Source organism: Pleurodeles waltl, chromosome 4_2, assembly GCF_031143425.1.
Source record: "Pleurodeles waltl isolate 20211129_DDA chromosome 4_2, aPleWal1.hap1.20221129, whole genome shotgun sequence".
NCBI lineage: Eukaryota > Metazoa > Chordata > Amphibia > Caudata > Salamandridae > Pleurodeles > Pleurodeles waltl.
In genome coordinates, this window is record NC_090443.1 from 35,461,105 (window position 1) to 35,604,659 (window position 143,555).

At 47.2% G+C, this 143,555-nt stretch overlaps 1 protein-coding gene across 3 annotated transcripts; it reads right to left on the minus strand.

Annotated features, from left to right (window-relative positions):
- Positions 1-57,139: 57,139 nt before the first annotated feature.
- Positions 57,140-103,811, minus strand: TMBIM6 (transmembrane BAX inhibitor motif containing 6). Of its 3 annotated transcripts, none has more exons than XM_069230513.1 (10): positions 103,675-103,811; positions 83,444-83,546; positions 82,640-82,748; positions 76,858-76,978; positions 76,713-76,761; positions 73,241-73,338; positions 72,065-72,144; positions 70,856-70,956; positions 70,690-70,765; positions 57,140-59,251 (listed from the first exon to the last, which is right to left on the minus strand). In XM_069230513.1, exons 2-10 carry the CDS (start codon positions 83,497-83,499, stop codon positions 59,228-59,230), a joined length of 714 nt encoding a protein of 237 aa, XP_069086614.1. In that variant the 5' UTR covers positions 83,500-83,546; positions 103,675-103,811; the 3' UTR covers positions 57,140-59,227. The 3 variants fall into 3 exon arrangements, with proteins under 3 accessions (XP_069086614.1, XP_069086615.1, XP_069086616.1); XM_069230514.1 differs by lacking the exon at positions 103,675-103,811 and adding an exon at positions 103,336-103,491; XM_069230515.1 differs by lacking the exon at positions 103,675-103,811 and adding an exon at positions 93,415-93,524.
- Positions 103,812-143,555: the final 39,744 nt, after the last annotated feature.

Sequence of the window (143,555 nt, forward strand, 5' to 3'; positions counted from 1 at the left end):
TGTGTGTGAGTGACTGAGTGTGTGTGAGTGACTGAGTGTGAGTGTGACTCTGAGTGTGAGTGTGAGTGTGACTGAGTGTGAATGTGACTGAGTGGGAGTGAGTGACTGAGTGGGAGTGAGTGACTGAGTGGGAGTGAGTGACTGAGTGGGAGTGAGTGTGACTGAGTGGGAGTGATTGTGACTGAGTGTGAGTGTGACTGACTGAGTGTGAATGTGACTGACAGTGTGAGTGTGACTGACTGAGTGTGAATGTGACTGAGTGTGTGTGAGTGACTGAGTGTGTGTGAGTGACTGAGTGTGTGTGAGTGACTGACTGAGTGTGAATGTGACTGAGTGTGTGTGAGTGACTGAGTGTGTGTGAGTGACTGAGTGTGTGTGAGTGACTGAGTGTGTGTGAGTGACTGAGTGGGAGTGAGTGACTGAGTGGGAGTGAGTGTGACTGAGTGGGAGTGAGTGTGACTGAGTGAGAGTGTGACTGAGTGAGAGTGTGACTGAGTGAGAGTGTGACTCTGAGTGAGAGTGTGACTGAGTGAGTGACTGTGTGAGTGTGACTGTGTGAGTGTGACTGAGTGTGAGTGTGACTGAGTGTGAGTGTGACTGAGTGTGAGTGAGTGTGAGTGTGAGTGTGAGTGAGTGTGAGTGTGAGTGAGTGTGAGTGTGAGTGAGTGTGACTGAGTGTGAGTGTGACTGAGTGTGAATGTGACTGAGTGTGAGTGTGAATGTGACTGAGTGTGAGTGTGAATGTGACTGAGTGTGTGACTGAGTGTGTGTGACTGAGTGAGAGTGTGACTGAGTGAGAGTGTGACTGAGTGAGAGTGTGAGTATGACAGTGTGAGTATGTCTGAGTGTGAGTATGTCTGAGTGTGAGTATGTCTGAGTGTGAGTATGTCTGAGTGTGAATGTGACTGAGTGAGAGTGTGACTGAGTGGGAGTGTGACTGAGTGGGAGTGTGAGTGTGACTGAGTGAGAGTGACTGAGTGTGACTGAGTGTGAGTAAATGAGTGTGACTGACTGAGTGTGAATGTGACTGAGTGTGAATGTGACAGTGTGAGTGTGACTGAGTGTGAGTGACTGAGTGTGAGTGTGACTGAGTGAGTGTGAATGTGACTGAGTGTGAATGTGACTGAGTGTGTGTGAGTGACTGAGTGTGAGTGTGACTGAGTGAGTGTGAATGTGACTGAGTGTGTGTGAGTGACTGTGTGTGAGTGTGACTGACAGAGTGTGACTGAGTGAGACTGTGTGAGTGACTGAGTGTGAGTGTGACTGAGTGTGAGTCTGAGTCTGAGTGTGACTGTGAGAGTGACTGAGTGTGAGTGTGATTGAGTTTGAGTGTGACTGAGTGTGACTGAGTGTGAGTGACTGAGTGTGACTGAGTGTGAGTGACTGAGTGTGACTGAGTGTGAGTGACTGAGTGTGAGTGTGACTGAGTGTGAGTGTGACTGAGTGTGAGTGTGACTGAGTGTGAGTGTGAGTGACAGTGTGACTGTGTGAGTGACTGAGTGAGTGTGACTGAGTGTGTGACTGAGTGAGAGTGAGTATGACTGAGTGAGAGTGTGAGTATGACTGAGTGCGAGTATGTCTGAGTGTGAGTATGTCTGAGTGTGAGTATGTCTGAGTGCGAGTATGTCTGAGTGCGAGTATGTCTGAGTGCGAGTATGTCTGAGTGCGAGTATGTCTGAGTGCGAGTATGTCTGAGTGTGAGTATGTCTGAGTGTGAGTATGTCTGAGTGTGAGTATGTCTGAGTGCGAGTGTGTCTGAGTGCGAGTGTGTCTGAGTGCGAGTGTGTCTGAGTGCGAGTGTGTCTGAGTGGGAGTGTGACTGAGTGTGACTGTGAGTGTGACTGAGTGAGAGTGTGAGTGTGACTGAGTGTGAGTGTGAGTGTGACTGAGTGTGAGTAAATGAGTGTGACTGAGTGTGAGTAAATGAGTGTGACTGAGTGTGAGTGTGAATGTGACTGAGTGTGAATGTGACAGTGTGAATGTGACTGAGTGTGAATGTGACTGACTGAGTGTGAGTGAGTGTGACTGAGTGTGAGTGTGACTGAGTGTGAGTGTGAGTGACTGAGTGTGACTGAGTGACTGAGTGTGACTGAGTGAGTGTGAATGTGACTGAGTGTGAATGTGACTGAGTGTGAATGTGACTGAGTGTGTGTGAGTGACTGAGTGTGTGTGAGTGACTGAGTGTGACTCTGAGTGTGAGTGTGACTCTGAGTGAGAGTGTGAGTGTGACTGAGTGAGAGTGTGAGTGTGACTGAGTGTGAGTGTGACTAAGTGTGAGTAAATGAGTGTGACTAAGTGTGAATGTGACTGAGTGTGAGTGAGTGACTGAGTGGGAGTGAGTGACTGAGTGGGAGTGAGTGACTAAGTGGGAGTGAGTGTGACTGAGTGGGAGTGTGACAGTGTGAGTGTCTGAGTGTGAGTGTGACTGAGTGTGTGTGAGTGACTGAGTGTGTGAGTGACTGAGTGTGTGTGAGTGACTGAGTGTGAGTGTGACTGAGTGTGAGTATGAATGTGACTGAGTATGAATGTGACTGAGTGTGAATGAGTGACTGAGTGGGAGTGAGTGACTGAGTGGGAGTGAGTGACTGAGTGGGAGTGAGTGACTGAGTGGGAGTGAGTGTGACTGAGTGGGAGTGAGTGTGACTGAGTGGGAGTGAGTGTGACTGAGTGGGAGTGTGACAGTGTGAGTGTGACTGAGTGGGAGTGTGACTGAGTGAGAGTGTGACTGAGTGAGAGTGTGACTGAGTGAGAGTGTGACTCTGAGTGAGAGTGTGACTCTGAGTGAGAGTGTGACTCTGAGTGAGAGAGTGACTGAGTGAGAGTGTGACTCTGAGTGAGAGAGTGACTCTGAGTGAGAGAGTGACTCTGAGTGAGTGACTGAGTGAGTGACTGAGTGAGTGTGACTGAGTGACTGAGTGTGAGTGTGAGTGTGACTGAGTGTGATTGTGACTGAGTGTGAGTGTGACTGACTGAGTGTGAATGTGACTGACAGTGTGAGTGTGACTGACAGTGTGAGTGTGACTGAGTGTGAGTGTGACTGAGTGTGAGTGTGACTGAGTGTGAGTGTGACTGAGTGTGAGTGTGACTGAGTGTGAGTGTGACTGAGTGTGAGTGTGACTGAGTGTGAGTGTGACTGACTGAGTGTGACTGAGTGTGTGTGTGACTGACTGAGTGTGAGTGAGTGTGTGTGACTGAGTGAGAGTGTGACTGAGTGAGAGTGTGACTGAGTGAGAGTGTGACTGAGTGAGACTGTGACTGAGTGAGAGTGTGACTGAGTGAGAGTGTGACTGAGTGAGAGTGTGACTGAGTGAGAGTGTGACTGAGTGAGTGTGACTGAGTGAGTGTGACTGAGTGAGAGTGTGAGTATGACAGTGTGAGTATGTCTGAGTGTGAGTATGTCTGAGTGTGAGTATGTCTGAGTGTGAGTATGTGTGAGTATGACTGAGTGTGAGTGTGACTGAGTGGGAGTGTGACTGAGTGGGAGTGTGACTGAGTGTGAGTGTGACTGAGTGGGAGTGTGAGTGTGACTGAGTGAGTGTGACTGAGTGTGACTGAGTGTGACTGAGTGTGAGTGACTGAGTGTGACTGAGTGTGAGTAAATGAGTGTGAATGTGACTGAGTGTGAGTGTGACTCAGTGTGAGTGTGAGTGTGACTGAGTGTGAGTAAATGAGTGTGACTGAGTGTGAGTAAATGAGTGTGACTGAGTGTGAGTAAATGAGTGTGACTGAGTGTGAGTGTGAATGTGACTGAGTGTGAATGTGACTGAGTGTGAATGTGACTGAGTGTGAATGTGACTGACTGAGTGTGAGTGAGTGTGACTGAGTGTGAATGTGACTGAGTGTGAATGTGACTGAGTGTGAATGTGACTGACTGAGTGTGACTGAGTGTGACTGAGTGTGAGTGTGACTCAGTGTGAGTGTGACTGAGTGTGAGTGTGACTGAGTGAGTGTGACTGAGACTGAGTGTGAGTGTGACTGAGTGTGAGTGTGACTGAGTGAGTGTGAATGTGACTGAGTGTGAATGTGACTGAGTGTGTGTGAGTGACTGAGTGTGTGTGAGTGACTGAGTGTGTGTGAGTGACTGAGTGTGTGTGAGTGACTGAGTGTGTGTGAGTGACTGAGTGTGTGTGAGTGACTGAGTGTGTGTGAGTGACTGTGACTCTGAGTGTGACTGAGAGTGTGACTGAGTATGAGTGTGACTGCGAGTGTGACTGAGTGTGAGTGAGAGTGTGACTGAGTGTGAGTGTGACTGAGTGTGAGTGTGAGTGTGACTGAGTGTGAGTGTGAATGTGACTGAGTGGGAGTGAGTGACTGAGTGGGAGTGAGTGTGACAGTGTGACTGAGTGTGAGTGTGACTGAGTGAGAGTGTGACTCTGAGTGAGAGTGTGACTCTGAGTGAGAGTGTGACTCTGAGTGAGAGTGTGACTCTGAGTGAGAGTGTGACTCTGAGTGAGAGTGTGACTGAGTGTGAGTGTGACTGAGTGTGAGTGTGACTGAGTGTGACTGAGTGTGTGTGTGACTGAGTGAGAGTGTGACTGAGTGTGTGTGACTGAGTGAGAGTGTGACTGATTGACAGTGTGAGTCTGTCTGAGTGTGAGTATGTCTGAGTGTGAGTCTGTCTGAGTGTGAATGTGACTGAGTGTGAGTATGTGTGAGTGTGACTGAGTATGAGTATGACTGAGTGTGAGTATGACTGAGTGTGAGTGTGACTGAGTGTGATTGTGACTGAGTGTGAGTGTGACTGACTGAGTGTGACTGACTGAGTGTGAATGTGACTGACTGAGTGTGAATGTGACTGACTGAGTGTGAATGTGACTGAGTGTGTGTGACTGAGTGTGTGTGACTGAGTGAGAGTGTGACTGAGTGAGAGTGTGACTGAGTGAGAGTGTGACTGAGTGAGAGTGTGACTGAGTGAGAGTGTGACTGAGTGAGAGTGTGACTGAGAGAGTGTGACTGAGTGAGAGTGTGAGTATGACAGTGTGAGTATGTCTGAGTGTGAGTATGTCTGAGTGTGACTGAGTGTGAGTATGACTGAGTGTGAGTATGACTGAGTGTGACTGAGTGTGAGTGTGACTGAGTGGGAGTGTGTCTGAGTGGGAGTATGTCTGAGTGGGAGTATGTCTGAGTGGGAGTATGTCTGAGTGGGAGTGTGAATGTGACTGAGTGAGAGTGTGACTGAGTGTGAGTGTGACTGAGTGTGAGTGACTGAGTGTGACTGAGTGTGAGTAAATGAGTGTGACTGACTGAGTGTGAATGTGACTGAGTGGGAGTGTGAATGTGACTGAGTGTGAGTGTGACTCAGTGTGAGTGTGAGTGTGACTGAGTGTGAGTAAATGAGTGTGACTGAGTGTGAGTAAATGAGTGTGACTGAGTGTGAATGTGACTGAGTGTGAATGTGACTGAGTGTGAATGTGACTGAGTGTGAATGTGACTGAGTGAGTGTGAGTGAGTGTGACTGAGTGTGAATGTGACTGAGTGTGAATGTGACTGAGTGTGAATGTGACTGAGTGTGAATGTGACTGACTGAGTGTGACTGAGTGTGACTGAGTGTGAGTGTGACTGAGTGTGAGTGACTGAGTGTGAGTGACTGAGTGTGAGTGTGACTGAGTGTGTGTGAGTGACTGAGTGTGACTGAGTGAGAGTGTGACTGAGTGAGAGTGTGACTGAGTGAGAGTGTGACTGAGTGTGAGTGTGACTGAGTGTGAGTGTGAGTGTGACTGAGTGTGAGTGAGAGTGTGACTGAGTGTGAGTGAGAGTGTGACTGAGAGTGTGACTGAGTGTGAGTGTGACTGAGTGTGAGTGTGAGTGTGACTGAGTGTGAGTGTGAGTGTGACTGAGTGTGAGTGTGAGTGTGAGTGTGAGTGTGAGTGTGACTGAGTGTGAGTGTGAATGTGACTGAGTGGGAGTGTGAATGTGACTGAGTGGGAGTGAGTGACTGAGTGGGAGTGAGTGTTACAGTGTGACTGAGTGTGAGTGTGACTGAGTGAGAGTGTGACTGAGTGAGAGTGTGACTGAGTGAGAGTGTGACTGAGTGAGAGTGTGACTCTGAGTGAGAGTGTGACTGAGTGAGTGAGTGACTGTGTGAGTGTGACTGAGTGTGAATGTGCCTGAGTGAGAGTGTGACTGAGTGGGAGTGTGAGTGTGACTGAGTGAGAGTGACTGAGTGTGACTGAGTGTCAGTGACTGAGTGTGACTGAGTGTCAGTGACTGAGTGTGACTGAGTGTCAGTGACTGAGTGTGACTGACTGAGTGTGAGTGTGACTGAGTGTGAATGTGACTGAGTGTGAATGTGACTGAGTGTGAGTGTGACTGAGTGTGAGTGTGACTGAGTGTGAGTGTGACTGAGTGTGAGTGTGACTGAGTGAGTGTGAATGTGACTGAGTGAGAGTGAATGTGACTGAGAGTGAATGTGACTGAGTGTGAATGTGACTGAGTGTGTGTGAGCGACTGAGTGTGACTGAGTGTGAGTGTGACTGAGTGTGAGTGTGACTGAGTGTGAGACTGAGTGTGACTGAGTGTGACTGACTGAGTGAGTGTGACTGACTGAGTGTGAGTGTGACTGACTGAGTGTGAGTGTGACTGAGTGTGAATGTGACTGAGTGTGAGTGTGACTGAGTGTGAGTGTGACTGAGTGTGAGTGTGACTGAGTGTGAGTGTGACTGAGTGTGAGTGACTGAGTGTGAGTGTGACTCTGAGTGAGTGAGTGAGTGAGTGACTGTGTGAGTGTGACTGAGTGTGAATGTGCCTGAGTGAGAGTGTGACTGAGTGGGAGTGTGAGTGTGACTGAGTGAGAGTGACTGAGTGGGAGTGTGAGTGTGACTGAGTGAGAGTGACTGAGTGTCAGTGACTGAGTGTGACTGAGTGTGAGTGACTGAGTGTGAGTGTGACTGAGTGTGAGAGTGATTGAGTGTGAGAGTGATTGAGTGTGAGTGTGACTGAGTGTGAGTGTGACTGAGTGAGTGTGAATGTGACTGAGTGAGTGTGAATGTGACTGAGTGTGTGTGAGCGACTGAGTGTGACTGAGTGTGAGTGTGACTGAGTGTGAGTGTGACTGAGTGTGAGTGTGACTGAGTGTGAGTGTGAGTGTGACTGAGTGTGTGTGAGTCTGAGTGTGACTGAGTGTGTGACTGAGTGTGAGTGTGACTGAGTGTGAGTGTGAATGTGACAGTGTGAATGTGACTGAGTGTGTGTGAGTGACTGAGTGTGTGTGAGTGACTGAGTGAGTGTGAGTGACTGAGTGTGTGTGAGTGACTGAGTGAGTGTGAGTGACTGAGTGAGTGTGAGTGACTGAGTGAGTGTGAGTGTGACTGAGTGTGAGTGTGACTGAGTGTGAGTGACTGAGTGTGAGTGTGACTGAGTGTGAGTGTGACTGAGTGTGAGTGTGACTGAGTGTGAGTGTGACTGAGTGTGAGTGTGACTGAGTGTGAGTGACTGAGTGTGAGTGTGACTGAGTGTGAGTGTGAATGTGACAGTGTGAATGTGACTGAGTGTGTGTGTGAGTGACTGAGTGTGTGTGAGTGACTGAGTGTGTGTGACTGAGTGAGAGTGTGACTCTGAGTGAGAGTGTGACTGAGTGAGTGAGTGACTGTGTGAGTGTGACTGAGTGTGAATGTGCCTGAGTGAGAGTGTGACTGAGTGGGAGTGTGAGTGTGACTGAGTGAGAGTGACTGAGTGTGACTGAGTGTCAGTGACTGAGTGTGACTGAGTGTCAGTGACTGAGTGTGACTGAGTGTCAGTGACTGAGTGTGACTGACTGAGTGTGAGTGTGACTGAGTGTGAATGTGACTGAGTGTGAATGTGACTGAGTGTGAGTGTGACTGAGTGTGAGTGTGACTGAGTGTGAGTGTGACTGAGTGTGAGTGTGACTGAGTGTGAGTGTGACTGAGTGTGAGTGTGACTGAGTGAGTGTGAATGTGACTGAGTGAGAGTGAATGTGACTGAGTGAGAGTGAATGTGACTGAGTGTGAATGTGACTGAGTGTGAATGTGACTGAGTGTGTGTGAGCGACTGAGTGTGACTGAGTGTGAGTGTGACTGAGTGTGAGTGTGAGTGTGACTGAGTGTGAGACTGAGTGTGACTGAGTGTGACTGACTGAGTGAGTGTGACTGACTGAGTGTGAATGTGACTGACTGAGTGTGAGTGTGACTGAGTGTGAGTGTGACTGAGTGTGAGTGTGACTGAGTGTGAGTGTGACTGAGTGTGAGTGTGACTGAGTGTGAGTGTGAGTGTGACTGAGTGTGTGTGAGTCTGAGTGTGACTGAGTGTGTGACTGAGTGTGAGTGTGACTGAGTGTGAGTGTGAATGTGACAGTGTGAATGTGACTGAGTGTGTGTGAGTGACTGAGTGTGTGTGAGTGACTGAGTGAGTGTGAGTGACTGAGTGTGAGACTGAGTGTGACTGAGTGTGACTGACTGAGTGAGTGTGACTGACTGAGTGTGAATGTGACTGACTGAGTGTGAGTGTGACTGAGTGTGAATGTGACTGAGTGTGAGTGTGACTGAGTGTGAGTGTGACTGAGTGTGAGTGTGACTGAGTGTGAGTGTGACTGAGTGTGAGTGTGACTGAGTGTGAGTGTGACTGAGTGTGAGTGACTGAGTATGAGTGTGACTCTGAGTGAGTGAGTGAGTGACTAAGTGAGTGAGTGAGTGACTGTGTGAGTGTGACTGAGTGTGAATGTGCCTGAGTGAGAGTGTGACTGAGTGGGAGTGTGAGTGTGACTGAGTGAGAGTGACTGAGTGTGACTGAGTGGGAGTGTGAGTGTGACTGAGTGAGAGTGACTGAGTGTGACTGAGTGTCAGTGACTGAGTGTGACTGAGTGTGAGTGACTGAGTGTGAGTGTGACTGAGTGTGAGAGTGACTGAGTGTGAGAGTGATTGAGTGTGAGAGTGATTGAGTGTGAGTGTGACTGAGTGTGAGTGTGACTGAGTGAGTGTGAATGTGACTGAGTGAGTGTGAATGTGACTGAGTGTGTGTGAGCGACTGAGTGTGACTGATTGTGAGTGTGACTGAGTGTGAGTGTGACTGAGTGTGAGTGTGACTGAGTGTGACTGAGTGTGAGTGTGAATGTGACAGTGTGAATGTGACTGAGTGTGTGTGAGTGACTGAGTGTGTGTGAGTGACTGAGTGAGTGTGAGTGACTGAGTGAGTGTGAGTGACTGAGTGAGTGTGAGTGACTGAGTGAGTGTGAGTGTGACTGAGTGTGAGTGTGACTGAGTGTGAGTGTGACTGAGTGTGAGTGTGACTGAGTGTGAGTGTGACTGAGTGTGAGTGTGACTGAGTGTGAGTGTGACTGAGTGTGAGTGTGACTGAGTGTGAGTGACTGAGTGTGAGTGACTGAGTGTGAGTGTGACTGAGTGTGAGTGTGAATGTGACAGTGTGAATGTGACTGAGTGTGTGTGTGAGTGACTGAGTGTGTGTGAGTGACTGAGTGTGTGTGTGACTGAGTGTGAATGTGACTGAGTGTGAATGTGACTGAGTGTGAGTGACTGAGTGTGAGTGACTGAGTGTGAGTGACTGAGTGTGAGTGACTGAGTGTGAGTGTGACTGAGTGTGAGTGTGACTGAGTGTGAGTGTGACTGAGTGTGAGTGTGACTGAGTGTGAGAGTGATTGAGTGTGAGAGTGATTGAGTGTGAGTGTGACTGAGTGTGAGTGTGACTGAGTGAGTGTGAATGTGACTGAGTGAGTGTGAATGTGACTGAGTGTGTGTGAGCGACTGAGTGTGACTGATTGTGAGTGTGACTGAGTGTGAGTGTGACTGAGTGTGAGTGTGACTGAGTGTGACTGAGTGTGAGTGTGAATGTGACAGTGTGAATGTGACTGAGTGTGTGTGAGTGACTGAGTGTGTGTGAGTGACTGAGTGAGTGTGAGTGACTGAGTGAGTGTGAGTGACTGAGTGAGTGTGAGTGTGACTGAGTGTGAGTGTGACTGAGTGTGAGTGTGACTGAGTGTGAGTGTGACTGAGTGTGAGTGTGACTGAGTGTGAGTGTGACTGAGTGTGAGTGTGACTGAGTGTGAGTGACTGAGTGTGAGTGACTGAGTGTGAGTGTGACTGAGTGTGAGTGTGAATGTGACAGTGTGAATGTGACTGAGTGTGTGTGTGAGTGACTGAGTGTGTGTGAGTGACTGAGTGTGAGTGTGACTGAGTGTGAATGTGACTGAGTGTGAATGTGACTGAGTGTGAGTGACTGAGTGTGAGTGACTGAGTGTGAGTGACTGAGTGTGAGTGACTGAGTGTGAGTGTGACTGAGTGTGAGTGTGACTGAGTGTGAGTGTGACTGAGTGTGAGTGACTGAGTGTGAGTGTGACTGAGTGAGTGTGAATGTGACTGAGTGAGAATGTGACTGAGTGTGAATGTGACTGAGTGTGTGTGAGCGACTGAGTGTGACTGAGTGTGAGTGTGACTGAGTGTGAGTGTGACTGAGTGTGTGACTGAGTGTGACTGAGTGAGTGTGAGTGTGACTGACTGAGTGTGAGTGTGACTGAGTGTGAATGTGACTGAGTGTGAGTGTGACTGAGTGTGAGTGACTGAGTGTGAGTGACTGAGTGTGACTGAGTGTGAGTGTGACTGAGTGGGAGTGTGACTGAGTGGGAGTGTGAGAGTGACTGAGTGTGACAGTGTCAGTGACTGAGTGTGACTGACTGAGTGTGAGTAAATGAGTGTGACTGACTGAGTGTGAATGTGACTGAGTGTGAATGTGACTGAGTGTGAGTGTGACTGAGTGTGAATGTGACTGAGTGTGAATGTGACTGAGTGTGAATGTGACTGAGTGTGAGTGACTGAGTGTGAGTGAGTGAGTGTGAATGTGACTGAGTGAGTGTGAATGTGACTGAGTGTGAATGTGACTGAGTGTGTGTGAGCGACTGAGTGTGACAGTGTGAGTGTGACTGAGTGTGAGTGTGACTGAGTGTGTGTGAGTCTGAGTGTGACTGAGTGTGTGACTGAGTGTGTGTGAGTGTGACTGACTGAGTGTGAGTGTGACTGAGTGTGAATGTGACTGAGTGTTAGTGTGACTGAGTGTGAATGTGACTGAGTGTGAATGTGACTGAGTGTTAGTGTGACTGAGTGTGAATGTGACTGAGTGTGAGTGTGACTGAGTGTGAGTGACTGAGTGTGAGTGACTGAGTGTGAGTGTGACTGAGTGTGACTGAGTGAGTGTGAATGTGACTGAGTGTGAATGTGACTGAGTGTGTGTGAGTGACTGAGTGTGACTGAGTGTGAGTGACTGAGTGTGACTGAGTGTGAGTGTGACTGAGTGTGAGTGTGACTGAGTGTGAGTGTGAGTGTGACTGAGTGAGTGTGAGTGACTGAGTGTGAGTGACTGAGTGTGAGTGTGACTGAGTGTGAGTGTGACTGAGTGAGTGTGACTGAGTGAGTGTGACAGTGTGAGTGTGACTGAGTGAGTGTGACTGAGTGAGTGTGACTGACTGAGTGTGACTGACTGAGTGTGACTGACTGAGTGTGACTGACTGAGTGTGACTGACTGAGTGTGAGTGTGACTGACTGAGTGTGAGTGTGACTGACTGAGTGTGAGTGTGAGAGTGACTGAGTGTGAGTGAGAGTGTGACTGAGTGTGAGTGTGACTGAGTGTGAGTGTGACTGAGTGTGAGTGTGACTGAGTGTGAGTGACTGAGTGAGTGTGACTGAGTGTGTGACTGAGTGTGTGTGTGTGACTGAGTGAGAGTGCGAGTGTGTCTGAGTGCGAGTGTGTCTGAGTGCGAGTGTGTCTGAGTGCGAGTGTCTGTGACTGAGTGTGACTGTGACTGAGTGTGACTGTGACTGAGTGTGAATGTGACTGAGTGAGAGTGTGACTGAGTGAGAGTGTGACTGAGTGAGAGTGTGACTGAGTGAGAGTGTGAGTGTGACTGAGTGTGAGTGTGACTGAGTGTGAGTGTGAGTAAATGAGTGTGACTGAGTGTGAGTGTGAGTGTGACTGAGTGTGAGTAAATGAGTGTGACTGAGTGTGAATGTGAATGTGACTGAGTGTGAATGTGACAGTGTGAGTGTGACTGAGTGTGACTGAGTGTGACTGAGTGTGACTGTGACAGTGTGAGTGTGAGTGTGAGTGACTGAGTGTGAATGTGACAGTGTGAATGTGACTGAGTGTGAGTAAATGAGTGTGAGTGACTGAGAATGTGACTGAGTGTGAGTGAGTGTGACTGAGTGTGAGTGTGACTCAGTGTGAGTGACTGAGTGTGAGTGTGACTGAGTGAGTGTGAATGTGACTGAGTGAGTGTGAGTGTGACTGAGTGAGAGTGTGAGTATGACTGAGAGAGTGTGAGTATGACTGAGTGCGAGTGTGTCTGAGTGCGAGTGTGTCTGAGTGGGAGTGTGTCTGAGTGCGAGTGTGTCTGAGTGCGAGTGTGTCTGAGTGGGAGTGTGTCTGAGTGGGAGTGTGTCTGAGTGGGAGTGTGTCTGAGTGGGAGTGTGTCTGAGTGGGAGTGTGTCTGAGCGGGAGTGTGACTGACTGAGTGGGAGTGTGACTGACTGAGTGAGAGTGTGACTGAGTGAGAGTGTGAGTGTGACTGAGTGTGAGTGTGACTGAGTGTGAATGTGACTGAGTGTGAATGTGACTGAGTGGGAGTGAGTGACTGAGTGGGAGTGAGTGACTGAGTGGGAGTGAGTGACTGAGTGGGAGTGAGTGACTGAGTGGGAGTGTGAGTGACTGAGTGTGAGTGTGACTGAGTGAGAGTGTGACTGAGTGAGAGTGTGAGTATGACTGAGTGAGAGTGTGAGTATGACTGAGAGAGTGTGAGTATGACTGAGTGCGAGTGTGTCTGAGTGCGAGTGTGTCTGAGTGCGAGTGTGTCTGAGTGGGAGTGTGTCTGAGTGGGAGTGTGTCTGAGTGGGAGTGTGTCTGAGTGGGAGTGTGTCTGAGTGGGAGTGTGTCTGAGTGGGAGTGTGACTGAGTGAGAGTGTGAGTGTGACTGAGTGTGAGTGTGACTGAGTGTGAATGTGACTGAGTGAATGTGACTGAGTGAATGTGACTGAGTGAATGTGACTGAGTGAATGTGTGACTGAGGGAATGTGTGACTGAGGGAATGTGTGACTGAGGGAATGTGTGACTGAGTGAGAGTGTGACTGAGTGTGAGTGTGAGTGTGACTGTGAGTGAGAGTGTGACTGAGTGAGAGTGTGAGTGTGACTGAGTGTGACTGAGTGTGAATGTGACTGAGTGTGAATGTGACTGAGTGTGAATGTGACTGAGTGTGAGTGAGTGTGACTGAGTGTGACTGAGTGTGACTGAGTGTGACTGAGTGTGACTGAGTGTGAGTGACTGAGTGTGAGTGTGACTGAGTGAGTGTGAATGTGACTGAGTGTGAATGTGACTGAGTGTGAATGTGACTGAGTGTGTGTGAGTGACTGAGTGTGTGTGAGTGACTGAGTGTGTGTGAGTGACTGAGTGTGTGTGAGTGACTGAGTGTGACTCTGAGTGAGAGTGTGACTCTGAGTGAGAGTGTGACTCTGAGTGAGAGTGTGAGTGTGAGTGTGACTGAGTGTGAGTGTGAATGACTGAGTGTGAGTGTGAATGTGACTGAGTGTGAATGTGACTGAGTGGGAGTGAGTGACTGAGTGGGAGTGAGTGACTGAGTGGCAGTGAGTGACTGAGTGGCAGTGAGTGACTGAGTGGGAGTGGGAGTGACTGAGTGGGAGTGGGAGTGACTGAGTGGGAGTATGAGTGACTGAGTGGGAGTGTGAGTGAGTGGGAGTGTGAGTGAGTGAGAGTGACTGAGTGAGAGTGAATGAGTGAGTGTGAATGAGTGAGTGTGAATGAGTGAGTGTGAATGAGTGAGTGTGACTGAGTGTGAGTGTGACTGAGTGAGTGTGAGTGAGTGAGTGTGAGTGAGTGAGACTGAGTATGAGTGACTAAGTGTGAGTGTGACTGAGTGTGAGTGTGAGTCTGAGTGTGACTGAGTCTGAGTGTGACTGAGTCTGAGTGTGACTGAGTGTGACTCAGTGTGACTCAGTGTGAGTGACAGTGTGACTGAGTGTGAGTGACAGTGTGACTGAGTGTGAGTGACAGTGTGACTGAGTGTGAGTGACAGTGTGAGTGTGACTGAGTGTGACTGAGTGTGAGTGACTGAGTGTGAGTGTGACTGTGTGAGTGACTGAGTGTGAGTGTGACTGTGTGAGTGACTGAGTGTGAGTGACTGAGTGTGAGTGTGAATGTGACTGAGTGTGAATGTGACTGAGTGTGAATGTGACTGAGTGGGAGTGAGTGACTGAGTGGGAGTGAGTGACTGAGTGGGAGTGAGTGACTGAGTGGGAGTGAGTGACTGAGTGGGAGTGGGAGTGACTGAGTGGGAGTGACTGAGTGGGAGTGGGAGTGACTGAGTGTGAGTGTGACTGAGTGGGAGTGACTGAGTGTGAGTGTGACTGAGTGTGAGTGACTGACAGTGTGAATGTGACTGAGTGTGAATGTGACTGAGTGTGAATGTGACTGAGTGTGAATGTGACTGACTGAGTGTGAATGTGACTGACTGAGTGTGAATGTGACTGACTGAGTGTGAATGGGTGACTGAGTGGGAGTGAGTGACTGAGTGGGAGTGAGTGTGACTGAGTGGGAGTGAGTGTGACTGAGTGGGAGTGTGACAGTGTGAGTGACTGAGTGTGAGTGACTGAGTGTGAGTGTGACTCTGAGTGTGAGTGAGTGAGTGTGAGTGTGAGTGAGTGAGTGTGAGTGTGAGTGAGTGAGTGTGAGTGTGAGTGAGTGAGTGTGACTGAGTGTGAATGTGACTGAGTGTGAATGTGACTGACTGAGTGTGAGTGAGTGTGACTGAGTGTGAGTGTGACTCAGTGTGAATGTGACTGAGTGTGAATGTGACTGAGTGTGAATGTGACTGACTGAGTGTGAATGTGACTGACTGAGTGTGAGTGAGTGTGACTGAGTGTGAGTGTGACTCAGTGTGAATGTGACTGAGTGTGAATGTGACTGAGTGTGAATGTGACTGAGTGTGAATGTGACTGAGTGTGAATGTGACTGAGTGTGTGACTGAGTGTGAATGTGACTGAGTGTGACTGAGTGTGAGTAAATGAGTGTGACTGACTGAGTGTGAATGTGACTGAGTGTGAATGTGACTGAGTGTGAATGTGACTGAGTGTGACTGAGTGTGAGTGTGACTGAGTGTGAGTGTGACTGAGTGACAGTGTGACTGAGTGAGTGACTGAGTGAGTGTGACTGAGTGAGTGTGACTGAGTGTGAGTGTGACTGAGTGTGAGTGTGACTCTGAGTGTGAGTGACTGAGTGTGAATGTGACTGAGTGTGTGTGAGTGACTGAGTGTGTGTGAGTGACTGAGTGTGTGTGAGTGTGAGTGTGAGTGTGACTGAGTGTGAGTGTGACTGAGTGTGAGTGTGACTGAGTGTGAGTGTGACTGAGTGTGAGTGTGAGTCTGAGTGTGAGTGTGAGTCTGAGTGTGACTGAGTGTGTGTGACTGAGTGTGACTGAGTGAGTGACTGTGTGAGTGACTGTGTGTGAGTGTGAATGTGACTGAGTGTGAATGTGACTGAGTGTGAATGTGACTGAGTGTGAATGTGACTGAGTGTGAATGTGACTGAGTGTGAATGTGACTGAGTGTGAATGTGACTGAGTGTGAATGTGACTGAGTGTGAGTATGACTGAGTGTGAGTATGACTGAGTGTGAGTATGACTGAGTGTGAGTATGACTGAGTGTGAGTATGACTGAGTGTGAGTATGAGTGAGTGTGTGTGAGTGTGAGTGTGTGTGAGTGTGTCTGAGTGAGTGTGTCTGAGTGTGAGTGTGTCTGAGTGGGAGTGTGTCTGAGTGGGAGTGTGTCTGAGTGGGAGTGTGACTGAGTGGGAGTGTGACTGAGTGGGAGTATGTCTGAGTGGGAGTATGTCTGAGTGGGAGTATGAATGTGACTGAGTGAGAGTGTGACTGAGTGGGAGTGTGAGTGTGACTGAGTGTGAGTGTGACTGAGTGAGAGTGACTGAGTGTGACTGAGTGTGAGTAAATGAGTGTGACTGACAGTGTGAATGTGACTGAGTGTGAATGTGACTGAGTGGGAGTGAGTGACTGAGTGGGAGTGAGTGACTGAGTGGCAGTGAGTGACTGAGTGGGAGTGAGTGACTGAGTGGCAGTGAGTGACTGAGTGGGAGTGAGTGACTGAGTGGGAGTGGGAGTGACTGAGTGGGAGTGGGAGTGACTGAGTGGGAGTGTGAGTGACTGAGTGGGAGTGTGAGTGACTGAGTGGGAGTGTGACTGAGTGAGAGTGACTGAGTGGGAGTGTGACTGAGTGAGAGTGACTGAGTGAGTGTGAATGAGTGAGTGTGACTGAGTGAGTGTGAATGAGTGAGTGTGAATGAGTGAGTGTGAATGAGTGAGTGTGAATGAGTGAGTGAATGTGACTGAGTGTGAATGTGACTGAGTGTGAATGTGACTGAGTGAGTGTGAGTGAGTGAGTGAGACTGAGTATGAGTGACTAAGTGTGAGTGTGACTGAGTGTGAGTGTGAGTCTGAGTGTGACTGAGTCTGAGTGTGACTGAGTGAGTGTGACTGAGTGTGACTCAGTGTGACTCAGTGTGAGTGACAGTGTGACTGAGTGTGAGTGACAGTGTGACTGAGTGTGAGTGACTGAGTGTGACTGAGTGTGAGTGTGACTGAGTGTGAGTCTGAGTGACTGAGTGTGACTGAGTGTGAGTGTGACTGTGTGAGTGACTGAGTGTGAGTGTGACTGTGTGAGTGACTGAGTGTGAGTGTGACTGTGTGAGTGACTGAGTGTGAGTGACTGAGTGTGAGTGTGAATGTGACTGAGTGTGAATGTGACTGAGTGTGAATGTGACTGAGTGTGAATGTGACTGAGTGGGAGTGAGTGACTGAGTGGGAGTGAGTGACTGAGTGGGAGTGGGAGTGACTGAGTGGGAGTGGGAGTGACTGAGTAGGAGTGGGAGTGACTGAGTAGGAGTGTGAGTGTGACTGAGTGAGAGTGACTGAGTGAGTGTGAATGAGTGAGTGTGAATGAGTGAGTGTGAATGAGTGAGTGTGAATGTGACTGAGTGTGAATGTGACTGAGTGTGAATGTGACTGAGTGTGAATGTGACTGAGTGAGACTGAGTGTGAGTGTGACTGAGTGTGAGTGTGACTGAGTCTGAGTGTGACTGAGTCTGAGTGTGACTGAGTCTGAGTGTGACTGAGTCTGAGTGTGACTGAGTCTGAGTGTGACTGAGTCTGAGTGTGACTGAGTGTGACTCAGTGTGACTGAGTCTGAGTGACAGTGTGACTGAGTGTGAGTGACAGTGTGACTGAGTGTGAGTGACAGTGTGAGTGTGACTGAGTGTGACTGAGTGTGAGTGACTGAGTGTGAGTGTGACTGTGTGAGTGACTGAGTGTGAGTGTGACTGTGTGAGTGACTGAGTGTGAGTGTGACTGTGTGAGTGACTGAGTGTGAGTGACTGAGTGTGAGTGACTGAGTGTGAGTGACTGAGTGTGAGTGACTGAGTGTGACTGAGTGTGAGTGTGACTGAGTGTGAGTCTGAGTGACTGAGTGTGACTGAGTGAGAGTGTGAGTGTGACTGTGAGAGTGACTGAGTGTGAGAGTGACTGAGTGTGAGTGTGATTGAGTGTGATTGAGTGTGAGTGTGAGTGTGACAGTGGGAGTGTGACTGAGTGGGAGTGTGACTGAGTGGGAGTGTGACTGAGTGGGAGTGTGACTGAGTGGGAGTGTGACTGAGTGGGAGTGTGACTGAGTGGGAGTGTGTGTGACTGAGTGAGAGTGTGAGTGGGAGTGTGACTGTGTGAGTGACTGAGTGTGTGACTGAGTGTGTGACACTGAGTGAGAGTGTGAGTGTGACTGAGTGTGAGTGTGACTGAGTGAGAGTGTGACTGAGTGAGAGTGTGACTGAGTGAGTGTGACTGAGTGAGAGTGTGAGTGTGACTGAGTGAGAGTGTGAGTGTGACTGAGTGTGAGTAAATGAGTGTGACTGAGTGAGAGTGTGACTGAGTGTGAGTGTGACTGAGTGTGAGTGTGACTGAGTGTGAGTGACTGAGTGTGAGTGTGACTGAGTGTGAGTGTGACTGAGTGTGAGTGTGACTGAGTGTGAATGTGACTGACTGAGTGTGAATGTGACTGACTGAGTGTGAATGTGACTGACTGAGTGTGAGTGGGTGACTGAGTGGGAGTGAGTGACTGAGTGGGAGTGAGTGTGACTGAGTGGGAGTGTGACAGTGTGAGTGACTGAGTGTGAGTGACTGAGTGTGAGTGTGACTGAGTGTGAGTGAGTGAGTGTGAGTGTGAGTGTGTGAGTGTGAGTGAGTGAGTGTGAGTGTGAGTGAGTGAGTGTGACTGAGTGTGAATGTGACTGAGTGTGAATGTGACTGAGTGAGTGTGACTGAGTGTGAGTGAGTGTGACTGAGTGTGAGTGTGACTCAGTGTGAATGTGACTGAGTGTGAATGTGACTGAGTGTGAATGTGACTGAGTGTGAATGTGACTGAGTGTGTGACTGAGTGTGAATGTGACTGAGTGTGACTGAGTGTGAGTAAATGAGTGTGACTGACTGAGTGTGAATGTGACTGAGTGTGAATGTGACTGAGTGTGAATGTGACTGAGTGTGAATGTGACTGAGTGTGACTGAGTGTGAGTGTGACTGAGTGTGAGTGTGACTGAGTGTGAGTGTGACTGAGTGAGTGTGACTGAGTGAGTGTGACTGAGTGTGAGTGTGACTGAGTGTGAGTGTGACTGAGTGTGTGTGACTGAGTGTGAGTGTGACTCTGAGTGTGAGTGACTGAGTGTGAATGTGACTGAGTGTGTGTGAGTGACTGAGTGTGTGTGAGTGTGAGTGTGACTGAGTGTGAGTGTGACTGAGTGTGAATGTGACTGAGTGTGTGTGAGTGACTGAGTGTGTGTGAGTGACTGAGTGTGTGTGAGTGTGAATGTGACTGAGTGTGAGTGTGACTGAGTGTGACTGAGTGTGAGTGTGAGTGAGTGTGAGTATGAGTGAGTGTGAGTATGAGTGAGTGTGAGTATGAGTGAGTGTGAGTATGAGTGAGTGTGAGTGTGTCTGAGTGTGAGTGTGTCTGAGTGGGAGTGTGTCTGAGTGGGAGTGTGTCTGAGTGGGAGTGTGTCTGAGTGGGAGTGTGTCTGAGTGGGAGTATGTCTGAGTGGGAGTATGTCTGAGTGGGAGTATGTCTGAGTGGGAGTATGTCTGAGTGGGAGTATGAATGTGACTGAGAGAGTGTGACTGAGTGGGAGTGTGAGTGTGACTGAGTGTGAGTGTGACTGAGTGAGAGTGACTGAGTGTGACTGAGTGTGAGTAAATGAGTGTGACTGACAGTGTGAATGTGACTGAGTGTGAATGTGACTGAGTGTGAATGTGACTGAGTGTGAATGTGACTGAGTGAGTGTGAGTGTGACTGAGTGAGTATGAATGTGACTGAGTGTGTGTGAGTGACTGAGTGTGACTGAGTGTGTGTGAGTGACTGAGTGTGACTGAGTGTGACTGAGTGTGACTGAGTGTGACTGAGTGTGAGTGTGACTGAGTGAGAGTGTGACTGAGTGAGAGTGTGACTGAGTGAGAGTGTGACTGAGTGTGAGTGTGACTGAGTGAGAGTGTGACTGAGTGAGAGTGTGACTGAGTGAGAGTGTGACTGAGTGAGAGTGTGACTGAGTGTGAGTGTGACTGAGTGAGAGTGTGAGTGTGAGTGACAGTGTGACTGTGTGAGTGACTGAGTGAGTGTGACTGAGTGTGTGACTGAGTGTGTGTGTGTGACTGAGTGAGAGTGTGAGTATGACTGAGTGAGAGTGTGAGTATGACTGAGTGAGAGTGCGAGTATGTCTGAGTGCGAGTGTGTCTGAGTGCGAGTGTGTCTGAGTGCGAGTGTGTCTGAGTGCGAGTGTGTCTGAGTGCGAGTGTGTCTGAGTGCGAGTGACTGAGTGTGACTGAGTGCGAGTGTGACTGAGTGTGAGTGTGACTGAGTGTGAGTGTGACTGAGTGTGAGTGTGACTGAGTGTGAGTGTGACTGAGTGTGAGTGTGACTGAGTGTGTGTGAGTGACTGAGTGTGAGTCTGAGTGTGAGTGAGTGTGTGTGTGACTGAGTGTGACTCAGTGTGACTGAGTGTGAGTGACAGAGTGTGAGTGAGAGTGTGAGTGTGACTGTGTGACTGACTGAGTGTGAGTGTGACTGTGAGAGTGACTGAGTGTGAATGTGACAGTGTGAGTGACTGAGTGTGAGTGACTGAGTGTGAGTGTGACTGAGTGTGAGTGTGACTGAGTGTGAGTGTGACTGAGTGTGAGTGTGACTGAGTGTGAGTGTGACTGAGTGTGTGTGAGTGACTCTGAGTGTGAGTCTGAGTGTGAGTCTGAGTGTGAGTGAGTGTGTGTGTGACTGAGTGTGAGTGTGACTGAGTGTGTGTGAGTGACTCTGAGTGTGAGTCTGAGTGTGAGTCTGAGTGTGAGTGAGTGTGTGTGTGTGTGACTGAGTGTGACTCAGTGTGACTGAGTGTGAGTGACAGAGTGTGAGTGAGAGTGTGAGTGTGAGTGTGACTGTGTGACTGACTGAGTGTGAGTGGGAGTGAGTGTGACTGAGTGGGAGTGTGACAGTGTGAGTGACTGAGTGTGAGTGACTGAGTGTGAGTGTGACTCTGAGTGTGAGTGAGTGAGTGTGAGTGTGAGTGAGTGTGAGTGTGAGTGAGTGAGTGTGAGTGAGTGAGTGTGAGTGAGTGAGTGTGACTGAGTGTGAATGTGACTGAGTGTGAATGTGACTGACTGAGTGTGAGTGAGTGTGACTGAGTGTGAGTGTGACTCAGTGTGAATGTGACTGAGTGTGAATGTGACTGAGTGTGAATGTGACTGAGTGTGAATGTGACTGACTGAGTGTGAGTGAGTGTGACTGAGTGTGAGTGTGACTCAGTGTGAATGTGACTGAGTGTGAATGTGACTGAGTGTGAATGTGACTGAGTGTGAATGTGACTGAGTGTGTGACTGAGTGTGAATGTGACTGAGTGTGACTGAGTGTGAGTAAATGAGTGTGACTGACTGAGTGTGAATGTGACTGAGTGTGAATGTGACTGAGTGTGAATGTGACTGAGTGTGAATGTGACTGAGTGTGACTGAGTGTGAGTGTGACTGAGTGTGAGTGTGACTGAGTGACAGTGTGACTGAGTGAGTGACTGAGTGAGTGTGACTGAGTGAGTGTGACTGAGTGAGTGTGACTGAGTGAGTGTGACTGAGTGTGAGTGTGACTGAGTGTGAGTGTGACTCTGAGTGTGAGTGACTGAGTGTGAATGTGACTGAGTGTGTGTGAGTGACTGAGTGTGTGTGAGTGACTGAGTGTGTGTGAGTGTGAGTGTGACTGAGTGTGAGTGTGACTGAGTGTGAGTGTGACTGAGTGTGAGTGTGACTGAGTGTGAGTGTGTGACTGAGTGTGACTGAGTGTGACTGAGTGAGTGACTGTGTGAGTGACTGTGTGAGTGACTGTGTGAGTGACTGTGTGAGTGACTGTGTGAGTGACTGTGTGTGAGTGTGAATGTGACTGAGTGTGAATGTGACTGAGTGTGAATGTGACTGAGTGTGAGTATGACTGAGTGTGAGTATGACTGAGTATGACTGAGTGTGAGTATGACTGAGTGTGAGTATGACTGAGTGTGAGTATGACTGAGTGTGAGTATGAGTGAGTGTGTGTGAGTGTGAGTGTGTGTGAGTGTGTCTGAGTGAGTGTGTCTGAGTGGGAGTGTGTCTGAGTGGGAGTGTGTCTGAGTGGGAGTATGTCTGAGTGGGAGTATGTCTGAGTGGGAGTATGAATGTGACTGAGTGAGAGTGTGACTGAGTGGGAGTGTGAGTGTGACTGAGTGTGAGTGTGACTGAGTGAGAGTGACTGAGTGTGACTGAGTGTGAGTAAATGAGTGTGACTGACAGTGTGAATGTGACTGAGTGTGAATGTGACTGAGTGGGAGTGAGTGACTGAGTGGGAGTGAGTGACTGAGTGGGAGTGAGTGACTGAGTGGCAGTGAGTGACTGAGTGGGAGTGAGTGACTGAGTGGGAGTGAGTGACTGAGTGGCAGTGAGTGACTGAGTGGGAGTGAGTGACTGAGTGGGAGTGGGAGTGACTGAGTGGGAGTGTGAGTGACTGAGTGGGAGTGGGAGTGACTGAGTGGGAGTGTGAGTGACTGAGTGGGAGTGTGACTGAGTGAGAGTGACTGAGTGAGTGTGACTGAGTGAGTGTGACTGAGTGAGTGTGACTGAGTGAGTGTGAATGAGTGAGTGTGAATGAGTGAGTGTGAATGAGTGAGTGTGAATGAGTGAGTGTGAATGAGTGAGTGTGAATGAGTGAGTGAATGTGACTGAGTGTGAATGTGACTGAGTGTGAATGTGACTGAGTGAGTGTGAGTGAGTGAGTGAGACTGAGTATGAGTGACTAAGTGTGAGTGTGACTGAGTGTGAGTGTGAGTCTGAGTGTGACTGAGTCTGAGTGTGACTGAGTGTGACTCAGTGTGACTCAGTGTGAGTGACAGTGTGACTGAGTGTGAGTGACAGTGTGACTGAGTGTGAGTGACAGTGTGAGTGTGACTGAGTGTGACTGAGTGTGAGTGTGACTGTGTGAGTGACTGAGTGTGAGTGTGACTGTGTGAGTGACTGAGTGTGAGTGTGACTGTGTGAGTGACTGAGTGTGAGTGACTGAGTGTGAGTGTGAATGTGACTGAGTGTGAATGTGACTGAGTGTGAATGTGACTGAGTGTGAATGTGACTGAGTGGGAGTGAGTGACTGAGTGGGAGTGAGTGACTGAGTGGGAGTGAGTGACTGAGTGGGAGTGGGAGTGACTGAGTAGGAGTGGGAGTGACTGAGTGGGAGTGACTGAGTGTGAGTGTGACTGAGTGAGAGTGACTGAGTGAGTGTGACTGAGTGAGTGTGACTGAGTGAGTGTGACTGAGTGTGAGTGTGAGTCTGAGTGTGACTGAGTGAGTGTGACTGAGTGTGAGTGTGAGTCTGAGTGTGACTGAGTCTGAGTGTGACTGAGTCTGAGTGTGACTGAGTCTGAGTGTGACTGAGTCTGAGTGTGACTGAGTCTGAGTGTGACTGAGTCTGAGTGTGACTGAGTCTGAGTGTGACTGAGTCTGACTCAGTGTGACTGAGTGTGAGTGACAGTGTGACTGAGTGTGAGTGACAGTGTGACTGAGTGTGAGTGACAGTGTGAGTGTGACTGAGTGTGACTGAGTGTGAGTGACTGAGTGTGAGTGTGACTGTGTGAGTGACTGAGTGTGAGTGTGACTGTGTGAGTGACTGAGTGTGAGTGTGACTGTGTGAGTGACTGAGTGTGAGTGTGACTGTGTGAGTGACTGAGTGTGAGTGACTGAGTGTGAGTGTGAGTGACTGAGTGTGACTGAGTGTGAGTGTGACTGAGTGTGAGTCTGAGTGACTGAGTGTGACTGAGTGAGAGTGTGAGTGTGACTGTGAGAGTGACTGAGTGTGAGAGTGACTGAGTGTGAGTGTGATTGAGTGTGATTGAGTGTGAGTGTGAGTGTGACAGTGGGAGTGTGACTGAGTGGGAGTGTGACTGAGTGGGAGTGTGACTGAGTGGGAGTGTGACTGAGTGGGAGTGTGACTGAGTGGGAGTGTGACTGAGTGGGAGTGTGACTGAGTGGGAGTGTGTGTGACTGAGTGAGAGTGTGAGTGACTGAGTGAGAGTGTGAGTGAGAGTGTGACTGTGTGAGTGACTGAGTGTGTGACTGAGTGTGTGACACTGAGTGAGAGTGTGAGTGTGACTGAGTGTGAGTGTGACTGAGTGTGAGTGTGACTGAGTGAGAGTGTGACTGAGTGAGAGTGTGACTGAGTGAGAGTGTGACTGAGTGAGAGTGTGACTGAGTGAGAGTGTGACTGAGTGAGAGTGTGAGTGTGACTGAGTGAGAGTGTGAGTGTGACTGAGTGAGAGTGTGAGTGTGACTGAGTGAGAGTGTGAGTGTGACTGAGTGAGAGTGTGAGTATGACTGAGTGTGAGTAAATGAGTGTGACTGAGTGAGAGTGTGACTGAGTGTGAGTGTGACTGAGTGTGAGTGTGACTGAGTGTGAGTGTGACTGAGTGTGAGTGTGACTGAGTGTGAGTGTGACTGAGTGTGAATGTGACTGACTGAGTGTGAATGTGACTGACTGAGTGTGAATGTGACTGACTGAGTGTGAGTGGGTGACTGAGTGGGAGTGAGTGACTGAGTGGGAGTGAGTGTGACTGAGTGGGAGTGTGACAGTGTGAGTGACTGAGTGTGAGTGACTGAGTGTGAGTGTGACTCTGAGTGTGAGTGAGTGAGTGTGAGTGTGAGTGTGTGAGTGTGAGTGAGTGAGTGTGAGTGTGAGTGAGTGAGTGTGACTGAGTGTGAATGTGACTGAGTGTGAATGTGACTGAGTGTGAATGTGACTGACTGAGTGTGAGTGAGTGTGACTGAGTGTGAGTGAGTGTGACTGAGTGTGAGTGTGACTCAGTGTGAATGTGACTGAGTGTGAATGTGACTGAGTGTGAATGTGACTGAGTGTGAATGTGACTGAGTGTGTGACTGAGTGTGTGACTGAGTGTGAATGTGACTGAGTGTGACTGAGTGTGAGTAAATGAGTGTGACTGACTGAGTGTGAATGTGACTGAGTGTGAATGTGACTGAGTGTGAATGTGACTGAGTGTGAATGTGACTGAGTGTGACTGAGTGTGAGTGTGACTGAGTGTGAGTGTGACTGAGTGACAGTGTGACTGAGTGAGTGTGACTGAGTGAGTGTGACTGAGTGAGTGTGACTGAGTGTGAGTGTGACTGAGTGTGTGTGACTGAGTGTGAGTGTGACTCTGAGTGTGAGTGACTGAGTGTGAATGTGACTGAGTGTGTGTGAGTGTGTGTGAGTGTGTGTGACTGAGTGTGACTGAGTGTGACTGACAGAGTGTGACTGTGTGAGTGACTGTGTGTGAGTGTGAATGTGACTGAGTGTGAATGTGACTGAGTGTGAGTGTGACTGAGTGTGAGTGTGACTGAGTGTGAGTGTGACTGAGTGTGAGTGTGACTGAGTGTGAGTGTGACTGAGTGTGAGTATGAGTGAGTGTGAGTATGAGTGAGTGTGAGTGTGTCTGAGTGGGAGTGTGTCTGAGTGGGAGTGTGTCTGAGTGGGAGTGTGTCTGAGTGGGAGTGTGTCTGAGTGGGAGTGTGTCTGAGTGGGAGTGTGACTGAGTGGGAGTGTGACTGAGTGGGAGTATGTCTGAGTGGGAGTATGTCTGAGTGGGAGTATGAATGTGACTGAGTGAGAGTGTGACTGAGTGGGAGTGTGAGTGTGACTGAGTGTGAGTGTGACTGAGTGAGAGTGACTGAGTGTGACTGAGTGTGAGTAAATGAGTGTGACTGACAGTGTGAATGTGACTGAGTGTGAATGTGACTGAGTGTGAATGTGACTGAGTGTGAATGTGACTGAGTGTGTGTGAGTGTGACTGAGTGAGTATGAATGTGACTGAGTGTGTGTGAGTGACTGAGTGTGACTGAGTGTGACTGAGTGTGACTGAGTGTGACTGAGTGTGAGTGTGACTGAGTGTGAGTGTGACTGAGTGTGTGTGACTGAGTGAGAGTGTGACTGAGTGAGAGTGTGACTGAGTGTGAGTGTGACTGAGTGAGAGTGTGACTGAGTGAGAGTGTGACTGAGTGAGAGTGTGACTGAGTGAGAGTGTGACTGAGTGAGAGTGTGACTGAGTGTGAGTGTGACTGAGTGAGAGTGTGAGTGTGAGTGACAGTGTGACTGTGTGAGTGACTGAGTGAGTGTGACTGAGTGTGTGACTGAGTGTGTGTGTGTGACTGAGTGAGAGTGTGAGTATGACTGAGTGAGAGTGTGAGTATGACTGAGTGAGAGTGCGAGTATGTCTGAGTGCGAGTGTGTCTGAGTGCGAGTGTGTCTGAGTGCGAGTGTGTCTGAGTGCGAGTGTGTCTGAGTGCGAGTGTGTCTGAGTGCGAGTGACTGAGTGCGAGTGACTGAGTGTGACTGAGTGTGAGTGTGACTGAGTGTGAGTGACTGAGTGTGAGTGTGACTGAGTGTGAGTGTGACTGAGTGTGTGTGAGTGACTCTGAGTGTGAGTCTGAGTGTGAGTCTGAGTGTGAGTGTGAGTGAGTGTGTGTGTGACTGAGTGTGACTCAGTGTGACTGAGTGTGAGTGACAGAGTGTGAGTGAGAGTGTGAGTGTGACTGTGTGACTGACTGAGTGTGAGTGTGACTGTGAGAGTGACTGAGTGTGAATGTGACTGAGTGTGAATGTGACTGAGTGTGAGTGTGACTGAGTGTGTGTGAGTGTGACTGAGTGTGTGTGAGTGTGATTCTGAGTGTGTGAGTGTGACTGAGTGTGTGAGTGTGACTGAGTGTGTGAGTGTGTGAGTCTGAGTGTGAGTCTGAGTGTGAGTCTGAGTGTGAGTCTGAGTGTGAGTCTGAGTGTGACTGAGTGTGAGTCTGAGTGTGAGTCTGAGTGTGACTGAGTGTGACTGAGTGTGACTGAGTGTGACTGAGTGTGACTGAGTGTGAGAGTGTGACTGTGTGACTGACTGAGTGTGAGTGTGACTGTGAGAGTGACTGAGTGTGAATGTGACTGAGTGTGAATGTGACTGAGTGTGTGTGAGTGTGACTGAGTGTGTGTGAGTGTGACTGAGTGTGTGTGAGTGTGACTGAGTGTGTGTGAGTGTGATTCTGAGTGTGTGAGTGTGATTCTGAGTGTGTGAGTGTGACTGAGTGTGTGAGTGTGTGAGTGTGTGAGTGTGTGAGTGTGTGAGTGTGTGAGTGTGTGAGTCTGAGTGTGAGTCTGAGTGTGAGTCTGAGTGTGAGTCTGAGTGTGAGTCTGAGTGTGAGTCTGAGTGTGACTGAGTGTGAGTGAGTGTGAGTGACAGAGTGTGAGTGACAGAGTGTGAGTGAGAGTGTGAGTGTGACTGTGTGACTGACTGAGTGTGAGTGTGACTGTGAGAGTGACTGAGTGTGAGTGTGACTGAGTGTGAATGTGACTGAGTGTGAATGTGACTGAGTGTGAGTGTGACTGAGTGTGTGTGAGTGTGACTGAGTGTGTGAGTGTGATTCTGAGTGTGTGAGTGTGACTGAGTGTGTGAGTGTGACTGAGTGTGTGAGTGTGACTCTGAGTGTGTGAGTGTGACTCTGAGTGTGTGAGTGTGACTCTGAGTGTGTGAGTGAGTGTGAGTGTGAGTGTGTGAGTGAGTGTGAGTGTGAGTGTGTGAGTGAGTGTGAGTGTGTGACTGAGTGTGAGTGTGAATCTGAGTGTGACTCAGTGTGACTGAGTGTGAGTGACAGAGTGTGACTGAGTGTGAGTGACAGAGTGTGACTGAGTGTGAGTGACAGAGTGTGACTGAGTGACTGAGTGTGAGTGTGACTGAGTGTGAGTGTGACTGAGTGTGAGTGTGAGTGACTGAGTGTGACTGAGTGAGTGTGAGTGTGACAGTGTGAGTGTGACTGAGTGTGACTGAGTGAGAGTGTGAGTGTGACTGTGAGAGTGACTGAGTGTGTGACTGAGTGTGTGACTGAGTGTGTGACACTGAGTGAGAGTGTGAGTATGACTGAGTGTGAGTATGACTGAGTGTGAGTATGACTGAGTGTGAGTATGACTGAGTGTGAGTATGACTGAGTGTGAGTATGACTGAGTGTGTCTGAGTGTGAGTATGTGTGAGTATGTGTGAGTGTGTCTGAGTGTGAGTATGTGTGAGTGTGACTGAGTGAGAGTGTGACTGAGTGTGAGTGTGACAGTGTGAGTGTGATTGAGTGTGAGTGTGACAGTGTGAGTGTGACTGAGTGAGAGTGTGAGTGAGAGTGTGACTGTGAGTGACTGAGTGCGAGTGTGACTGAGTGAGTATGACTGAGTGTGTCTGAGTGTGAGTATGTGTGAGTGTGACTGAGTGAGAGTGTGACTGAGTGAGAGTGACTGAGTGAGAGTGTGACTGAGTGAGAGTGTGACTGAGTGAGAGTGTGACTGAGTGAGAGTGTGACTGAGTGAGAGTGTGAGCGTGACTGAGTGTGAGTGACTGAGTGTGACTGAGTGTGAGTAAATGAGTGTGACTGAGTGTGATTAAATGAGTGTGACTGAGTGTGAGGAAATGAGTGTGACTGAGTGTGAATGTGACTGAGTGTGAATGTGACTGACTGAGTGTGAATGTGACTGACTGAGTGAGTGACTGAGTGTGAGTGAGTGTGAGTGAGTGTGACTGAGTGGGAGTGTGACAGTGTGAGTGTGAGTGACTGAGTGTGAGTGTGACTGAGTGTGAATGTGACTGAGTGTGAATGTGACTGAGTGTGAATGTGACTGAGTGTGAATGTGACTGAGTGTGAATGTGACTGACTGAGTGTGAGTGAGTGTGACTGAGTGTGTGTGAGTGTGACTCAGTGTGAGTGACTGAGTGTGAGTGTGACTGAGTGTGAGTGTGACTGAGTGTGAGTGTGACTGAGTGTGAGTGTGACAGTGTGAGTGTGACTGAGTGAGAGTGTGAGTGAGAGTGTGACTGTGAGTGACTGAGTGCGAGTGTGACTGAGTGAGTATGACTGAGTGTGTCTGAGTGTGAGTATGTGTGAGTGTGACTGAGTGAGAGTGTGACTGAGTGAGAGTGACTGAGTGAGAGTGTGACTGAGTGAGAGTGTGACTGAGTGAGAGTGTGACTGAGTGAGAGTGTGAGCGTGACTGAGTGTGAGTGACTGAGTGTGACTGAGTGTGAGTAAATGAGTGTGACTGAGTGTGAGTAAATGAGTGTGACTGAGTGTGAGGAAATGAGTGTGACTGAGTGTGAGGAAATGAGTGTGACTGAGTGTGAATGTGACTGAGTGTGAATGTGACTGACTGAGTGTGAATGTGACTGACTGAGTGTGAGTGAGTGACTGAGTGTGAGTGAGTGTGACTGAGTGGGAGTGTGACAGTGTGAGTGTGAGTGAGTGAGTGTGAGTGTGACTGAGTGTGAATGTGACTGAGTGTGAATGTGACTGAGTGTGAATGTGACTGAGTGTGAATGTGACTGAGTGTGAATGTGACTGAGTGTGAATGTGACTGACTGAGTGTGAGTGAGTGTGACTGAGTGTGTGTGAGTGTGACTCAGTGTGAGTGACTGAGTGTGAGTGTGACTGAGTGTGAGTGTGACTGAGTGTGAGTGTGACTGAGTGTGAGTGTGACTGTGTGAGTGTGACTGAGTGAGTGTGACTGAGTGTGAATGTGACTGAGTGTGAATGTGACTGAGTGTGAATGTGACTGAGTGAGTGTGACTGAGTGTGAATGTGACTGAGTGTGAATGTGACTGAGTGTGAATGTGACTGAGTGTGAATGTGACTGAGTGTGAATGTGACTGACTGAGTGTGAGTGAGTGTGACTGAGTGTGTGTGAGTGTGACTCAGTGTGAGTGACTGAGTGTGAGTGTGACTGAGTGTGAGTGTGACTGAGTGTGAGTGTGACTGAGTGTGAGTGTGACTGTGTGAGTGTGACTGAGTGAGTGTGACTGAGTGTGAATGTGACTGAGTGTGTGTGAGTGACTGAGTGTGTGTGAGTGACTGAGTGTGTGTGAGTGTGACTCTGAGTGTGAGTCTGAGTGTGAGTCTGAGTGTGAGTCTGAGTGTGAGTGAGTGTGTGTGACTGAGTGTGACTCAGTGTGACTGAGTGTGAGTGACAGAGTGTGAGTGAGAGTGTGAGTGTGACTGTGTGACTGACTGAGTGTGAGTGTGACTGTGAGAGTGACTGAGTGTGAATGTGACTGAGTGTGAATGTGACTGAGTGTGAATGTGACTGAGTGTGAATGTGACTGACTGAGTGTGAGTGAGTGTGACTGAGTGTGTGTGAGTGTGACTCAGTGTGAGTGACTGAGTGTGAGTGTGACTGAGTGTGAGTGTGACTGAGTGTGTGTGACTGAGTGTGAGTGTGACTGTGTGAGTGTGACTGAGTGAGTGTGACTGAGTGTGAATGTGACTGAGTGTGAATGTGACTGAGTGTGAGTGTGACTGAGTGTGAATGTGACTGAGTGTGAATGTGACTGAGTGTGAATGTGACTGAGTGTGAATGTGACTGAGTGTGAATGTGACTGACTGAGTGTGAGTGAGTGTGACTGAGTGTGTGTGAGTGTGACTGAGTGTGAGTGTGACTGAGTGTGAGTGTGACTGAGTGTGAGTGTGACTGTGTGAGTGTGACTGAGTGAGTGTGACTGAGTGTGAATGTGACTGAGTGTGTGTGAGTGACTGAGTGTGTGTGAGTGACTGAGTGTGTGTGAGTGTGACTCTGAGTGTGAGTCTGAGTGTGAGTCTGAGTGTGAGTGAGTGTGTGTGACTGAGTGTGACTCAGTGTGACTGAGTGTGAGTGACAGAGTGTGAGTGAGAGTGTGAGTGTGACTGTGTGACTGACTGAGTGTGAGTGTGACTGTGAGAGTGACTGAGTGTGAATGTGACTGAGTGTGAGTGTGACTGAGTGTGTGTGAGTGTGACTGAGTGTGTGTGAGTGTGATTCTGAGTGTGTGAGTGTGACTGAGTGTGTGAGTGTGACTGAGTGTGTGAGTGTGTGAGTGAGTGTGACTCTGAGTGTGAGTGTGAGTCTGAGTGTGAGTCTGAGTGTGACTCAGTGTGACTCAGTGTGACTGAGTGTGAGTGACAGAGTGTGAGTGAGAGTGTGAGTGTGACTGTGTGACTGAGTGTGAGTGTGACTGTGAGAGTGACTGAGTGTGAGTGTGACTGAGTGTGAATGTGACTGAGTGTGAATGTGACTGAGTGTGAATGTGACTGAGTGTGAGTGTGACTGAGTGTGAGTGTGACTGAGTGTGTGAGTGTGATTCTGAGTGTGTGAGTGTGACTCTGAGTGTGTGAGTGAGTGTGAGTGTGAGTGTGTGAGTGAGTGTGAGTGTGTGACTGAGTGTGAGTGTGAATCTGAGTGTGACTCAGTGTGACTGAGTGTGAGTGACAGAGTGTGACTGAGTGTGAGTGACAGAGTGTGACTGAGTGTGAGTGTGACTGTGTGAGTGAGAGTGTGACTGACTGAGTGTGACTGTGTGAGTGAGAGTGTGACTGACTGAGTGTGACTGAGTGATTGAGTTTGAGTGTGAGTGTGACTGAGTGTGAGTAAATGAGTGACTGAGTGTGAGTAAATGAGTGTGACTGAGTGTGAGGAAATGAGTGTGACTGAGTGTGAGGAAATGAGTGTGACTGAGTGTGAATGTGACTGAGTGTGAATGTGACTGACTGTGAATGTGACTGACTGAGTGGGAGTGTGACAGTGTGAGTGTGAGTGACTGAGTGGGAGTGTGACAGTGTGAGTGTGAGTGACTGAGTGTGAGTGTGAGTGACTGAGTGTGAGTGTGAGTGACTGAGTGTGAGTGTGACTGAGTGTGAATGTGACTGAGTGTGAATGTGACTGAGTGTGAATGTGACTGAGTGTGAATGTGACTGACTGAGTGTGAGTGAGTGTGACTGAGTGTGTGTGAGTGTGACTCAGTGTGAGTGACTGAGTGTGAGTGTGACTGAGTGTGAGTGTGACTGAGTGTGAGTGTGACTGAGTGTGAATGTGACTGAGTGTGAATGTGACTGAGTGTGAATGTGACTGAGTGTGAATGTGACTGAGTGTGTGTGAGTGACTGAGTGTGTGTGAGTGACTGAGTGTGTGTGAGTGACTGAGTGTGAGTGTGACTCTGAGTGTGAGTCTGAGTGTGAGTCTGAGTGTGAGTCTGAGTGTGAGTGAGTGTGTGTGTGACTGAGTGTGACTCAGTGTGACTGAGTGTGAGTGACAGAGTGTGAGTGAGAGTGTGAGTGTGACTGTGTGACTGACTGAGTGTGAGTGTGACTGTGAGAGTGACTGAGTGTGAATGTGACTGAGTGTGAGTGTGACTGAGTGTGTGTGAGTGTGACTGAGTGTGACTGAGTGTGATTCTGAGTGTGTGACTGAGTGAGTGAGTGTGTGAGTGTGACTGTGAGAGTGACTGTGAGAGTGACTTAGTGTGATTGAGTTTGAGAGTGACTTAGTGTGATTGAGTTTGAGTGTGACTGAGTGAGAGTGACTGAGTGACAGAGAGTGTGACTGAGAGAGTGTGAGTGACTGTGTGAGTGACTGTGAGTGACTGAGTGTGAGTGTGACTGTGTGAGTGACTGAGTGGGAGTGTGACTGACTGAGTGTGACTGAGTGTGAGTCTGAGTGTGTGTGAGTCTGAGTCTGAGTGTGACTGAGTGTGAGTGTGACTGAGTGTGAGTCTGAGTGTGTGTGAGTCTGAGTCTGAGTGTGACTGAGTCTGAGTGTGACTGAGTCTGAGTGTGACTGAGTGTGAGTGTGAGTGTGACAGTGTGAATGTGACTGAGTGTGAATGTGACAGTGTGAATGTGACAGTGTGAATGTGACTGAGTGTGTGTGAGTGACTGAGTGTGTGTGAGTGACTGAGTGTGTGTGAGTGACTGAGTGTGTGTGAGTGACTGAGTGTGAGTGACTGAGTGTGACTAAGTGTGAGTGTGACTGAGTGAGTGAGTGACTGAGTGAGAGTGTGAATGTGACTGACTGAGTGTGAGTGTGAATGTGACTGGTGTGAATGTGACTGATTGTGAATGTGACTGGGTGTGAATGTGACTGAGTGTGTGAGAGTGTGAGTGTGTGAGAGTGTGAGTGTGTGTGAGTGACTGAGTGTGTGTGAGTGACTGAGTGTGAGTGACTGAGTGTGACTAAGTGTGAGTGTGACTGAGTGAGTGAGTGACTGAGTGAGAGTGTGAATGTGACTGACTGAGTGTGAGTGTGAATGTGACTGGTGTGAATGTGACTGATTGTGAATGTGACTGGGTGTGAATGTGACTGAGTGTGTGAGAGTGTGAGTGTGTGTGAGTGTGAGTGTGTGAGAGTGACTGAGTGTGTGTGAGTGACTGAGTGTGTGTGAGTGACTGAGTGTGTGTGAGTGACTGAGTGTGAGTGACTGAGTGTGAGTGACTGAGTGTGAGTGACTGAGTGTGAGTGACTGAGTGTGAGTGACTGAGTGTGAGTGACTGAGTGTGACTAGGTGTGAGTGAGTGTGACTGAGTATGAGTGTGACTCAGTGTGAGTGTGAGAGTGAGTGCGAGTGACTCAGTGTGAGTGTGAGTGACTGAGTGTGAGTGACTGAGTGTGAGCGTGTGACTGAGTGTGAGCGTGTGACTGAGTGTGAGCGTGTGACTGAGTGTGAGCGTGTGACTGAGTGTGAGCGTGTGACTGAGTGTGAGTGTGACTGAGTGTGACTGAGTGTGACTGAGTGTGAATGTGACTGAGTGTGAATGTGACTGAGTGTGAATGTGACTGAGTGTGAATGTGACTGAGTGTGAGTGAGACTGAGTGTGAGTGAGACTGAGTGTGAGTGAGACTGAGTGTGAGTGAGACTGAGTGTGAGTGAGACTGAGTGTGAGTGAGACTGAGTGTGAGACTGAGTGTGAGACTGAGTGTGAGGCTGAGTGTGAGGCTGAGTGTGAGTGAGGCTGAGTGTGAGTGAGGCTGAGTGTGAGTGAGGCTGAGTGTGAGACAGAGTGTGACTGAGTGAGACTGAGTGTGAGTGAGAGTGTGAGACTGAGTGTGAGTGTGACTGAGTGTGAGTGTGAGTGTGACTGAGTGTGAGTGTGAGTGTGACTGAGTGTGACTGAGTGTGAGTGTGACTGAGTGTGAGTGTGACTGAGTGAGAGTGTGACTGAGTGAGAGTGTGACTGAGTGAGAGTGTGACTGAGTGAGAGTGTGACTGAGTGAGAGTGTGACTGAGTGTGAGTGTGACTGAGTGTGAGTGTGACTGAGTGTGTGTGACTGAGTGTGACAGTGAGAGTGACTGAGTGTGTGTGACTGAGTGTGTGTGACTGAGTGTGTGTGACTGAGTGTGTGTGACTGAGTGAGTGTGACTGAGCGTGTGACTGAGTGTGAGCGTGTGACTGAGTGTGAGCGAGTGACTGAGTGTGAGCGAGTGACTGAGTGTGAGCGTGTGACTGAGTGTGAGTGTGACTGAGTGTGAGTGACTGAGTGAGACTGAGTGTGAGTGAGACTAAGTGTGAGTGAGACTAAGTGTGTGTGAGACTGAGTGTGTGTGAGACTGAGTGTGAGACTGAGTGTGAGACTGAGTGTGAGACTGAGTGTGAGACTGAGTGTGAGTGAGGCTGAGTGTGAGTGAGGCTGAGTGTGAGTGAGGCTGAGTGTGAGTGAGGCTGAGTGTGAGACTGAGTGAGAGTGTGACTGAGTGTGAGAGTGAGTGTGACTGAGTGTGAGTGTGAGTGTGACTGAGTGTGAGTGTGAGTGTGACTGAGTGTGAGTGTGAGTGTGACTGAGTGAGTGTGACAGTGTGAGTGTGACTGAGTGTGAGTGTGACTGAGTGTGAGTGTGACTGAGTGAGAGTGTGACTGAGTGAGAGTGAGACTGAGTGAGAGTGAGACTGAGTGAGAGTGAGACTGAGTGAGAGTGTGACTGAGTGAGAGTGTGACTGAGTGAGAGAGTGACTGAGTGAGAGTGTGACTGAGTGTGAGTGTGACTGAGTGTGAGTGTGACTGAGTGTGTGTGACTGAGTGTGACAGTGAGAGTGACTGAGTGTGTGACTGAGTGTGTGTGACTGAGTGTGTGTGACTGAGTGAGTGTGACTGAGCGTGTGACTGAGTGTGAGTGTGACTGAGTGTGAGTGTGACTGAGTGTGAGTGTGAGTGTGAGTGTGACTGAGTGTGAGTGTGAGTGTGAGTGTGACTGAGTGTGAGTGTGAGTGTGACTGAGTGTGAGTGTGAGTGTGAGTGTGACTGAGTGTGAGTGTGACTGTGAGTGTGACTGAGTGTGACTGAGTGTGACTGTGAGTGTGACTGAGTGTGAGTGAGACTGAGTGTGAGTGTGACTGAGTGTGAGTGTGACTGAGTGAGAGTGTGACTGAGTGAGAGTGTGACTGAGTGAGAGTGTGACTGAGTGAGAGTGTGACTGAGTGAGAGTGTGACTGAGTGTGAGTGTGACTGAGTGTGAGTGTGACTGAGTGTGAGTGTGACTGAGTGTGACTGAGTGTGACAGTGAGAGTGACTGAGTGTGTGTGACTGAGTGTGTGTGACTGAGTGAGTGTGACTGAGTGAGTGTGACTGAGTGTGACTGAGTGTGAGTGTGACTGAGTGTGAGTGTGACTGAGTGTGAGTGTGACTGAGTGAGTGTGACTGAGTGAGTGTGACTGAGTGAGTGTGACAGTGAGAGTGTGACAGTGAGAGTGTGACAGTGAGAGTGTGACTTTGTGTGACTGAGTGTGTGTGACTGAGTGTGTGTGACTGAGTGTGTGTGACTGAGTGAGTGTGACTGAGTGAGTGTGACTGAGTGTGAGTGTGACTGAGTGTGAGTGTGACTGAGTGAGAGTGTGACTGAGTGAGAGTGTGACTGAGTGAGAGTGTGACTGAGTGAGAGTGTGACTGAGTGTGAGTGTGAGTGAGTGTGACTGAGTGAGTGTGACTGAGTGAGTGTGACTGAGTGAGTGTGACTGAGTGAGTGTGACTGAGTGAGTGTGACTGAGTGTGACTGAGTGTGAGTGTGACTGAGTGTGAGTGTGACTGAGTGTGAGTGTGACTGAGTGTGAGTGTGACTGAGTGAGTGTGACTGAGTGAGTGTGACTGAGTGAGTGTGACTGAGTGAGTGTGACTGAGTGAGTGTGACTGAGTGTGACAGTGAGAGTGTGACTTTGAGTGTGACTGAGTGTGTGTGACTGAGTGTGTGTGACTGAGTGTGTGTGACTGAGTGTGTGTGACTGAGTGAGTGTGACTGAGTGAGTGTGACTGAGTGAGTGTGACTGAGTGTGACTGACTGAGTGTGACTGACTGAGTGTGACTGACTGAGTGTGACTGAGTGAGTGTGACTGAGTGAGTGTGAGTGAGTGTGAGAGTGAGTGAGTGAGAGTGTGAATGTGACAGTGTGAGTGTGAATGTGACAGTGTGAGTGTGAATGTGACTGGGTGTGAATGTGACTGAGTGTGAATGTGACGGAGTGTGTGTGTGAGTGACTGAGTGTGTGTGAGTGACTGAGTGAGAGTGACTGAGTGTGATTAAGTGTGAGTGTGAGTGAGTGTGAGAGTGACTGAGTGTGAGAGTGACTGAGTGTGAGCGTGACTCAGAGTGTGAGCGTGAGACAGAGTGTGAGCGTGTGACAGAGTGTGAGCGTGTGACAGAGTGTGAGCGTGTGACAGTGTGAGTGTGTGACTGAGTGTGAGTGTGACTGAGTGTGTATGAGACTGAGTGTGAGTGTGACTGAGTGTGAATGTGACTGAGTGAGAGTGACTCAGTGTGACTCAGTGTGAGACTGAGTGTGACTGAGTGTGACTGAGTGTGAGTGAGACTGAGTGAGAGTGAGACTGAGTGAGAGTGAGACTGAGTGAGAGTGTGACTGAGTGAGAGTGTGACTGAGTGAGAGTGAGACTGAGTGAGAGTGAGACTGAGTGAGAGTGTGAGTGTGAGTGTGACTGAGTGTGAGTGCGAGTGTGACTGAGTGAGTGTGAGTGCGAGTGTGACTGAGTGAGTGTGACTGAGTGTGACTGAGACGGAGTGTGAGTGTGACTGTGTGAGTGACTGAGTATGAGTGTGACTCAGTGTGAGAGTAAGTGAGTGTGAGTGACTGAGTTTGAGTGAATGAGTGTGACTGAGTGAGAGTGTGAGTGTGACTGAGTGTGAGTGTGACAGAGAGTGAGTGTGACTGAGTGAGAGTGTGAGTGACTGAGTGAGAGTGTGACTGAGTGTGAGTGTGAATGTGACTGAGTGTGAATGTGACTGAGTGTGAATGTGACTGAGTGTGAATGTGACTGAGTGTGAATGTGACTGAGTGTGACTCAGTGTGAGTGTGAGTGACTGAGTGTGAGTGTGACTGAGTGAGTGTGAATGTGACTGAGTGTGAATGTGACTGAGTGTGAGTGACTGAGTGTGAGTGACTGAGTGTGAGTGTGACTGAGTGTGAGTGTGAATGTGACTGAGTGTGAATGTGACTGAGTGTGACAGTGTGAGTGTGACTGAGTGTGAGTGTGACTGGGTGTGACTGAGTGTGAGTGTGACTGAGTGACAGTGTGACTGTGTGAGTGACTGAGTGAGTGTGACTGAGTGTGTGACTGAGTGTGAGTGTGACTGAGTGTGAGTGTGACTGAGTGTGAATGTGACTGAGTGTGTGTGAGTGACTGAGTGTGTGTGAGTGTGAGTGTGACTGAGTGTGAGTGTGACTGAGTGAGTGACTGAGTGTGAGTGTGACTGAGTGTGAGTGTGAGACTGAGTGTGACTGAGTGTGTGTGACTGAGTGTGACTGAGTGTGACTGACAGAGTGTGACTGAGTGAGTGACTGTGAGTGACTGAGTGTGAGTATGTCTGAGTGTGAATGTGACTGAGTGTGAATGTGACTGAGTGTGAATGTGACTGAGTGTGAATGTGACTGAGTGTGAATGTGACTGAGTGTGAATGTGACTGAGTGTGAGTATGTGTGAGTGTGACTGAGTGTGAGTATGACTGAGTGTGAGTATGACTGAGTGTGAGTATGACTGAGTGTGAGTGTGTCTGAGTGTGAGTGTGACTGAGTGGGAGTGTGACTGAGTGGGAGTGTGACTGAGTGGGAGTGTGACTGAGTGGGAGTGTGACTGAGTGGGAGTGTGTCTGAGTGGGAGTATGTCTGAGTGGGAGTATGAATGTGACTGAGTGAGAGTGTGACTGAGTGAGAGTGACTGAGTGTGACTGAGTGTGAGTAAATGAGTGTGACTGACAGTGTGAATGTGACTGAGTGTGAATGTGACTGAGTGTGAATGTGACTGAGTGTGAATGTGACTGAGTGTGTGTGAGTGACTGAGTGTGTGTGAGTGTGACTGAGTGTGACTGAGTGTGAGTGTGACTGAGTGTGACTGTGTGAGTGACTGAGTGTGTGTGACTGAGTGACTGACAGAGTGTGACTGAGTGTGACTGTGTGAGTGACTGAGTGTGAGTGTGACTGACTGAGTGTGAGTGAGTGTGAGTGTGACTGAGTGTGAGTGAGTGTGACTGAGTGTGAGTCTGAGTCTGAGTGTGACTGAGTGTGACTGTGAGTGTGACTGAGTGTGAGTGTGATTGAGTTTGAGTGTGACTGAGTGTGAGTGTGAGTGACTGAGAGTGACTGAGTGTGAGTGTGACTGAGTGTGAGTGTGACTGAGTGTGAGTGTGAGTGACTGAGTGTGAGTGTGAGTGACTGAGTGTGAGTGTGACTGAGTGTGAGTGTGACTGAGTGTGAGTGTGACTGAGTGTGAGTGTGACTGAGTGAGAGTGTGAGTGACAGTGTGACTGTGTGAGTGTGACTGAGTGAGTGTGACTGAGTGTGTGACTGAGTGTGTGACTGAGTGTGTGACTGAGTGAGAGTGTGAGTATGACTGAGTGAGAGTGTGAGTATGACTGAGTGAGAGTGTGAGTATGTCTGAGTGCGAGTATGTCTGAGTGCGAGTGTGTCGGAGTGCGAGTGTGTCGGAGTGCGAGTGTGTCGGAGTGCGAGTGTGTCGGAGTGCGAGTGTGTCGGAGTGCGAGTGTGTCGGAGTGCGAGTGTGTCGGAGTGCGAGTGTGTCTGAGTGGGAGTGTGTCTGAGTGGGAGTGTGTCTGAGTGGGAGTGTGTCTGAGTGGGAGTGTGTCTGAGTGCGGGAGTGTCTGTGACTGAGTGTGAATGTGACTGAGTGTGAATGTGACTGAGTGTGAATGTGACTGAGTGTGAATGTGACTGAGTGAGAGTGTGACTGAGTGAGAGTGTGACTGAGTGAGAGTGTGACTGAGTGAGAGTGTGAGTGTGACTGAGTGTGAGTGTGACTGAGTGTGAGTAAATGAGTGTGACTGAGTGTGAGTGTGAATGTGACTCTTCTTTCTTGCAGAACTCCAAGCTCCTTCCAACAGGTGGCAGCTTCCTTGCACCCTCAGCTGGCCTTTCCTGGGCTCCTGCCCACTCTCGACACTGTCGCGACTATTGGACTTGGTCCCCTTGTCTTACAGGTACTCCGGTCCGGAAATCCACTGTTGTTGCATTGCTGGTGTTCGTTCTTCCTGCAGAATCCCCCTATCACGACTTCTGTGCTCTCTGGGGGTAATAGGTGCACTTTACACCTACCTCTCAGGATCTTGGGGTGGGCTATTTTTTCTAACCCTCACTGTTTTCTTACAGTCCCAGCGACCCTCTACAAGCTCACATAGGTTTGGGGTCCATTCGTGGTTCGCATTTCACTTTGAGTATATGGTTTGTGTTGCCCCTATACCTATGTGCTCCTATTGCAATCTACTGTAACTTTACATTGCTTGCATTACTTCCTTTTGCTATTATCTGCATAATTTTGGTTTGTGTACATATATCTTGTGTATATAACTTATCTTCATACTGAGTGTACTCACTGAGATACTTTTGGCATATTGTCATAAAAATAAAGTACCTTTATTTTTAGTACTTCTGTGTATCGTGTTTTCTTATGATATTGGGCATATGACACTAGTGGTATAGTAGGAGCTTTACGTGTCTCCTAGTTCAGCCTAAGCTGCTTTGCCATAGCTACCTTCTAGCAGCCTAAGCTGCTAGAAACACCTCTTCTACACTAATAAGGGATAACTGGACCTGGCACAAGGTGTAAGTACCTCTGGTACCCACTACAAGCCAGGCCAGCCTCCTACATTGGTTGTGCAGCGGTGGGATAAGTACTTGTAACTACTTACCACTTTGTCATTGTGTACTTTTTATAAGAGAATAATATACAAAACAAGTTCAGTGTATGTACACCTAACCAAAAAGTTTTGCTTTTCTCCTCTTAATCTTTTTACAAAGTTCTGAAAAGTTTCTCTAAAAACTTCTAAAGTTTCTAAAAAGTTAGAAAAAGTTTTTTCTCTGTTCTTTTAAAAGTTCTGAAACTTTCTTCCTTCTCACTATTTCTAAACCTTTTACTATCATGTCTGTAGAAGACTCTACTCTTAAAATGGTCACTACTACTTATGACAATTTAAATTACAAGAGCCTAAGGAGTCTCTGCTTAGATAGAGGTTTAGTGATAGGAAAGAACCCTACAAAAGAGTTTCTATATAACATGCTTATTGTGAATGATGAGTCCCAAGCAGGCACATCAAATGAGAGGTTAATAGAAGGTTCCCATTCTAACTCAGGGGGATCACCTTGAGGGTGGTGGGGAGGGTTCTGTTACAAATCTGCCCCTTAGCAGGCCACCTAGTAATGCTGGTAGTAATGGAGGCTCCCATCATAGTAGGGGTGTCTTTATTCCTGGAGGCCAGGTTATTAGAGTCCAGTCAGTTAGGGACAGATCTCCCTCTGTCGTTTCCAATTTATCTTCTTTGTCCAAGCATTAAGAAGACATGTTAGAAAGGGAACTCAAAAAGTTGAGAGTGGAAGAGACCAGACTGAAGCTTAAACAGCAACAGCTGGCTCTAGACAGAGAATCCCTAGACCTGGAGAAGGAGACACAGAGATTGGGGTTTGGACCCCATGGTGGCAGAAACAGCAGTATTCCTGATAGTAATCCTGTTAGAGAGCATGATTCCAGGAATCTGCACAAGATAGTTCACCCTTACAAGGAGGGGGATGACATCAACAAGTGGTTTGCTGCACGAGAGGGCCTGTATGGTACAGGGGGTCCCTCAAAGGCAGTGGGCTGCTATATTGTGGCTATCTTTCAATGGAAAGGGTAGGGATAGGCTCCTTACTGTTATAGACAGTGATGCTAACAATTTTGCAGTTTTGAAGGATGCACTCTTGGATGGATTTGGCTTAACCACTGAACAATACAGGATTAAGTTCAGAGACACCAGAAAAGAGTCCTCACAAGACTGGATAGACTTTGTTGACTGTTCAGTGAAGGCCTTGGAGGGATGGTTACATGGCAGTAAAGTATACGACTATGAAAGCCTGTATAATCTTATTCTGAGAGAGCATATTCTGAATAACTGTGTCTGAATTGTTACACCAATATCTAGTGGACTCAGATCTGACCTCTCCCCAAGAATTTGGAAAGAAGGCAGACAAATGGGTCAGAACAAGAGTGAACAGAAAAGTTCATACAGGGGGTGACAAGGATGTGAGTGTGACTGAGTGTGAATGTGACGGAGTGTGAATGTGACGGAGTGTGAATGTGACGGAGTGTGAATGTGACTGAGTGTGAATGTGACTGAGTGTGAGTGTGACTGAGTGTGAGTGTGAGTGTGACAGTGTGAGTGTGACTGACTGAGTGTGAATGTGACTGAGTGTGAATGTGACAGTGTGAATGTGACAGAGTGTGTGTGAGTGACTGAGTGTGTGTGAGTGACTGAGTGTGTGTGAGTGACAGTGAGTGACTGAGTGTGACTAAGTGTGAGTGTGAGTGAGTGAGTGACTGAGTGAGAGTGTGAATGTGACTGACTGAGTGTGAGTGTGAATGTGACTGGTGTGAATGTGACTGATTGTGAATGTGACTGGGTGTGAATGTGACTGAGTGTGTGTGAGTGAGTGAGAGTGTGTGAGTGTGTGAGTGTGTGAGTGTGTGAGAGAGTGTGAGAGAGTGTGACTGAGTGAGTGTGACTGAGTGAGAGTGACTGAGTGTGAGTGACTGAGTGTGAGTGACTGAGTGTGAGTGACTGAGTGTGAGTGACTGAGTGTGAGTGACTGAGTGTGAGTGACTGAGTGTGAGTGACTGAGTGTGAGTGAGTGTGACTGAGTATGAGTGTGACTCAGTGTGAGTGTGAGAGTGAGTGCGAGTGACTGAGTGTGAGTGTGACTGAGTGTGAGTGTGACTGAGTGTGACTGAGTGTGAATGTGACTGAGTGTGAGTGAGACTGAGTGTGAGTGAGACTGAGTGTGAGTGAGACTGAGTGAGAGTGAGACTGAGTGAGAGTGAGACTGAGTGAGAGTGAGACTGAGTGAGAGTGAGACTGAGTGAGAGTGAGACTGAGTGTGAGTGAGACTGAGTGTGAGTGAGGCTGAGTGTGAGTGAGGCTGAGTGTGAGTGAGGCTGAGTGTGAGTGAGGCTGAGTGTGAGTGAGGCTGAGTGTGAGTGAGACTGAGTGTGAGTGAGACTTAGTGTGAGTGAGACTAAGTGAGTGAGACTGAGTGTGAGTGAGACTGAGTGTGAGTGAGGCTGAGTGTGAGTGAGGCTGAGTGTGAGTGAGGCTGAGTGTGAGTGAGGCTGAGTGTGAGTGAGGCTGAGTGTGAGTGAGGCTGAGTGTGAGTGAGGCTGAGTGTGAGACAGAGTGTGACTGAGTGAGACTGAGTGAGACTGAGTGAGACTGAGTGAGACTGAGTGTGAGTGTGACTGAGTGTGAGTGTTACTGAGTGTGAGTGTGACTGAGTGTGAGTGTGACTGAGTGTGAGTGTGACTGAGTGTGAGTGTGACTGTGACTGAGTGTGACTGATTGTGAGTGTGACTGAGTGTGAGTGTGACTGAGTGGGAGTGTGACTGAGTGTGACAGTGAGAGTGACTTTGAGTGTGACTGAGTGTGTGTGACTTAGTGAGTGTGACTGAGTGTGTGTGACTGAGTGACTGTGACTGAGTGACTGTGACTGAGTGACTGTGACTGAGTGACTGTGACTGAGTGACTGTGACTGAGTGTGAGTGTGACTGAGTGTGACAGTGACTGAGTGTGACAGTGAGAGTGTGACAGTGAGTGTGACTTTGAGTGTGACTGAGTGTGTGTGACTTAGTGAGTGTGACTGAGTGAGTGTGACTGAGTGAGTGTGACTGAGTGAGTGTGACTGAGTGAGTGTGACTGAGTGAGTGTGAGTGTGACAGTGTGAGTGTGAATGTGACTGGGTGTGAATGTGACGGAGTGTGTGTGTGACTGTGTGTGTGAGTGACTGAGTGTGTGTGAGTGACTGAGTGAGAGTGACTGAGTGATTAAGTGTGAGTGTGAGTGAGTGTGACTCAGTGTGAGAGTGAGAGTGACTGAGTGTGAGCGTGACTGAGTGTGAGCGTGACTGAGTGTGAGCGTGACTGAGTGTGAGCGTGTGACAGAGTGTGAGCGTGTGACAGAGTGTGAGCGTGTGACAGAGTGTGAGCGTGTGACAGAGTGTGAGCGTGTGACAGTGTGAGTGTGTGACTCAGTGTGAGTGTGACTGAGTGTGTATGAGACTGAGTGTGAGTGTGACAGTGTGAATGTGACTGAGTGAGTGACTCAGTGTGAGACTGAGTGTGAGTGTGACTGAGTGTGAGTGTGACTGAGTGTGAGTGTGACTGAGTGTGAGTGTGACTGAGTGTGAGTGAGACTGAGTGAGAGTGTGACTGAGTGAGAGTGTGACTGAGTGAGAGTGTGACTGAGTGAGAGTGTGACTGAGTGAGAGTGTGAGTGTGACTGAGTGTGAGTGACTGAGTGAATCTGACTGAGTGAGAGTGTGACTCAGTGTGACTGAGTGTGAGACTGAGTGAGTGTGACTGAGTGTGAGTGTGACTGAGTGTGAGTGCGAGTGTGACTGAGTGAGTGTGACTGAGTGTGACTGAGACGGAGTGTGAGTGTGACTGTGAGTGACTGAGTATGAGTGTGACTCAGTGTGAGAGTAAGTGAGTGTGAGTGACTGAGTTTGAGTGAATGAGTGTGACTGAGTGAGAGTGTGAGTGTGACTGAGAGTGAGTGTGACTGAGTGAGAGTGAGTGTGACTGAGTGAGAGTGTGACTGAGTGCGAGTGTGACTGAGTGTGAGTGTGACTGAGTGTGAGTGTGACTGAGTGTGACAGTGTGTGACTGAGTGAGTGTGACTGAGTGTGAGTGTGACTGAGTGTGAGTGTGACTGAGTGTGAGTGTGACTGAGTGTGAGTGTGACTGAGTGAGTGTGACTGAGTGTGAGTGTGACTAAGTAAGTGTGACTAAGTGTGAGTGTGACTAAGTGTGAGTGTGACTGAGTGAGAGTGTGAGTGTTACTGAGTTAGAGTGTGAATGTGACTGAGTGTGAGTGTGACTGAGTGTGACTGAGTGTGTGTGACTGAGTGTGAGTGTCTGTGTGAGTGTGACTCAGTGTGAGTGTGACTGAGTGTGACTGAGTGTGACTGAGTGACAGAGTGTGTGACTGAGTGACAGAGTGTGTGACTGAGTGACAGAGTGTGTGACTGAGTGACAGAGTGTGTGTGTGAGTGTGACTGAGTGAGTGAGTATGACTAAGTAAGTGTGACTGAGTGAGAGTGTGAGTGTTACTGAGTTAGAGTGTGAATGTGACTGAGTGTGAGTGTGACTGAGTGTGGGTGTGGCTCAGAGTGTGTGAGTGAGTGTAAGTGTGACTGAGTGTGAGTGTGACTGACTGAGTGTGACTGACTGAGTGTGACTGACTGAGTGAGTGTGACTGAGTGAGTGTGACTGAGTGTGTGAGTGAGTGATTGAGTGTGTGAGTGATTGAGTGTGTGTGTGACTGAGTGTGTGACTGAGTGTGTGTGTGAGTGACTGTGTGTGACTGAGTGTGTGTGACTGAGTGTGAGTGTGACTGAGTGTGGGTGTGACTCAGTGTGAGTGTGACAGTGTGACTGAGTGTGTGACTGTGAGTGACAGAGTGTGTGACTGTGAGTGACAGAGTGTGTGACTGTGAGTGACAGAGTGTGTGACTGTGAGTGACAGAGTGTGTGACTGAGTGTGAGTGAGACTCTGAGTATGACTGAGTGCGTGTGTGAGAATTTCCTTACACAATACTTGGCATTCCTTGGGAGCCCAATATGTGCTATCCAAAGACTTTGAAATCAAAGACTAAGAAAAGGCTTCTTTAAAATCTCTTGAGCCTGCATTAGAACTTGGGTTTCTATGGCCAGATCAGACCAGTGCTTCGTGGAAGGGTTGTTGTGGCCAACAGAATTCCTTGGTCATGACAGTATTAAGTTGTAGGATTTGATGAGATGATTATGGTCACCAATATCGGAATCTTGATCCGTGATGGATCTGCAATGTGTGTTCCTCATGCAGCACAGGAGGATCACCAACAATTGCAGCCAGAACCAGGAATAACAGTGCTCGCTGAGTGGGTATTTTATTATTTATTATTATTATATTTATTTTTTAAGGGAGGAAGGGGTTGAGGTTGCAACCATAGGCTGATACTCTTGCCCCAGAATTTACACCACAGACTGCTGAAGAAGGCCAAAACTGCATTGCAACTTGGGACACGGAGGCCATAATGGTTTCTTTGGCCTGCAACTTCACACTGCTGAGGAAAAGGAGTGCTGGCACTGGGACATATACCTTCAATGGCAAAGGTTGTGCTGAGGAAAAGTATTCCTTGGTACAGTATGGCTGCACAGTTCGTGCAACCTTCCAATGACTTGTGCACGTAGCGAACAGGAGGAGCAATCGCTAGAAAGGCCAGTGCTTCCAGGTGCCTCTTGTGCTGCAGGGATCTGAATGTGTCCAAACACTAGGAGAGGACCGCCTAATGTGTTCTTCCTGTGTTGATGCTTTTCCGCCAGTAAGTGACACGGCGGCGGTGTGTGGTGGTGCAGCAACTGTGGCAGACAGCCCACAAAATGGCCATTAGACTTCCCCGTACTAGTCTCCAATCAATGGAGTATGCACAGGTGGAAACTTCGACTCCGGAGTACAGAAAGGCAAGAGCTGCTCTGACTCTTTCTCCCAGCTCCTGGCCTGCATAACCACTCTCGGATGGCGAAACCAGTGCTCTACTGGTTCTGAACCTATGCACCCTCTGAGCTGGGTTTGACTGAACGGAAGCAGCAGAGTTTCCGGAGGGATTCTCTGCTTCTCTCCACTTAGCTCTCTTCCCTTGGGCCATGACATCAGGGTCCAGCTGTCAAAAGTTATCAGGCACCGGAGATCAGATGGGCTTTGGACCGGGTACGTTCCCCTTCTCCAAGGGAAGTGGCAACACTTGAGTAGGGCTAGTGAGGCAGACCAGTACAGACGCTCTTTACATGCATGCCATCAAGTTCCAGAGGGACCTCGTAGTGATCGCAGGCACGCAATGCATTACTGCTCGCCCAAGTTAGTGGGATAGGTTACACAGATAGTTAATGACATAACAAGCAAGACTTAATGCCAGATAACTGCGGAGTTACCTTGTCTGCATGAAGGAACAAGAGGGGGAAAAACAACTAAAAGGAACGAAAGTAATGCGACTAAAATTCACCAATAAGAAGCAGGTTCAGCAGGTCCTGAGCCACATTGCGTGGGAGAAAACAAGGGGGCTGCTAAGAGTTTACATATGCACAGGGATGGTAGTGTGCCACATACCTTATGCATGGTCGCCAAGTCAGAAGAGAAAGCTCGATTTTAAAACAGCTCTAGAACTACTTTTCAGTCCCTGTGAGAAAGTAGCCTCTTTCTAGCCTTCCCACTTTTGGCCTGTTTGTGAGTATATGTCAGGGTGTTTTCACTGTCTCACTGGGATCCTGCTAGCCAGGGCCCAGTGCTCATAGTGAAAACCCTATGTTGTCAGTATGTTTGTTATGTGTCACTGGGACCCTGCTAGCCAGGACCCCAGTGCGCATAAGTATGTGCCCTGTATGTGTTCCCTGTGTGATGCCTAACTGTCTCACTGAGGCTCTGCTAACCAGAACCTCAGTGGTTATGCTCTCTCTGCTTTCCAAATTTGTCACTAACAGGCTAGTGCCCAAATTTACCAATTCACATTGGCATACTGGTACAACCATATAATTCCCTAGTATATGGTACTGAGGTACCCAGGGTATTGTGGTTCCAGGAGATCCCTATGGGCTGCTGCATTTCTTTTGCACCCATAGGGAGCTCTGACAATTCTTACACAGGCCTGCCACTGCAGCCTGAGTGAAATAACGTCCACGTTATTTCACAGCCATTTACCACTGCACTTAAGTAACTTATAAGTCACCTATATGTCTAACCTTCACCTGGTGAAGGTTGGGTGCAAAGTTACTTAGTGTGTGGGCACCCTGGCACTAGCCAAGGTGCCCCCACATCGTTCAGGGCAAATTCCCCAGACTTTGTGAGTGCGGGGACACCATTACACGCGTGCACTGTACATAGGTCACTACCTATGTACAGCATCACAATGGTAACTCCGAACATGGCCATGTAACATGTCTAAGATCATGGAATTGTCACTCCAATGCAATACTGGCATTGGGGGGACAATTCCATGATCCCCCGGGTCTCTAGCACAGAACCCGGGTACTGCCAAACTGCCTTTTCAGGGTCTGCACTGCAGCTGCAGCTGCAGCTGCAGCTGCTGCTGCTGCCGCCAACAACCCCTCAGACAGGTTTCTGCCCCCCTGGGGTCCAGGCAGCCCGTGGCCCAGGAAGGCAGAACAAAGGACTTCCTCTGAGAGAGGGTGTAACACCCTCTCCCTTTGGAAATAGGTGTGAGGGCTGGGGAGGAGTAGCCTCCCCCAACCTCTGGAAATGCTTTGATGGGCACAGATGGTGCCCATCTCTGCATAAGTCAGTCTACACCGGTTCAGGGATCCCCCAGCCCTGCTCTGGCGCGAAACTGGACAAAGGAAAGGGGAGTGACCACTCCCCTGACCTGCACCTCCCAGGGGAGGTGCCCAGAGCTCCTCCAGTGTGTCCCAGACCTCTGCCATCTTGGAAACAGAGGTGTTTGTGGCACACTGGACTGCTCTGAGTGGCCAGTGCCAGCAGGTGACATCAGAGGCTCCTTCTGATAGGCTCTTAGCTCTCTTGGCAGCCAATCCTCCTTCCTAAGTAGCCAAACCTCCTTTTCTGGCTATTTAGGGTCTCTGCTTTGGGGATCTCACCAGATAACGAATGCAAGAGCTCAGAGTTCCTCTGCATCTTCCTCTTCACCTTCTGCCAAAGGATCGACCGCTGACTGCTCAGGACACCTGCAAAACCGCAACAAAGTAGCAAGACGACTACTAGCAACCTTGTATCGCTTCATCCTGCCGGCTTTCTCGACTGTTTCCAGGTGGTGCATGCTCTGGGGGTAGCCTGCCTCCTCCCTGCACCAGGAGCTCTGCAGAAATCTCCCGTGGGTCGACTGAATCTTCCCCCTGCAACCACAGGCACCAAAAGACTGCATCACTGGTCCTCTCAGCACGACGAGCGTGGTCCCTGGAACTCAGCAACCCTGTCCAAGTGACTCCCACAGTCCAGTGACTCTTCAGTCCAAGTAAGTCCTTGCCTCCCCATGCTAGACTGCATTGCGGGGTACCGCGTGATTTGCAGCTGCTCCGGCTCCTGTGCACTCTTCCAGGATTTCCTTCGTGCACAGCCAAGCCTGGGTCCCAGACACTCCTTCCTGCAGTGCACAACCTTCTGAGTTGTCCTCCGGCGTCGTGGGACTCCCTTTTGTGACTTCAGGTGGACTCCGGTTCACTTTTTTTCCCCAAGTGCCTATTCAGGTACTTCTGCTGGTGCTGCCTGCTTCTGTGAGAGCTCCCCGAGTTGCTGCCCCCCCCCCGTCTCCTCCTCCAAGTGGCGACATCCTGGTCCCTCCTGGGCCACAGCATCACCCAAAAACCCCTACTGCGACCCTTGCAGCTAGCAAGGCTTGTTTGCGGTCTTTCTGCGTGGGAACACCTCTGCAAGCTTCATCGCAACGTGGGACATCCATTCTCCAAAGGGGACGTTCCAAGTCCTCTTCTTTCTTGCAGAACTCCAAGCTCCTTCCAACAGGTGGCAGCTTCCTTGCACCCTCAGCTGGCCTTTCCTGGGCTCCTGCCCACTCTCGACACTGTCGCGACTATTGGACTTGGTCCCCTTGTCTTACAGGTACTCCGGTCCGGAAATCCACTGTTGTTGCATTGCTGGTGTTCGTTCTTCCTGCAGAATCCCCCTATCACGACTTCTGTGCTCTCTGGGGGTAATAGGTGCACTTTACACCTACCTCTCAGGATCTTGGGGTGGGCTATTTTTTCTAACCCTCACTGTTTTCTTACAGTCCCAGCGACCCTCTACAAGCTCACATAGGTTTGGGGTCCATTCGTGGTTCGCATTTCACTTTGAGTATATGGTTTGTGTTGCCCCTATACCTATGTGCTCCTATTGCAATCTACTGTAACTTTACATTGCTTGCATTACTTCCTTTTGCTATTATCTGCATAATTTTGGTTTGTGTACATATATCTTGTGTATATAACTTATCTTCATACTGAGTGTACTCACTGAGATACTTTTGGCATATTGTCATAAAAATAAAGTACCTTTATTTTTAGTACTTCTGTGTATCGTGTTTTCTTATGATATTGGGCATATGACACTAGTGGTATAGTAGGAGCTTTACGTGTCTCCTAGTTCAGCCTAAGCTGCTTTGCCATAGCTACCTTCTAGCAGCCTAAGCTGCTAGAAACACCTCTTCTACACTAATAAGGGATAACTGGACCTGGCACAAGGTGTAAGTACCTCTGGTACCCACTACAAGCCAGGCCAGCCTCCTACATTGGTTGTGCAGCGGTGGGATAAGTACTTGTAACTACTTACCACTTTGTCATTGTGTACTTTTTATAAGAGAATAATATACAAAACAAGTTCAGTGTATGTACACCTAACCAAAAAGTTTTGCTTTTCTCCTCTTAATCTTTTTACAAAGTTCTGAAAAGTTTCTCTAAAAACTTCTAAAGTTTCTAAAAAGTTAGAAAAAGTTTTTTCTCTGTTCTTTTAAAAGTTCTGAAACTTTCTTCCTTCTCACTATTTCTAAACCTTTTACTATCATGTCTGTAGAAGACTCTACTCTTAAAATGGTCACTACTACTTATGACAATTTAAATTACAAGAGCCTAAGGAGTCTCTGCTTAGATAGAGGTTTAGTGATAGGAAAGAACCCTACAAAAGAGTTTCTATATAACATGCTTATTGTGAATGATGAGTCCCAAGCAGGCACATCAAATGAGAGGTTAATAGAAGGTTCCCATTCTAACTCAGGGGGATCACCTTGAGGGTGGTGGGGAGGGTTCTGTTACAAATCTGCCCCTTAGCAGGCCACCTAGTAATGCTGGTAGTAATGGAGGCTCCCATCATAGTAGGGGTGTCTTTATTCCTGGAGGCCAGGTTATTAGAGTCCAGTCAGTTAGGGACAGATCTCCCTCTGTCGTTTCCAATTTATCTTCTTTGTCCAAGCATTAAGAAGACATGTTAGAAAGGGAACTCAAAAAGTTGAGAGTGGAAGAGACCAGACTGAAGCTTAAACAGCAACAGCTGGCTCTAGACAGAGAATCCCTAGACCTGGAGAAGGAGACACAGAGATTGGGGTTTGGACCCCATGGTGGCAGAAACAGCAGTATTCCTGATAGTAATCCTGTTAGAGAGCATGATTCCAGGAATCTGCACAAGATAGTTCACCCTTACAAGGAGGGGGATGACATCAACAAGTGGTTTGCTGCACGAGAGGGCCTGTATGGTACAGGGGGTCCCTCAAAGGCAGTGGGCTGCTATATTGTGGCTATCTTTCAATGGAAAGGGTAGGGATAGGCTCCTTACTGTTATAGACAGTGATGCTAACAATTTTGCAGTTTTGAAGGATGCACTCTTGGATGGATTTGGCTTAACCACTGAACAATACAGGATTAAGTTCAGAGACACCAGAAAAGAGTCCTCACAAGACTGGATAGACTTTGTTGACTGTTCAGTGAAGGCCTTGGAGGGATGGTTACATGGCAGTAAAGTATCCGACTATGAAAGCCTGTATAATCTTATTCTGAGAGAGCATATTCTGAATAACTGTCTGAATTGTTACACCAATATCTAGTGGACTCAGATCTGACCTCTCCCCAAGAATTTGGAAAGAAGGCAGACAAATGGGTCAGAACAAGAGTGAACAGAAAAGTTCATACAGGGGGTGACAAGGATGGCAAGAAGAAAGATGGTGAGAAATCTCAGGATAAGCATGGGATAAGGGTAAAAACCAAAGATTCTTCTTCAAATCCTAAACACTCTTCAGGGGGTGGGGATAAATCAAATTCTTCCTCTTCACAACATGCACACATTAAAAAGCCTTGGTGCTATGTGTGTAAAAATAAAGGCCATTGGCAAGGGGATAAGTCCTGTCCAGGTAAACCCCATGAGCCAACCACCACTAATACATCAAACTCTAGTGCCCCTAGCAGTAGTGGTAATAGTGGTGGGACTGCTGGCAACAGTCAAAGCAAGGGTGTAGTTGGGTTCACTTATGGGTCCATCAGAGAAACTGGGGTAGTCAGTCCCAAGACAGTTTCCGTCACACCTAATGGCATTGGCCTTGCCACACTGGCTGCTTGTCCCCTTTCAATGGATAAGTACAGGCAGACAGTTTCAATAAATGGTGTTGAGGCCCAGGCCTACAGGGACACAGGTGCCAGTATCACTTTGGTGACTGAAAACCTAGTGCCTCCTGAACAACACATCATTGGACAACAGTACAAGATTATTGATGTCCATAACTCCACAAAGTTTCTTCCCTTAGCTATAGTTCAGCTTAGTTGGGGTGGAGTTACTGGCCCTAAGCAGGTGGTAGTGTCACCTAGCTTACCTGTAGACTGTCTCTTAGGTAATGACCTAGAGAACTCAGGTTGGGCTGAGGTAGAGTTTTATACCCATGCTGGGTATCCCTGAGGAATTGCTTCATCTCATTTCTACTTAAATGAAAAAGCAAAGGAGAGGAACAGGCCTGAAAACTCAGGATCCTTCTCCAACAACAGGTAAAAAGGGCATCACAGTATCTCCTACCCACCCTGCCATTCAAGATACCATTCCTGTGGTAGGAGAAACCTCTCCTGGGGTGGCACCTGTACCAAGGGAACCATCAGCTAGCACAGCTGTACTCCCTGAGGTGGAAGTACCTCTCTGTGGGATAACTAATATTGGTGAGAAAAAGTCCACCACTATAGTTAACATGGAGCATCCCTCCAACCCTCCCAGAGAAACTTTAGTGCAGCAACCCTGCACTGCCTCACAACACTTAGGACAGCAGCCCTGCCCTAGTATGGAGCTCATAGGACATCATCCCTGTTCTCTCTTACAGCCATATGGACAAAGTTTTTGCCCAGCTATGGCTTTACTGAGACAGCATCCCTGTCTGGCATTCTCATCAATAGAAATAGGTCCAGTGGACAATTCCCACTGTTCTAAACTAAAACTTACTGATAGGAACTCTGAGAATATATCTTCACATTGTTGGTTAGCTACACAAATTCAAACAGGGTTGTTTACATCCCCACAGGGAAGTAACGATATAGTGGATGATAAAGGGAGTAACCAGTCTATTGCAGAGCTACCCTCCACTTACCACCACAGACAATAAAGACTTAACTGGCCAAGGTTAGCCTTATTGTCCTTCGTTATTTTTTTTTTTTGGGGGGGGGGGGGGGGAGAAAGTAGCCTCTTTCTACCCTTGTTTCCATGATCCCCCGGGTCTCTAGCACAGAACCCGGGTACTGCCAAACTGCCTTTTCAGGGTCTCCACTGCTGCTGCCGCCAACAACCCCTCAGACAGGGTTCTGCCCCCCCGGGGTCCAGGCAGCCCGTGGCCCAGGAAGGCTGAACAAAGGACTTCCTCTGAGAGAGGGTGTAACACCCTCTCCCTTTGGAAATAGGTGTGAGGCTGGGGAGGAGTAGCCTCCCCCAACCTCTGGAAATGCTTTGATGGGCACAGATGGTGCCCATCTCTGCATAAGCCAGTCTACACCGGTTCAAGGATCCCCCAGCCCTGCTCTGGCGCGAAACTGGACAAAGGAAAGGGGAGTGACCACTCCCCTGACCTGCACCTCCCAGTGGAGGTGCCCAGAGCTCCTCCAGTGTGTCCCAGACCTCTGCCACTAGGAAACAGAGGTGTTTGTGGCACACTGGACTGCTCTGAGTGGCCAGTGCCAGCAGGTGACATCAGAGGCTCCTTCTGATAGGCTCTTACCTCTCTTGGTAGCCAATCCTCCTTCCTAAGTAGCCAAACCTCCTTTTCTGGCTATTTAGGGTCTCTGCTTTGGGGATCTCACCAGATAACGAATGCAAGAGCTCATCAGAGTTCCTCTGCATCTTCCTCTTCACCTTCTGCCAAAGGATCGACCGCTGACTGCTCAGGACACCTGCAAAACCGCAACAAAGTAGCAAGACGACTACTAGCAACCTTGTATCACTTCATCCTGCCGGCTTTCTCGACTGTTTCCAGGTGGTGCATGCTCTGGGGGTAGCCTGCCTCCTCTCTGCGCCAGGAGCTCTGAAGAAATCTCCCGTGGGTCGACGGAATCTTCCCCCTGCAACCGCAGGCACCAAAAGACTGCATCACTGGTCCTCTGGGTCCCCTTTCAGCACGATGAGCGTGGTCCCTGGAACTCAGCAACCCTGTCCCAGTGACTCCCACAGTCCAGTGACTCTTCAGTCCAAGTAAGTCCTTGCCTCCCCACGCTAGACTGCATCTGGGTACCGCGTGATTTGCAGCTGCTCCGGCTCCTGTGCACTCTTCCAGGATTTCCTTTGTGCACAGTCAAGCCTGGGTCCCAGACACTCCTTCCTGCAGTGCACAACCTTCTGAGTTGTCCTCCGGCGTCGTGGGACTCCCTTTTGTGACTTCAGGTGGACTCCGGTTCACTTTTCTTCCAAGTGCCTGTTCAGGTACTTCTGCAGGTGCTGCCTGATTCTGTGAGGGCTCCCTGAGTTGCTGGGGCCCCGTGTCTCCTCCTCCAAGTGGCAACATCCTGGTCCCTCTTGGGCCACAGCAGCACCCAAAAACCCCTACTGCGACCCTTGCAGCTAGCAAGGCTTGTTTGCGGTCTTTCTGCGTGGGAACACCTCTGCAAGCTTCATCGCGACGTGAAACATCCATTCTCCAAAGGGGAAGTTCCTAGTCCTCTTCTTTCTTGCAGAACTCCAAGCTCCTTCCAACAGGTGGCAGCTTCCTTGCACCCTCAGCTGGCCTTTCCTGGGCTCCTGCCCACTCTCGACACTGTTGCGACTATTGGACTTGGTCCCCTTGTCTTACAAGTACTCCGGTCCAGAAATCCACTGTTGTTGCATTGCTGGTGTTCGTTCTTCCTGCAGAATCCTCCTATCACGACTTCTGTGCTCTCTGGGGGTAATAGGTGCACTTTACACCTACCTTTCAGGATCTTGGGGTGGGCTATTTTTCTAACCCTCACTGTTTTCTTAGTCCCAGCGACCCTCTACAAGCTCACATAGGTTTGGGGTCCATTTGTGGTTCGCAATCCACTTTTGGAGTATATGGTTTATGTTGCCCCCTATACCTATGTGCTCCTATTGCAATCTACTGTAACTTTACATTGCTTGCATTACTTCCTTTTGCTATTATCTGCATAATTTTTGTTTGTGTACATATATCTTGTGTATATAACTTATCTTCATACTGAGGGTACTCACTGAGATACTTTTGGCATTTTGTCATAAAAATAAAGTACCTTTATTTTTAGTACTTCTGTGTATTGTGTTTTCTTATGATATTGTGCATATGACACCAGTGGTTTAGTAGGAGCTTTACATGTCTCCTAGTTCAGCCTAAGCTGCTTTGCCATAGCTACCTTCTATCAGCCTAAGCTGCTAGAAACACCTCTTCTACACTAATAAGGGATAACTGGACCTGGCACAAGGTGTAAGTACCTCTGGTACCCACTATAAGCCAGGCCCAGCCTCCTACAGTCCCCGACAATCGGTGGATAGAATACCTATAGGCTGAGAACGGGAAAGCCTTTGTGTAAAAGTATTATTCTTACCAGTAAAGGCTGCAACTTCATGGAGTTACTTCCCTTTTAGGTCATGCCTATGCAGTCTCACAAGACAAGAGGACAATATATTTTCAAACAAATTCCAGACCCATCGTTATGCCTTGGGATAGGTCGTCAGATGAGCATTCTTATGTAAGAAGCATTGATTAAAAGAGGGTATGAAACGTAGATCCAGCTCCAAGCCAGATTTCACAAATCTATTTAGATTGCCGTGTCTACATTGATTTTATACACATCCTGAAAATCTGTTCTTGATCTGACTCTTCTGCAACTACACTGAACATCTTTGCTTTAAAACTCTCTGATGCAACCAAAACTCTATAACCCCGTTTATGGAGCTTTAAGAGTTAAAGGGCAGAAAAACGGAACTTCTCTGTAATTGCTTCCAGGCAATAGGGGACTGCTACCTGCACTCTCTGGCACCCCAAGACAGTTTTTCTAGCAAGTCTCTAGCTGTTGGTCTGTAATGAGCCCCGAGTGACTGCTACATTACCATAGATCCATACTAAATGTACACTGTAGCACTCCTCAGACCTTAAAGGTTGGAGGCAGCCTGGCAGGCATTGTTTTCCATAACAGGTGAATTTGGTGGCAAGATGTACAGATAATGAGCATGCTTTATGCAAGTCCCCTCCAATATGCAGGCCACCCTCAAGTAATGGTCTGCATTGGACATGGTCTACACATACAGTGAATACCTTCTAAGCAGGCCACCAATGGTCTGCGCCAGGATTACTTGGTACCAGTGACACAAGCAGAGCAACTGCCAAAGGACTCCAGATATACTAAGATCGCGAGGATGGACCTCTAGGTTGGCACCACCGCCTGTATTTTTTGGCAAATTTTCAACACCACGACTTGTATCTTTTTAAAGCCAGATACGTGGGCAGGTATCAAACAGTAAGCTCTCAGAAAGTCATAAAAGGAAGGGAACATGCAATGATTTTAGAGATTGTGCCAAATGCTCTTGTGGGACTACCACTCTAGGATTGGTGAGAAATGCCCCTCATTTTTCCTCCCTACACCCTCTTAGTGCCAAGTAGTTCAGAACCTTCAATATTTGTATCAAGCAGCGACATGCAGAACTGCACAGCTCTAAGAATTTGTTTTTAATGCAGTGTTTGCAACACATTATCCCATTATCTTTACTGTGCCTTAATATATATGCAGAGAAGAACACACAATGTAATCTAGCCCTCTCCTGAAGTCAAATTAGGACAAGTGAAAAAAGTTTCAGATCTTGAAAGACATCCATCTTTTCCTTCGAGGTTTAGGGATTAGTACAGTAGTCAAAACATCTCTCTGTCAGCATTAACTGTTATAAGCACAGACTTAAAGATAGGAGATAGGCTGCTGCTGCTGCCACCACCACATCTCCAATAATCAATGGTACAGACCGCAATACAATCAATGTGTCAACCACAGAACACCCGTACCCTCTCCATGCCAACACTACAGGCTGCCTATCCCTGTGGCATCCAGTTTTGAATACTCCTGGGCAACGAAGAATATCCTAGCTTTTGGCTTAATGTCCTACCGACTAACTTTGTGTAAGCATGTTCCTCCTTTGGCACACATTACAAACCAGGATGATACTCTAAGAGAAATTTTCACCAGTCAACTTAGGACGTGCAGGTTTCTAGCATCAGGTTGAACCTAGGTGTTCCTTATGCAGTGTGAATGACTGATGCAGCCGATTTGACAACACCATATCGTACTGGGCGGTGGGGGGTGATTAGTCTCCTTTTGGTGCAGCTCTTCGATTCATTGTGCCTGCAGCTAACCCTGTTCAATTGGGCCAAAATGAGAGGTTTATGAGACTAGACTACATCTTTCAGAGCATGTGAGTTTGGCGTACTGGTTGTCACACTTCGCAAAAGGTCAGACAAACCAGCATCGATTTGCCACAGATTTCTCAGGATGTACCTAGAAACCTTAGGCACAAGACTAATGGTGGCCTCATTTCTCATGAAGGGCAAAGTCATCATTCACTGTTATTGTATTACAGATAAAAGCAGCTTCAACCTATGGAAGATGCATGGATCAACACCCCAAGTGATGCTTCGGTTAGTCAGGGGAAGTACACTTTGGATCTAGGAAAGAAAAAGAAAAGATCAAAGTACTCAGAGTGGCGGTGTATCTGGAAAAATCTTCCTTGTCCAGGCTTCAACTATGCTGGGAAGATTACAAGATTTTGAACCAACACTACGCAAATGGAGAAACGGTGGAAAACAAAACTGTTTAAGTAGGAACAAGGCAAGTCTCTAGACCTCACTGTATGACCACCCAAATAAACTCCACCCAAATAAACTCCCCACCATAAAAAGCTTTTCAGTGCCTAATACAGCCCCACCGCCAGTAGAAACGTTACATAGGTCATAGATTTACATCAATGAAACACACTGCCCCACACCCACCTCCTCCCATTGTTTCTATACTGCATGGAATCTTGAAGTAAGGTCAAGAAACCTTCAACTGACCAATCAATGCCCAATCACCAAGGGCATACTCATATGCATCATTGCAAACTCATGTTTTTCCTCACTCCCCACTTACCAAGCCCTAAGGTGGCGTAACTGTTTAAACAAATGACTAATTAAGTAACTATGGAACGAACTAAACATGCATTTGCATTGGTCTCTTCCCCCCCCCCAAAAAAAAAAGTCTAAATAGAGTACAGAAGACAATGTCTGGATATCGGTTTTCTTTATTTTTTTGTACAAAGTAGCTCATTAGAATCTTATATATGTTTTCAATTAAAGTCCTCTGTCTTCACAGTATGAGCATTTTTATCACAATCGCTCCTGTAAAATGAAGTGCTATTACTCGATTAAAACTGGTTAGATCACCTTCCATCCTCCTCTGGTCAATTCTTGGCACTGTGTCTGGAACGTAGGGTATGGTATGGTAGGAGGGAAGGGATGCATGAGAGACACCTGAAAGAGGAAATTAGTAACACTATCCTTCCTGGCAGTAGCCCAGGTCCCTTCAAGGTACACATGAATGGACCAGACAACCAAATGCTTCTTGGTAGGTGGGTAGACGTGTGTCCTGTGTGGAGGGATGTCTGCCGTCTGCACTCCTCGGCGCAGTCTTTTACATCATACATAAGGCAGATGCCAGAACTAGAGATGAGATGGAAGAACATACACAAACTACCAATTCTATCCAAACTAAGGAGATGGGTCGGGAGTGACAAAATTGATATAATACATTAGTAAGCCAGATCATTACACAGGAGGTGCAATGGTTAGGACAGTACGTACAAATGTGAACTGCTCTTAGCCTACTTAAGATCATCGGCTTCGGGAAGTTAAAAGAATTCAATGGCAGTCCCAGTTGGTTTGGGCATTCTTAGCAGAGGATCTGCAGCTCGTGGCCGCCCTGTACGCACTGGCGGTTCACCAACTGATGGCAGACCACAGTAGTCATATTCTATCCTTCCTAGCAAAGTATTTAGGCACCCTTGAATGCAGAAGTGTCACAGAACCAGAGGCAACAATCTAGTTGTCTACAGGCAGCACCAGAAGGACGAGACCTTCCTTTACAATGATGTGAATTATCCTTGACGGGGGATACCCAGAAAAGGGGGCCACATTGTCAACTAGGCTACGCTGGAGGGCGGCACTTACTTCCTCCAAGTTGCAAGTGTCCTAGAAGTATATTCAGAGAAATGCAGCTAGAATGCAAGTAAAATCATTAGGCTTCCAATTGACCAGGTGAATTACTTAAAGGGCCGTGCAAATATCTGCTACAAACCCTCCACTTGCACAACCAGAGAGTAACTCTCCTTCCTTTGTGGCCGTCCAGCTCCTCGCCACACCATGCTCAAGAAATATGGGATTCATGAAGTAGCTATTAAAGGATACCTCACACTTGAGCAGACTGCCACACAGGCCAGTGTATGGTTTAAACACTCAGTGAGCAGCCATTACAGGCTCCAAAGCACAAAACTATTGTATAAAGCGGCAGAATTCATGAGAGAAACAATATCCAAAGAAAGCTGAAGCAATGTATATGTGTAAAAGCTATGACGCAGCTTATCCCACTCAAGGCCAAAGAATACTCCAATGTATTCAGCTACGGGGGTCTGTGAAGGATATCATTATCTGCCAGCACTTAAGACGGCATGGCCAAGGAACGTTACTGCCAGATAGGTCCATCTTTCACAATCTCCCTTGCACATAAATACAAAGAGCAAGGTTCCTTCTGAAGGGTTAATCAACTGGAACAGGGTGATTGTTAGAAAAGACGCCTTTGTTGGGTAATGGGACAGCCCAGGCCTTCTGCTCCACAGGGTAAAGACAACAAAGCTTAGACCTTTGAACAGTCCAACGTCTCATCTTAACCTACACAGGGGACTGCCATATTCAGATGGGATAAGTCTACAGAGAGGAATATTAGAGTCAGAGGTCAGGACAGGGTCTGCTTCCTTCGTTGCACATTGTGCATAATTAATAATGGACCAAAAAATACTGGGTGGGGGCACAGGACAGGGTTGTGGTGTGCATCTTATGGCATGGCAGCAGGGGAGAAGCTACTTACACCTTTTTCACACTTACAATCTGAAGCCAAACTCTGGAAAGCTGCTAATCAGCTGATTCTTATTGAGAGCCAAGAAAAGGCAGGAAATCAGCACAGAAGCGCAAAGACGTTTTCAATGCTTTACATCACCAGCAGACAGGGGGAGGCCCTGCCGCTGCTGCCACCGAGGGGAGAACATAACAAATCAAGGTTAAAACAGAAAGGTCCTGGGGAGGTCTGGCCACGGGACACTTCACTTCTTTTCCCTCTTCTTTTCCTAAAAAAAGGAAAAAACAAAGAAACCGAGTCAGATCATAAACAGGCCAAAGCACACTGAATGGCCAATTAAGTCAAATTGAAAATAGCAACGCAGCGGACACTGAATTACAGTCCATTGACAAAGACAGCAATCAATAATCCTCTAGCTCAGTCACACGTTTTCCGGAAGGTAAAGTTACGTGGGGAGTGTATTTGGTTGTGGATTCTCATAAGCTAACGAATCACTGATGTCACAAGACACTTCATGAACTCCAGCACGGCAGCTAACCCGGCGTGCAGGGCTCCTCGTCTACTGCATTCCACAAAAATTACAACATACAACACGTTTTATGGCTAACTGTAGCGGTGCCCGGCTTAGTTAAATATACAGGGAGTGCAGAATTATTAGGCAAATGAGTATTTTGACCACATCATCCTCTTTATGCATGTTGTCTTACTCCAAGCTGTATAGGCTCGAAAGCCTTCTACCAATTAAGCATATTAGGTGATGTGCATCTCTGTAATGAGAAGGGGTGTGGTCTAATGACATCAACACCCTATATCAGGTGTGCATAATTATTAGGCAACTTCCTTTCCTTTGGCAAAATGGGTCAAAAGAAGGACTTGACAGGCTCAGAAAAGTCAAAAATAGTGAGATATCTTGCAGAGGGATGCAGCACTCTTAAAATTGCAAAGCTTCTGAAACGTGATCATCGAACAATCAAGCGTTTCATTCAAAATAGTCAACAGGGTCGCAAGAAGCGTGTGGAAAAACCAAGGCGCAAAATAACTGCCCATGAACTGAGAAAAGTCAAGCGTGCAGCTACCACGATGCCACTTGCCACCAGTTTGGCCATATTTCAGAGCTGCAACATCACTGGAGTGCCCAAAAGCACAAGGTGTGCAATACTCAGAGACATGGCCAAGGTAAGAAAGGCTGAAAGATGACCACCACTGAACAAGACACACAAGCTGAAACGTCAAGACTGGGCCAAGAAATATCTCAAGACTGATTTTTCTAAGGTTTTATGGACTGATGAAATGAGAGTGAGTCTTGATGGGCCAGATGGATGGGCCCGTGGCTGGATTGGTAAAGGGCAGAGAGCTCCAGTCCGACTCAGACGCCAGCAAGGTGGAGGTGGAGTACTGGTTTGGGCTGGTACCATCAAAGATGAGCTTGTGGGGCCTTTTCGGGTTGAGGATGGAGTCAAGCTCAACTCCCAGTCCTACTGCCAGTTCCTGGAAGACACCTTCTTCAAGCAGTGGTACAGGAAGAAGTCTGCATCCTTCAAGAAAAACATGATTTTCATGCAGGACAATGCTCCATCACACGCGTCCAAGTACTCCACAGCGTGGCTGGCAAGAAAGGGTATAAAAGAAGGAAATCTAATGACATGGCCTCCTTGTTCACCTGATCTGAACCCCATTGAGAACCTGTGGTCCATCATCAAATGTGAGATTTACAAGGAGGGGAAAACAGTACACCTCTCTGAACAGTGTCTGGGAGGCTGTGGTTGCTGCTGCACGCAATGTTGATGGTGAACAGATCAAAACACTGACAGAATCCATGGATGGCAGGCTTTTGAGTGTCCTTGCAAAGAAAGGTGGCTATATTGGTCACTGATTTGTTTTTGTTTTGTTTTGGAATGTCAGAAATGTATATTTGTGAATGTTGAGATGTTATATTGGTTTCACTGGTAATAATAAATAATTGAAATGGGTATATATTTTTTTTTGTTAAGTTGCCTAATAATTATGCACAGTGATAGTCACCTGCACACACAGATATCCCCCTAACATAGCTAAAACTAAAAACAAACTAAAAACTACTTCCAAAAATATTCAGCTTTGATATTAATGAGTTTTTTGGGTTCATTGAGAACATGGTTGTTGTTCAATAATAAAATTAATCCTCAAAAATACAACTTGCCTAATAATTCTGCACTCCCTGTACAGAGAGGCTCCTCAAAGCTGCACTCTCCTACTCACTGTGCAAGAATCAATTATTTTCCATTTAAGATATCCATGCGTCTAAAAAGTACTGGGTTTCCCTGACGAGTAATTTATACACGCAGTGAACCAGTTATCCTTTGCCTACAAGCAAGAGGCACAAAAATGCCAGTTAGGCTGAGCTGGGGACTCCAATGCCGATAAGAACATTCTTGATCGAAGAATTAGTGTCCGATACTGGAGCAAGTCCCAGTGCTTTAAATGGGAAAAAATAAGTGCCGGTACTCATTAGCATGAACTAGTAGTGTGGTGGGTGGGGCTAGGGGCGGGCTTAGAGCAAGACATGAGGGTACTTTATGACTTATATACCAGTTGCAGCACATCCCAAAGGCCCATGAAAAATGTATTTAAATAAACAAAACAAGTTAACTCGTTACACAAAACGAAAGCTAAACACAATGATATTTTAACATTTCTTTTGTTTTGTACTATTTGCAGCTTCTTAATACCATACTGTTATTTGCTGCTGTTTTTCAAAATACTATATATTCTTGAACGTGCACACAAGGAAAGAAACAAGCAGACACGCACACACAAAGCATTCCACACAGTCCTCCTTAAAGTCTTCCGATTCTCTCCCTCTTTCATTCGCTTTTCTCTCACACAAAAACACGCACATACAAGCAGGCAAACACACATACATACATAAGCAGACCATCGTTCAAAAGACAGGTGGGATTAAATGCCATTGTAAACTTCTTTACTCCCATAGCTTTCTTAGTTGTCACTTTCAGCTGGGCTGCCTCTATTCCTGTGTTTGCACAAATGCATACGATAGTGTAAATGTGATTGACAGCACAGGGCTTGAATGGACCCTGTTCTGTCAAACACAGCGTGATGGTGAATACCCGGACATTAGGCACTTAATGCCTGCTGAATAGCTCAGCGGGGGTCAGTTTAGGGCTACAGAAGCACCTTAGCTGTCAGAGGTATGTTCAACTCTGACAGCCTAGTGCTCACCAGCACTAGCAGCTAATGAGCCTACCGTTCATGAGTACCGGTACTCTCCTTGGCAGCAGAGAAGTGCCGGTACTCAGAGTGGAAAAAAATAAGAAGTGCCGGTACTCAGTACCTGTGAGTACCGGCCCATTTAAAGCACCGAGTCTGACAAAAGGTAAGTGACTAAACGTCCTGCTACGAAAAATTAAATAAATAAAAAACTGAAAAGCCTGTTTAAGACGACAAATATTGAAATGTCTGCCATCTTTAGCACACGTGGCATGTGCAGTGTTATTCCAACTGGAATGATGGAACTTTGGCACCTTTTCCCCTGACAGCTAGACACAATCCCAAGAGCATCCGGGAGTGAAGGAGAGGCAGTGTTGATTTGTGAAGTACATACCCTAGCATTCTGGGAGGCGAAAAAAACAACAACAAAAAAAATATATACATTTCTAGAATGCATCCCAGTTAAGCATAACAAACAAGCCTTGCCTTTTTTTTTTCTTACCTTTTTAAGCAAAAAATGTTTTTAAGCAAGATGCTTAGTTTAAAAAAAAAAAATAAGTGTGAAGAAAAAAGATGTTAAAACAAAGCATGCATCAGCCATGACATCAGGCAGCCGTGTCACATAGTCCCACAAATGACTGCACCTAAGGAAAGACACGGGTGCCTGTAGCACATGTGACCTGCATGACCCTCCCAAAATAATTAAATTAAAAAAATAAAAGTATCTTAAGGACCAAGTGTGGTAGGGGAGCAACAAAGGAGCTGGCGGAAGGAAGCAACAGGTTGCCTTTAGGCCCTGGGGTAGGGAGTAAACAAAACAATCCAGTAGGAGGGACGGGAACACAGCGCACATGAAGGTGAGGCAGCTTAGGGTATGAAGGGTAAAAAGCAGCTCTGAAGAGAGTATAAATGGGGTTGCAGTAGCAACACAGACGCTGGGTGAAGTATTTGTGGGGAGAGCAGCACACGACTGAGAAAGCAACAACATAGGTGCACTCTCATGAAGTTCTTAAAGAGAATGAAAGTAGTTCTCTAAAATGTGAGCAGTGCAGTGATACAACCCAATTAAAAGGGGATCGAGGCTATGCTCAGGGAATGGCGGGTCTAACAAGATAAAGGCAAGCTATCGAATATGAAGCCAGCAAAGGGGAGTGACAAAGTCAACCAATGGATGGGGGCTCTATGCCCTCCACCCCCCCCCCCCCCCAATTAGATTTGGGTATAGTCCACAACAGGCTTACATCTACAGACAAATGAAAGTTGTCTGGTAGGAGGAACTCTCAAAGGCAGAAGCAAATGAATGTTGGACTCGGAAAGGTATTCTGATCTGATAAACGTTGCAGTACAGTTACCAATAATACCATAATGTAAGAACAGAGACAACAGCTGATATGCAACACCCTATAACCGAATCTTAACCATACACTGCAACCTAAACCATAAAAACAAACTCCAAACTTTCCATGCCAGATCCACTCGCTTCCTCTCAACTCCCCACGAAAACAGATCCTCTCCAATCCTATCTTTTCACTCATACCAGAAGGTTAGACAAGTAGCACATTCTCTAGGAACGTTAGCCTAAAGCACAGACAGCACCTGACCCACACTGAGAGCACCGCCCCCTATCCAAAGTGAAAACTGAACCCCTGGGATCCAAAAAGGGAAAACTTGGTATTCCGTTTCCAGTGTGAAAAAGTAAGATCATGGGTCCAAACTTAAAAGGGCACCCCAGTTTCAGCCTGATAGGAGGGAGCCGTAGACATCATGCGGATTTTGGCAGGGTTGGGTAAAAAAGTATAACTGACCTTATAGAAGTATATTGGAGAGTGCAAGAAACCCCAGGAAATAACTGATCTGGATTTAGCACTTGTTCATTTAATTTACCACAACCATTGCTAAACAGTGGATAACTCCTCTATGTTTGTGTACCACTACCTCCGAAGGAGGAGGAGATTGAATTGGGACAATTTTCAGAATGAATTGGTGATTACTTCTATGTGGTAATGTGTAAATGTTGAAGCTTGATGTGATATAAATGCTTTTTCTGTGTTAATTTGTTTATGTTACAGGGACAATTTGTCTCATTGGTGATTCTCTTTGCCCTATATGAGTAATAATGAAAATGTCACTTACCCAGTGTACATCTGTTCGTGGCATCAGTCGCAGTAGATTCGCATGTTTTGCAATAGCTCGCCATCTGGTGTTGGGCCGGAGTGTTACAAGTTGTTTTTCTTCGAAGAAGTCTTTCGAATCACGGGACCGAGTGACTCCTCCTTTTGTCTCCATTGCGCATGGGCGTCGACTCCATCTTCGATTGTTTTTCCCCGCAGAGGGTGAGGTAGGAGTTGAATTGTAGTAATAGTGCCCATGCAATGGAGTGACTAAGTATGCACCTATTTAAGGTTGAGATGATACATATATAAATAGTTGAAGGTAACTTCCAAACTGCTACAGGCTCCCGGGGAGGCGGGTGGGCACATGCGAATCTACTGCGACTGATGCCACGAACAGATGTACACTGGGTAAGTGACATTTTCAGTTCGATGGCATCTGTCGCTGTAGATACGCATGTTTTGCATAGACTAGTAAGCAGTTATCTCCCCAAAAGCGGTGGATCAGCCTGTAGGAGTGGAAGTAGTCTGAAATAATGTTCTTAATACGGCTTGACCTACTGTGGCTTGTGCGGATAACACGTCTACACAGTAGTGCTTGGTGAATGTGTGAGGCGTAGACCATGTGGCTGCCTTACATATTTCTTGCATTGGGATGTTTCCTAGAAAGGCCATGGTAGCACCTTTCTTTCTGGTTGAGTGTGCCCTTGGTGTAATGGGCAGCTGTCGTTTAGCTTTAAGGTAGCAGATTTGGATGCATTTAACTATCCATCTGGCTATACCTTGTTTTGATATTGGGTTTCCTGCATGAGGTTTTTGAAATGCAATAAATAGTTGTTTAGTCTTTCTGATGTTTTTTGTTCTGTCAATGTAATACATCAATGCTCTTTTGACATCTAATGTATGTAGTGCCCTTTCAGCTACGGTATCTGGCTGTGGAAAGAACACTGGAAGTTCCACTGTTTGATTTAGATGGAACGGTGAAATAACCTTTGGCAAAAATTTAGGATTGGTCCTTAGGACGACCTTATTCTTGTGTAGTTGTATAAAAGGTTCCTGTATTGTAAACGCCTGAATCTCGCTTACTCTTCTTAGGGAAGTAATGGCGATGAGAAATGCCACCTTCCAGGTTAGGAACTGTATTTCGCAGGAGTGCATGGGTTCAAAAGGTGGACCCATAAGTCTAGTTAGGACAACATTTAGGTTCCATGAAGGAACAGGTGGTGTTCTTGGTGGTATAATTCTCCTAAGGCCCTCCATGAATGCTTTAATGACTGGTATCTTATATAGGGAAGTTGAATAGGTAGTCTGCAGGTATGCAGATATTGCTGCAAGGTGTATTTTAATGGAAGAGAAAGCCAGGTTAGATTTTTGTAAGTGAAGCAAGTAACCCACTACATGTTCTGGAGTTGTGTGTAATGGTTGTATTTGATTAATATGGCAGTAGCAAACAAACCTCTTCCATTTACTTGCATAGCAGTGCCTGGTGGATGGCCTTCTGGCTTGTTTTAGGACTTCCATACATTCTTGGGTAAGTTGTAAGTGCCCGAATTCTAGGATTTCAGGAGCCAGATTGCTAGATTCAGCGATGCTGGATCTGGGTGTCTGATCTTTTGGTTGTGCTGGGTCAACAGATCTGGCCTGTTGGGCAATTTGATGCAGGGTACTACTGATAGGTCTAGCAGCGTTGTGTACCAGGGTTGCCTTGCCCAAGTTGGTGCTATTAATATGAGTTTGTTTTGACCGAGTTTGTTTACCAGGTAAGGAAGGAGAGGGAGAGGAGGAAAAGCGTAAGCAAATATCCCTGACCAGTTCATCCATAGGGCATTGCCTTGGGACTGTTTGTGTGGGTATCTGGATGCGAAGTTTTGGCATTTTGCGTTCTCCTTTGTCGCAAACAAGTCTATCTGAGGGGTTCCCCAGAGTTTGAAATAAGTGTTCAGAATTTGGGGGTGAATTTCCCATTCGTGGACCTGTTGGTGATCGAGAGAGATTGTCTGCGAGTTGATTTTGGATCCCTGGTATAAATTGTGCTATTAGGCGAATTTGGTTGTGAATTGCCCAACGCCAAATCATTTGTGCTAGCAGGCTTAACTGCGTGGAGTGCGTCCCCCCTTGCTTGTTTAGATAATACATTGTTGTCATGTTGTCTGTTTTGACGAGAATGTATTTGTGAACTATTATTGGTTGGAAAGCTTTTAGTGCTTGAAAAACTGCTAGAAGTTCTAGGTGATTTATATGCAGTTTTGTTTGATGTACGTTCCATTGTCCTTGTATGCTGTGTTGATCGAGGTGTGCTCCCCACCCGGTCATGGAAGCATCTGTTGTTATTACGTATTGTGGCACTGGGTCTTGGAAAGGCCGCCCTTTGTTTAAATTTATGTTGTTCCACCACAGAAGCGAGAGGTAAGTTTGGCGGTCTATTAACACCAGATCTAGAAGGTGACCCTGTGCTTGTGACCATTGTGATGCTAGGCACTGTTGTAAGGGCCTCATGTGCAGTCTTGCGTTTGGGACAATGGCTATGCATGAAGACATCATGCCTAGGAGTTGTAGTACCATCTTTGCTTGTATCCTTTGTGTTGGATACATGCGTTGTATGATGGTGTTGAAATTTCGAATTCTTTGTGGACTTGGAGTGGCTACTCCTTTTGATGTGTCTATTATGGCTCCCAGGTATTGTTGTACCTTGCGCGGCAGAATTTTGGATTTTGTGAAATTGACGGTGAACCCTAGTTTGAAGAGGGTTTGTATGATATGATTTGTGTGATTTGAGCACTCTATTAACGAATGGGCCTTGATTAGCCAGTCGTCTAGATATGGGACCACATGTATTTGCTGCCTTCTTATGTGTGCAGCGACTACCGCTAGACATTTGGTAAAGACTCTTGGTGCGGTTGTTAATCCGAAAGGCAGTACCTTGAATTGGTAATGTATTCCCTTGAATACAAACCTTAGGTATTTCCTGTGCGATGGGTGTATTGGTATATGGAAATAAGCATCCTTGAGGTCTAAAGTTGCCATGTAGTCGTGTAGTTTTAGCAATGGCAATACTTCTTGTAGTGTGACCATGTGAAAGTGGTCTGATTTGATGAAAGTGTTCACTACTCTGAGGTCTAGGATTGGTCTCAGCGTTTTGTCCTTCTTTGGTATCAGAAAGTACAGTGAGTAAACACCTGTGTTTATTTGTGTGTTTGGCACTAATTCGATTGCATTCTTTTGCAATAGTGCCTGCACTTCTATCTCCAGGCGATTGGAATGGTGTGTTGTCAAATTTTGTGCTTTTGGTGGTATGTTTGGAGGGAATTGTAGAAATTCTATGCAATAACCATGTTGGATAATTGCTAGAACCCAAGTGTCTGTAGTGATTTCCTCCCATGCTTTGTAATAATGACTTATTCTTCCCCCCACTGGTGTTGTGTGGAGGGGGTGAGTGACATGCGAGTCACTGTTTAGTAGTAGGGGTTTTGGGGCTCTGAAATCTTCCTCTATTCCTAGGGAATTGCCCTCCTCTATATTGTCCCCGAAAACCTCCTCTATACTGTCCCTGGTAACTGGACGGTGTTGCTTGTGAGGTGCTGGCTTGTGTGCTCTGACCCCGAAACCCCCCTCGAAAGGGTGTTTTACAGAATGTGCTGTAATTCCCTCTGCTCTGCGGGGAGTAGAGTGCGCCCATGGCTTTGGCAGTGTCCGTATCTTTTTTGTGTTTCTCAATCGCTGTGTCCACTTCTGGACCGAACAGTTCTTTTTCGTTAAACGGCATATTGAGAACTGCCTGTTGAATCTCTGGTTTAAATCCAGACGTTCGGAGCCATGCATGCCTTCTGATAGTTACAGATGTATTAATTGTCCGTGCAGCTGTATCTGCAGCGTCCATGGAGGAGCGGATCTGGTTGTTGGAAATGGTCCGTCCCTCCTCAACCACTTGTTTTGCCCTATTTTGTAAGTCCTTGGGCAGATGTTCAATGAGATGTTGCATCTCGTCCCAGTGGGCTCTGTCATAGCGCGCAAGTAGTGCCTGGGAGTTCGCGATGCGCCACTGGTTTGCAGCTTGTGCTGCGACTCTCTTACCAGCTGCATCGAACTTGCGGCTTTCTTTATCTGGGGGTGGTGCATCTCCAGATGTGTGGGAGTTGGCCCTTTTCCTAGCTGCTCCTACAACGACAGAGTCTGGTGGCAGCTGTGTAGTGATGAAAACCGGGTCTGTAGGAGAAGCCTTATACTTTTTTTCCACCCTTGGTGTGATTGCCCTACTTTTGACCGGCTCCTTAAAGATTTCTTTTGCGTGCCGGAGCATACCAGGGAGCATAGGCAGGCTTTGGTATGAGCTGTGGGTGGAGGAGAGTGTGTTGAATAAAAAATCATCCTCGACCTGTTCTGAGTGGAGGCTTACGTTGTGAAATTGTGCTGCTCTAGCCACCACTTGAGAATACGCGGTGCTGTTCTCTGGTGGAGATGGCTTCGTAGGGTCTGCCTCCGGACTGTTATCTGACACTGGGGCGTCGTATAGGTCCCATGCGTCTTGATCTTGGTCACCCTGGCTTATGGTGGTGTGAGCTGGGGAGTGTGATGGGGTTTGTGCTGGTGAGACGTTAATCACGGGCGGAGGAGAGGGTGGTGGGGTAACTCTTTTCACCACTTTTGGTTGTGGTGTCTGTTCAGTTTGGAACTCCAACCTTCTCTTTCTTCTAATGGGGGGGAAGGGTGCTTATTTTTCCTGTCCCCTGCTGTATGAAAATACGCTTTTGCGTATGGTCCACATCAGTTGATTGTAGCTCTTCCTCAAACCTATGCTTTTGCATTTGGGAGGTTAGCGAGTGCTCTTCTGTATAAGAGCCTGAAGCTGGGTCGCTTGCAGTTTGTTTCGGCACCGAAACCCTGTCTGCGTGTTTTTTCGGCTCCGAGGTGACTTTTTTCTTTTTCGGGGCCGAAACCTCTCGGCATCTATTTTCTTCGGTGCCGCTGTCTCGGCGTCGAGCCGTGTCCACACCGGCATCTCGGTGTCGAGGCTTGTCTCCAGCACTTTCTCGGTCCCGAGAAGGCTGCGTGCCGGTGTCTCGACCGGAGTCGGACGATCTCGGCACTGTTTGGGCCTTTTTCGGTGCCGACGGTCGGTCACCGAATTTATGGGTGGAGCCATGGCCTGATGGCAGTGGCGTCCCCTGGGCCTTGTAAATCTTCCTCTGTGTGGTTTTCGATGTCTTACTCACGGTTTGTGTATCGTCGAATCCTTCGGAGTCCGATTCTTGGATCGAGAAGGTACCTTCCCTCTTCTTGTTCCTCGAACTCTCGGTGGGCTGTCGTCGCGGACGCCATCTGAAGTCTTCTGGCTCGACGGTCTCGGAGTGTTTTTCGGGACCGGAACGCACGACAGGCCTCGCAGGTGTCTTCACTGTGCTCAGGTGACAGGCACAGGTTACAGACCAAGTGTTGGTCTGTATAGGGGTATTTATTGTGGCATTTGGGGCAGAAACGGAATGGGGTCCGTTCCATCGGCGTTCTTCAGCACGCGGTCGGGCCGACCAGGCCCCGACGGGGGATCGAAAAACTACCCCGAAGGGCACCGGAGCTCTTCGATGCGGTGTTGAATCTAACTACGCCGATCCCGAACGCAACAATACTGACGAAAATCTTCCGAAATTAGCTATCTTTCCGTTCCGAAACTCGGAGCGACAGGAACACGTCCGAACCCGATGGCGGAAAAAAAACAATCGAAGATGGAGTCGACGCCCATGCGCAATGGAGACAAAAGGAGGAGTCACTCGGTCCCGTGATTCGAAAGACTTCTTCGAAGAAAAACAACTTGTAAGACTCCGGCCCAACACCAGATGGCGAGCTATTGCAAAACATGCGTATCTACAGCGACAGATGCCATCGAACATAAAATTCTATAAAGAAATAACTAACTATGCCAAGAAAATATTGAGTATTTTTCTTGTTAGAAATTAGTTTAATTTATCCCAGCCGTATGACCAATGTTTAATGCATATATGTATCCTTACCCAGGTCAGGTAGGGTTTGCAGGTAAACCTCTTTTTTATGTTTCTGTGATAGGAGGGAGCCAGCATGGGGGGAAAGGGTCAGTTTGGATGAGTAACAGGAAGCTGCTGTCTAGCAATTACATAAAATGCCAGGTTGCTAAATTTAAATCAGCCATGTATCTACTGTAGCAGTAGCGCTGTAGCTATCACAACCAAAATATTTGAGACTGTGTGTGGGCTGGATCATGTTGTGAGGTAGAAGGAATATGACCTCAGTCAAGACAGCAATGAGGCTCGCTCTGCTCACTGGGACAGAAAACTCTGTGCACTGTAAACCAAGGGCATCTTTATAAGTAAGAGGAGAGAAGACTTGAGAATGGCCCCTTTCCATTTATCCAGGATCTTACCTTTTCATTCATGGCAAGGATAATCATGAGTTTCCTGAAGATGGTTATGAAGTCCAGGAAGAGATCCACACAATGCCTGAGGGAGCAGGACAGGAACAACATTATTGTCTCCAAAGAGAACCATCACCAAAGAACAACCCAGAGTGCTACCACGAATCCTACTCACCAGATATAGTCCTTGTCACCAAGCTCTGCCTTCTCAATGATGAGCTGAGTGTCGAAGAGGACAAAGCCACACATGACAAGAAGCCCCAGGTACAGATTGGCCTAAAACAGGGTAAGAGACAAATTAGACGGTGAGACCATGGTATTTTGGGGGGGGGGGGGGGGAACAGAAGTCATGACACAAGCACAGGTGTCAAGTACACAAATAGATGATTTTTTTGGTGATACTGGGCCACTGATGAGACCGCTACTTATTCTATCAGTAGTGCTCATTTTATGGCACCAGTTACTTTCAATGTTTTTGTTGCTCATTCCAAACTTTAATCCAATACCACAACTCCTACTTTACATGACTCAACTCACTGTACAACATGAACTGAAGGAAAAAAAAATAATAAAAAAAAAAAAACACAAGCTAATGTGAATTTTTTTTGTTTAACTACTCATGTTGCAAGGCAAATCTATTGTTTTTAATGAAGCAGTTACTGCGCAGTCCAAGGAGTTGCCAGCCAGCCAATAGATAGATAGATACATGAATTCATTCTTATCTATGTAGGAACAATAGGCCATACAGGACTCAAAAGCACCTCTCAGTGCAGGGTCTTTAGGCTGACCCTTACAGCCTCACCTGCATACCCCCCACCGCCCGACACTGCTCCTCAGACACAGAGGTGGCAAAGAAGCCACACCAAAAGCGGACAAGGGAAGATGGAGGTTCAAGAACATGAAAACAAAGGCCACAAGACTGGATGGAGAAACCATATGAAAATGTGAAATAAGGCATGGGGCAAAAAAAAAAAAAACACACACACACAGCGCCTCCAGGTGCTTGCCACAAAGAAAGGAGGAAGCCCATGGAGGAGCACAGATTGTGCAGGACTGCCCCAGAGGAAATATGGTACAACAGATAGGAAGGGCACAACAAAAAGGTAGCCACATGGGCAAAACAAAAAATGAAGACTAGTTACCCCCAAATGTATGTTCAATTAGGGAACTTCAGACACACAAACAAACCCAACCCTAGAGGTTGCCAAGGCAAGCGTGTGACACCTTTAGACCTGGCAAAGTCATCTTCATAAAAATAGTCAGTTCTGCTCCCATCATGCACTGGCAAACGAAACATCGAACCTCCTATCCCAATAGGGGACTCTCCCGCCCCATATCGCACAAATATACCCCCATTAGTGACCCGCCAATCAAAATCTATTACCTTGAACATGAAAACAGATCCAATGAAGACGTTCACCAATGAGGCCATGAGCAGAAGACTCAATCCTGACATGAGGATACCTGACAAGAAGAACATGCAAGACACAGTAAGTTTAGGATGGCAGAATGCAGGGAGGGTAGGTGTCTGTGCCACACAGGCAAAGCAAATAGGTGCATATAGGAAAAACATAGCCACAAGAATTCAGAGAAGGAAGTGTATCAAACATAAGTAAAAGCATATAATGACTGCAGCGCACAGAGAGGAGCATTCAGGCACGGGAGCTCGGAGGATATGCATGGGCATTCTGACATGCGACAGTGTGGATCCTCTCCACAGACTGGAGAGGGGATGGGAAGTTTGGGGCTGGTGTTTGTGAAGAGTAGATAAGCTGGGCGCAGAAGTGAACACCTGTGTATGAGGAACTTAGGATACGGAGGAGCGGGGTACTTGTGAAGCTAGGGCTGGTAGATGTGCAGCCCACAGGTTGTGAATGGGCCACAAGAGGGTAGGAGGTGTAGAAGAAGGTCAGAAGTATGTCACAGGCAAGCGTGGTGAGAGTGCAGACTACTTAAGGTAAGGTGAGCAGCATTTGCTGGCATCTGGTCGGATGGGATAGGTACATGCACGTGTGGGACACAGACAGGAAGAGGAAAGTAAAGTGGGTGAAGTGTTAGGCCTAGAAGAAAGTCAAAGAGAAAAAAATATGAATTGCCCATAAAGGATGACTGGTGATAGTACGAGCAAACTACACGCAAAGGTAGGATCCATTTGCGAATACTGGCGGGGGAACCTAGCAAGAGGGCAATCTAGTGGGATGCATGGAGGACTGTGGTGTGAATAACCAAATGCAGGGAAAAATAGTACGAGTGGACCACAGACCATGCTAGTGAGCAGAAGAGAGGGTAAAATCTGCAGGCCTCCAGCCGGGCCAGGGCAGTGGGCTTCGGACTCAGATCAGAAGCTGACAGAAGGAAGGTGCCTGTAGGCCACTAAATAAGCGGAAGCACACCCACAGTCCCATTCCGAAAGGTGACCAGTTAGTGGCAGGACAGCAGGGGATTTACACAAAGGACAAAGAGTTAGGAATACCAGGAAAGAGTGGACAGCATTCTCAATCACAAGATCTGCAGGGACCAAAAGGCCCACATGAAGCACAGGATGACTAGGCGTTCCTACCTCCAAGGTACAGAAAGCTGCGGCGTTGGGCATAGACAGCACTGAGTGAGAAACATGTGAAGATGACGGCTGTGCCAAGGAACGCAGTGGGGATGATACTGCAAGAGAGAAAGCAACATCAGAAGATTCACAGCATATGAGAAATAACCTACAAATCACTGCTCATACAGGAGCATGACAGTACTGGATAAAAGCCCTCCCCAAAGGTTGATATGACACCCAACAATATTATCTGCAAGATATCGCAACCAAATGCAGTTCACTTATTAATAACAGGCACAAGTAGAATATGTCTTCCTTGCCACCAACTTCATATCACTCCACAAGATGTTTTCAAAGGGATTCGGAGCAAAAACAATGTAAGAAATATTATCTACCAAACAACGGGGCAACCTACCAAGAGGTAAAGGAGAAGAGGACCCATTAACATGTTTTGTAAGTTAAAAATTAATGGAGAAGGATTATTTTGGAAGAATGCAATCCATTTATCACCAGCCTAGTTCAAGTATTTTAAGGACGCCTTACCAAACCAAGAATCAGTACTTGAGCTCACTTTACCAGTACTCGTTGTGAGAGGCATGCAGTTATCTTATGCGCCTCTCCAGCATATTGTACCCTAGAGGAAAATCTTTGAAAAGGCACCCGATGAAGCCCTTTATATTTCTGCAAGTGTGGACACACAGCTAGCATGGAAAAATGGCTTCCTTATCACTCAAACAAAAAGCTATGCACAGGCCAAAAAAAAAAAAAAACACACACATTTTGGAAGTTCTCTTCGCAAAGACATAACCCATGTATGTAGCAAAAAGGATATTAGAAGTTGGCATGGTAGTCTGCTTGTCAATATAATCAATGAAACACATGCTAACATCAAGATAACTTTGAGAATTGGTTTACGGGATTAATATGAATCATTGGGGGGGGGGGGGGGTGTTTAGCTTGGACACTGTATGCACACATGAAAAACATGTAAAGGTGGTAATAATAGAACCATAACTGACGCACCATCTGCACAGAGGAAACAGCCAATGGGTGCATGTCACTGGTGAGGAAGACAAAGATTTATGTCCCAAAATCAAAAGCAGCAACTAGGGAGCCTATTAACAGTGAGTCCATCTAACAAGAGGAGCGCGAGTAGGCAAACCCTCCAGTTGAAGCTTAACCCCAATCATTGTGCGGGGCAACGTGGCCTAGAAAGTGGGCCTTTTCTCTCCACTTGAGCTGTGGTGGACAAACTAGGATACTTTAAGATATCCAGACCTGCTTCGCCAAGTGGCTCGAGTGGGTGTGCAGAATGCAACACTCAAAAGACGAAGGGCTGGAGCAAAGAAACTTGGCAACAGCTTCCCCTGCAAGGATAACAAGAAGCTCTAAGCGGACCTATAGAACACCAAAGAACCACAACTGATAAAAGGGTGCTAAGAGGTCATGGAGCACCCAAAGGACGCCCTCAGATTACACGCGACTTTGGAAGGAGGATGAAAGGCACAAAACGGAGTGGTACAGGTCACATTACTTGAAGCTCATTGTAACAGGCCGAGAAGTTCCTTGAACACTGAAGTCAGCACGTAGTCTGAGGAGGGACCAAAGTAAATGAAGCCTAAAGGGCCAAGAGCGGGGAGATTGCTCATCAGGATGGGCAAAAGCAATGGGGTGTAGACAGACAAGAAGCGCCCATGCTCTAATAGCTTCTGTTCAACACTGCAGCTCTGGACTATTCAAGAGACAGCACTGGTCAGAACATCCCACAAGTTGAGTGTAAGGCTGATAAAAACAATTCCATTTCTTATACAATCTTGTGGTCATCCTGTGACTGACCACAAGACTGCTTTAGAAACGAGACGCCAAGCTCAGCAGTATGGAGCATGGAGGGACAACTATGTCCCCATCTCTGGCAGGATCGCAGTCTTTTGGATGTCAGGCTAACCTGAGGGGGTTTGAGGAGCAAAATATGTAGACCAAACTTGAATACGTATTAATTATTGAATACTCTTTAGTGACTCTGTAACCCATTTGCTCTATTAGACAACTAGGAAAAATGGAAATACAAGATAACGGTATATATCTTACATGAATAATGATAGTCTTAGGCAACGTAGAACATTGCCTTATCAGCGGGTACAAAGATTGAATTTCACATTTAAGGGGCATACAGGTCCTTAAAACTCCCCATCTGTAAAAACTGGGCGTTAAGAAAAATCACCCCATTAATAAGAACAAACCAAACTGATTTCTTAAACTGATAGGTAAGTTATGGGACAGGAACCCACATCAACCCCAACTTCGCACCTTAACAGCACAGCAAATTTAGTAGTATATATTAATTTTATAATGTATTAGGTAGGTGTTTGGCACTATGTTTATTTAAAAGCATGCATTTCACGGTTTTATTTGTACTGTGAGATTCAGGCGGCCCCTTGACTGGAAAAATCTGCTCCACTACCTCACTGTGTCGTGGGGCATCTTCTCACCGGTGTCTGTCCATTTTTCTGTCCTGAACAACAGTTAAGCGTGTGGTGCGAGTGTCCTGCATGTACAGATCCAGAGGCAACATATAGGAAAGGTACTAGCACAGCGTGCTAACTGATTTTACACACTGTTGTCTGTTTACACGACAACTCACTTGTTCCCTAATGACCGTAGAAAGGACTTTACATTACAAAGTGCGTGTAACTTGTTGCATCCAGACTAAAGTTCATGAAAGGTCGAGGGCCCATATTTGTAGTGACGAAGGGAGTTCAACAAGCAAGACTGTTCATAGCTCATGTTATTGCACAAGGAGGGAACCACTGCAGTATAGAATGAAACCAATAGGAAGGTGAACTGGAACTACAAAACTGTGGTGGTAGAAGTGCATGGATAGGAGAAGGAAAACAAAACAAAAAAATACCTTGTGTCAAACCTCTCATGCAAAGGAAAGATTACCCGGTACTGCCCCTATTCAGAAAGAGCCCACAATGAAAGGAAAGGCCCTGGGCCTGTATTGAGAATCTGAGTAACTACTGACCACTCACAGAAGAAAAGGCCTGATGTTACTCAGTCTATAGCTTGTCAAATCCTGGGGTGACTGACCCTGACCAAGCAGTCACTGATGTAGAGGTAGATGCGCATACCTAGACATCTCAAAAAGGCAGTCAATAATGCTTGGACTGTGCTTACAAGATAAACACCCAAATTTAAGTCCTGTTTCACTACTGCGCTGATAGCACTCTAGTCACAAACCCTCAGGTATATGAAGAATGTAGAAAGAATGGCTGCGACAAGACTGCAAAACGTGATCCGGTGCCTAAGCATACACCTGTAGATATTTCATGGTAAAATGTGGCTCAGGAAAAAGGGGAATGGAGCAGATTATCGTGCCAAAGTTGAAGCGAGAACACCAGTCCAAAGTGCAAGTACTGGCCGCCTGGGAGACCAGCAGTCCATGCACCCTAGGGGAACAAGGGGCCAAAACTTAGTAAGCGATACATACCTGGGGTTAACAGATATAACAAAATCCAATACTGGTCCTAATCCGATACCTATAAAACAGAGAAATAGTTACTTGTTTAGCGATTACTGCCAAGACTGAAACCAACCTCAATCCTACAGAGTAGGCAATAAAATGTCAAACATACCTGTGAAAAAGGCAAATCCAGCCAGAATAGACAACCTCTTCTTCTCCACCTCCGGGCTGTGTGGTGTAAACATTAGCCATAGCATCAGCCCCAGTGAGCCCAACAGGGACAGGAAGCCAGCCTGCAGGAGCAAAAAGACCATATCAGTACTTAGAAAGACATACAGGCCTACCAATTTTCACAAAGCAGACAGTAAGAACAGCACTAAGAAGAGTGGGGTGACAACATCTGTCACAGTGAGCTTCCTGGAAAAGGCCATCCTGTAATAGGTGAGAAACAGTGGCCAACGAGGCAAGAAGCAAGAAATAGCAACAGATTGTTGTTAACATTAGACACAGCTTTAGACACAGCTTTAGCCCCAGCAAGCCCAGTAGGAACCTTAAGGTTTGACATAAGAAGCAGAGAGAAACCACATCTGTATTTCAACTGGCTTTCATGACTACCAATGTGCAAAAGGAAGGTGAAAACAGAACCACAGGCTATAGGGTGAGCAACCTAACCCTCAGCGAGCACTAGGGAATACGCTAACTAACCTGCAGCAAAGAACAATGGCAAACACCATAGACAACACGGCAGAGCAAGGAACAACATTAGGGTGGTAGGTCCTAAGCATCAATGTGGTCTGAGCTAGAGAAAGTAAGTTTGGGAGAAACCGATCTGAGGACTGTGCTAAGAACAGCAGAATATCATGTGGTAGTGTGGATAATATAGCGGTCTCAACCAAGGACACCTAGGGCCTTCAAATACAGCATTGCATAGACTGGAAGTGAAGAACAACTTACTTACCTTTGGTAACGCATGATCTGGTAGAGACTCTATATATCTGCAGATTCCTTACCTTTAGAATTTCCAGGCGTCAGCTTGGAATCCAGAACATTTTGCTGAGCAATACCCCAGTATCTGCCGTCTGGTATTGTTGTTCGGATCAGTGTAGCATCATTGGCGTCGCTGGAGCCGTCTGACACGTTACGGCACCACCCAGGCGCACGTACGTCAGAACCAACAGTTTTGTCGGTGCCAAAGAACTAGGGCTCTGAAAGGGACAATCCTCAACCCTACTAAATAAGTCCACAGAGTGCGGAGGCACGGGTGGGTGTACGGAACCTGCAGCTAGATAAGTCTCTACCAGATAATGCTTTACCGAAGGTAAGTAACTTGTTCATCCAGTAAAGATTTCTAGCTGCAGATTCCTTACCTTTAGAATACATACCCAAGTCGTAACATCCTGGCAGTAGGATGACGACAAATTCACCTCAAACTCAAAAGACCTGCAGGACCTAACAGGCATTGTACCCATCTCTGCGAAGCTGGCTGTCCAGGCAGTAGTATTTGGCAAACCTGTGCAGACACCAAAGTTGCAGCCCGACAGGGAGTGGTACAGTTCATGCTAACACAGTGGTAGCAACATTGCTCCTGGTGGAATAAGCCCTCAGCGGGCTGCTTTTTGGCCAAAGCGCAGCAGATTTTTATGTCGAGCAAGACCCAGTGCGAAACAGTGCGTTTCTGAACTGTCCGACCTTGATTTGCTCCCACGTACTCCACAAACAGTTGGTCATCCAACCTGAACTCTTTAGAGCAGTCAAGGTAGAGCAACAAAGCTCTTTTTGGGTCCAGTCGTCGGAGTCGCTCCTCTTTCTTAGAGGGATGCGGAGGAGCTAAGAAGGTGGACAGGGTGATGTTCTGACCCAGGTGAAATGGGGTCACCACCACAGGGAGAAAAGAAGAACGACTGCAAAGCACTACTTTGTCCAAAAAGCATGGTGAGATACGGCGGTTTGGATGAGACAGCCTGCATCTCACTCACCCTCCTGGCAGAGTTTATTGCCACTACGAAGGCTGTCTTGATGGTGAGGAGTCTGGGGGGACAATTGTGCAAAGGCTCAAAGGGAGCACACATGAGAAAAGTGAGAACCAGATTTAAGTCCCACTGAGGCACGATATCGGCGTAGGAGAACATATGTACAAGCCCTTTAAGGAATCCATTTACAATAAGATTTGAATAAAGAAGGCTAATCGGGTAGTCTGAGTAAAGCAGACAAAGCAGAAAGATATCCCTTGAGTGCGCCCAATGCACAGGCCTGCTGGGCAAGGGACAAAGAGAAGAATATTAGAGAATAGCAGAAACAGGATCAATAGATCTTTCCGTACAATAATAACCAAAGCATTGCCAACAGCAGGTGTATACCGTCTTGGTGGAGGGATGCCTGGCTGCCAGAATAACTTTACAGACTTTGTGAGGAAGGCTGTAGGCTGTCACTGCCGCCGCTCAATCTCCATGTATGAAGGAACAGAGTTGATATGTTTGAATGAAGAACCTTTCCCTGCTGCTGCAACGGAAGGTCTTCCCAAAGGGACAGCCAGATATGTAGTCCGGATGCAGCCAGAGACCTCTGATCTCCAACTCTTCCAGAAAGCCGCTCCATCCCAGAAGTGACACATCTGTCAGTACTGTGAGATCTAGTAGGGGAAGGGAGAGTAGTCTGCCTCTGATCCAATCGTGGTTCTTTAACCACCACTGTAGGTCTTTTGCAGTTCCCTCCGAGATCTGAACCATGTCAGAGAGATTGCTCTAATGCTACGCCCATTAGAACTTCAGATCCCACTGCAGAGCCCTTATATGCCATCTGACATGTTTTACTAACAGGATGCAGGAGGCCATGGGGCCCAGCAGTCTGTCTGTCTCACCGAAATCAAGAATAAAGGCTGATACATTGGAATCATAACCTGAATATCCTGGACTCACTGCTCTGGAGGATAAGCCAGAAACTGCACTGTGTCCAGAACAGCTCCAATGAAAGGGAGAGTCGGAGAGGGAGTCCGGTGCAACTTTGGCATGTTTATAGTGAAGCCCAGCAAATGCAGAAGGTCCACCATAGTCTGGAGGTAGGAAATGACAGCCCGGGGCAAACCAGCCTTCAACAGCCAGTTGTTGAGGGAAGACAAACCCGTGACCTGCGAAGATGAGCTGCGACCACTGCCATCACTTTGGTGAACACCAGAGGGGTAAAGATAAGGCACGAAAGGAGGGGAGCATGGTAAACTGAAAGTGCTCGTGACATACCCTGAACCGCAAGTAACGCCTGTTGGCAGGCAGGATTGGGATATGAAAATATGCATCCTACAAGTCCAACACTACCATCCAGTTTCTGTGGTCTAAGGCAGACAAGACCAGAGTTAGAGTAAACATTTTCAATGTTTCCTTTTCGAGGAAGAGATTGACGCTTCGTACATACAGAATAGGGCGAAGACCCTTGTTCTTTTTGGATATCTGAAAGTAGAAGGAATAACAGCCACTGCCGGCTTTGGATATTGGGACCCTATCTATGGCTCCCTTGGCTAAGAGAGCCCCAACTTCCTTGCGGAGTAAAACCAAGTGACCCACCATCAGCCGTTCTTTTGAGGGAGGCACTGGGGGAGGCAAAGTCAGGGGGGGGGGGGGGGGGGGGGGGAATTATACTGAATCCAACCACCAACTGGACGTACATGGTCCTGCAGAATCCCACTAGGAGGGCTTGGATGCTGTAGTGGCAGGGGGGCTGGATGGCAGACAACTTCTAGCCAGACCATCTGGGGTCTGAAATGACAGCATCCGAGCACAGATTGTGGGCCTGGCACAGGATGGTGGCTAACCTTGTGTCTAGGCACTGTGCCCCTCCCATAGCCATGGAAGGGACGAAAGGCAGACTGTGGGAGAGGGGCTGCTAGGAGACCTAAGGACTTGGCCGTAGCCAGAGAGCGTCCTTAAAGCGCTCCAGGGCTGAGTCTGCTTTTTGGCCAAATAGGTGGGAATTATCGAAGGGTATGCCCATAAGGTTTGCCTGGACATCCCTCCCACCCCCACGAAAAGCCAGATGTACATAGTCAGACATGGCATCTAAGGGCCACTGTGGATGAAATTGCCCTACCCAGCAAATCAGTTGTGCCCGAACCACACCTTACAGTAAACTTTGCTGCATCTTTCCAGTCCCTAACTGCTTGAGAGAGAATAGCACGTGCATTCTCTGGGACCTGAAGCAGCACCTGTGCCACTGTATCCCACAAAGTGTGGGAATAGCGGCCCAATATGTTTTAGGTGTTTACAGACTTCAATGCCAGGCTGTTGGAAGAAAACATTTTCTTCCTAAGCTGTTCCAGCCTTTTGGATTCCCTATCTGGAGGTGCGGAAGGGAAGGTGCCCTTGGAAGTGGATGCTTGGACTACCAACCTCTCCGGAGTGGGGTGTTGGGTGAGGAGACTAGGGCCGCCCGGAGCAGGGCTACTGCAGCGGCCAACTGTCCTTTTTACAGGAGGACCTGTGCAGGGTTTGAACCACATCCCCAGCAGGAGAGTGAGGGTTTTATTAAAGGGCAACATCGGTTCCAATGTGGAAGTCCCCAGATGTAGCACCTCTGTCAGGAAGTTAGTCCTGACCTACACCGAGGGCAGTTAGAGGTCAAGGACCTCCACTGCCCTAGGTGGCGCCACTGCATATGATGCACCCTCCTCCATAGCCACAGTAGGAGGGGAGAGCAAGCTAGTATCTGGAGAGGTGTCCAGTCCACTGACTTCTCCTAGTTCTTCATGCCAGTCCAAAGGTTACATATGGGATTCTAGAGGGTCCAAAGACACCTCACATTCCTCACCAGTGCCTGGCTGATTGAGCAAATGCTCAGACAATGATCTGGGATCTGTAGGAGACTAAATCTGAGTCATGAGACACCATTCCGGCTCATCAGTGATGAGAATGGGGCTTATGCCACTGGGAGCAGAGTGGGAGAAGGTCAACTGAATTGAAGCAAACGCCATTCAGGTATCGGATCCACAAAACCCAATCGAAGCTGGGGCCAAAGCCACCAGTGCAGAACCTGACAGGGCCTCTGCCGACCCAGCGGGACCCAAAGCCGCTCCGGCAGGCCCAGCCTGCTCAAATATAAGATGCATTGCCTTGTAAAATTCCTTTAATTGAGCAGGGGCCGCTCCAGCTTCCAGAAAGGGAGGAAGGCATGGAATCAGCCTTTGCAATGATCCTGCAGAACCGTGCCTGGAACGTCGACATGCCCAAACAGCTGCATTGGCTGACAGGTGATGCAAAGTTGAAGTCTTCTTCTTGTGCCTCTTCCGAGTGCCCTGAGGTCCTCGAGTGGGATGAAGGACATGGGTTTCCTTGACTGGGAGAGACACCAAAGGTATACCTGATGGGGATCCGTCACCAACATGGCACAATGGCAGGCGCCACACGCCTTAAATCTAGTCTTCCTCTAAATCATCCTTCGCACAGACAAAAAAAAAAAAATAATAATAATAATAATAATAAAAATAAAATAAAAAAAACACACACCCCCACCCACCACTCGACAAAGACAGAGATGTAGCTCTATTCCGGATCTGCGCTTAAGCGGAGTGGAAGGAAAATAACGGACGGACACACACCTGGGTGGTGCCTTTATAGGCGACTGACATCACAGACAGCTCAAACAATGCAGGCGCAATGCAGATCCGAACAACACTACCTGATGGCGCATGCAGCGGTTTTGCTCAGCAAAAGTTCCAGATTCCAAGCAGACGCCTAGAAATTCTAACGGTAAGGAATGTGCAGCTAGACGTCTATCAGATCTCGTTGCTAGGCCATCTGAAGAACCACCACCAGGACCACATTAGGTATCTGAACAAAGCCCTGCAAGGTGGGAATTGAAGGTTTGCGAACCCCTCTCACTTCTGAAATTTGATATTGCTACTTTCCAAACTCATTTGAGCAGGTAGCTCCGAGGTGTGTCAAGAATGATGGGATGCACAGAACTCCTACCTGGATCACTCTTGTCACCACATGGACATAGGCACCTGCAGCAGCTACAAACATGCAGAGAGCGAAGCTGGCATAGACTTTCTTCAGGTGCTGCTGGGTGGAATACGAGCTGAAACAAAGTGAGAAAACAGTTCCTATCAGCACATGATAATACAGAACTCCTTCTACAACCAGTGCATGCTCCAATTATCAGTTGGGTATATTTTCAAGAATAATTTGTATATGTAGCTATAAAGGTTTCGACAGGAAGGACCTCAATCTGAGCCAAGCCATAGACGATCCAATTGTACAGATAAGTCAAGGTCCAACTGAAGCTGTAAGGTGTAAAAACAAATTAACATGTGCTAAATAAACCCAGTAAGCATCCATAACTCCCATATGAGTTGGTATCAAATCAGGCCATTAACATCTACTTTCGTAGGAATTAAATAACTTCCCCCTGCAGAACTTCTCTGAGGTTCAAGGATTACAGCTTCAGCTCACACCTGCAATTCCTACTCCAGATACTGTGCCCACGGACCCATCCAGTATGGTATACGTAGTATGACAACACTCCTCCAGCTGCAGACATTCTAGCACACATTCCCTTAGCTGCTACTCTGTTTAAAAAAAAAAAAAAAAAAAAAAAAAAAACACACACACACACACACACACACACACCCCCCTACCCCCCTCACCAACAAAGCGGCCAATATCCGTTCGGTTCCCCCACTCCCCCAACTAACAGGAGTGAAATGTTGGGTGGTCTGCCCCAATAGATGCAGACAGACATCAAGGAGGGACATTATCACTGGAAATACTCACATGTGAGAGAACTTAAAGAGAGCATCAAAGTTAATGCTGCGATCAAAGACGTTCATTGTGGCGTCCGATGATGTGACTGAAGTCACTTCAGAAGATGTGGAGCCTAGAAAAAAAAATAAACAAACATTAGAAACGGATAGAAATGAGTCCCAACAATGCACTGCCCAACCCCTCAAAAGAAAGGTCTTGGAACCGTGGATGTTCGGTTAAATAACATGGGATCCGTTTGCCTATTTGGTACACCGAGCACACTGCTCCTTTGCCAACAGTGGATTAAACCAAGGCCTAGAGCCAAAGGTGAACATTCTTTTGTTTGACGAGGGAGTTTGGCACAGAGCAAAAGACTGACCAAGAAGGGGTACTGTCAACGTCACCCAGACAATGCAGTCATGAACCCAGGGCCCACAGGCAGTTTTGTCCTCCACAATCGAGACATTGTTCCTAGTTGCCACGAGAAAAACAATCTTAAAATGCAATACTGTAAATAGGTAGTAACGAAGGGAAAGAAAAAAAAAAAAAAAAAAGGGAAAAAGAAAGAAAGACTTTTGCAGAGAGCACAAACCACAGATCCTATGAATGCAGACCCCTGCCTGGCAATGCAGGGTATAACACACATGCACGTTAAGAACTCAAAAGGTTCAATTGAGAAGACAAAGGTCCCTAGAATACAAAAACGCTGGGCATGTAATCCAGGCCCCCAATCAAACTTGTCAGACTGCGTGCAGATACAGAAACCCACAATGGAACCCAAACTCCTCGCAAATTACACAAAAAGTCGCATCTACCACTTACATCAAAAGCCTGCTGTCCCCATTATATCAAACGTGTCAGACTTGGGAAGTGAAGACCTATACTAAAGCACTCTGCTCCCCTAATACTCCTCCCCCCAAATCGAAAACACACATGCCTTGACAATCCTCATCAGTAGTCATTCCAAACCTGTGGCACATTCCAGGTACAGAGCCCCGGGCCGCCCTCGACCCCTAACCCCGCCCACTCTGCACAAATGGGTTGGTGCCAGCAGACTCGTGCATCCTTTCACCTATGCTTGCAAGGTACAAACCCTGTTCTCCGCCATTCCTTGTGGCTGCATACGTACACAGCCAGTTCGTAGAGAACCAGATTGATTAGTAGACTTCTGGGTTTCACGCACATGCCCCAGGAAGTGAAGCATGAGAAACACCATAAAGGTCTGCAGGCGCCCGCTGAAAAGCGCCTGCACTGGGTGACATCTATTCTTGTAGACAGCTAGGGCCCTACCACACCCGTAGTACAAGCTGCAAATACAGAGACGAACCCCAATCTCAGCAGTGGCAACCGGTAATGTTAGGAGGAAGGCAGCACACTCATTCATACCACTCATCAACATTCAAACATACATGAATGCACCAAACATTAATTTAAAAAACACACACACTTACCTACACACACAACTTCAGCCTCAGAGGTCCCAGGAGGGTTGGGACTGCTGCCTTCCATCACTGGCTGACCTTGGTCAGCCAATGAGGGAAGGCAGCAGTAGTCCCAACTTAGAGTGGGATGGGGTCAGTGAGACTGCTAACCCCTCCCCACTCTGACGAGGTGTCACTGATGAACACTCAGCCCTCAACGCTTTAGGGCTTAAACCTGAAGCGCCCAGGTCGAAGTCAATCGGTGACGCTTCCCCTCGTCACCGAGGGGAAGGGCCTCGACGCACCTTTGCTGAGCTGAGGAGGTCACGCCTATGGGAGCTGTGATCTCTTCAGCCCAGCAAAGTTCAGCTCAGGCAGCCAGGAGTCTGCGCAAATCATGCATGTCTCCCTCCTTGCTGCCTGACCTGAACATGAAAGTGTCTATCAGACTGACACTTTCTCAGCCTGACAGGCACTTCATGAGGGGCAAAAGGAGGGGGACGTGGCCCTTCCACCTTAAAGGACGGGCCGCTGCTTCTCAGAGTACAATCGCTCCATGTCCATTTGTTTAATGGTAGTGTGCTCCATGTGCATACCACCCACCTAACATTCACACCAACAGAAAGTCAACATTCCGCTATAAACAGATCAGTAATCCTGGTCGCCCCTGAAACACAGACTATGATCGCTTTATAGTCGAAGGACTGATTAAGGTAGCGCCATAAAACGAATTCCCAATGGCTAACGCACATCACAACTCGCAGCCCTCTCTGCCGGAGCTCTCGCCACACCTCCAGGACTAGAGAACGCGCAAACACCACCCTGATTAAGGACCTCCAGCAGTCTCCAGTGCTTGTCCAGGGCACTCCAGCGGGCATCCTTAAAGGAATCCCTCCAGAGCTAAAACTGCAGCCCTCGCAAAGCATCTTCTGGCCAAGGAAAAGAACACATCCTACTCAATGAACTGCATAAAAGTAAAGGCTGCCTCCCTCTTCAGCAAAAGTGTAACCGAACCAGGACCTGCATTAACCAAAAAATATTAAATCACTATACGCCGCTAGCACACGCAGTGTAGCAGAGTGATTTTTTTCGCACTAAAAATTTCATTGATTTTTTAGAACATATTCAAACGCATGACTTAGAAAAGCTGCGCTGATCCCCTCCCCGAATCCACAGGCCGTGCTTACCGCCGACTATAGTTAAAGCCTGGCAGAGATGCAGCAGGACATGGCTAATGCTCCGCCGCCCAAGAAACCCAGCCCTCTGCCTCCATCCCTTCCCCGTCACTGCCCACCAACCGCCCGTCGGCGTTTTATTCCCCCTGCCCTATTCCCCACGGTCCACCGCTCTCCACACACTCGAAATTCATCGGACAGCCCCACCCTCATTCACCAGCTTCTCCCTGGCCCGGTCCTGTAATTGCGGACATATAGCCCCCCCCCCCCAAATAGCCGCGAAAGTTCCCTTTGTCAACAGAACCCCCGTGTTCTCCAAGGGTTAGCTCAGAAGTTCCCCACAACAATATCAAGGCAACCCCAATGGCTGACTCCAAACGCGCAGACAATTCCGCCGCCCCCCCCCCCTAAAAAAATAAAATAATAATAAATGCGCAAAGCCTGGGGCACTCCCTTAACGTGCGCAAAAACGACCCCCTCCGAGCAGCTGAACGATATTTAGTAATAAAATCCAAGCAGTGTGTGCCATAATAGAATTTCACCCTGTAAAAGCATGCCTCCACACACACAAACACACGCACGGCAAACCCGGTTTACCTGCTCACAGGTTACTAAGAAGAAGATCCACTCACCTCACTTGAAAAGGACTATGTGAAAACCTGTCCGCTCGCCTCTCCTGCTCACTGCATACTGAAAAGTACCCGACGAGGCTCAGCTCTTTAGAAATCATCCCCAGAGACATGGTCATTTGGGACTCTGACATACAGGTAAGGCTGCAGTTGCGATTGGTCTAGATGGTGCAATTATTGCAGACTGTTGCAAGGAGAACCTTGCGTATGTGTCAGGAGTGCCCGATGGGACTCAAACAGCAAATGTCCTGGTCCTTCCAGGCTAACGGCTCCATTTACTCCTTTAATTGTGTCCATGATTGGAAGAACACACCCAAGCCCCACCTACGTCAGCGCACATGCAACACCGGGAAACACAAGGTTAAGTGACTGATGAGGACAGCAAAAGGAAAAAAAAACAAAAAAAACAACAAAAAAAAAAAAAAAAAAAAAAAAAAAAAAAAAACACACCCCCACCCCTATGCAGGGCACAGCCAAATCTCTGTCCAAGACATATCCCTTCTACACCGCTAACCCACTATATTACAAAACATACTGTGGTCTGACAAAGAGACTGCTCCATTTAAATTACTCCGATCGCTCCTCACCAAGAAAACACCATCTAGACCAGTACATGCCATTCGCTCCACATCAGAAGTGTCCATTGATGGTCCCAAGTGGTGGATCCATGCCAACCAAGACTATATATAGATTCTGATTTAAATTAAACAGATGTGAATATACACCACTGACATCTAAATGTATGCAGCCTTTAAGAACCCAATTCACTATGTTAAGATAAAAACTTTCAACTCTCAGACACTGCTTGAAAACCTGCACATCATGACAACACTATCCTTTCTTCCACACAACTGCAGAAAGACAACTGGCAAATAAAGGATTACTTAACGTGGAAGAACATACTACTTTAGGGGAATGGCTGTGTCCGGGCCAAGAGCACATGGTAGAGGATAGGTGAACTAACAAGAGAATTTGATGTTCGGGCAGCAAACCCATGCAGCTATTAAGGACAATAAACTGCTGATAAAGGAGCAGGCAATCCGACAGGAGAGAATTTAATCTTAATTTTAATGAACGTCTTTCCAAAAAACACATGCAATAGAGAAAATATGAATTATGAGGGTGTGCCAAGGCAAACAAATAGGTTGACTAAATTAGAAAATATGATACTTAAGCAGTTTACAGGGAAGTATTTTGCCTTGGAGCAGTGATTACAAGTACAATTAAAGTCCATTTTTGATAAGAAATGGCATATCAAACACTTGGATTGTTTCACAAGACATACCCACAAGTACAGCAAGATAAACAGCATAAGGTGCCTAATAACGAGTTGGCCGTAGAACCAATGGAAGTTTCACATACTACACAACTCAAATCATATGGTGAAGTAGTGTCAGATTCCCTACACTAAACCTTTAAGTCGCTTAATTCAATTTAAGGGAAAACAAAATGAATGCATGTTCTGAATGTGCTAAATGAGATATTGACCAAATCCCACAGATATTAAAATAACTAGAGTGAGATAAATTTTGCTTAGGAGGGGGGAGTCAAAACAAATGTCTGTCTGTCACAAATACGATTCACTGGCAGACAAATCTTACAACTACGAAATTTAAAGAGGTCAGAGGTGCCATGTTTAATCTTTGGCGGGATCAGGTGAAGACCGTTTCCCTTGCCTAAGGGAAAAGGCTGATGCAGGTGGCAACTTTCTGAAGAGGCACATGGACAATTGCTAACGATCTGAACCTCGGTCCAAAAGGGCCACGTTGGAACACAGGCATCAACGAGTGGCTCATCTTCTGAATCACACTGTAGATCAGAAGAACAGAGCTGGAAAACGCAAATAACTGTCTCGTACTAGTACTGAGAAGCATTCACTAGGCAAGAGCCTGGAAGTGGATGCACAGTTAAGTTGTTTCTTTAAAATAAACAAAACACTACTTTATGTGCACGGTTTTTAGAAAATAGATTGCAGGACCTATTTACAGAACGGACTGAGGTAGGGACATCAGGCATTGAGGAGCATGTTTTGCTTTCCTGCAAGGTACTCTACCTGTAACCTGAGTGGTCCAGAAGTGTGGCTAAGTCAGCCTCTTAATAATGGGAACAAAACCAGTGTGAACTAACACTGCCATACCCGGAATGGATAGAATGATAAAAGAGCTAATGTTACCGCACAAAGGTCCGACCACTGCAAAAACACATTTGTGGAGGTCTCCATTCCTCTCGTAACTCCTCTGGGACCACCACGTCACACAAACATGGCTATGCAAAAAACTTCACTGGACAAGCTTTGTGAATCTAAACACTGGTGAGCTTATAGCAGGGTAAGGCAGTCACCAAACTGTTAGTCTCTGCGTGTTGGGCTTCAAATATCAGTTCAAAATACATGCAATAAACACAGGCCAATGAACGTATCTAGAAATAGTCTAAGCTGCTCATGAAAAACTCTTGTATTCTGAAGAAATGAACGAGAAATCCTTGGGCAAAGGGTAGAATGAAGGTACTGATGTTGGATTGCACAAATCCAGCTTTTGGGCAGAGCTCTAGAGCGCTATACATCGAGGGGTTAAAGATACTATTTAACTGTACAATTACTGGAAGAAGAGGAATCTTCTGGGATGACTGAGGGTTGGAAGCCCTACGTTGCCGACAGATGAGATCTTTCTTGAAGAGAAGCCCCTTTTGTTTCTTTCTGAATTTAAAGAGTGATAGGGTCAACCAGCTATGAAGAGGGATGTTGCCCCAAATGCTGGGTGCACAGTTGAAGCCTGGAATCTAGGTTCTCTTTATGCACTTCTTTGCTTCCAGTCTATGCAGGTATGTTCAGTTTTCATACGAGGTTGATAGTCCAGGAGGGCATTATCCCTCACTGGCTTGTAATAGGATGCAGCAGATCTTGAAGGAGGCATGCTCGAGTCTGGGTGAAGTCAATTCTGACCACGGATTGCTGCTGTCTACGTCGAAGAGGGGTACATTCCAAGTGGGAAAGGACAAGGATTTGATCAGCAGATCTAAAGAGGTCTCTGGAGAGAAAGCCCGACTTTGCTTGGGAGTTAAAATTGGTATCATGTGGCCTGCTTTTTCCATGGATACATGGAATTAGAAGGAAAAGCTAAAGTTGATAGGAAGCTAAGCGCTGAATCAAACAAAAGGTGGTGGGAAGAATGCTTGCGAATAGCCTAACCACTGGCATTCACTCAGGGTAGCATTCCAACCCATAGTCAGTACTGATTTGCATAAAAAGACGACACTGTCTAGAGAGTGGCACAGTGGGTGAAAACTGATCAGTTGGAATTCTACCCCAAGAGATTGCCAGTATTTTTATTATTTGCAATCCATAGATTGCTCCCAGGAGTTGAAGGGTCGGTGCTGATTTGCATTAGGGCAGGCTATTATCTGTTTAGCGTGGACAATTAATGATGTTCAGTGCAGGCTGGTCTGTAACAGACCTACAAACTTTATTTTACCTCCTCTGTTCACATGTGGGGTATTTTGAGAGTGATCACCACTGACTCAACTTAAATATTAAAAGTGTTTCTTCCCAATATGTTTTAATCTTAGCAGCATTCAACAAATTCCTTAGTGAATTAGGCTCCTACAGCTACAAGCTATGCTTTTTAGGGCCTTTCTACAAGGCCCAATTATTCCAAGAAAAAATGAATTGATAAGATGGGAACAATTTAACACATCAAATGGCAGATGCGTGTCTGGGAAAAGCAGAATCCAATCCATTGAGATTTTTTCTGGTTTTCCAGTTATATGTAAACCACTCTGAATAACCTCCAGATTTCTGTCTAAAAAAAACAGGGTTTCTCGTGTAACTAACTCATCTGCCATAGGATTACATTGTGCCCATGGCTAATATTTATTACCATTGGATAGCAATGCGGTTTTGACCAACACTGGCCTACTGGCTGCAGCAATGCCACAGAGTAAAACTGGCTGCGTAGCACAGGATGTGCTACCAACATGGACTGCCTCAGGATAACACTGTGTGACTAACAGTAATCCCCATATGATAACACTGCACTTTCTACTAAAACTGGCCCAACAGAATATTATAACAACAAGTAACACTAAATTTTAGAGGCTAACATGGATTCAGGGCTTCTAGTATACTGGCCTATGGGGAAATGCATGCAATCAAATGTGTTTGTGGCCCTAGAAACAGAAATTCTGGAGCAGAAACGGCAGAGATCTAAACTGCGCGCCCTCTAAGGCTGCGATCCTTTGGTGTTCCAATGTAGGCAGAGGCCTGACCAGCCTTAGACAACTGCTGACTCACTGGAGCGGACACAACAACCATGCGTAAACCGGAGACCTGACATTGGCTTACGTCACCTACCCTGGGTTATCTATCCTCCCAGAATTTCATACACTGTAGGCAAAGGAGTGACTATTATTTTGCAACTCTAGCATCTACTGAAAATGGTATCAATTAGCGGGGGGGGGTAAAGAAGCCCGCTTGTGCATGCAGGTACAAGTATTGGTTAGTGACAGGCCCACCTGTCACTTTTGGTTCCACAATGGCATAGCGGAGAGAACATATCAGCATCAGGATACCTAGTAAACTGTGTTCCATCTAGAGATAAGTGATCATTTGGCCTGCTGCACCCATCACTGACTTCAGAGATGCTCCTCAATCGGTGAAGACAGCAAGCTAGTTCGCACCAGTCACACAAGGGAGAACAATCTTTACGAGCCACCAGCCTCCTTCAAGTGCCACAGAATACGGAGCTGCGCTCAGCTAGTGCAAAGCAATCTTTTGCTTAACTTGCTATCCTTTAAATGCAGACAGTATGGCTATCACTTGCCTGCCACAGCCAGTAGCGCTTACGCTACCACATGGTTCACACAGTCAAATTCCTGCCTGACAACACTGCTACAGTTCACATTAGGTTAGATGGAAAGTTAAAAGGGCCATAAGAACGAAAAAACTCTAATGCAGAGCCACCACAGAAATAATTTACTCACTCTAATATTCTATTACAAAGATTGGAGAAGGCGAGCATCGTGGAAGAAGCCTTGCAGTGGATAAACTCTTTTCTGACAAATAGATCAGCATTATTCTTACCACACTGCACTTCTTTAAGAGAAATAAAATGTGGTGTTCCACGGGGATTGGCTCTTAGCCCTACCCAGTTTAATGTATTTATTGTTCTAATGGCCCAGAAGTTCAACCGCGGGGTTTCAATATATTATCTTATGCAGATGACACTCAGTTGGTGCGCGCTTTTTCACAATTGGATGACACTAAAATTGCAGACTTTCAAGGGTGTCTCTCGGCTGTAGCAAATGGGATGCGTAGGAGCTGCCTGCAGCTGAATTCAGATAGTTTTTGTGAATGCATCTTCATTGGACATTTAGTTATTATGGCCAGCAGAGTTGATGGACCCGACGGCTCCAACGACAGTAGCCAGGAATTGGGGGTGCAATGTTACACTAAAGAATCATCTCAATCACAGGTACAGTAGACTGCAGCAGTTTATTTCGCCCTATTAAAATCCTGAAGACAGACAAATATTTCCCCCAGCTACTACTTGGAAAGGCATTATGCATGCCTTAATTACCTCCAAGGATTATACAAATGTATTATACCCGAGGGCACCAACGAAAATGCTGAGTAGGCTGCAAAGAGTGCAGAATGCGGCAGCAAGGCCGGTCCTAAATATTCTCAAAAGGCAGCCTGTGCGAAAAGGTCTGATGCTACTGCACTGGTTAACAGTCAAGCAAACAACTGCATTTAAGAGGCACTAAAGATTACTCATTGGGCCAAACATAAAGTCTGCTTTACATTTAGAAGTAAGAAAACATATGCCCCACAGGACACTTCGCTCAGCAAACCAAAATCTTATTTGTGCCCCTAAGCTACATAAAGCTAGAGCATGCAGAAGGCATTTTGCTTTTTAGACTCATGACTGACCTAGAGAACAAATTAAAATAAACTTAGTCTAGGATTACACAAATCACTAACAGCAGTTAGACATTACAATAAACACTGTCAGCGATGCAACAGACCCTTATCACCCAAGAAAGTCGAGTTGTATCCTATACAGCATTAAGATCACTAAGACTCGAGGCGGACTGCCACAGATGACATGGATTAGGTAAAGGCCCTTTATTGCTTAATTTGTAAATAAAAACGTCCAGGTGACCAAGCTCTCCTTTGAAACACGAGGCTGCTACAGTTAAGTGTGCGAGCACTGACTACTGAGGCAGTGTAATCCTAAAGCCAACTGTAGCCTCTAATGAATGTGCAGCCACTCCCTGCCCCTTCAGCTCACTCTTTCATATTTCTGCTTTCTCCCTTTGTGATGCTTTTCTCTTCCCATGTGTGCCTTTCGCTGGCAGTAAATGCCTGATGTAAAGGCCCTAAAAAATGAGTACCAGTGTCCCCAACCGGAAACCACCGGCTCAAATTAAGCATTGGTGGATGGTCAAATTACCTGCCCCTAAAATCCGCTATATTCCACAGAACCAATCCTAAACACACTACAGTCGCACCGATTGCCCAGCAGGCTGTAATGACCCTCCTCCTCACAGAAGGGAGAACCAGGAAAACACAATGGCACTCTCAACAAATTGTGAATGTGTGTCCACTGATGGCCAAAAACGCACCTAACTGCCCATGAGCAAGCAGAGAGACAGACATTCGACACAGACATCCGCATCTGTAAGGAAAAGCACTGAGAGGTCAACCAATTGTCTCATAGGGAGACACCAACAGCCCCGGGGACGATCACTACTGAATCCATGAGCCACATGTACAATACCTGAAAATCAGATCATGTTCAGCTAAAAGTGTACTTTAGAATCACTATACTTGGGATGGTCCTTCGAAGTTTAATTATTACTTTCTCAGCAGAATAGGTCCAAACCTGCGAAACACTAGCAGAAAAAGGTCACAATTACTATGGTTAATTGAAACCATTACATACAAGAAGCAAATATGAAAATTGCTGGTATACAAATACTGGTTCCTAAGCAACAGAGAATGCTAAAATAGTGTAACATTATAAAGAATTTAAAACAGAGCAGACAGACCATCGACAATAAAAAAAATAAAAAAAAAAAAGTAAAGGTTTATTAAAAAAAACAACAACAAAAAAAAAAAACACAAACACAACACACCCGATGTTGTATTACTAGTATCTAGTAGGCAAGAGTTTGCAATTGGTCAGAACGCAATGTCAATATGCAAATAGCACGAGTTACCAGAATGTGTTATTGCAACAGCCCATCGTACTAATGGGACAGTGTACATAAAGCAACCATTTATGTCAGTAAATAAAAGCAGCAGCTGCCAATTTGGCTAAAGGAATTCCATCAGGCTGCGTGAACCCCTGCGCCCTCTTGATGTCAGAGACTCTTAGCAGGGGTCAAAGAAGGGATACTACAAATCTAAGTTGGGGAGGCAGAATCTGTGCAAGACACAAGGCGGCTAATGCTGAGAAGAAGGAAATGCCAGGCAAACAAACTGGAGATAAACGCAACCCAAAGTAAAAAGATAATGAAGCGATACCATAAGCAAATAGAAAACGATAAACAACACTTTGAAAACGGCACGTCAAAAAGAGAGTTCTTAGCAAAACAAAACCACTTAGGCGCTTACAGCGCATTAGAAGAATCACTTTTTTTTTTTTTTTTTTTTTTTTTAAAAACAACGGAACAAACCCCCTTACCACTGCTAGTTTCGTTTAGCTAAGAAAGTTTCAGCAGAATTCATGAATTTGAGAAATCTGGTTACCACTTGTAGGTGTCCTGCTTTCAAACAGGAAATAAGAGTGGCGGCAATTTCTGGGAATTAAACTTGTTGAAGGGATTAGCTAGCCTCTTTGGAAACGGGCAGGTATACAAAATCTGCACAATCAGTTTTATATTTACACATCCTACATTCCTGCATGCTGTGCTCACTTAGGGACAACGTTCAAAGTTGATAACTGACCAAAACGTAACTGTATTGATCTTAATGTTGGGCATTTTTTCCAGTTTCAGAAGATGTTTTGAGAAAGCGGATTCCAGTGCAAACTGTTGATCCTACAGTAGGGGGGGGAGGGAGGGGGGGGGGGGTCAACAACTCTATACAGTCTACCATCCTGGGACTTCCTCGCCTCTCATGTGGCTTTATTGTAGCCTTTTCGAAGTAATTTAACTTCTGAAACTGACATCTGTGCTTTTGTGTTAGTAGCCTTATCACATCATTTAATATGGCGTTCTTTTACCACCGAGATTTAGAGTAGTATCGTTTGATGTTAGACGTTGAATCCTTTAGGCATCCCCCTCTGGGCACAGGCTATTTATTTAATTAGTGGTTCTGAATTTGCTGCCAAGCTATTATATCTTAATAATTCACTAAACACAAACTGCCTCTTCCATACGGTATTGTAAGTTATAGCTTCGAACCTCCAGCTTACTCTCCTCAAGCTGCCTCGTCTTTCACAGGATCCTAGGGCTTGCACCTTTCACACTGGATGATTCAAGTTAGTGATACCTACTGGTTGGGGGAAATTGCCGTTTTCACAACTTTTCATTATGCAGGCACAGAGGATTATTCCCCACTGAGGATGGACGTCAAAGCGAACAAGAGGCGTCTTCCAGGCCACTACAATTATGTAACACTCTTAGATCATTTTTTGTGGCACATAAAAGTTATGTGGCAATTAAAGACAAATTAAGTCGTTTTCTGTGGCATTGTCCAGCTATTTTGAAATTATAATAAGGTTACAGACACAAAAAGAATCGCAATGCTGTAGTAAAGGCCTGTTTAAAAAAAGGTCGAAGAGGACTGGATGCAGGCCAAACATTAAATATACCAACATATGGTAACAGAAAGTAAACGGACCTCAATTAGTCGTTATCCTGAAAACGGGTTTGAATCTGGCACTCGCAGATCTACACTGGTCCCCTGCTGCAGAACACTCAAATTTCTCAAGAAAGAAAACCTTACCCCTTCAGCAGGTCCAATTCAACAAGCATTCCACAAGGTCAATTAGTAGGTTTGTCTTGCCCATACCAAAGCCATTTTGCAAAAAAAAAAAAAAAAATTATAAACCTTCCTTTTAGTACAACAGTTATTACAATAGCATGTGTAGCACGTGCAGCCTGCCGAACTCAGCAAAAACCAACCTACATGTACATGCGTATTGCAAGAAAAGGATCGCCCGCTTTTCTCTGGAGATTACACCCTTAAAAACTCGTATTCCGGAGCAATGTTGGACTGAATTTACTGTACCACTGTGGGGCATGGCAGCACCAATTTCCAAAACAAAACAGTGTGGAAGGACGGGTTTCCACATTACTTGTTCAAATACGACACCAAAAGGCATCTTAAGGGTCAAGAAAAGCAGGCATGACAAAAATGTGAGACATCTGGCACTCTTCTAACCTTTGAACCCGACCAAAATAACTGGCGCTTTCAGAACTCTGCATGAAACAATTCATCATATAAAAAGAAGGACTCGTCCTTTGGCCATAGCTGAACGGTTTTTAAAGATGCAAGGGAGATATACTAGTCTCGAATACCACAGCCAACGGGTGAAAGATTGAAAGTTAGCATCGGCCACATGACAAACTGAACTGCGTTTCACGTGTTGCAGTTAGAAATTTCGGATGCTGTTGAACTGGTAACCAGCTTTTAATCTGGAATTAGGCAGCAGATGGTGCATCGCGTGACAACGCAGCAAACCTATAATGATTTGGTCAACATCGTATTATTTAAATGACACCACGCTAAAGAGAACAGGATTCTAGAGGTTGCAAACAAGTCAATCGGGTAACCCGACACTTGAATACATTTGGAAATGCCAGGTACAGAGTCCACTTGAGAGGGACTGACCCAAAAAAAAAAAAAAAAAAAAGCGTGGTCTGTAACTATGATTTGTTTGTCTGCTGTAGGAGTTGCTGGTAATCAAGTTTCCTTCTGAATAGCCTGAACCCAAAAGTTAACAGATGGCAGGGGATATGCACATTCGAGGGAGGTCTCCCGTTTCTCTTCACCGCAAAGAACTGAGCATGAAACACTTCACCTCTCGCCTGGCAAGAAAAAAAGCTCTACTGTAGTCAACACACGAATTTTCCGTACATCACATTTAAGGACTGCTTGTGGGTACAACAGAAGAGTGGAATGAAGGGACTGGGGGAAATCTATTCTCATGTAAGAGGTAACTAAAATATGTTTCGAGTGATGCCAATTCTGGCTCCACAGGGTTGGTCAATAGTTTTTTTTTTTTTTTAATCTGTCAACTAAAGGATTTCTGTCACTTTTGAGATTTTTTTTTTTAATGAAAAGCAGAAGGACACGAAGATGGGTGATCGTTTCACTGACATTAAACAATGTGACTGCACCAATAAACAGAAGGTGCTTGGTGAGACGTATGAAAATGGGACCATCATGACTTGCAACTTAAGCTCTTAAAGATAAGTACTGTCTGTGCCTGCTCTCCAACACCATTTACCTCTTGTAGAACTAAATGATTTGGGGGAAGGGGGAGTGACAAGGCTATATTCCTTAAAGAGTCAAACTTCCTGGCTGTTCGGTGCTCTTTATCATTGTCTTCAGCAAAAATTGTAAACACCTGTGATTTTGAAACCAGGAAGGAATCTGTGACTTTGGTGATCAGCAGCTAGGGATGCTGTTCTGCTAATAACACTATATACAAATGCATTCAGTCACAAATTTCTGTAATTTGAAAGGGCTCGTTTACAGAACGCTGGGGCTCTTGTCCAGGCAAGCTATTGTTCTTTGCACTACAAGTGAGTCTACAAGTTGTGCTGAGGAGGAACTTATTTTAATTCTCCAGAATAATTGTGGATGCGCGTCCCCTCTGCGGAAAGAGAAGTCATGGCTGGAAAAAAAAAACAAAAAAAAAAGACCCTCAAGCCAGTCAAATAGGTACCTATACAAAATGAACCTTAATGCAAAAGGAACTATACACGCAAGGGTTGCCAACAAAGCATAAAACAGACATATTTAGCTGCAGTTTACATGCAGGCCTGATACGTCTAAGAAGATGATTAAAAACTAGCAGGACTAAGTTCATACTAAAAGAAAAAAAAAAAAAAAAACCTTCTTGAGTTCAAACTAAAAAACATTGAAGACCCTGGCATGCACATGACGACAATAGCACGATATGAAAGGTAAACTATTTTTCCATACTTCCACTCCTGCGACCGAGTGCATTGCCAACTGGCCCCACAGCTCAGGATAGAAGTTGTTTGGCTTCTTTCTTGTTCTTGCTTGAGTGGGGTCTAAACGGGTTAGGGCCAAGAAGGGGTCATCCACTACACAGACTACTTGTTCTTGCAAGAGCCCAAAGTGAAAGAAATGCAGACTTGTAAAAAAAAAAAAAAAAAAAAAAAAAGAAGGGGTGAAAACTTTGTGGCTACCACTGGTAGATTTTTCGAGCATTCATATACTCCAATATCATCCAGTTAAAACCCACACAGCGCCAGTGTGTATATTTCGTACAATTATATCTTGTACATGCCTCGTCCCAAAATACTGAACCATTAATGTTAATGCACCAACCCCGAAGAGAACACAGAGGAGACGCGCAGACCTTTGCACTGGCGTTTCTACGGCGCCCATGTGTGATCTGGTCGACTGCCTACATTTTCCCAGCTGTCACTGTTGCTGAATCTGACGCCACATGCCCACTTACATAAGGTCGGGTCTATTTGTTTGTTGTCGCAGAAAGAGTCGGAGAAACATTTGTTGACATCGAAAACACTGCTTGGAGGCTCTGAAAATTGGACTGCCATAAGGCAAGAGGCCAGTGGTTTGAAAGGCGCATTTGGCCTACGCCCTTTTCTACTGAGCGGTTATGCTTATATCGTGCGGAGAAAGTTTAGGAGAGCATAGTATTTCGTTCCAAAGGACTTCGTTATGTTGACAAGGCATTCCGGATTTGCCTGGACAGTCACGGTTTTCACCGGATTTTCAGGTAGATTTAGGTAAATGTTGCTCATGTCCCTGTTTTCAGTCGACTTTTCGTGCATTACTTAGCTGCAGTTATCAGAAAGCAGTTTGACAGGTATGAAACTGGGTTTAAAAACTGCCTGCTATTTATTGTTCTTATTACCTCGACTGTGACACTATGTTGCTAAACGCTGTCATTCTATACTCCTCAGTCGATGTAAAATTGTAGCCTTTCTTATTTTTGTTTTTCAAAATCTGGTCACCCTAGAGTTAGTGAACTTCAACAGCATATGGTTCGATTTCTCCACCTAACACACAAGGAAAACCCGTTCACGTGACAATACAAGTTTAATAAAACTATTCTACAATTTTTTGCTAGAGTATCTAAATCTAGTAACTAAACGAGTTGCGCAACTGTCACTAACTCCCGATTACAAAGAATAATACGTTTATCCTCACCAAGACACCATTTTGTCATGTTTGGGTTTGCCACAAATAGTATGACGACATACTGCGAGTACGCGTACCAACAGCCAACCAAACATTAAAATCAGTGTTTGATTTTTGGGGGAAATAAATAAGTGCCAGAGCCATCGTTGTCAGGAGACCATTGTAGCTTGCACCACTCATTGCCAATGTCAGCGCTGCTAAGGACAACGTAGTCTTTTTAATACATTAAAATGTATAATACCTGCCACCCAGGCTATTCTTTCCTGCTTTGAGTGTGACAGGTAATTAGACATTTTAATGTACATAGAATTCTTAAACAGCTGTTCTCTTCAAAAACAAATTAGCAGCGCCACCATGTGGCTAGTTCTCAGTGCCGTATTGACAATGAAGTGCTCGTGCCAAGCACTGGCTCAAATTAAGCACAGATTAAAAATGTGCAAAATAATAATGTCTGCATTGGAAATGCGTAGTAGACACTCGGACAGTACTCTCGCCCTACACCTTCAAGATGTGGGATCTTGACTCTTTCCTGTAAATCAACATAATTCTCCCAAGGTTAAATGGGACAATTAAGTACTCAGCTACTAACAGAAGGCTAACATCGAGTCGCTTTTCTGTACAGCATCAGAGGGGGAAAAATATATATATACAAGCTTCAATAGTACCTTAATGCTAAGGAGGTGTGCCAGAACTCTGCCATTTTAAGCATTGCAAAGTTGCAGAGAAGTGCAGGTACACTGTACTTTCTCATTTAAACCTCACCGATGGATGCCCTTGGTACAGATACCGCCAAAGGTGGACTTAAGGGTGAGCAATCAGGACTGCACTTAACAAAGGTCTTGTACTAGGATGTCACTGGAACATATACATCACTTTCAGCCAGCACGGTCAATAAAATGCAAAAACCTCCACGTGAATAAGAAAAACTTAATATTCACATAGTTTAATTTCTCACTATTGTAAATACCTACACAAGCTATATGTATGTACTAATGAAATACTAAACCAAGTCTATGCCTAAATGGTTATAGGTGCTACAGGAAATAAATGTATTTAATAAACTGAAATAGTGTTATAAATCAATCCTAAGGAATCACTGTGCTGCTTCTGTATGTCACCGATTATATCAAAGATGAAAAAATAATGTACACGAGAAAAGCAATGGCGTGTTTACAGGGAAAAGAAATTCAAAGCAAAGCATCTCAAAGTGGATTTGGAGTTTCGTTGTTTATCAGACCAATGAAGAAATTCAACAGATTCCTACTACTAGGAGAGGGTTACTTTATGGTCAATGGGTGGGTCTTTATCCAGGTCCATCAAAGGTGGGGTACCCATTGGTGAGGTCTATCTTCCACATCAAATTTCCTAAATTGACAATGACGAGGCAGAGACAGATTGCACAACACTGAATTCACAGTCTTTCTACACAGACACACAGGAGGGGGAAATAAATGTCACATGACTGTTTCCGGACTCAACTAAGAAGTTATGATGAGGTCAAAGTTCAAAAGGCGATGGGGGTCAAATCGACGTGCCTCACATCTAATAATCAAATTTCTTACCCTGTTAGGATAATTGTTCTAATACACAATGCTTAAACTAACCCAATTTTAAACTCCCCACGCCCTGCTCCAGTCCACAGGCCCCTTCCATGCCTTTTATGTTCCCCCCTCCCTGTACAGGAGAGAGTAGGTGCAAGGATGTCCATTATAGCTACCACTGTATCACCATTTTGGGTGAGCCCATTATGCTCACAAAGCTTCTTCCACGATCCCTCTCCAATGATCAAGTCTTTCCAGCCCTTTCCCTTAAATTTACCCCAATGTCCTCTCCCTGTAGCCACAGAAATTAACAAAGTACTTCGCAACCAACATAAGATACTTACAGTACTGAAACAAAAGTCTACTCAAACCACAAGAACAGCAAGCATGTGAACCTACACAAAGTCACAATCTATTTTTATGGATATCTGCTGGGATAAGGAAAAAAAAAAAACACGCAGCTAGCTGCTGAGTAGGAACTGGCAGCTGTAAAAGGGATTGCAGGGTACAAGGTTTCACTACAGAAAATTCACTAAAAGGCAGCATATAACTGGAATCAAGTACTATCCTCCAATCCCAGTCTCCCAAGCAAGGCACCTCCCCATGAAACTAACACTCACCAAGCAAAGAAGGAGCACAAAGGCTCACGGGGCGACAGGAATCAAACGTGGACAAAAGGTGAATCGTAAAAAGGCACTCATTTCACAAGACCGGTATGTTGATAGTGGGACAAAACCAATTTACAAGATATTACAACATACCTAGAGACACTGAGGTCATAACTTTCCACATATGCTCAGACAGTGAACACTACAGCGGGATCTGTTCATGGTGCTGCTTTGAGGGCCTTGGTCTCCTCGGTCACTCCTATCGAATGCTGTTTTTTAATGACACTTCAAACGGAATAATTTATAGTGCACCGTCATACCGCGAGGAAAGTAATCTGTCACGTCATCAAGTGCCTGCCTCCCATTACTCAGCACAGACTGAAGAATAGGTTTATCACAATGGTCTGTTGTCCACTCACCTTCTATAGGCAGGGACGTAGTGATCTTGGATATCACTATGACAATTAGTTGTTTCAGGCTTCTTATTCGCCTAGCCCTGGGGAAGTGCCACTTGACATAAGCAAAGGGGGAGGGGCTTCACATCGGGAGATTCACAGGCAAGGGAAGTTCGTTATCTCTTACGGCTAGATGTGCACGTCCTCCATCAGAAGACATGGAGGGGATATGAAGTGAGGCTCACATACGCTTTGTGTTACAAATCTTGGGAACAGGTGTGGCAACAAAAGCCTCTTAAGATACCTGGATTGCCTTTCGAGTACTTTGTGAGTATAAATACTTCTAATTGAAACATTCTGTAAATAAAATTCATAGGAAGTTACTGGGGCATGGAGAGGCTGTCTTGATCTGGCACAAAACTGAAATTATACAGCCAAGAATAGGAGAACCGGTCTGTTACAGAGGTATGGCGTGTCGCAAGAGTGAGACAGTGTGTGATAAGAGACATGGGCGTGGACTGTCGCTATAGTCACCCTGCTTCTAAGAGAGCTCCGGGTATGTCACGTCACAAGAGCCAGCATGCCTGTGACAGCCTCATGACTATCACAAGAGCCAACAGCACCAGCCATGGCTGGTCACAAGAACCAGCCTACGTACCTGTAACCGAATTCGGGGCATGGCTGTAGAGTCAGTGTGTGTCTCTTCCCTCTCAACTAACCAGTTCTAAAACACAATCGTTCATGGCAGGCCGAAGGAAACCAATCTAAAGGGTCCTTAATCGGTCTAGACAAACTATAGCTCAGAGAGGCAGCGCACCCAGAATCAGCCTGTCTCTATGAGGCAGAACCCTCCGAGCCAGTCTGTCTCGATTTAGAGCCAGTATTGTTGTACAGTGTGTTATTTTTGAAATTCTTATGAACAAAGTAAGACGTGAAACCGATAATCTCTCTGAGGCGCTTTTCACTCTGTGAAACTTCGGCAGAACCGAAAGGGAAAGGCAGCTCGTCCGAATAAGGCTCACTTTCAAGACTGCAATACAAGGGTGGGGGTAGGTGGGACTTGTCAGAACGAAGATTCCAGGCTAGACCTCCCCGGCACTTACTACCAGTAAAGATGATAACCAATACTCCCAGCCCCCAGGACATATAAACAGGTTCTGCCACAGAAGAGAAGGAGGCAGAACTGTCGTAAGAGGGCAGATGTAAATGTAGGACAACTGCTAAACTTGAATGGTTTGCGCTCTTCACTACAAAACAGTGGAAACATACGCCAAACCCGGCCAAAAACATTGCAAGTCAAAACAACGCAACGCCTGCAAGAAACACAGTACCCAACCTACTTAGTGAATGCACCATACAGCTACAAAGAAAAAATATATATATATATATACACATACACACACCTTCCCCTATAGTGTGACAAACACCAAAAACGCAAACTCTAAACTTTCTAAATAGAGTCAAAGCTAGTCATAACATCCAAAATGTAAACCATCCTAAAATAATATATCGTGGCCAGTATGTTATGAGGAGCGTTTAAAAATGACAGGAGGAAGGAGAGATGAAGCAGCCTATGAAACGTCATTACATCGGCATTTAAATGTACATAGTCCACAGAGGCGCTAAAATAACTATAATTTGTTAACAAAACACGTCCTCGGACAATATGGCAATCAGCACTGCTCAAAAACACAAGCGCTGATAAAATATTCATAAATCATACTGTTTTTACTCTCAAAATACAAGCTGCGAAAGTTGAGATAAACTAACCGAAAAAACATACCTCACAAACTACGTCCCGCAAAAGGCCCTAGACTCGCAGAAAACACCGCCGACAACGCACAAACCAAACAATCTAGAAGAGCGAGCGCTCTGAAGGGGGGGAAGTGAGGCGCTAGATGCAGATACTCCGTCAAAGTGTGCGTAGATAACGCCTCATGGGGACAAAGGGTGTAAGAGATCAACTAGGGGGGCGGGGCACGTATGGCGAGAGTTCGGGCTTTGGGGAGGCGGCAGGAGCTTGGGGTGAAAAGAGAACCACGGGGGTATTCATTGACGTGTGACGTCACACTACCCACCCACTGGCCCCTCGAGAGCGCACACCAAGCAGCTCGACCCTCACCTGCTCCTTCTCTCTCCTCTTCCGCTCTGAGTTCTACGTGTCTATGCGCAGCTCCGATGGCGTCCTTTGACCTCACAGTGGCTAGTCCCACCTATGACGCCCCGATTCGAGCGGTGATTGGCTCAACGGTCTTACTTACCCGCCATCGTACGAGTAGTTGCGCACCTCACTGATTCCGCGAGCCTCCATTGCCTTTGGTGTCTGTCAATCACAGACACGGAAACCCGCCCACTGGCACCGTCAGGCGCCCGCGTCACAAAGACTACCTTAAAAGCCAACCTTCAGCGCTTCACTATAGAGATGCGGAAACAGCCAACCAGCAACACACTAAAAAGAGAAGAACCAGGAATGTAGAATGAAGACTACAAGAAGCAATCTTTCATAGCAACAGACGGAAACTACCTACTCCGTGTCAGGACTGGAGGCTCTGATTAGGCTTCTCTTTCTTTTAATATTCAAATACAGCAGGCAATGAAAAAACTGTAAACACAAACTACATGTCCCAAAATGTTCATTCGATAAATCCACCAAGGACGGCCCGCAAACCCATTCTAATACAGTTAGCACCATCTTGGTTAGCAGCAGTGTTGCCAGATTGGATTACTTCCTGTACAAATGGGGGATATTTCTTTCCATTTGTGCGGGAAAAAACAAAATTGCGGGTATCTCACTTTTGGGCTTTTATAAGCCTATTGTGTGCAAAATGTAAGCTGGAGCGGCGCCAGCCTCAGCAGTGTCACTGTCAGCAGCACTCCAGTGGAGGAGGTCAATGCTTTGTTGTCATCATTAGGACATGATTGGCAGCCGCTCCACAGGTACAGTGGCAGTCAGGTAGCCATAGCTATTATCCATCCGATTCGACTCTGTCCATGATTGCTGTGCCTATGCCCCTAAGCGGATGAGTACGATTGCTACAAAGCTTGCTGCATCATGATTAGACAGACACAGACACAATTTGTGTCTGTGTGTTGTCATTCATGATGCTGCAAGCTTTGTAGCTATCATGCTCATTCGCTCAGGGGCACAAGCACTTTGGATACATACTAAACATGCTGCTGCAGCCAGCAGCATGTGTGTGAATTAAAAATTTGCTAGCATTCGCACCAAGAATTTTCAATTCTATTAAGGAAACAGAGGCAAGGATTATGCTTATCTCTTTCTTTACTACTCCTCAACAGCAGCCAATCAACACATTAATAGAACGTACATTAACATAAAAACCATTGAGCATGTATCCCAAAATGCCTTGCATGCAGCCACCAATCCCCTAAGGGCTATTATCCCTTTAAGGTCCGGTACACATGCGTAACTTCCTCTTTCTTTGCAGAAAAAAATCATAACTGTCCAAAATAACCAAGAAATGATAAAAAACAACAGCAACTCTCCAACAGTTCTGTTAGATGGAAACCAGACAGAGGTCGTAACTGCCGCCACCAATGACCAAGGAGAACTTCCTCTCACGACGTTTGAACTGAAACTCCGCCCTGCAGATCAATCTTCAATCCGTCTTCTGTTCGGAAACTAAACAATACATCACATTAAAACCTAAAAATCTTATTATCTGTATTCAAGGGCGGGATAAACAGCATTAAACTGAAGCAATTGTCTTAATCAACAACAAGTTGCGCAAAATAGCTAAATTACAACAGCATCAAAATATTGTAAAAACCCATAACTAGGGTGGGATAATCCTCACCTCTGTGTCCTTAATAGAACTGAAAATTCTTGGCGCAAATGCTAGCAAATTTTTCATTCTATGTCAGGACAGGAGGCTCAGATTATGCTAGTTTAATGCTGAGAAACTAGTACTGAAGCAACATCCACCACAGGTTTATAATAAAACCGTTTGAAAACTGAATCTGATGACCAGTCAGCTGCTTTCATAATGTCTTGCAGAGAAATACCCAGACTTTCCGATTTCAGAGCCATAGCACCCCGAACAGAGTGTGCTCCGAAGATACTAACATCAAAATCAGCCTCCTTCAAGACATCTCTGACCCATCTCGCTATAGTAGTGGCGGACACCGGTTTGAAAGGTCTTTACAATGCAATCAATAACTGCCCATGCGGATCACTTCTAATTAGTTGAGTACTGCATTCATAAGCCTTTAAACATTTCACCAAACACAGTGGTTCATTAAAAGGAAAAGCTGGATAATCAATACTTTTGGTCAAGATTTTCGTTCATTTGGTAACCGAGAAAGAAACTCCTTCCGGAGTAAATACTCTACCTGCAAGATCTAGTGCTCTCACATCCGCCATTCTCCTGCAGGAAACCAGACATAATAACATAGCCAATTAGGCAGAAAGTCGTTTCCTAGACAACAAATTATTCTGAGACCATTTCTCAAAAAGGTCTAAAACCTTATTTACATCCCACAAAACAGAATATCTAGGTTTCGGAGGGTTCGACATCCTGATTCCTTTCATTAATTTGCACACTACAGGATTCATACCCACAGACAAAGTACCTACCTGCACATGCCCTGCTGCAATGGCTGACCTAAAGGTATTTACTGACCCGTAAGACAAGCCTTCAGAAGCCTTCCTAGAAAGAAAGTTTACAACCTCTGTAGTGTCTGCTCCACGGGATCCAATTGTCGTTCCAGGCACCAACTCATCCAGCATCTCCAAGTTGATGCATATCATCTCCTAGAGGGGCCCACAGCTGCTTGAGAAATTCTGAAGCTGATTCTGAAAGGCCCGGCAAAAACCAAAGTTGCCTGACAGCCTCCAGGCCATCAGGGAGAGTCTCTCAGAGATTACTAACAGATGAGCTTCCCCAAGAGGACCGCGGAGCATGTCCGCTCTCCACGGAAGAAGCAATGGATAATCGCATGCCAGAGCTAACAACAGTGGAAACCATGGCTGTGCTTTCCACACTGGAGTGACCAGCACCACTTCCGCCATCTGGCGCTTCACCTGAGCGGCCATTCTCAATATCATGCTGAATGGGGGAAAAGCATAATTCAGATTGCCTGACCAATCTTGAAGAAAATCATCTGTCACGAATGCTTGTGGATCCGATCTCCAACTGAAGAACCTCTCCAGTTGATGATTGAGTCGGGAGGCAAAAAGATCTATGAAACCAAGCCCCCATGTGTCCTGAATCAGAGCAAACAATTGCGGATGCAGCTTCCAATCGCCAGAATCCCTCAGAAATCTGGAGTTCCAGTCCGCTATGGTGTTGGACTTCCCCAGAATGTACTCTGCTACCACCATGATTTTGCGATCCAGATACAAATGCCAGAAGTCCTTGGTCATCTACACCAGGAGCCTGGACCTGATTCCCCCCAACTTGTTCATATATCTGACTGCAGATATATTGTCCATCCTCAAAAGGATGCAACATGAAGCTTGTTTCAGGGATAAAGCCCGAATAGTGAAGGATCCTGCCAACAGTTCCAAGCAATTGATGTGCATCTCCAATTCGTGAGGAGCCCATGTGCCTCCTGTGGAAACCTCTCCACAACGCGCGCCCCAGCCCAAAAGGCTGGTGTCGGATCCTATGATGACGTCTGGCTGAGCCACGAAAATTGCTCTGCTATTCCACGCCTCGATCTGCTCTAACCACCACTGCAGCTCTACTCTGACTTCCGCAGTAAGCGGAATCTGTTCCGAATGAGCTAAACCCTTCTGAAAATGTTGAGTCTTCAACCTCTGCAAAGCCCGATAATGCAGCGGACCCGGAAAAATCGCCTGAATGGAAGACGTTAATAGGCCCACCAGTCTTGCCATCCGCCGCAGAGACACAGTCGAACGGGAAAGGGCCAATCTCAATTCCTTCTTGATGTCGCCGAGCTTTGCTTTGTGTAACAACAGCGTTGTCGAGACAGAGTTTACTAGGAATCCTAGAAACTCTATAGACTGAGTTGGGACTAAACTGGACTTCTCTTTGTTGATCACAAAACCTAAATCTTGGAGAAGATCAATTGTCATCTGAAGATGCTTGATCACTCTCTCGCGCGATTGCGCCATGATCAATATGTCATCCAAATATACAATCAGGCGAATTCCCTTGTCTCTCAGACACGTTATGACCGGCTTCAGGACCTTGGTGAAACACCACGGGGCTGAAGCCAGCACGAACGGTAGTACCAGATACTCGTACCATTGATCTTTCCATTGAAACTGAAGGAAACACCTGTGAGGGGGAAAGATGGGACTCGTCAGGTACGCATCCTTCAAGTCTAACCGGACCATCCAGTCATTTTCCTGAAGAAGATCTCTCAGGAGGTAAATCCCCTCCATTTTGAAATGCCTGTAAACAATCCAGAAATTTAATTCTTGCAAATTCAAAACCAATCTGTGACCACCTCCTTTCTTCTGCACCAAGAAGATATTGCTGCAGAAACCATGGGGATGTGGTTCGCATATGGCCACTGCCCGTTTCCGTAGCAATGCCTCTATTTCTGCATCTATAATCTCTTCCTCTTGTTGGGAAAAATGGAGAGGGTTTGGACATGACTGCTAATAAGGGTTTTGATAAAACTCGATGTGAAAACCTTGAACTGTCGAAAGAACCCACGCATCGTGGGTAAGAACTTGCCAGTTGCGAAGAAACAATCTGCCCCTGTCCCCTCAAAGGAATTTTTGACAAATCTAGCACTCTTACCAGGGTTACCAGAGGTATAGAATCCTCTCGAATCTCTGCCTGATCTTGACTTGTGATAACGGGCTCGGGAAGGAAAGAAAGTTCCCCCTCTAGTGGAGTCTCAATATCCTCCTCGCTGATGGCCATACGCTCCCCGTTGAAGGCCTTATTAAGATTGACAGCCAGACGTGCGGCCTCGCCCGGCCCTGATGAAAAGGTTGGGATGGAAAACCTTTTTCAAAGACTTCTGCACCTTGTCAAGGGCCGTAAATGTACTAACCTACTTCCCAATGTCCTTAATAAATATTCCCCCGAAGAGGAGTCCGTCAGCCAAAGAACCCGCTTCCGCTGGTGCCAAATCGGAAAGTTAGGTATCTATCCTCATGAGAACATATTTACGACGCTCGCTGGAAATCGCGCAATTGGCGTTACCAAGAAGGCAGATGGTGCGTTGAGTCCAACCAGCAAGAATATCAGGGTCGATGGGGTCACCCTTCTCTTTAGCTTGCCAAGTCATCTCCAGGATCTGCGCAAGGGGCCCCACAACATCCAGCATTTTATCTTGCCATGCCTTCCATGCCCTATCAATCCCCTTTTTGGGATCCCTGGAGTATTTCTTCTGAAAGGTAATAATACTAGGATCAACCTCCGGCATAAGAGCCACCTTATCCGGAAGGTCCGGTCTGGGGCATTCTGCCCTAAGGCGATTGAGCATATCTTTATGGAAAGGTTTGCGCAAGGTATTACGCAAATAATCAGACACCTCCCGTTCCGGAGCCCAGTCTGAAGACTGAGGATGAATGATACTCTCTGGATCAAAATTAAAGAGGGTAGAAGGAGATGGTTCTCTGGGAGAAGGAGATCATTTCCTGATTATATGGTGGCACGACTTCTCAGCTTCTGAACTGCTTGTCTCACCAGAGTGAGACTCAGGATCAGAACTGGAAGGCGAATGAGCGCGCTTTGAGTCAGATGTGCAATAACTATGATCCTGCACCCAAAGAAGAAATAACTTCCTCATGAGGCCAATGTTTAACCTCCTAATTACATTTCTGGGGAACGTCTGTAAACTCCTTTGCGGAATTTGAGGAGGCTGGGGCTTTCCTGGCCTGGGAGCTAGCCAATAACTGCAATTGAGCTGTGATGGGTTGCAAAGCTGCCATCAAAGCCTTATGAATGGAGTGCTGAACAGATGCATCCAAAGACTGCAGAGGGTCCACCTCATCATTATATTCTCCAACCTCCCCATAATCCTCTTCAAAATATGCAGGCCTCTTCAGATAAACGCTTGTCTGCCATAATCTGGCCAGAATCCACAGTCCAAGAGACACTTGGCATCGGGGGGAGCAACCCCAAAGTGCAATGATTCAAATAAACCAAGAATCTGCCGCAGCAAGACTCACTGTGCTCCTCAGGCAAGGCTGTGAACCGGATTATTACAGCCCACACCTACTCTGAGAATGTGGGCGTCAATATTGAGCCAAAAGTTTAGCCGAGAGTGCACTCTGCTCCAAAAAATCAATAAATTCCACAGGAAACTGCCTAAATTCTTTCAGCCATAGCATCAGCATCTCCCTCTCGCTTTGTCCAACTGAAATCGGACTCAGTAGAGCCCAATCTCCTAGAAGTAGTCCAACGGGATAAGCAGAACTGCCGAAGGCTCGTCCTCGGGCCGACTAGGGAAGGCACCGAGCATCCATGCCGTGAGGGAAACGGCACCTCTAAGGTAGGCGCAACCTAAAAGAGGAGAAACAACAACAGACTACTGCACGGAGGGCGCAATGCCAGAACTCCACCGAGCACGGCTGACTCCACCTCCCGGCTGAGGAGGCAGCCGGACGGTGAGAATTAGCACATGAGAATGGAATCAAACCTGCCGCCTGTAGCTAAGCAGACACCATAGTGACCGCGACAAGATGACACTGGATCAAAAAATAGAAACAACGGCATAAGCAATAAACACAACCAGAAACAAGGGAATATAACAGACACATATCAATCAATCAATCAATCAATCAATCATAGTATTTATAAAGCGCGCTATGTACCCGTCAGGGTTTCGAGGCGCTGAGGGGGGGGGGGAGGGGAGCGCTGCTGGTTTATCGGTCGAAGAGCCAGGTCTTGGGGAGCCTTCTGAATGCGAGGAGGTCCTGGGTCTGGCGAAGGGATGTGGGGAGAGAGTTCCAGGTCTTGGCGGCGAGGAAGGAGAAGGATCTGCCGCCGGATGTCTTGCGCTGGATGCGGAGTACGATGGCGAGGGCGAGGTTGGCGGATCGGAGTTGACGTGTTGGGGTGTAGAAGTGAAGTCTGGTGTTGAGGTAGGAGGGTCCGGTGTTGTGAAGTGCCTTGTGAGCGTGGGTCAGGAGTTTGAAGGTGATCCTCTTGTCTACCGGGAGCCAGTGGAGTTCCTTTAGGTGAGGGGAGATGTGACTTCGGCGGGGTATGTTGAGGATCAGTCGGGCGGAGGCATTTTGGATACGTTGGAGGCGTTTGATGTCTTTGGTTGGGATGCCTGTGTAGAGTGCGTTGCCGTAGTCAAGTCTGCTGCTGACGAGGGCCTGGGTCACCGTCTTTCTGGTTTCTGTTGGAATCCACTTGAAAATTCTGCGGAGCATTCGGAGGGTGTTGAAACAGGAGGAGGAGACGGCGCTGACCTGTTTGGACATGGTGAGGGCGGAGTCCAGGATGAAGCCGAGGTTTCTTGTGTGGCTGGCAGGGGTGGGTGGGGGTCCGAGGACGGAGGGCCACCATGAGTCGTTCCAGGCCGAGGGGGTGCGTCCGAGGATGAGGACTTCCGTCTTGTCGGAGTTGAGTTTCAGGCGACTGTTGTTCATCCAATCGGCGATAGATTTTAGTCCCTCGTGGAGGTTTGTTTTGGCGGTGAGCGGGTCTTTGGTCAGGGAGAGGACGAGCTGGGTATCGTCGGCGTAGGAGATGATGCTGAGATGATGTTGGCGGGCCAGTTGAGCGAGGGGGGCCATGTAGACGTTGAACAACGTGGGGCTGAGGGAGGATCCTTGGGGGACGCCGCAGATGAGGTTGGTGGCTTTGGAGCGGAAAGGGGAGAGACGGACTCTCTGCGTTCTGTCGGAGAGGAAGGATGAGATCCAGTGGAGGGCTTTATCTTGGATGCCGGCTTCCTGGAGGCGGGTCAGTAGGGTGCGGTGGCAGACGGTGTCAAAAGCGGCTGATAGGTCAAGGAGGATGAGGGCTGAGGTTTCGCCGTTGTCCATTTGATGTCTGATGTCATCTGTGGCGGCGAGGAGGGCGGTCTCAGTGCTGTGGTTTCGTCTGAATCCGGATTGTGAGGGGTCCAGGATGGAATTGTCTTCGAGGAAGTGGGTGAGCTGAGTGTTGACGATCTTCTCGATGACTTTCGCTGGAAAAGGGAGGAGAGAGATCGGACGGAAGTTTTTGAGGTCGTTGGGGTCAGCCTTGGGTTTTTTGAGGAGGGGTTGGATTTCTGCGTGTTTCCAGCTGTCCGGGAAGGTGGCAGAAGTGAAGGAGAGGTTGATGATCTTGCGGAGTTCGGGGGCGATGGTGGCGTTTGCTGAGTTGAAAACATGGTGGGGGCAGGGGTCCGTGGGGGAGCCTGAGTGGATGGTGTTCATGGTTGCTATGGTTACTGCCTCGTCCACGTGGGTCCAGGCGGTGAGGCGGCAGTCGCGGGAGGAGACGTCGGGGGTGGGGTCTGGCGGTGGACCGGTGATGAAGCTGTCGTGGATGGTGGTGATTTTCTGGTGGAAGAAGGTGGAGAGGTCGTCGCAGAGTTTCTGGGAGGGCGGGATGTCGTTGGAGTTGGCTTTCGGATTGGAGAGTTCCTTCACGATGCCGAATAGTTCTTTGCAATCGTGGGCGTTGTTGTTGATGCGTTCGGTGAAGTGGGCGCGCTTGGCGGTGCGGATCCGTTGGTGGTGTTCGCGGTTGGCGTTTTTGAGGGCGGCGAGGTTGTCGGGTGTGCGATCTTGGATCCATTTCTTTTTGAGTTTCTGGCAGTTGCTTTTGGAGGTGGTGAGATCGTCTGTGAACCAGGCTGGTTTTCTCTTTCCTTGGGTGGTGGTGGGTTTCTTGAGAGGGGCAAGGGTGTTGGCGCAGTCGAGGATCCATTGATGGAGGTTGATGGCGGCTGTGCTCGGGTCGATTGCGTCGGGTGGAAGGTTGTTGACGAGGGTGTTGGTCAGTTGTTCTTGGGTGATTTTGCCCCAGCGGCGGTGGGGAGGTAGCTGGATGCGGTGTTGCTCTGTGGTTTTCTTATAGGTGAAATGGACACAGTGATGGTCAGTCCAGTGGAGTTCGGAGGTGTGGCTGAAGGAAATGTGGTTGCTAGAGGTGAAGAGGGGGTCAAGGGTGTGTCCGGCGATGTGGGTAGGTGTGTTGACTAGCTGGCGGAGACCGAGGTTGAGGAGGTTGGAGGTCAGTGACGCGGTGTTGACGTCGTTGGCATTTTCCAGATGGTAGTTCAGATCTCCCAGGAGGATGTAATCCGGGGAAGCGAGGGCGTGGGTGCTTGCAAGGTCGGCGATGGTGTCGTTGAAGGGGGGTCTTGGTCCTGGAGGGCGGTAAATGAGGGTTCCTCTGAGGGTCGTGTTGGGGTCCGTGTGGATCTGGAAGTGGAGGTGTTCGGCTGTCCTGAGGGTGTCGTCCGAGTGGGTGTGGATTTTGAGGGTAGCTTTGTGAGCGATGGCTATTCCGCCGCCGATTCCGTTGGTTCGATCTCGTCTGGTGATTTTGTATCCGTCCGGTATGGCGATGGCGATGTCCGGAGACGAGGAGTCGTTCCACCAGGTTTCGGTCAGGAAAGCCATGTCAGGAGCAGTGGTGTCGAGCAAATCCCAGAGCTCGATGGCGTGTTTCCGTGCGGAGCGGGTGTTGATGAGGATGCAGTTCAGGTGGTTGGGGTTGGATGTTTTCGTAGTTGGTTTGGTCGTTCTGATGCAGGAGAAGTTGCAGGTACGGCAGGAAAAAGGTCCTTTAGTGTGCTTAGTGTGGAACATATCTTGCCTCACTTAGCAGCAAAGAAAGAGGAAGTTACGCATGCGTACCGGACCTTAAAGGGATAGCCCCCAGGGGATTGGTGGTTGCACGCAAGGCATGTTGGGACACATGCTCTAGGGTTTTTATGTTAATGTACGTTTGTTAGAAATGGGGTTTTTGGTTGGCAGTCAGGTTACCCCCTGTCCAAGCAAAAGCCCTCACTCTAGTCAGGGTAAGTCACACACAATCCAAGATTATCCTGTGCCCACCCTCTGGTAGCTTGGCACGAGCAGTCAGGCTTAACTTAGAAGGCAATGTGTAAAGTATTTGTGCAATAAATCATACAATACCACCATATAGCACCACAAAAATACACCACACAGTGTTTAGAAAAATATATAATATTTATCAGGATAATTGTAGGTCAAAAAGAATAAAGTTGCAATGGGAAATTGTAGAGATATCACTGAAAAGTGATATAAAGTGTCTTAAGTCTTTAGAATATAAACAAAGTCTCTTTCAAGCACAAGTACCTGGTTTAGCGTGGAAAAATCTCCTCAGAGGGCCACAAGAAAAGAGGTGCGTGGAAAAAGGGTGTGTGCGTCGATTTCTCCCCAGCACACACGGACTTGCGTCGTTATTTTTCACGCGGGGAAGTCGGGCGTCGTTTTCCAGCGCGTGGACAGTCTCTTTCTGTGGATCGCGGGGATTACCAGATGTCCCGGGTCTGTGCGTGGATTTTCCTGCTTGTTCTCCGGCTGCGCGTCGGTCTGCGGGGCTGCGCGGCGAAATTACGATCTCACGGCAGGCGTCGCGTCGATTTCTCCTCTAGACTTCGATCTGCGGGGCTGCGCGTTGAAATTACGATCTCACGGCAGGCGTCGCGTCGATTTCTCCTCTAGAGGTCGGGCGGCATTGTCCTTGCGAGGCCGTGCGTCGGATCTTCGATCGTCCCAAGAGCGTCGCGTCGATCAGCGTCGGAGTGCGGCGTTTTTCTCGCCGCGAAACAAGCTGTGCGTCGAAATTTTCGGAGCACGGAGCGTCCAAGTAAAAGAGAGAAGTCTTTTTGGTCCTGAGACTTCAAGGAACAGGAGGCAAGCTCTATCCAAGCCCTTGGAGAGCACTTTCACAGCCAGACAAGAGTTCAGCAAGGCAGCAGGGCAACAGCAAGGCAGCAGTCCTTTGTAGAAAGCAGGCAGGTGAGTCCTTTGAGCAGCCAGGCAGTTCTTCTTGGCAGGATGTAGTTTCTGGTTCAGGTTTCTTCTCCAGCAAGTGTCTGATGAGGTAGGGCAGAGGCCCTGTTTTATACCCAAATGTGCCTTTGAAGTGGGGGAGACTTCAAAGAGTGGCTAAGAAGTGCACCAGGTCCCCTTTCAGTTCAATCCTGTCTGCCAGGGTCCCAGTAGGGGGTGTGGCAGTCCTTTGTGTGAGAGCAGGCCCTCCACCCTCCCAGCCCAGGAAGACCCATTCAAAAGGCAGATGTATGCAAGTGAGGCTGAGTACCCTGTGTTTGGGGTGTGTTTGAGTGAATGCAAAAGGAGCTGTCAACCAAGCCCAGCCAGACGTGGATTGTAAGGCACAGAAGGATTTAAGTGCAAAGAAATGCTCACTTTCTAAAAGTGGCATTTCTAGAATAGTAATATTAAATCCGAATTCACCAGTCAGCAGGATTTTGTATTACCATTCTGGCCATACTAAATATGACCTTCCTGCTCCTGTCAGATCAGCAGCTGCCACTTCAACGGTGTATGAGGGCAGCCCCAATGTTAGCCTATGAAGGGAGCAGGCCTCACAGTAGTGTAAAAACGAATTTAGGAGTTTTACACTACCAGGACATATAACTACACAGGTACATGTCCTGCCTTTTACCCACACAGCACCCTGCTCTAGGGGTTACCTAGGGCACACATTAAGGGTGACTTATATGTAGAAAAAGGGGAGTTCTAGGCTTGGCAAGTACTTTTAAATGCCAAGTCGAGGTGGCAGTGAAACTGCACACACAGGCCTTGCAATGGCAGGCCTGAGACAAGGAAAAGGGGCTACTTAAGTGGGTGGAACAACCAGTGCTGCGGGCCCACTAGTAGCATTTAATTCACCAGCCCTATGCACCTAAAGTGCACCTTACTAGGGACTTATAAGTAAATTAATAGTCCAATCAGGTATGATTCCAGGTTACCATGTTTTAGGGGAGAGAGCATATGCACTTTAGCCCTGGTTAGCAGGGGTAAAGTGCGCAGAATCTATAAACCAGCAAAAACAGTGTCCAAAAAGTGGAGGGAGGCAGGCAAAAAGTTAGGGGTGACTACCCTAAGGCTGTCAGGTCTAACATGTGTCCCCCCCAGCTGAAAGTGGGGAGAGCTACCCGACCTCCTGGGAGCTCTCATCGCTAAGGCGGAAGTACCTGGAGAGACCATCAGCATTGGCGTGGTCAACCCCTGGGCGATGTTCCACCGTAAAGTCCATCCCCTGTAGGGAAATGGACCACCTCAAGAGTTTTGGATTCTCACCCCTCATCTGCATGAGCCATCTGAGGGGCCTGTGGTCTGTCTGAACCCGGAAGTGAGTCCCAAACAGGTAGGGTCTTAGCTTCTTCAGTGCCCAGACCACAGCAAAAGCTTCCCTCTCAATAGCACTCCACCTCTGTTCCCGTGGTAATAGCCTTCTGCTAATAAAGACTACCGGTTGATCTCTGCCCTCCTCATTCAGCTGTGCTAGGACTGCCCCTATGCCATGCTCTGAAGCGTCTGTCTGCACGATAAATTCCTGGGAGTAGTCAGGGGCCATGAGTACGGGGGCCGTGCACATGGCTTCCTTCAGGGCGTCAAAGGCTTTCTGACAAGCCTCTGTCCAATTCACCAACCTAGGTTGTTTCTTGGAAGTGAGTTCTGTCAAGGGTGTTACAATGGAACCATAGCCCTTGACAAATCTGCGGTAGTATCCTGTGAGGCCTAGAAAGGCTCTCACCTCAGTCTGCGTTCGCAGTGGTTGCCAGGCCTTGATAGTTTCAATCTTGGCCTGGAGTGGCTGCACCTTGCCACCACCCACTAGGTGTCCCAAGTACACCACGGAACCCTGCCCAATCTGGCACTTACTGGCCTTGATGGTCAGGCCTGCCTGTTGCAGGGCCTGAAGCACCTCCTTGAGGTGAAGCAGGTGTTCCTCCCAGCTGGAACTGTAGACAGCTATGTCATCCAGGTAGGCTGCACAGAAGGCATCCTTGCCAGCTAGGACCCCGTTAACCAACCGTTGGAAGGTAGCGGGGGCATTTTTCAACCCAAATGGCATCACCCGGAACTGGTAATGGCCATCAGGGGTTGAGAATGCGGATCTTTCCTTGGCCCCCTCAGTCAGGGCGATCTGCCAGTACCCTGAAGTAAGATCAAACGTACTCAGGAACTTGGCAGCGCCTAGCCTGTCCACGAGCTCATCAGCTCGGGGGATGGGGTGAGCATCAGTCCGTGTGACTGAGTTGAGACCCCGGTAGTCCACACAGAACCGGAGTTCTGGCTTCGCACCTGGGGCAGTAGCCATAGGGACCAACACCACTGGGCTGGCCCAGGGACTACTGGATTTCTCGATAACCCCTAGAGTCAACATCTTGGAGACCTCCTCCTTGATGCTGGCCTTCACCTTATCCGATAACCTGTAAATTTTGTTCTTCACAGGGAGACTGTCACCAGTGTCAATATCATGAACACAGAGGTGGGTCAGTCCAGGAGTAAGGGAGAACAGGGGGGAGAACTGCTCCAACAGCTCATAGCAGTCTCCTTTCTGGTTTAGAGTCAGGGAGTCAGACAGAATGACCCCGCTTACTGACCCATCACCTTCTTGGGCAGAGAGGAGGTCGGGAGAGGTTCACTCTCCTCTTCCGTTCCTTCATCTGTGACCAGAAGCATGTTGATCTCCGACCTCTCAAAATGAGCTTTTAGTCGGTTCACATGGAGCACCCTTAGGGGATTCCTAGGGGTTTGGAGGTCCACTAGGTAAGTGGCCTCCCCTTTCCGCTCCTTTATTTCAAATGGGCCAGACCAGCGGTCCTGGAGAGCTCTGGGCTCTACTGGCTCCATTACCCACACTTTGTCTCCAGGTTGAAACTCTACCAGGGTGGCCTTCTGGTCATACCAGTGTTTCATTACCTCTTGACTGGCCTCAAGGTTACTTTGGGCCTCTTTCCAGAAGCGGGTCATCTGGTTGCGGAGGGCCAACATATAGCTGACCACATCCCGAGGGGGTGTCTTTGGAGCTTTCTCCAATCCCTCCTGGACAATGCTTAAGGGTCCCTTGACAGGGTACCCGTAGAGAAGCTCAAAGGGACTGAACCCTACCCCCTTCTGGGGGACCTCTCTGTAAGCAAAGAGAAGGCATGGTAAGAGGACGTCCCACTTACGCCTCATGGTCTCAGGGAGGCCACCAATCATGCCCTTGAGGGTCTTGTTGAATCTCTCCACAAGACCATTAGACTGGGGGTGATAGGGGGTGGTGAACTTGTAAGTTACACCACACGCATCCCACAGAGACTTCATGTATGCAGACATGAAGTTAGTGCCTCTGTCAGACACTATTTCCTTGGGGAATCCCACACGGGTAAATATCCCCATCAGGGTTCTGGCCACCACCGGTGCAGTAACGATCCTCAGAGGGATTGCCTCTGGGTAACGGGTGGCATGGTCCACCAAAACCCGGATGAACCTGTTGCCTAAGGCAGTTTTGGGGTCCAAGGGACCAACAATGTCGATGCCCACCCTTTCAAAGGGGGTGCCAACGACAGGAAGTGGAATCAGGGGGGTTTTAACCCTTTTGCCTGCTTTACCACTGGCCTGGCAGGTAGGACAAGATCTGCAGAACTTATCTGAGTGTGTCCTAATTGTGGGCCAATAAAAGTGGGTGACAAGCCTGTTAAAGGTCTTGTCCTGCCCCAAATGTCCTGCCAGGGGAATGTCGTGAGCCAGACCCAGTAGGAAGGTTCTGTAACATTGGGGGACCACCAGCATACGTGCTGCCTCAAAGGCCGGAACCTTAGGCTCACTGTAGAGGAGATCATTCTCCCAATATAGGTGGTGAGCGCCAGAGGCGTCGCCTGCTGCCTGGTTTGAGGCTTGTTTCCTCAAACCTTCCAGAGTGGGACATTCTTTCTGAGCCTTACAGAATTCTTCCCTGGTGGGTCCACCCTCCACTTGCCAACCAGCAAGCTCAGGTAAGTCACCTAGGGCGGCAATGTCTTCCCCAGTTGGCTCGGGAGCCTCCTCCTCAGGAGCCCCGTCAGCCACTGTGGGAACTTCTGGGGCCGGTTTCCCGTGCCCCTGGTCCCTCCTCCTGGCAGCTCTCTGGGCCATCGTTCCAGGCTCCAGATGCCCTTGACTTCCCTCTCGGTCAGCCATGGACCGTGTGGTCATGCAGACCCACCCAGGTAACCCTAACATCTCCAGGTGAGACCTGAGCTCCACTTCTTTCCAAGCAGTGTGCTCAAGATCATTGCCTAACAGACAATCTACAGGCATGGCAAGACTCACAGCTACTTTCAGAGTACCAGAGACCCCCCCCCCCCACTCAAAGGGAACCAGAGCCACCGGTAGGTGACTCTCGCGATTGTCAGCGACTCTGACCTGGTGGAATGTATTAGGTACTATCTGCTCTGTTGACACCAGCTGACTCTTGATAGTAGTCATACTGGCTCCTGTGTCACGCAGAGCCTCCACCTTCTGCCCATCAATGGTGACCCACTGCCGGTACTTGGAAGTATTTTTGGGCATGTGGGCCTTGGGCACCATTTCTCCTTCTCCCAGGGACACTAGGGAAATCTCTACCTGCTCCCCAAAGCTACTTGGGTCCATCTCCCCCCCGAGCGCTACACTAGTCAACCCAGGTGCCTGTCCGGTAGTGAACGGTGCCCTCTTGGGGCACTGTGGATCGCCTTTGTAGTGACCATACTGGTAACACTCCATGCATTTGGGGCTAGATTTCCCTGACCTGTCATATGTCCCTGGCTTTTTCCCAAATTTGGAAAAGGAAGGGTTGCCACCCCCTCCCTGGGAATTCTTTTGGGGGCCTTTGGAGAGTTCCTTATCTGCAAGTTTATCTCCCCCCTCTTTCTTCTGTTGGGAACCCTGACCACCTTTGTGGGAGTCCCCCCCAGGTACCTTCTTGGACACTCTGGTGCTAACCCAGAGGTCCGCCTCCTCAGCAAGCTTCCTGGGATCAGTCAGCTTACTATCCACTAGGTGCTGGCACAACTCTGTATAAGTAGTATTAAGCATATGCTCTCTCAGAATCAAGTCATATAAACCTTTATAATCTGCTACTTTGTTGCCCCGCACCCATCCATTCAGTGCCTTACTGGAGAAATCAAAGAAATCTACCCATGTTTGTGTGGTTTGTTTGGTGCTGTCCCTGAACCTCTGACGGTATCCCTCAGGGGTCAGCCCAAACTTGGCAAGTAAAGTGGCTTTCTGAAGTGGGTATGTGTTTTGATCAGGTTGATCCAATGTGAGAAGTGTATCCCTCCCCAATGGCGGCACATAACCCCACATAGCTACCCCCCATTGCCCTTCAGGAACCTCATGAGCCCTTAGTGCAACTTCATAAGCAGCTAACCATTTATCTATGTCATCTCCCACCACAAAACTGGGCACCACATTTTTGGGTATACAAACCTTCTTTTCTCCAGCAGGTCCTGTCTGTATGCTGCCACCATTATTGCTGGATTCAGACTGTCGCGCCTTGATCTCCAGCTCCTTGAGACTCAGTTCATGAGCCACCATTAGTTTCTTTTCAGCCAAAGCTCTTTCAGCTTCCACCTGTTTGACTGCTCTTTCAGCTTCCGCTTGTTTGGCTGCCCTTTCAGCTTCTGCTTGAATCTGTTTGGCTGTTCTTTCAGCTTCAATCTGTTTGGCTGCTCTTTCAGCCTCAGCTTGTTTGGATTCTCTCTCTGCCCTCCTCTCCTCCTGTTGAGCCTCAATTTTAAGTTTTGCCATTTGCAATTGGAACTCCCTTTCCTCTCTCCTTTCCTCTGCGGTCAGGCTTGGCATAGAGACACTGCTCCCTGGTCTGGAAGAGGGCACAATTGCAGTGGTAACACCATCCACAGATAGTGAAAATTCCTCTGAGGGTCCATGTTCTGGCTCCTCTTCCTCATCATCCTCTAAATGGGCTTCTGCCCAGGCCCTCAGCGCCACTTGAAAGTCCTCCTTTCTGGAGGCCCCTTGGGTGGGTACCCTCAATGCCCTGCAGAATCCTCTTAGTTGTTTGACCGTATATGCATCCAACTGGACTAGGTCAAAGTCCCCTGTCTGAGACCCAGTCAGAGACATGTTGAGTGAGGATTTAGTTTTTGAAAATTGTCAGGAAAAAAAATCGGGTTTTCAAAAAGAGATAAAAACCAAGTTGACCTTCAACTGTGGGTAGGTAGTGAAATACTTAGCTACTGTATGTCACTGCACAAATACAAGTCCTATCCTCACCGCTGATCACCAATGTTAGAAATGGGGTTTTTGGTTGGCAGTCAGGTTACCCCCTGTCCAAGCAAAAGCCCTCACTCTAGTCAGGGTAAGTCACACACAATCCAAGATTATCCTGTGCCCACCCTCTGGTAGCTTGGCACGAGCAGTCAGGCTTAACTTAGAAGGCAATGTGTAAAGTATTTGTGCAATAAATCATACAATACCACCACATAGCACCACAAAAATACACCACACAGTGTTTAGAAAAATATATAATATTTATCAGGATAATTGTAGGTCAAAAAGAATAAAGTTGCAATGGTAAATTGTAGAGATATCACTGAAAAGTGATATAAAGGGGGTGATTCTGACCGCGGCGGACGGCGGTCGCCGCCCGCCACGCGGTTCCCGCCGAAAGACCGCGGGGGTCATTCTGGCTTTCCCACTGGGCTGGCGGGCGACCGCCGAAAGTCCGCCCGCCAGCCCAGCGGGAAACACCCTTCCCACGAGGACGCCGGCTCAGAATTGAGCCGGCGGTGTGGGAAGGTGCGACGGGTGCAGTTGCACCCGTCGCGAATTTCAGTGTCTGCTAGGCAGACACTGAAATTCTTTTTGGGGCCCTCTTATGGGGGCCCCTGCAGTGCCCATGCCATTGGCATGGGCACTGCAGGGGCCCCCAGGGGCCCCGTGGCACCCCCTACCGCCATCCTGTTCCCGGCGGGAGAACCGCCAGGAACTGGATGGCGGTAGGGGGTGTCAGAATCCCCATGGCGGCGGAGCGCGCTCCGCCGCCATGGAGGATTCTCAAGGGCAGCGGAAAGTCGGCGGGACACCGCCGACTTTCCGTTTCTGGCCGCGGCTGAACCGCCGCGGTCAGAATGCCCAGCGGTGCACCGCCAGCCTGTTGGCGGTGCTACCGCCGACCTCCGCCATGGCGGTAATTACCGCCAGGGTCAGAATGACCCCCAAAGTGTCCTAAGTCTTTAGAATATAAACAAAGTCTCTTTCAAGCACAAGTACCTGGTTTAGCGTGGAAAAATCTCCTCAGAGGGCCACAAGAGAAGAGGTGCGTGGAAAAAGGGTGTGTGCGTCGATTTCTCCCCAGCACACACGCACTTGCGTCGTTATTTTTCACGCGGGGAAGTCGGGCGTCGTTTTCCGGCGCGTGGACAGTCTCTTTCTGTGGATCGCGGGGATTACCAGATGTCCCGGGTCTGTGCGTGGATTTTCCTGCTTGTTCTCCGGCTGCACGTCGGTCTGCGGGGCTGCGCGTCGAAATTACGATCTCACGGCAGGCGTCGCGTCGATTTCTCCTCTAGACTTCGATCTGCGGGGCTGCGCGTTGAAATTACGATCTCACGGCAGGCGTCGCGTCGATTTCTCCTCTAGAGGTCGGGCGGCGTTGTCCTTGCGAGGCCGTGCGTCGGATCTTCGATTGTCCCAAGAGCGTCGCGTCGATCAGCGTCGGAGTGCGGCGTTTTTCTCGCCGCGAAACAAGCTGTGCGTCGCAATTTTCGGCGCACGGAGCGTCCAAGTAAAAGAGAGAAGTCTTTTTGGTCCTGAGACTTCAAGGAACAGGAGGCAAGCTCTATCCAAGCCCTTGGAGAGCACTTTCACAGCCAGACAAGAGTTCAGCAAGGCAGCAGGGCAACAGCAAGGCAGCAGTCCTTTGTAGAAAGCAGGCAGGTGAGTCCTTTGAGCAGCCAGGCAGTTCTTCTTGGCAGGATGTAGTTTCTGGTTCAGGTTTCTTCTCCAGCAAGTGTCTGATGAGGTAGGGCAGAGGCCCTGTTTTATACCCAAATGTGCCTTTGAAGTGGGGGAGACTTCAAAGAGTGGCTAAGAAGTGCACCAGGTCCCCTTTCAGTTCAATCCTGTCTGCCAGGGTCCCAGTAGGGGGTGTGGCAGTCCTTTGTGTGAGAGCAGGCCCTCCACCCTCCCAGCCCAGGAAGACCCATTCAAAATGCAGATGTATGCAAGTGAGGCTGAGTACCTTGTGTTTGAGGTGTGTCTGAGTGAATGCACAAGGAGCTGTCAACCAAGCCCAGCCAGACGTGGATTGTAAGGCACAGAAGGATTTAAGTGCAAAGAAATGCTCACTTTCTAAAAGTGGCATTTCTAGAATAGTAATATTAAATCCGACTTCACCAGTCAGCAGGATTTTGTATTACCATTCTGGCCATACTAAATATGACCTTCCTGCTCCTGTCAGATCAGCAGCTGCCACTTCAACGGTGTATGAGGGCAGCCCCAATGTTAGCCTATGAAGGGAGCAGGCCTCACAGTAGTGTAAAAACGAATTTAGTTGTTTTACACTACCAGGACATATAACTACACAGGTACATGTCCTGCCTTTTACCCACACAGCACCCTGCTCTAGGGGTTACCTAGGGCACACATTAAGGGTGACTTATATGTAGAAAAAGGGGAGTTCTAGGCTTGGCAAGTACTTTTAAATGCCAAGTCGAGGTGGCAGTGAAACTGCACACACAGGCCTTGCAATGGCAGGCCTGAGACAAGGAAAAGGGGCTACTTAAGTGGGTGGAACAACCAGTGCTGCGGGCCCACTAGTAGCATTTAATTCACCAGCCCTATGCACCTAAAGTGCACCTTACTAGGGACTTATAAGTAAATTAATAGTCCAATCAGGTATGATTCCAGGTTACCATGTTTTAGGGGAGAGAGCATATGCACTTTAGCCCTGGTTAGCAGGGGTAAAGTGCGCAGAATCTATAAACCAGCAAAAACAGTGTCCAAAAAGTGGAGGGAGGCAGGCAAAAAGTTAGGGGTGACTACCCTAAGGCTGTCAGGTCTAACAACGTTCCATTAATGTGTTGATTGGCTGCTGTTGAAGAGTAGTAAAGAAAGAGATAAGCATATTTTGAGCCTCCGGTTCTTACATAGAACTGCAGTGCAAGCACACCTGCTGCTGGCTGCCCCCCAAGCTAAGGTGCGAGTGGTGTGTGGTGTACACTACTGTGTTTGGGGAACAGGGTGGTCAATCTAGTAGCATGAGAAAGCGCTAACAATTGTTGGCCCTGTCAAAAATTATTGTCCTGCCCCAGCGGCTCTGTTAAAAGCTGCAATGGTGCGCACATGGCCCTCTCAATTGTGCGGCACTTTAGGAGGGACCCCAGCAGTGCCAGTGACCTGACCACCTGACCAGCCTTCCTAACCCTTCGCAGTGGTCACCGGGCCTGGCTGGTGGGGGCTGAGTAGTGGCATGTGACTGGTGTGTCCGGGCCACCGCTGTGATTTCACTGTCACTCAGTCACGACGACCCAACACTCTTTCTCTAACTACTCAGAGTACTGTCATTGTCTCTACTCTCTCTGAGTCTCCCCACGCCATCCTCGACTCCCGCTCCCCTTGTGTGGGCACCGACGGCCAGTGGTCATGAGTGGCTGCAGCCCAGCCCCAGGAGCGTGGCAAACCTGCTCTTGCTCTCAGGCTCAGCCTGCCATGCGAGTAAAAAAAAAAGTTAAGTGCTCCTGGCTGGGCTGGTGTGCGTGCATTATTTGTGCAAACTGCAAAGGGAATGCAACCCACCCTGGCCCTCGCTGCCACCCAAGACTCACATGATTTTCCCGGGGGGTTACCTAAACCAGCAGTCGAAGTGATTTTAGAATTAGCACTTCTAAGGCTGGTTTAGGTAACTTACTGCTGGAATAGCGCCACCTGGCTGGGCCTCCATAGCTGCCAAGGTTGCAGATTGCTTATTTGTGACATTTTCATCATAGTTTCAGTGTACTTATGAGTGACATCATGACCAAATGTGTGACACTTCGAGAGACACTCACAAGCAAAATCAAACAATGAAGTCCATGGAAAAAGATACGTATCAGAAATTACACCTGTTTGAGCAAGGAAATAGTCTATGGAGATCTTGAAACTGGTGCAAAGCACCTGATCTGTGCAGCAGGCATTTTAACCCTCTGTGCTACTTTATGGTGAGTCAATATTGCTACTAGACAAAACTCGTCTCCAGCAGAAACATGAATCATCATTCAACTTTGATGTTTTTATTGCTGCCTGAAAACTGCTAGATACACAAGTAACCCTCCAGCAGGAGCTTTTACACCCATAAGTTATGTCCAAGCACAGCACCCCCACTCAGTCGTAGGTGTCGCTGAATCAAGTAACAATAGGATCTCTGTGGCCACTCAGTAACCCACTGAGCTATCTACATAAAATACAGTTCTGTAATATCATGTACATGTTTTTGCAGCAGGCGCATTATTCCTCTGTGCTACTTTATGTTGAAGCAACTCAAAACTGCCACTGTCCAAAACTCCAATCTCTCTCTAGCAGGTATTTGACTTACTAACTCAGAAACACTGTCAGTGCTGGGAAAAAATGACTGCTGCCTCGAGTTGGTGCCAGTCTGTGGAGGCACACTCACGGCAGGTAGCTGCTCTACTGATCTGATAGTGTCATTGTGATGTGCTTGAGACAGGAGTTTGAGAAGAAACCTCCCACCAGAAGAGGCAGAGAACCAAGGGTCGCCTTGGGGCAGACAGCTGCACATGAAAATACAAAGCTTCACAGCTTCTTTGGGCCAATTGGCTGCGTGCCTGGTAGTGCCAGAGTTCCCTGCTTGAAATGAAATAACAGAAGGCAATGCACCACTGGATTCACTTACGTGTGGCTGCACAGTCCACATCCTTAGCTGGGCGGCTGTAGTTATTTATTGCTTACCACCGTGTGAGATCAGGTAGAATGAGGTATGCCGGGATTTATTTGAAGTGGAAGCCTGTGTTTCTTCCTATATTAAAAAAACAAAGTGCTCACAGCCCCTCCCTGCCCAGGTCAGTGTGTCAATAAATAAATGACTATAAGTACGCAAATATTTTAAACTACATATACATAAACAGGTGTGATGCGTATTAAGTCATACGTCTGGTACATGTAGTTATTACATTTAAAAGGGGGCTGTCTTTTAAACTTAATTTACTTTCTTTTTGTTTATATGTGTACATTCCAAGATGGCTGATGACATGCAGACTACCCACTATGCCCCTTGCCCACAGAATGAAAATTTTCCTAGCTATCGTGACGGAAACTTTCAATTCTATTAAGGACACGGAGGCGAGGATTATGCAGTCCTTTCTTCACTTTATTTACAACAGCAGGTTCAAAGTTCAAACAAGATCAGAACAAAAATAAACTTCAAGCCCCATGATGCCCAAGTAACCATGACAACCCACAGCCAATCCAATGTCCATAACGAGGAGTATATATATAACTGATGGGCACAGTCCTTCCTCTTCTTCACTGAAGAAAGTTAAGGAACTCGCGACTTCATTCTCCTTTGGAATCACCTCCTACAAAATAAGGAAAAGATCAGACACCGGAATAAACATACTTCAAAAGCAATGCACCTGCTAGAATATTCAACATGATAATGAACAGAATAAAAACATTAGAAGCATAATAAGAACAAGGTCATCACCAAATTGAGACGTCAATAGAATGCATAAAAACTATAACCTTCGCAGATGAGAAAAATTACCACTGACCTGTAAGAAAAAGGTCTCCCACAATGGTATATAACTTAACTCGGGTGGGAAATACTGTTATAGTATGAGGGAGGGATAATCCTCGCCTCCGTGTCCTTAATAGAATTGAAAGTTTCCTTCATGATAGCTAGGACATTTTTCATTCTATATCAGGACAGGAGGCAAGGATTATGCAAGTTCAAAGCTTACTCACCACTAACGATGCAGCTTCATGGAGCAGTTTAAAATAGAATTTCTTAAAAACTGACTCCGAGGACCAATCCGCTGAATTCATGATATCCTCCAATCTCCAACCGACCATAATGGCCTTGGAAGCCATCGCACCTCTAGTGGAATGAGCTCCAAAACGCCGAATGTCAATGCCAGACTCTGACATGACCCAACAAACCCACCTAGCAATGGTAGGGGAAGACACAGCCTTAAACGGTTTCTTGATAGCAGTCAAGAGTTGCCTTTCCCCCGGAGGTCTATCCTCCCCCGTGACAGTCTCATAAGTCTGTAAACATCTAACCACACATAACTTAGGGTGAGAATCAAAACTGGGATACGAAAGAAACCTGGTACCTGTTTTGGTCCACCTAGAAATAGTGAAAGTAACCCCTTCCGGGGTGAAGACCCGGGCCGACACATCCAAAGCGCGCACGTCTGAAACACGCTTACAAGAAACAAGGCATAAAAGCATCGCCAACTTAGTGGAAATCTGTTTCCTGGATAGGTAACGATTCTCTGGCCAAGAGGAAAGGAAATTAAGAACCTTGTTAACATCCCATAACCCAGAGTACCGAGGTTTAGGAGGTCGGTATAAACAAACACCTTTCAAGAGCTTACTTATCCAGGGGTGTTCCCCAACCAGGACATCATTGATCGTATTATGCCCTGCCAAAATCGCAGAACGAAAAGAGTTAATGGTACAATAACTCAAACCTGAGGTAAAAGGTTCAGCCCAAAAATTGACTATGAACTCATTGGGGGCCCCCCACGGGATCCACTTCCCTCTCCAGACACCAACAAGCCCATCTGTTCCAGGCCGATCTATATCGCTTGATGGTATCTGGAGCCTACGACTGTCTGATAAGGGCTGTAGCGTCCTGTGAAAGGCAGATGTTTTCCCAAAGTCCCCTGAAATCCTCCAAGCCATGAGATTGAGGTGTCCTTGAAGCACCAAATGATGATGGCGACCCAGGGGGTCCTGGAGAACTCCCGAGACACACGGTAGTCTGAGAGGGGCCATCCATGACAACTCCAGAAGAGTGGGGAACCACGCTTGAGCTTTCCAAATCGGAGATATCAGGATCAGTGACGCCCGCTGACGTCAGACCTGACCCACCACTCTGGGAATTAGAAGAAACGGAGGAAAAGCATAACCTTGGTCACTCGACCAATCCTGCAAGAACGCATCCACTGCACTCGCCCCCGGATCGGGCTGCCAACTGAAGTAAATCGGAAGCTGGGCATTCCAACGAGAGGCAAATAGGTCCACAGAACAAGGACCCCAATTATCCATCAGAGATTGAAAGATCTCTGGGTCCAGGCGCCAATCGCTGGTATCCCTGAGATAACGGGAATTATAATCCACCACCTGGTTCTGAATCCCCGGGAGATATTTCGCTGTAACCGAAATCTGTCTCTGGAGGGAGTAATGCCAAAAATCCTTCTCCAGATCCGCCAAGACTCTGGACCGAGTGCCCCCCAGTCTGTTTATGTACTGGACAGTCGAGATATTGTCCGTCCGAAGAAGGACACAACAGGAAATCTTGTCTTGTGTCAAGGACCGAATCGCAAACGAGCCCGCAAGAAGCTTTAGACAATTGATGTGAAGGTTTAGCTCCTCCGAAGCCCACTGACCAACCATGGAGATCTGACTACACCTGGCTCCCCAGCCCAGTCCGCTGGCATCCGATTCTATCACCAGGTCGGGGAGAGAACCAAAAATGGCATTTCCATTCCATGCATCCATGTGGCTCAACCACCACTGCATCTCCGAATGAGCCTCCGAAGTGAGCTCCACCAGAGCTGAATAAGTATGACCTTTCCGGAGATGAGAGGCTTTCAGACGTTGCAGGGCCCTGTAATGGATGGGACCCGGAAAGATGGCCTGGATAGAAGACGACAGAAGCCCCACAATCCTGGCAATCTGTCGGAGGGAGGTCCTGTCCCTGCAGGGCACCTTAGAAATCTCGTTCTTGATCTTGGAGACCTTGTTCTCTGGAAGTTTCAGCGTTGCGGATGTCGTGTCCACCACGAAACCCAAAAACTTTGTGGATTGATATGAGTAAAGTGAGGACTTCTCTGTGTTGATCACGAAACCCAGGTCCTGCAACAGCTCAATAGTCATGTTCGCGTAACACAACAGTTGCGACCTGGACTGATCCATCAAAAGGATGTCGTCCAAGTAAATAATCAGTCTGACACCCTGAGTCCTCAGAAACTCGACCACCGGCTTCAGCAACATCGTGAAGCACCAAGGTGCTGAAGAAAGGCCGAACGGGAGACACTTGAACTCGTAGATCTGACTCCTCCATTGAAACTGCAGAAAACGGCGGTGAGGAGAGTAAATGGGGACCGTAAGATAAGCATCCTTGAGATCCAAATGGATCATCCAGTCCCCTTGAAACAAAAGATCCCTGAGAAGATGGATTCCCTTCATCTTGAAATGACGATAAACCACCCATTCGTTGAACGCCTTGAGGTTTATCACCGGACGGAAACCCTTGGTCTTTCTTCTCGACCAGGAAGATGTTGCTCAAGAACCCCCTCGGATGAAGAGGTGCCGGAACAACAGCCCCCTTGCCCAGGAGGAGTTGGACCTCCGAGTCTATCAATTGGGAGTCCTGAACACTGAACCGAATGGGAAGAGGGCGAACCGGCTGAACAGGGGTCCCATCGAATTCTATGCGGAACCCCGACACTGTCTCCAAAACTCAAGGGTCGGACGTAAGCCGCACCCAATTTTCTGCGAAGAGAGCAATTCTGCCTCCTAGTTCTTGAGGGGAAAAAAGGGTAGTGCTCACCTGTGCTTCCTCCCTGAGAATTGGAGTTGCCTCTGTGGAAACGCGAGGAGCGTCCTCGACCAGAGCCTCTGTTGGGAAAGAAGGTCCCCTGATGGCCATCGTTCCAACCTTTATTCCGCTTTCCTTGGGCTCTGGAGGGGCCTTACTGCTGGGAGCGGCCGGGAGAGTGACCCCTTCCTCACCCGGCCCCAGCAAAAACCTTCCCCCGGAAGATCTTGCGCATCGAAGACTGCACTTTATCTAAGGCAGAAAATGTGGACACAAATCTCCCAAGCTCCTTCACGAAGGGGTCGCCAAAGAGATTGCCCTGGGCTATCGCACCAGCCTCAGACATCGTCAGTTCCCCCAATTTAGGGTCGATCTTAATCAGGAGAGAGCGTCGTCTCTACGTTGATATGGCGCAATTGGTGTTGCCCAAAAGACAAACCGCCCTTTGCGCCCATCCTGAGACCAAGTCCGTCTGTAACGGCTCTCCTGAGGTCTTAGTCGAATCAGCTAATTCAATGATCTTTATCAATGGCCCAACACATCTAAAAGTTTATCTTAACAAGACCGCCAAGAACGATCGATCCCTTTCTTAGGATCACGCCTGTACTTGGAAAAGAAAGTACATAGCTTAGGATCCAATGAAGGCGTAGCCACCACCTTATCCCCAAGCGCAGGCCTGGGGCATTCCGCCCGCAAACGGGCCCGAACCTCCTGCTCCAAAGGGTGGCGGATAGCCTTAGCCACATAGGCCGCCACCTTGGGATTGGGGACCCATTCGGAGGACCGAGGATGATAGATGTCCTCTGGGTCGAACATACCCGAGTCCCGACCTTCTTCCTCAACACTAGAGGTGTTCGCAGAAGAGCACCAAGGTCTACCCATAATGCGACCCTCTTCCATTGAGCCCTGGTCATCGGAGTCACCCCCCGAATGGGATGATCCCATGATGGGATCCAGTGCCAGGGCAGCAGTGCTGCCATGCTCTCCGGGCAAAACGTCCTCCCGGCAGGGTACAGGGTCCAGCGTTCGTGCACTCTTGCAGAAGGCCTCCCTTAACCGGGCGAAACCTTCCAGGTGCCCCGCGTCATGCTTCCTGGAGGAAGAAGGAGTCTAGAGGTACTAGCCCGAGGGTCCATATCCCCCAAAACACCAGACGAGCTGGACACCTTATCCATAAGCTTGTCCACTCTATCCTGCAGGGGTGCCAAGGCTTTCGCCACTGCCTGAAACCAACCTGTCCATGCCCACAGGAAGATGGCGCTAAAGAGGCCAGACTTCCTCCGTCCCCAAAGATGGGGCATAGGCATGATCCAGGAAAGAGTCCATGGAAGGGGTAGACGAAGACATCTCACCAGGAAAAATATCAACAAACCCCAAACACTAAAGTACCACAGGAGAAGGACCCAGGGCCAGACCAGATCAAATACGTCACTTACCCCACCAAGGGGTGTCAATGAAAGGGGTGAGAGCACCAATGAACAAACGCCCAACTTAATTCAACTGGGCAGCCCCCTTGCGTGCTCAAAATGCTGAAAATGTCAGAAATATATATATATATGTAAACCCTAAAAGGGTTCCCCCAAGGGAAATTTGAATTGCAGGAAAAACCTGCTCTTACCGCCATGCGGTGTAGGCAAGGATTGGGAGCCGTAATAAGTCAAGAAACCCTGAGGGAGGGCTCCTGACAGGCTCAAAAACTATTAGAGAACGCAGCACGCGAACTGCTGAATTCTCCGATTGTTATGCGCCATACGCGCCCCCAGTGGTGACATGGCGTCACCGCACCACGCGCTTGGGCAAAACGCCTACTGCGCAAATAACAAATATGTCTGGAATGCGAGGAACGTTCCTCGCGCAAGCTAAACAAATAGAAAATGTCACGGCCAACAGCACAATAACACAAGGCAATCCCCCGAAAGCACTAGAAGGAGCGAGGACTTAACTGACGGGCAGCAGTGAAGAAAGAGGAAGGACTGTGCCAGTCAGTTATATATATACTCCTCGTTATGGGCATTGGATTGGCTATGGGTTGTCATGGTTACTTGGGCATTATGGGGCTTGAAGTTTATTTTTGTTCCGATCTTGTTTGAACTTTGAACCTGCTGTTGTAAATAAAGTGAAGAAAGGACTGCATAATCCTCGCCTCCGGTCCTGATATAGAATTTGAATATCTTTTATACCACGTTGCCATCTTGCACAGGAGCTGTTACTTTATTTTCTCAAAGGTTATTTATTTAATTTTTCATAGATATATACAATGCACCATCTATAGCTGATTTCTCGGCCGCCGCAGTGCCACCACTGCCTCCAGGGATCATCATGTGGGCATGGGTGCCAAGCCAGCCACATCCTGTTTTCAGTGAGATCATTTTCCAATTGTGCTTTTGTATACATACATGATGAGCAAGACTTTTCAATTGTTGTGAGAGACGTCACGCATCTCTATTTCTTCTTTCCCTTCTCATGGTTGTGTGGTACTTGGCTAGGCAGCGGGGATTGCATACACTTTTAAGTTTCTGTGCATCAAGTATGGGAACTGTGCTGCTGCATGCCATAAGGGTGGGATCAAGAGTAGTCAAAAAAATAATCTGTGGGTATTTGTGGTCTTTCAATATCTGGTGGTAACATAGAAAATATCACACAGCTTTAATGAGAAATATAGTACATTATCAAACCCCCTGTTAGTTATGCACTGCAGAGGCCGGGGTATTAGCAGAGAGGCACAGGATTAATTCTTGGTGGTGCAAAGGAGATTTTGGAGAATAGTGAGTTGTGTATTTTTAGTGCTACAGGCCAGGTCCCAGATGGTGACAGAAAGCACTATGAATATGTGAGTCATTATTTTAAACTTGCATTATACACAATGTAAGATGACCTGCTGCAAAATGCACAAAAATGTTTAAGATAAAATGGTGCTTCCAAAATATAGATGTTAGAAACATCCACACCTTACCCATTTTTTGTTAATTCAAGAGTCCCTTAAAAACACACACTTCACAGCTTAGCTCACAGTTTGCTAAATATTAGCACAAATAGTTGTACTCTCACTAAAAAGGAATGTGTGTCATAGAACAAAAAGGTGTACACTTTTGAATAAAATTGTATTTTCTAGTATTAATTGTTTAACAAACCCCTGAGTTAAAAAAAAAATCTTTCATCTGCCTTGATTTGGTTGTACTACCAGGCTTACTCCAGGATTCAATTTGTGGTGTGTATTGGATGATTAAAAAGTGCATTGAGAGGTCAGGAAGGAGGATGAACAGATGCGCGGCATCGAAAAAGGAGAAAAGTACAAGGATGTTATAGGCTAGGCTGCTGCCCTTTCACTGAAAAGTCCTGAAGGTAGAACAGCCAAAAGACTACATTTACACAATGGGAATGGTAGATGGCTACTTGCATTTTCTTATTTCCATTTTTAGTGTGTAATGAAATGAATAATTCAGGCACTCTGAGTTCCACATATTTGCTTAAAATATAAATTTGATTTATGCTTTAAAACGTTTGCTTCAACCTAAAAAAGCATTATTTCAGTGTTAAAATGTTGGGCTACTTTTTGGGCTATGACAGGTTCATTTTGGGCTTACTTTGGGCTGGTATTTCAACAACTTTGGGCTTTAGAAGGCTTTTAAAATCTGGCAACCTTTTTGGCAGTCTCTTTCTCTGCTGCTCAGCAGTCTAGATAAGTGCCTTTGTGTACATTCATGATTATTGACTTGTTATTAATTTCTTCTGCCAATGTGTATATATGAGCGGTAGTTGAATTGATAAGGTCTCTTATGCCAGTTTGCCTGCAGCATCTCACGGGACTTATATTGTTTTCCTCTTAATCTGCATGTTGTCAAGCGGCATTCCTTCTCTCTGCTGGCCCCCTGTCTGCCCGACCTTGCACTGCAGAGCTACTGCTTTCCAGGTAGGTAGCAGTTTTGTTCAGGGTTCTGCCTTTCCCCCTTAACCCTCATCGGGTTAAACTTCGCAACTGCTGGCTTCTCTGATGTGTCTACTTACCCACAGCCTTTCCTCATCTGGCCTGGGCGGACAACCATGCATGTGGGCGTGTAGCCCAATGGGCTACCCTTAGTAGACTACTGGGCGATGTACAGTCCTCTGTCTACATCCTCCTCCCCAACGCGTGTTTTTAATGCTCGGTACCGCATCAACATTCAAACTCCTGTCAGAGGAGGGAGACGCCTTCGCTTAAGCTGCAAAAACAGAGTGAGCCCAGTACTCAGAGTGGTTTGCACGCTCCATGTACCCTGCTTTGGCTCTCCCTGACGCCAGCGCTCACATCACTGGCGAAGGCTGTATTTATTAGAACAGGACACGCTGAGGACCTCATATTCCTGTTTATTGCACTTTGTGTTTAGTTACCACCGTTAACCCTGTGGGTAGACTTGGTGACATTTGTGTGTGTGTATTGGACATATATGTACAGCAAAATTAACCAAAGATGACCAATTGGGTTACATTTGAAGAGGAGGAATATGGGCACTATTATGAGGATAATTCTTAGGGTCATCTCCTGGAGGATGGTCTGGCTGAGGCACTCAACATATCAGTGCAGCAATCCATTCACAGGGCACTGGAGACTTATGTCCCCTTTCTGTCAAACAGGCTTTGGCAGCAGCATTAAAGCCTATTACCGCAGCTTGAATTATTCGCCAGACGGCACGTTTACGATCAACTGTCTGACCCTAAACTGATGGGAGGAGGTTCCAACCAACCTCGCAAAGCAAAAGCCAAGTTCAATAATTGGCCTCACGCTGATGCCTTATCTGCCCAATCCAAGGATCTCATGGGAGATCATCAGTACTTCTCGGCCCCCTTCCACTTCCAGAGGGTCCTACTCAAAGACTACAGCATGCACAGATTCAGACCCCTCTGATAGTGATACTACCACTCTGACCAGGATTTCATCTCTAAACACATGAAGTCTAAGTCTTCCCCTCCTAAACCTTCAGCTTCTTCCCTGTCACCCTCCACCTCCTTTAATTTCATCCGAGGACGTTATCCACCTCAGATCATCTGACTCAGTTCCCGCTCCAGGGGATGCGGACTATCTCCACAACAAATTGTGCAAAGGGTTCAACAAAGAGGTGCGCAACAGGCTTAGGGCAAAGTGCCCCAGATCGGATCACCCAAATAAGGTTGCTGAGACCCCAGAAATTGATTCCAGCATGCTGACTTTTCTGAAAAGTTTGTAAAGGACCGGGAAAAAGGGATCGACCATGCATGGCGTGCATGCCAAGATAAGATGTTAGACCTTACAGGTCCTCTGGCGAAAATTCTTGAATTGGCCTTAGCAACCAAAGAAACAGGCGTTCCAGTTAACCGAGATGTTCTGACGGGCCACATGCCTCCTAGGGAACATGAATTGCACCATGTCATCAGTGAGGCGGAAGTCCCTTTTGCTATGCATAGACTCTAACCTGACTGAGCTAGCGGCTGCTGATGCCTGCCCATCAGCCAATAGTCGTCTCTTCGGAGACAAATTTGTAAAAGACATCTCTAAATATGTAACAACATTCACTACACTGGAGAAAGCACAATCTAACCTGAAGAAGGTTTTTCACTCTGGCCTTTTTGGGCAGGCCGAGCAAGGCAGTGGCCGCTTGCCAGGCTGCCAATATTTCCAAGGCCCTTGGAGAGGCTCCTAGGGCAGAGGCTGAGGAGACTGGCAGGACTCCACAAAGGAAGGAACTTTCTTCCCCTTCTGGAACCATTTTCCCAGACACAATTTCATCAAGGAGGTCCCAGGAACAACAATCAATCTTCCCTCTCTTCAGGTAAGGGTCCTTGACCCCTCCCAGGTACAACTGGATGGTTGAGTTCAATATTGTCTTCACAATTAGAACGGGTTGACTCAAGATGCATGGGTGATACAAACTGTTCAGGGTTTCAACTTGGAATTCTACCAAACACCTCAACAACAGGCACTTCCTCCTCGCCTGCATTTTTCCCTATAAGAATAAACTTTATAGATGCCGAAATACAAGACTTGCTGCAAAAAAGCTTTCTCTGAACCTCATCTAGCGGGTTTCTACAGCAACATCTTTTCAGTCCAAAAACGAGGTGGAGGACACCATTTGGTATTAAATCTTAGTATGTCATGGAGAGACTCCCCTTATGATAATAAGACTGCTGGATTTGGGTGGCAGCACCACCCAGCTTGGGGGACTGAGTCTGATCCTGCGCCTTGTGACAGTTGTCAGCTTAACCTTTCTGGCTAGTTAGCAGCACATCACCAGTACCCAAGAGTAAAGGTGATTTGTGGTAGCCCTTTGCATGACTTCTTGGATTTCTCAGGGAAACTGCGGTGGAACAGATCATACCCATTTCTTTCAGTCATACATGTCTCATACAGGCAATGGACAGACATAAGCAGGACTAGGTTCAATAAGTTTTATTGAATCAACTGCACTTTATGTAACAAGGCATGGATTGTTATTATGAGGATGATAAAACATAATAGAAGCAAAGCAGTGACAAGGAAAGTGAAACATAGGAAAAGTCTCACCATATTGTCGCAATAATGGTTTTAGAATCCCTACCTGTTCTACTAATATTCTATCCAAGAACATGGCAGTGTAAGCCCTAATCTGCCCATCAGCCCCCCTGGAACGAATCCATCCCCCATACCTGTGGTTGTAGGTAAAGAAGAGGTCTGCTGGTGGCCTGAGAGTTCTCCCACACAAAGGCAGAGGAGGAGTCAGATCTCAGCAGAAACTGCAAAGTCGGTGTGCAGCTCACGATCGCAACTGGCTGAAAATCCGCTCTAACGTAAAGGGGCAGTGAGGTGGTCTATAATGAGCCATCTGATGTCCTGAGAAACTGCCCTGACGTGACAACACGTATATTTCTGTGTATAAATGTTGGGGACATGATGAACGCTTTGTACCGGCAATAACTACTAAGTTTATCATAGTCAGCCTTGGAGAAAGCACAGAGTGAATATGTTGTGCAAGAAAAGAATAACAGAATTCTGTGCAGAGGAACAACTGATAAAATAATAAAAACATCTCCACTAAATAAAGGCTTTGCTAAAATAATAAAATGAATGAAACACCATGTATCGAGATGAAAAAGCAGAAGCTGCAGGCCTAAGCTAAAAAAGTCTAAAATAATGTGCTTGTATACTAGCTAAAGCAACCTTACAACAAGAGAGTTCAATTAATACTTGTTATATCGACATTTCAAGATGGAAGGTATCTACCTTTTGGCAGACTTGCTTAAAGAAGGGGATTGGATGGTCCGCCTAGACCTGAAGGATGCATATCTAACTATTCCTATTTTTCACCCTCACAGACGTTTCCTCCACTTCAGGTGGAAGGATCAGTGGCTGGAATATTTGGACCTTCCTTTCGTGCTCTCTTCAATGCCTTAGTCCTTCACCAAGATTCTCAAACCGGTGATAGCCCAACTCAGGGAAAAAGTAATTCACATGATCATTTACCTAGATGAAGTTCTGATCATGGCGCGATCCCTACAGTTAGTACTGCAACATCTTCAGATTACTCATACTCTGCTTTAGGATTTAGGGTTTTAATCAACAAGACCAAATTGATCCGTTGTCCCTCCATAGAATTCCTGGGATTTGAAATAAACTTGAAGACGTCCCAATTGTTGTTACCCAATGTTACGATCACTAATTCCCATGCCCAAGCATTTACCTTATGTTCTGCAACCCATCAATTAATAAATCATGTAGCCGCTCCTCGATCTCACATACCTTAGATTAAGTATTTGCGCTAAGTGTGGTATCACTATTGCCTATACCAACCTTCAAATTATCTTTGTGTTTGCAATGTTCCATGTCCATGTGCTTGTTTTATCCATACGTTTGACTAAAAGGCCTCATGTTTTTGTTCCACATGTTTGTACAAGTCTCGCTTCAATTATGACCTTTCATTTGATTATCCATGTGCCTTCAGACAGGGACTTTCCAGAGTGACTGAAGACAGGTACTTTCCAGAATGGTTTGTGTGCCACCAATACAGGGACCTTCCAGTCAGGGAATTTCCAGAATGATTCATGTGCCCTTCTAGAAAGTACTATCTACCTCTAAACGCTCAATCAAACCTTAATCGGGTGTTGGCTTTATTTACCAATAAAGAGACCTTATCCTTAACCCCACCGCTCTCCTGCATCATCACATTCTCTGCTCCCTTATCCAAGCTTCGTAGCCTGACTCAGTGACATCTGCGCCCCCCACAGACATCTCTGAGATGCTCATCGGACTTCTCTGATCCCTGCATTCCAGAAAAGGCCTTCCGCAAATGATGGCGGGGAATCTTCTTAGCAGCTGCAGCCATTCAGAAACTAGCCCGTTCGTCATTCAAACATGTGAGGGCATAACCTGCAATGAAAGGAAGAACAAAGTGAAAGAAGAGAAAACAAGGTTAGTGTACTATTCTTGTCCGAAACAATTCTACACAAATAAAAAAGACTTCCAGACTTGTGAATAATCCAGGCATAAGACTCTCATGCTATCTGGAAGTTCAAGAGACAATTTGCAAACTTCTAAAGAGAAAAAGAAAATTCAAAATAAAGAACAGTGTTGTAAATGGCCCTTTTTGCAGTGTTATCCCCAAACCTTTTGCCTTCTTCCTCCTTATTTTTTCAGATCAGATTAGCTGGTTTATTGTCTCTACACACTTTACCATTGCTAACCAGTGCCAAAGTGCAAGTGCACCCTGTGTAAATTGTATTGGTGATTGGTTTATCCATGAATGGCATATATGATTTACTAATAAGTCCCTATTAAAGTGCACTAGAGGTGCCCAGGGCCTGTAAATCAAATGCTACTAGTGGGCCTGCAGCACTAATTGTGCCACCCACATAAGTAGACCTGTAAACATGTTTCAGACCTGCCACTGCAGTGTCTGTGTGGGTAGGTTTGAACTGCTCTGCCTACCTGGCAAGTGCACCCACTTGCAAGGACCAACCCTTCCCTTTTTCTACATGTAAGGCACCCCTAAGGTAGGCCCTAGGTAGCTCCATGGGCAGAGTGCAGTGTATTTAAAAGGCAGGACATATACTTGTGTGGTTTACATGTCCTGATAGTGAAATACTGCCAAATACGTGTTTCACTATTGCAAGGCCTATCTCTCCCTTTGGTTAACATTGGGACTCCTTTAAATATATTTTAAATGCAGTTTTCCATTGGGAGCAGATAGAGATTTGGAGTTTGGGGTCTCTGAACTCACAATTTAAAAATACATATTTTGGTAGAGTTGGTTTTTAGATTGTCTGTTTGAACATGCCACTTTTAGAAAGTGTCTCACTTAAAATGCTCCTAGTGGAATTATTTAGATATATTATGCATACATATTATACAGTCTTCAATTAATGGATAAGACAACTCCGTACTGTTAAAATCCAATATATTACTCAATAGGATACAGGAAATTCAAAAACATGTACAACAATTCCAACGAATGTCCATTTTATAAACACTGTATATAACCCCTCTAGACCTAAGATTGAATCCAAACTGCAGATCCAGGAACGGGTTATAACCCTCCTCATGACACAGTTCTGCACAATAATTGCCTGGTTTCAGGCCCAGTTCAAGCAATATCATGGACTTTCAATTCAGCTTTGCTGGGTTGGCCTGCAGTTGCAGCTTCTGCCTTAAAGAGGACAAAGTCTGGACCTTGTTGTGTATCCTGCTTGTGAAGTTTCTCCAAGGAGTTGAAGTAGATCTTGCCTCCTCTTGGAAGTCTCAGCGATATCAAATGCCTCAGTTTCATCTGCCTACAGCACTCGGAACTGTGTGTTTTGTTCTGCAAAAGAAGAAAAACCACCTTGACCCAGTCAACGATGCCGCTGCCTGCACCATAACCTGACGCCGCTGCACGGAGCCATGCCCCACTTCGCACAACAACCCTGGTCTGATGATGTCTCCACCTTACTCCGTCACTGAGCCGCTGCTTGCAGTGTGACCTGTGGGCCCCACAATCTTCATCACCTTGCTCACACCGCAGTCTTGATATCCCCAACGAAGACGCTCTACGCTGACATCGATGCCGCTGCCTGCACCGTGGCCTGAGGACACAACTTGAGAGGTACACAAAGCACTGTCCCGTCCCACACTACAGCCCCGGTCCACCGATGCCAGCGCCAGTGACTCCAGCATCGTCAACGGATGCCCCTGTCTGCACCGCGACCCGTAGGCACCACATGGAGCCTGCCTGCATCGTACTGCTACCTTGGGCCTACCAACGACATCGCTTCAGCAATGACTACACCGCTGCCTGCACTGTGACCTGGAGATACCGCACGTCGCACTGCCCCTCTTCACACCGCAGCACTGGTCTCACTGACTCCTCAGGATGCCGTCACCAAGCCGCTGCCTGCACCGTGACCACAGCACATCGCATCATCCTGCTTCGCACTGCAGCTGCGACGCCATTACCGCCAGCACTCCTGACTTTGTCATCAGCCTGGAGTTTGATCTGCATCACGTGTGACTTCAAGGGCCCGATGACCCCTGCACCAATCTCCGGAACTGACAATAGCGACGCCGCAATCCCAGTCCCATTGCGAGGATCACCTTGCCCTACATTTCCAAGGTACTAAGGTCTTCCCGAAACGTTAGCTGGCCTGCGATGCTGCGGTCGGCCTGAACTTCTGGATTTGTTGTACACGATGCTCTGATAGACCCCAGACGAAGCTATCGACTTCAAGGAACTGTATTTTTTAAGTAATTCCTGCAAAATCCATATCTTTATTACTGTATGTTGGCTTTTTCTTGTTTTGGTCTTGTTTTACACAGATAAATATTCACTATGTTTCTAAAATGGGTGTGGTGCCCTTTTGTAGCGTTTTCACTATATTACTGTGTGTTAGGTGCAAATGCTTTACACATTGCTTCTAAGATAAGCCTGACTGCTCGTGTCAAACCACCAAGTGGGTGAGCAGGGATTATCTGAGCTGGGTATCCCTCTTACCTTGACTACAGTGAGGGTCCCCACTTGGACAGGGTGTAAACTGACTGCCTACTAGAGACCCCATTTCTAACAAACAGTCACATAACAAGAGCATATGATGTTATATGCTGCCATGGGGAAAAACTGTGAACTGTTATACGAAGCTTACAAAAGTAGTGGGAATTTCCATCCCACAAGAAATAAAGGAGTACATATTTTCGGTGTGGTTATATGCATCTCTGAGTGTAAGTACTTTAACTATATTAAAGCATGCCAGTGCTGTGCTAATATAGTGTGTGTGTGTTCCTTCCCTTTAGTTGACTCACCCTGAAAGCACACCCTGAAAGAGGAAGCCACTTGGGGCATTCCTAAACAGGATGGCGAGCTAGACACCACTCAGAGAGAACAAGTCTTTGCCTCTTTTATTATTTTGTCCTGACCCCCTTCCCTCCTAGGACAGCGCCTTATTTGAGGTTATCATTCCTTGGTAGGGTGTTGTGTTGGGAGAGAGTAGGGTCCAATATTGACGCTGCAGACAAGTTCTCCAGGTGAGTGGCCTGACACCCAAGACCAAATTGCAAGACATCAAGAAGGAACTGAAGTCAGGTCTATCTTGTCCCTCAGTGTCCCTGAGAATTATTTCATGCATAGTGGGTCTATTAGTGTCCTCCATACAGGCAGTATTACCGGGTCCCCTGCACTTCAGGGCTCTGCAGAGGCTAGAGATTCAGCAAATGAGAAAGGTCCTTGCCTATGCAGTACAAGTCCCTCCGACAGATGAGGTAAGATCCGAGTTCCGATGGTGACTGGGACACGTAGAAGCTTGGAATGGCAGGGCCATCTTCGGTTCCCACCCAGAGGTGGTGATAGAGTCTGATGCGAGCCATTGGGGTTGGGGAGCTTGCTGCGGAGATATCTCAAAAGGAGGAAGGTTGTCCCCACAGGAACTACAATTACACACCAATTATCTGGAGTTTTTGGCGGGGTCTTTTTCAATCAGCACCCTCTCTCCCAAGAAGATATCTTGTTGCATTCTGCTCAGAATGGACAACATATCAGTGGTCCGTAACATCAACAAATTGGGGGGTACCAGATTGACCCTGTTAGTGGAGATAGCCAAAGATTTTTGGCATCATTGCCTGACTCACAGAATATCACTAATAGCGGAATACATTCCGTGGCAATCCAATGTCGTGGCAGACTGGAACTCCAGGTACCTGATAGATCACAACGACTGGAAGCTCCTACTGCAGACATTCAGGTTGATACAGAATGTGAGGGGTCCTTGAAAAATAGACCTATTTGCATCCAGACTATATCACTAGTTGGATAAATTCTTCAGTAGGAGACCAGACCCTCTAGCAAAGGAGACAAATGCTTTTTCTCAGGACTGGTCGGGGGACCTGAACTATGCTCTCCCCCCTTCTCCATGATCCCCAGAGTGGCAACCCAGATCAAGAGACGGGCAACGGAAGTGGTGTTAGTCACCCCAGTATGGAAAGCGCAACATGGATTTCCACTCCTTCTAGAACTGACTTGCGACCCTCCTCTCCTGGCCACAGAGGATCTGCCTGGGCCCCCAGGAGGAATTACATCCACTAATGGTATCGAGCAGTCTGCCCTGATGGCCTGGAGATTTTCCCAGCAACAGTGGAGTTTGCCAGGCATTTCGGATGCGGCTTCAGACTTCATTAAAACAAGCATGGGCTCCTTCCACCAGGAGGCAATATTCCTCAGCGAGGAGATGTTGGCGGAGTCGGTGCCTGGAACAGCAAGTGGATCCTGTGGCAGCAGAGGTGTCAGATATATAAACTTTCTGTCTCAGAAGGTGACTGAAGGACCTTCTTACAGGTTGGTAAACAATTTTTGATCTGTCATTTCTGCGGGACATGCACAGGTTAGCAATAATCCAGTGGGAATGCACCCTGTCATCTGTAAACTTCAGAGTTTCAAATCCCCCCAAACTAAATATGCCTTTTTGTGGGATGAAACCTTGGTCCTGGATCTTTTTGAAAAATGGCGCAATAATGTGCAGTTGATCAGAAAGCAATTGTCAGCTACATTAGCCATGTTGTTATGCCTCACTGTATGTAGATGGACTTCGGATGTGAAAGCTCTGGATTTTGCAGGTAGAGTTTTTACTCCTAAAGGAATTTATTTTAAAATCACAAAAAGAATTAAAACGTTTTCAAAATGTATTGACTATCATTCTTTTCCGCTTAATGATAAATTATGTGTGGTTAGATGTTTAAAGACATATGAGGATTGTACTTGTGCACTGGGAACTGATACATCAGGGCAATTTTGATTTATTTGCAAAAGCCTTTCAAACCTGTTTCAGCTGCGACCTTTGCAAGATGGTTAAAAATCAGTAATGGCCAAAGCTGGCATTGATATTCAGATGTTTGGTGCTCATTCTGTTTGGGGTGCAATGGCATCCAGGACTTTTGAGTTAGGCTCTACGATTCAGGATATCATGAAATCGTCTGGCTAGTCCTCTAAATCAATTTTTAAACAATTGTATTATAAATCTGTAGGTGATATTGCTTCTGTGGTGTTCAATCAGCTTTAAACTAACATATTCAGAGCCTCCAGTCCTGACATAGAATAAAACATTTGCTAGCATTCGCACCAGTAATTTTAAGTTCTATTAAGGGCATGGAGGCAAGGATTATCCCACCCAGGCTATCATATTGGTTTGAATATGACATGTTACTGAAATTTAATTGTCCATTACAAATCTTATCCCCCTGCTTGTATTAGAAGATGATAGACAGAAATTGTAGTGCCTTAGCTTATTTTTGTTTTAAGTACGGGTCAGAAAACAGAATGAAGATGTGGGTTTCAGTTCCAAAGTTGGCACTTTGCACTTCTGTCGCTGGTTGAGCTGTTGCTCATAGATGGAGCATTTCTGCTGGAGTTCATCGAGGATTCAGATTCATTTAGTTGACTGCAAATTTATGGGATGCTTAAAATGAGCAAAGGAAGATGCTGCCATATTGGTGCTGACTGTATTTGTGTGGGTTTGTGGGCTGTGATTAGTGAACTTATGGACTGAGATTTTGGAATATGCAGTTTATGTTTACTGTTTTTTTATTGGCTGCTGTATTTGAGTAGTAAAAGAAAAAGAGGCAAAATCCTTGTCTCTGTGGCCTTAATAGAATTGAATATTCTTGGTGCGAATGCTAGCAGATGTTTTATTATGCTTCTCTCTCTCTTTACTGTGTAATACAACATCAGCCAATTACACCATAGAAAGGAAAAAACTACATAACCCATGAACCTCTAATCCATCATTACTCAATGGTCCAATCAGTATCAGCCCCCCTTTATAAAAGTCATCATCTCCATTTTAACATCCTCTTTCTTTGCAGCTTTCCAGCCAGTTAAGTGATGACATATTTTTATATGGCTTTATGCAGCATGTAGTATTT

What these genes read in the sequence shown, in the direction of transcription:
- TMBIM6 (XM_069230513.1), bottom strand. Translation starts at nt 83,499, where the DNA reads ATGAACGTCTTTGATCGCAGCATTAACTTTGATGCTCTCTTTAAGTTC. An exon ending in TGGTGACAAGAGTGATCCAG is followed by an intron (nt 76,979 to 82,639) that starts GTAGGAGTTCTG and finishes TTGCTCCTGCAG; the next exon opens with GCTGGCTTCCTGTCCCTGTT. An exon ending in GATCTGTTTTCATGTTCAAG is followed by an intron (nt 70,957 to 72,064) that starts GTAATAGATTTT and finishes ACCCTGTTTTAG; the next exon opens with GCCAATCTGTACCTGGGGCT.